Source organism: Triturus cristatus, chromosome 2_1, assembly GCF_964204655.1.
Source record: "Triturus cristatus chromosome 2_1, aTriCri1.1, whole genome shotgun sequence".
Classification (NCBI taxonomy): Eukaryota; Metazoa; Chordata; class Amphibia; order Caudata; family Salamandridae; genus Triturus; species Triturus cristatus.
In genome coordinates, this window is record NC_140581.1 from 297949532 (window position 1) to 298093710 (window position 144179).

Consider the following 144179-nt stretch of genomic DNA (forward strand, 5'->3'; position numbering starts at 1 on the left):
ACCTACTCTAGTGTGGCCTACTAAACTCTCTTGAGTTGTAGAAAGGGTGTGCTATCCCTTAACGCACAACTCTAAGTTCCGTAAAACTTACTGTATTCTAAAGCTTGTATTATATGTACCTAGGGTGCCTTTAGTGGTTTTCAGTTAGTTACTCAATTGAGATTATCTGGTAAAACAATAGCAAGCTGGACTCCCACACGCTGCACACCAATGTGAGAAGTTGGCCTGATATATGCTGTCCCCTAGTTTAAAGTGGGCTCCTTGTATCAGTCCAAACAACCCCTTATTGATTATAGGTTAAAGACAACCTTTATTGAAAGCTATCCTAGTGGTAGCTATGGAGAGCAGTCTTCAGGCTAAGTCTTGAAGGAATGTAAAGCAGCTTGTTTTACCAGTCTATAATCTCTTGAGTCACTAAATGAAAGATATCCACACCAGGTATATATATATAAAATATATGTATTTATTACTAAACACACCCTCCTAGTCTCTTTATGAGACTAGAGGTCAAAACTCACAAGTTACACTTCAATAATCACAGTAAAATAGCACAAATACACGTCAGGCCCTAGGGGCGAGCTAAACCATATACTAAAATAGTGGTATAAGAACCACGACTTAACTAGACACAAGGCCTAGAGCCTGTAGAATCGTTGGGACCCCAAGGAACCACCCAAGGTAGTGACACAGGGAACCCACGGGGGCCGTGTGCAGTGTGTGAACACAGCCACGATCTCCCGTTAGCTTCTATGGGGAAAGTCGCGGTTTGATTTTTAAAGATTAGGGACACTTAGAAATGAGTCAGGACCAAACCCTTTTGGACTTAGGAAATTCTAGGGCTAGCACCCACGGGAGCACTGGAGTACTCGTGTTACCTCACCCAGGGAAGCCGGGTGCATAGGCATCTGTTGGTGTTGGGTCGCGTTGCCGATTTCAATGGGAGCTGGCGAAGAAGTGCTGCTGCCGTGAAGATGCGAAGTGTCCGAAGAGATTCAAGCCTGGATCGAGGATGAGAAGAACCTGAAAGCAGAGGGAACAGAGTCTGGGTCACTTACCAGTGATCAGGAAGGCAATGAGCAGATACCCACTGATGTTGGGTGATTTCAGGTGAAAGAGGTGAAGCTTGACTCTTCAGCCATGAGGACCAGGAGGTGTTGAGGATGACCAGGAGCTGGATTCGATCTGTCCCACAAAGGATGTCGAGTGATGCAGCGTCGGTGTCCGGATTGGACACAACAAGCCTTGGCAACAGCAACCCACGTAGAAACAAGAAAGATGCTTCAGTGCAGACCAGCAAGGTCTGTGGGACTCACCACTTGGCTGGGGGTCCGGGCACGTCTGGAGCAACCAGAAAAGCCCAAGGAAATACAAAGTTACCCCCTCAGGGACCCACCAGTCAATGGACCCGGGATCGAGAAGGGACCTCAAGACAAAACACAAACTGGCACATGCATCAACCAAAAATCACCTCGCTAAAATACCGAATCGCAAAAATCACCCATTAGCGAGTGGCAAAAAACGATTTCCAATGTAACACAAATAGCGAAAAAATAAAGAATCGCAAAATATTTGCCCGGTAAAATAAAGAATCGCAAAAAAATGTCCCGCTAAAATAAAGAATCGCTAAATTAAAAATCGCAAATACCGAATTCACTATTAGCACCTGGCATTAGCCAATCGCAAATAAAGAATCGCTAATGAATGCATCAAAAGTCGCAAATACCGAAAATCCCAAAAATCGCTATTTTGCATGAGCAGATTAAGGGGAATCAGAACCAGGAGGTAAAGTTGCAGGGAAAATAAAAAAAACTTTAAAAATCCCTAATGTGCCACAGATGCTAACTATCAGTAAGCCATACAAATAGGGCCAGGAGACCCTGTTTCCTGTCACAAAATGGCGGCCCTCTACGTGCTTGCAAGGAGGATGAGAATTAATGCAGCAGCACAGCGCAGGAGAAGGATCCAGGAGAGAGTATTCAGAGTGCGCATCACATTGCTTGGCCAAAATGAGGATGAGGTCTACGACAAGTATCGTCTCAATCGTGCTATGATAATGCGCCTAATTGTAGACCTGGAACCACTACTGCAGCACCAGACACGTCGCACAAATGCTATTCCTGCGCACGTCAAGGTCCTATGCAGCCTGCACCTACTGGCATCTGGAAGTTTCCAGGGGGTCATAGCGGTAGCGGGAGGCGTATCACAAAGCGCACTATCACGCTTCTTCCACAAATTCATTGATGCCATGCTGACAATGATACATACCCACATCAGCTTCCCCAAAACCCCACAGCAGTTGGACCACACCAAACAGGCATTCTACCAGGTGGCCCAATTCCCCCATGTCATAGGATGCATTGACTGCACGCATGTCCCCATCTGTCCACCCTCAGCCAATGAGTACATTTTCCGTAACAGGAAGTCCTACCACTCCATCAACGTGCAGGTCGTGTGCGATGCCAAGCACATCATCACGGACATTGTGGCTCAATTTCCAGGGAGCACACACGACTCCTACATATTCAGACACAGTGGCATCCACAGGCGTCTACTCAATGGAGAATTCGGAGAGGGACTCCTGCTAGGTACGTACACATACCTCTTCATTACATCAGCATCACACATGTATCATCATGACTGTCACTAAGCCTTTGCTTCCATCCTGTAGGTGACAGTGCATACTCCCTCCGCGAATATATCCTCACCCCCTACATCAATCCAGCAACACCACAGGAGCAATGCTACAACGCGGCCCACATAAGCACCAGAAATGTGATAGAGAAGACATTTCGGATTCTGAAGAGTCGCTTCCGAATCTTACATAAGACTGGTGGGGCCTTGCAATATAAACCAGACACCTGCTGCAGGATTGTAGCAGTATGTGCCATGCTGCACAACATTGCAACAAGAAGGGGGATACCCATAGAGGTGGACAGGAATGACGACTACTGGGATGACCAACCACCCGCACAACACCGACAGGCACATGTTCCAAACACAGCTGAGGGCCAAAGGAGGCGGACATACATCACGTAACATCATTTCTGACCCAGGTAAGAATGAGCCATGACGATTTCATTAGTGGTGCTACTGTTTAATTCACAGAAGCACTGATGTGTGTGATGTCACACAAAATGTTAAGTAGACTTCCCCCACACATTGTGGACAAAAACATGCCCCTTGTAGTCACGGGAGTCCAATAGTTAAACGAAAGTTGGCCATGGTTAGCCCACCATGGTCAGGGATGCCGTACAGTATGACTAGTGGCGCTTGTCACGAACGTCCAGCCTCCTATCACGTGGCTCCTCCACCTCCACCTCACCACGCCCTGTCCCTGTGGCTGAGGAGCAGCGCGAACTGCGCCTCCTGGTGCTGGTCTCCGTCACGGAGACGCTGCTTACAATTGAAGCAGCCTCACTGCCGTCCTCCCCTCCCAAGTTGCTGCCACTGAATGTTCCTGTCTGCAAGTGTTCCACTGCAGTGGTCACCTGGCCTAAGGCCTTTGCCATGTCCCCACAGTAATGGCCAAGGTCCACCTGTGATGGCCCTGGTGGATACTGTTGAACGGAGCAAGTTCTGTCTGTGCCTCCGGCGCTCACTGTCTTGTCCTGCTCTGATGGCACGTGTGAGTTACTGGAGGTCCTCACTGATTCTGTCATTGCCCTGTGCCACGACTGTGGTCATGTTCCGCACTGCGTCCGTCAGGGTGCACATGTTTTTCGCAAGACGCGACATGTGTAGATTAATGTTCCCCATGTGTCTCCCCTGCAGGCGCAGAACACGCAGCATCTGAGCCTCGATGCCACCATATGGGGAGCTTGCCTGGTCGGCTCCATGTGAAGTACTGCGCAGGGACCTGCGCCGCTTCGTGACTCGGCCACGTGCTGGTGGTGGTGCTGGCGGTGTGACAACTGTCGGACTTGGCCCAGTTGTGGTTGCAGGACTCGGGCATGCATCCATCACCTGCATGGAGGGGACTTGGTGGTTTGGTCGCAGTTGGCGCAGGTGGTGGTGGTATGGTTGCTGGAGGAGGAGGGGATTGACCCTCCTGCGGAGTGTCGCCTTCAGAATCAGCTGGTGTTTCCGAGATGATGAGGCACCCGCTATCATCAGAATCGCCAGGAGATGCATCTGTGTGTGAAACAGTGCATGGTTAGTTGGATTATTACTACATCTGTTTGTAATTTTGCATTCATGTCCTACTATGAATTACATTATTTGAGTCTATGTTTTGCCTGTACTGCTGATCTCATTTAGTTTTGCATCTATGACTATACTTGCACACCTGGCTGACATGACTACGACTCCCATGATGCAATACTGATATGAGGGAATATGTGTTGTGCACTTCTGCCTGCACACTGTGATAGAGCTGGGGGGATGGGAATGGGTATACGATATGCAGAGTATGGGCGCTGGCATGCTTCTTACCTTGTTCAGTGGTGGCTGCGCCGGAGGTGTCCATCTGCGTGACTCCCACGACCGCCTCTGGCTCGATGGTCCCCTCGACTAGCTCCTCAAGGGCAGTGTTTGCAGGCACTGTGGATGGCCCCCCTCCTGTGCCAGCAGCCTCCTTGACCCCTTCTGCGATCCTCTCCTTGGCCCTCTTCCTGAGGTCATACCACCTCTTCTTTAGTTCATCGATGCTGCAGGGCGTCACTCCCACGGCATTCACCCTCTCCCTGATGCGCAGCCAGATTCTTCTTTTCTCCGCCTCTGCCACCTTGAGAGACAGCCTTCCGAACAGCCTATCATGCTTGCTGCTCACCCCCTCAATCAGGTGCTCCAGTTCCCTGTCTGAGAACTTTCTCTTCCTCTTCCTGGCAGTTTCAGCAGTGCCTGGTGCATCCTTGTCCATCCTGGTGATGGTAGGGTGGATGGTTTGTCAGTGAGGATTCTGTAGCCTCAGCCTGTGTCCTGTACCTCCTCCTGTGAGCTCCTCAGGCGAGTGAATGAGGGTGGGGCAGCTCCACTTCCTGGTAGTGAAGTCATTAGGCCGCTCCCGAGGCGACCCGACTTTTCCGATTTCGCTAATAGTGATTTCGCTAATAGCGATTTCGGTAATACCGAAATCGGTAATACCGAACTCGCTATTTGCTAATCGGTGTTTGCTCTACTCGCTATTGTGGATTCAGTAAATAATAGCGATTTTTTAGGAATCGCTTTTTTTTACCGAATCTGTTAATGCATTCCGAAATGCGATTCCTTAATGACAAATCCTTATTTCTCGCTATTAAGGAATCGCTTTTCAGAATGTTGATGCATGTGCACCAAAATGGCAACCCTCGGGTCACTCGGAATGACCAGGCTGACAATCTTCAGTGGATTCAATGCTCAAGGTAGGGGCTACAAGTCAGCCCAAGCACAACTTCGAGAGACCTCAGGAAGTCAATGCACTTGCAGAAATGCACGGTGACCAGGAGTTCCGGTTCCACATTACTCACGAGGGCTGCGGATCTCAGCTTTGCTGGGGACTCGGGTCGGCCTCTGAGATGTCTGGAAATCCTCTTCCTGGGCTGCAAGTGCTTCGGAGTCCGGCGGGAGCTTCGATGATGCAGACCGGCAAATTGCTTCTTTGGTGCCTGCCAAGCAGGGGAGTCACTCCTTGACCCCAAGGGAGATTTCTTCAGTCCTCTGGTCTTGAGCAGAGCGTCGAAGGTCCAGGATTCAGCTTCAGAGTTTCGTCCAGGGTAATCTAAAGTCCTAAGGACTGGGGTCCCATACTTCTACTAAGGTAGGGGGTTGGACATACTCTGGGGACCCACCTATTGGAGGGTTTGGAAAGAGGGGTGGCTACACCCATTTCCTTTGTCCAGTTTCGTGCCAGAGCAGGGGCTGGAAGCCCCTGAACCGGTTTGAGCTGGACGATGCACAGGGACACCAAATGTGCCCCCATTGCAGGACTTCAAAGCTCTCAGACAGTGCTCCCACCCATCCCCAATACACATAATCCTGTCTGGGAGGTGGTTACACCTCCCTGTGACAGGAAACCTATTGTCCAGGCCTCCCCTGCCGGAGTTTCGGTCAGCAGCAGGAGGCCAGACCCGTGTCTGTGGCTGCAGCATCCATTTTGTGATGCCAGGGCTCTATTAAGTTTCTACCGGGTATACCAGTGCTGTCATGTCTCTCCCTCTAGAAGGGTGGGATCATACTCCCACACCAGTTACTGGTGTGGGGGCATGATTCCAAGGTGTTTGACACCACATTTTTCCGTGCAGCCAGTCCAAAGTTAGCATTTACCGTTGGGTTATAATGCACTTAAGAGTATATGGTCAGGCTGCGCTACCAACAGCATCAGAGAAGGGCCTCCGAACACTGCAGAGGGGCTCTGCTCATGTAGTGGCACCCTCTCACATAGCAACCAAGCTGTAGTGTCCTGAGAAATGGGGCACTAGGACCCCGAGGAGGGCAGAGGGCAGGAGAGGTCACCGGACACCAGTTCCGGTCAAGGGGTGAGGGGCAGACCACAGGAAGCAAGGGACGAGGCAGGACGTGCAGTATGCTGGCTGCAGATACACAACGATACAATAAAGAATAGAAGCTGACCTGGCTGTGTGGTGGTTATTGCTGAGACGCGACGCGACAACTGGCGACGAGGCGGGATCGAAATCCACGCGTCGCGGCGACTGTCGGAGCCCACCCGGTCGCGGAACAAAATTCGGAGCCAGGAGCCCACCATGGTCCGAAGCGCCAGCAGAAGAAAACATCGTTGCGGGAGCCCACCCCGGCGCTGCTAACAGAAGTAAGAGCAGCGCGTTAGTGAAACTGAAGGAAAGATCAAGACCCCTCCCGTGCGTGAGCTTTAACGAACTCTCGCGAGAGGAGGCGGCCATCTTAAAGTCAGGCGAATTGAGCCAATTAGCGCCCAAGATAGACGGCGGCCATTTTGAAGGGTCAGGCAAAGTCTCGAACAGCGCGAAATAGCGCGAGAGTGCGGCGGCCATCTTGGAGTCAGGCGAATTGGGCCAATAGGAGCACAGGAAGGCCGGGAGGCCATTTTAGAGTCAGGCAAAAAAGGAAAATAGACGAAAAACGGTCCAAATAAGGAGAAAAAGATAAGAAAAAGGTGCCAAAGAAAGAAAAAAGCACCAGAAGAACAAGAAGGAAGAAGAAAGAAGGAAATAAGTACATAAATAAAACAAAGAAAGGAAGAATATGGGTGACGAAGAAACAAGGAGCACACAAGCTGTGTTCCGCAGGCCACTGCCATTTAACATATCGGAACCACAAGCAGGCATCAGATGGGAGAGATGGCTACGACAATTTGAACGATACATGCGCGCGACGGACGTCGCAGAGAGCAAACAATTAGATCTGCTGGTCAACCTTGCGGGAGACGAAATAGAAGACTTAATGATGACACTACCAAGTGAAAAAACGGCAGATTACAAAGGCGCGAAAGCGTGCCTCACAGAGAAGTTCGACCCCCAACGCAACATCGATTTTGAAAGGTACACGTTCCACACAGCATGCCAGCAACTAGAAGAGAGCATGGATGATTTCGCGACAAGGTTGCGGAAGTTGGTGACATACTGCGAATTCGATAAATTCGACAACGAAGAAGCAATACGAACGCGCCTCATCGTAGGGTGTTTGTCAGTAGAGTTCAGAGCACGCATCCTAAAAGAACCAACAACACTTGAGAAAATACTGACGATGGCCCGCACAGAAGCACGGGCCACGCAACATGCCAAACAAATACAAATTGGAAAAGAAAAGGGAGAAGCGATGGCACATCGGATGACGGAACATTTAAAAAGGAACGACAACAGGGAGCAACAACATCACAGGAAACAAGCGGTCACCTGCTACAGATGCGGCCTTGACTTCCCACACGTTGGCACCTGCCCAGCAATGGGCCAGAAATGCAGAAAATGCAATAGGGACAATCACTTCGCAAGCACCTGCATGAGCAGGCAATTTAGGAACGAGAGGGGACGAACAGCAAGACAAGGGACAACAGGCACCAGACACGCCAGACATATGGAGACAGCAGAGAGAGGCTCGTCGGAAGAGTCGGATGAACAGACGACGGCTGGGAGAGAAGCACGGCTATACCTCATGTCCGACACACCCAAAGAAGGAAGACAGCAGGAACACATCCAGCTGGTGGAGAAACAGCAAATAAAAAAGACGGCCACAGTAGACATCGACGTCGGGCGCCACAGAACAAAATTTGTGCTAGACAGTGGTGCCACATGCAACATAATGTGCATGTCCGAGTACGTGAAAATGAGAACAAGGCCAACGCTATCGCCATCAACAGTAGATGTGTTCACGTGGGGATCAAAGACACCAGTAGAAAACATGGGCAAGTTCACTGAGACGCTAACATATCAGGACGTGACGCTACAGGAAGAAATACATGTGCTGAAAGGGGACATCCCAGCGCCCTGCCTGCTGAGTAACGTGACGGCACAAGTCATGGGGCTGTTGGCGATGACGTACCACATGACAGAAAAAGAAAACATAACAACATTCTCCACACACCTAGGACTATTCAGATACAAACGGCTCAGTTTTGGTATCTCGTCAGCGGCCGAAATATTTCAGGAGACAATAAGACAGGTGATACGACCAGTACACAACAGTTTCAATTACAGTGACGACATCCTAGTGTTTGAGAAATCGGACGGAGAACATGACAGCGCCTTAAGGCAAGTGTGCAAACAACTAAAGCAGGCTAGACTAACACTAAATGGAGAGAAGTGCGAGCTAGGGAGAACAGAACTGATTTTCTTCGGACACATATTCTCGGAAAAAGGGATGAGGCCTGATCCCAGCAAAGTGGAAACGCTAAAGAAGACAAAGCCACCGTCAGATGTGGCAGAAATAAGGTCATCCCTAGGCCTGGCAAGCTACTGTGCCCGATACATACAAGACTTTGCCACAGTGAGCACGCCGCTGAGAGAGCTAACGAAACAGGGCCAGAAATTTGTCTGGTCTCAAGAATGCAATGAGTCGTTCGAAGAGATAAGGAAGGCTGTGATGACGGTGGAGCACCTCGCATACTTCGACCCTCGGCTCTGCACCGAGCTGACGGTTGATGCCAGCCCAGTGGGGTTGGGTGCAATATTAGCACAACACCTGCCGGGAAAGGAGTCACCAAGGAAGATTGTCTCATACGCCAGCAAAAGCTTGACAGACATTGAGAAGGCGTACTCCCAGCCGGAGAAAGAAAGCTTGGCGGTGGTATGGGCATGCGAGCATTACCACATGTTTGTGTACGGAAAGCCATTCACCATCATCACAGACCACCAAGCACTAGTAACAATTTACGGCAACCCAGCAGCAAAGATGCCGCCTCGCATTGAGCGCTGGGGCATCAGACTAATGGACTACGACTTCAAAATTATACACAAACCTGGGAAAGAGCAGAATTCAGCCGACTACATGTCACGGCATCCGCTGCCACATGCAGAAAAAAAGGCCTCAATGGCCGAGGAATACTTAAACTTCGTGCTAAAGCAAAGCACGCCGGCACCAGTAACTCTCACAGAGATAGAGAGAGAAACGGAAAGAGATGACACACTCCGAGCGGCCAGAGAAACGACGAGACAGCAAAGATGGAGACATATAAACAACAACTGCACATGGAAGGGAGGAGTACAAAAGGAGGAGATGCTGGCCCTACAGAAAATAAGTGGGGAGCTCTCGGAGACAAACTGCGGAATAGTAATGAGGGGCACCAGGATAGTCATTCCAAGTTCACTACGACGCCAAGTGGTCAGCATTGCACACGAGTCACACAGGGGCATTGTGGCGACAAAAAAACTGCTGAGAGAAAAGGTCTGGTTCCCGGGGTTAGATCGTCTAGTCGAAGATACGATCGCGGCCTGTCACCTCTGTCAAACGACGGGTCCGCCTGCAAGAAAAGAACAACTGCAAATGTCGGAACTACCAAGAGCAGTATGGACAACAATGGCCGCTGATTTCTTTGGACCTCTAGACGCGGGAACTTACCTACTGGTCATAATGGATGAATACTGCAGATTCCCGATTGTGCGATCAGTCTCCTCAACGTCAGCAGCCGCAACGCTACCTGTTCTAGACGACATATTCGCAGCCTGGGGCTCGCCGGAGACGTTGAAAACGGATAATGGCCCTCCGTTCTCAGGAGAGGAATTACGAAGGTTCATGGCTTACCTCGGAATACAGCACAGAAAGGTAACACCACTATGGCCGCAAGCAAACGGCATGGTCGAAAGATTTATGGGAAACATCAAGAAGGCAGTTCAGAGGGCGAAACTGTCGCAGATTTCCCTAGGCCAAGCACTATGCCAAATGCTGAGGGATTACAGAAACACGCCTCATGGATCGACAGGGAAATGCCCAGCGGAGTTAGTACTAGGGAGGACAAGCAGAACAAGGCTGCCGCAGATAGAAGGACCGGCCGCGCCGGGGCACGAAGGCGTGGCAGCAAAAGATGAGGCAGCCAAGAAGAGAATGAAGGAATATGCTGATGGAAGACGGCATGCCATCAAATCACACCTCCATGAAGGAGATACTGTCATTGTACGACAGAGACAACAACGGAAGTCGGACAGTGCATTCGCCCAAGACCCATTGACGATAACACAAGTGAAAGGAACAATGATAACAGCAGAGTCAGACAGCAGGCGAATAACAAGGAACAGCTCACACTTCAAGGGCTTGAAAGAAGAAAAAGAGGAAGAGCACGTGACAGGCACCGAAGGGATAACAACAACAAGGGAGTGCAATGGAGCAGGTGTCGCAGAAGCAACAAGGCCAAAGGAGGGCCAAGGACAGGTGGAGAGGCCAAGAAGAGACATTGTGAGACCGAAGAGACTAATAGAAGAAATGTGAAATGCCGCTCTAGGCAGCATCTCACGGGTCACATCAGTCGACAGTTCACATCCTGCAACTGACTACAAAAGAGACTGTCCCATTTTATTACTAACGAATGCTACTGTCGTAATGCCTTTGTGACAAAGGGGGGAGATGTAGTGTCCTGAGAAATGGGGCACTAGGACCCCGAGGAGGGCAGAGGGCAGGAGAGGTCACCGGACACCAGTTCCGGTCAAGGGGTGAGGGGCAGACCACAGGAAGCAAGGGACGAGGCAGGACGTGCAGTATGCTGGCTGCAGATACACAACGATACAATAAAGAATAGAAGCTGACCTGGCTGTGTGGTGGTTATTGCTGAGACGCGACGCGACACAAGCACTCTGCCTTCAGGATTGATAAGGCTTGCCATAGGAAAGACCTATAGGTTGATATGTGTGTATATGGTGAGATATATTGAACCTATATCTCTGTAAGGGATGCATGCACCACCTTACCCAGGCTGCAGTAGCAGACCTGTGGTGTCATTTTGGGTGGCTTCAGGATTGATAAGGCTTGCCATAGGAACGACTTATAGGTTGATATGTGTGTATATGGTGAGATATAGTGAACCTATATCTCTGTAAGGGATGCATGCACCACCTTACCCAGGCTGCAGTAGCAGACCTGTGGTGTCATTTTGGGTGGCTTTCCATGGGTGGCATAATACATGCTTCAGCCCCTGGTAGGCCTCTGGGGTACCTATGCTCTGGGTACAGAGTATACCATATACTAGGGGCTTACAAGGGTACCTCAGATCCAATCTGTAATGTACCTAAAGTACTTGGAATCATTCTAGAGAGGAAGCAGCTAGGCTGGGGCCCTGAATAGCAGGGTCCCAGCCAGACTAAAGTCGAGAAACAGTGAAAAACCAGCAAAAGGTGGGGGTAAACATGTGAAACAGATCCTACTCTCCTACACGAGTCATACCTGCAGGGACAGACATTGTTCAGAACGAAGGATGAGAGGAAGTGATGTCCATATCAAAGAAGCAGAACCTCAACATAAAACTGTGAAGGGACCAGACCCGAAATCACATTTGGTGTCTGGAAAAGAACTATAAGTAGGGGAGTTGGAGACCCCGTACTTTGTCATTTGTCAAGCAGCAGGCTGGGTTGCATATGTAGAGGAAGGTCTGTAAGACTTCTTCCTATGACCAGGCTAGTCACCTGGGATATCACCCAGGGAGACCACGATAATCTGCCCTGGAATCTGAAGCCCCAGTACCTGCCTGCTCGCCAGGTCCGGTGTGCCCATGAGGGAGAGGAGCATGTTGGAGGGAGGGAGATCCAGAGAGAAGCCCAGAAGTGTGGGACTCCTGAGCAGGGTGTTTGGAATGGTGCTGAACCAACTGAGCCATTGCCGCTGTGCTGATTAGTGAACTAAGGCAACCTCGTATGCCGGGGGGCCGTCGTGCATCAAGAACTGTGCCGCACTGATCGGGTTGTCACCCGTGTATCATGAACTTTGGTGACCCCATATGCCAGGAAGGGCCACTGGCCACAAAGGAGAGTGCTGCTGCCACATCGACAGGGCCATCGCCCATGTGCAGCATTGTTGAAGTGGTGACTCCTCCATGCCATGAGTGGCCACCCTGTGCTGAGTAACTGTTTCACATTGCAGTGACTCCGTATGCCAGGACAAGCCATGGAGAAAACAACCTGCGGTCAGCATGACTGGATCATGAGGTTTATTGGAGTGATCCCGTATGCCGTGAGGGCCACTCAAAACGCTGAGGCAGGATGTCCGGGTCATTGTCCATGACCCTAACTTGCTGCTAAAACCAAGACGAGGGAGACTTCAATCAATCAATCAATCAGTGACACTTATAAAGCGCGCTACATACCCATAGGGTCTCAAGGCGCTGGGGGGGGGGGGGGTGCCGCTACTGCTCGAACAGCCAGGTCTTCAGCTTCTTCCTGAAGGAGAGGTGGTCTTGGGTCAGGCGCAGGTCGGACGGGAGGCAGTTCCAGGTCTTGGCGGCCAGGTAGGAGAAGGACCTTCCTCCTGTAGTCGCTCTTCGGATGTGGGGGACGGCGGCGAGGGCGTGGTTGGCTGATCGGAGGTGGCGTTTGGGAGCGTAGAAGTTGACTCGGCTGTTGAGGTAGCTCGGGCCTTGGTCGTGTAGGGCTTTGTGTGCGTGGGTGAGGAGGCGGAAGGTGATTCTCTTGTTGATGGGGAGCCAGTGAAGGTCTCTCAGATGTCCGGAGATGTGGCTGGATCGTGGGATGTCGAGGATGAGTCTGGCTGAGGCGTTTTGGATCCGCTGGAGTCTCTTCTGGAGCTTGGCGGTGGTCCCGGCGTAGAGGGCGTTGCCGTAGTCCAGTCGGCTGGTGACGAGGGCCTGGGTGACGGTCTTCCTGGTCTCAGTGGGGATCCACCAGAAGATCTTCCGTAGCATGCGTAGGATGTTGAAGCACGCCGAGGAGACGCTGCTGACTTGCCTGGTCATGGAGAGGGAGGAGTCCAAGATGAAGCCCAGGTTTCGTGCATGGTCTGTCGGTTTGGGTGCGGTGCCCAGGGCGGGAGGCCACCAGGAGTCGTCCCAGGCGGAGGGAGAGGAGCCCAGGATGAGGACCTCCGTCTTGTCCGAGTTCAGTTTCAGGCGGCTGGTCGTCATCCACTCGGCTACCTCTTTCATCCCTTCGTGTAGGTTGGCTCTGGCGGCGGCGGGGTTGTTGGTCAGGGAGAGGATCAGCTGGGTGTCGTCGGCGTAGGAGATGATGCTGAGGTGGTGTTTGCGTACGATGGCCGCGAGGGGGCTCATGTAGACGTTGAAGAGGGTGGGGCTCAGGGATGATCCTTGGGGGACGCCGCAGATGACTTCGGAGGCCTCTGACTTGTACGGTGGTAGGCGGACTCGCTGTGTTCTTCCGTCGAGGAAGGAGATGATCCATTCCAGCGCCTTGTCCTGGATTCCGATGTTGCTGAGGCGCCGTACCAGGGTGCGGTGGCAGACCGTGTCGAATGCCGCGGAGAGGTCTAGGAGGATGAGGGCCGCTGTTTCTCCATTGTCCATCAGGGCTCGGATGTCATCGGTGGCGGCGATGAGGGCGGTCTCGGTGCTGTGTTTGGCTCGGAAGCCGGACTGTGAGGGGTCGAGGGATCCGTTCGTCTCGAGGAAGGCGGCCATCTGCTTGTTGACGGTCTTCTCGATGACCTTGGCTGGAAACGGGAGAAGCGAGATGGGGCGGTAATTCTTGAGGTCGGTGGGGTCCGCTGTTGGTTTCTTGAGTAGAGCGCTGAGTTCGGCGTGTTTCCAGCTCTCGGGGAAGATGGCGGTGTCGAAGGAAGTGTTGATGATGTCTCGCAGGTGGGGTGCGATGACAGCGTCGGCCTTGTTGAAGATGTGGTGAGGGCAGGGGTCGGTTGGTGATCCGGAGTGGATTGAGTTCATCGTGCGGATGGTGTCTTCGGTGCTGATCGGGGTCCAGGCGTGGAGGGTGGTGGTGGGGGGGGGTGGCTGGTCGGTCGTGGTGTGCGTTGGCTGGTTGTTGAAGCTGCTGTGTATGTCTGTGATCTTGTTGTGGAAGTAGGAGGCGAGGGAGTTGCAGAGGTCTTGCGATGGGGTGATGTCGTTGTTTCCTGCGTTGGGGTTGGAAAGCTCTTTCACGATGTTGAAGAGTTCCTTGCTGTTGTGTGCGTTGTTGTCCAACCGGTCCTTGAATGCTGTTCTCTTGGCGGCGCGGATCAGCTGGTGGTGTTTCCGGGTGGCAAGTTTGTAGGAGGTCCTGTTGTCCGGTGTCGGATTCCTTTTCCAGACTTTCTCGAGGGCTCGGCAGTTCTTCTTGGAGCTCTTGAGTTCGTCGGTGAACCATGGGGCCTTCTTGCTGCCGGGTCTGCTAGGCGGGGTCCTCAGCGGGGCGAGTTCGTCCGCGCAGTTGCTGATCCACTTCGTGATGTTATCGGCGGCCTGGCTGGGGTTCGCTGAGCTGGCCGGAGGGTGTTGGCTCAGGGAGGTGGCGAGCTGGTCTGCTGTGATCTTGTTCCAGCTTCTGCGGGCGGTGTGTTGCTGGTGTTGGTGGGTCGTCGTTCTCTTGAAGGTGAAGTGGACGCAGCTGTGGTCCGTCCATTGAAGTTCTGTGGCGTGGCTGAAGTCGATGTCTGTGCTGGATGAGAAGACGGCGTCGAGTGTGTGTCCGGCGAGGTGGGTGGGGGTGGGCACCAGTTGCTTGAGTCCCAGGTTGGCGAGGTTGTCGAGCAGGGTGCTGGTGTTGTGGTCGTTGTTGTTCTCCAGATGGAAGTTGAGGTCTCCGAGGAGGATGTAGTCAGCGGAGGGGAGGGCATGCGGGCTGACGAAGTCGGCGATGTCCTCGCTGAATTGCGTGCGTGGTCCAGGGGGTCGGTAGATCAGGGTGCCTCTGAGGGTGGTGTTCGGGTTGGTGTGGATCTGGAAATGCAGGTGTTCGGCGCTGGTCAGGGTGTTGTCGGTGCTGGTCGTGACACGGATGGTGTTCCTGTGGATGATGGCGATGCCTCCTCCCATCTGGTTGGCGTTTCGGTCCCTCCGGACGATCTTGTAGCCCTCTGGGATAGCGATGGCGATGTCGGGAGCTGAAGAGGCGTTCATCCAGGTCTCCGTGAGGAAGGCAACGTCAGGGGCTGTGGTGTCTAGAAGGTTCCAGAGTTCGATGGCGTGTCTGTGGACGGAGCGGGTGTTGAGCAGGATGCACTTGAGGTGGGTGCTGCTGGTGTTCGACTTGGCGGGTGCTGGTGCGGGGCTGGTCCGGATGCAGGTGAATTTGCAGGCGTGGCAGCTGAAAGGTCCGTGGGTATGTCTTGGAGTGGCTTGATGGCATTCCGGTAGTCGGCCGGTGTTGAGAGCGAAGAGGGTGGCGGCGGAGTACGTCTGGCGGGTCGGTCGGGGTCTTCGGGGGCCAGGGGTCCTGGCGCTGGTCGCGATCCGGTCGCGGACGGGCGCAGACGGGCTTACCTTTGGCGCGCCTTCGGCGCACAATCGGCGCGCCCGCTGCGCGTGACCGCTGCGCGTTCGCACGGTCGCCATTTAAAGGCGAAGTGCGCGGGTGGGCGGAGCAGCTGGGAGGCGGGAGCGGGGAGGGAACAGAAGAGAAAAGGGGCGGGGCTGATGGCGGTGGCGGGAAGCGGGAGCGGGGAGGGAGAGCGGAGGGCGGCGAGGTAGGCGGGCACACAGGAAGGAGACAGGCACAAATGAAAAAACACGAAGAAAAACGGGGCACTGGGTACAGGCAACAATGCAGGTCAAAAACAGAGGCAAAAACAGTAGACAAACGCTCTTACGGCAACCAAAAAAACAAGCACAAATTTCCGACAGAAATCGGCAAAACCAAGGGGAGCGCTCAAGGCGGCAGCGAGGCCGGCGCTGGGGCAGAGGCAGGCACAGGGGCACACGCAGCAGCTGGTGGCCGTGCGGCGCGGGGGTGTCCCACAAGTGGGTCCTTAATTTCCTAGGAGGCCCGAGGACTGAGTAGATGCCTTCATAGCCCTGTCGGAACAAGGAAAGTGCTCCAACCCCTAAGGAAGGAAGAATAAGACTTTCCAGCTGTGGCTGCAGCCAGAGCAACTCCGGTCATCAGGATGCTGGTAAGCGCAGCTCAAGAGAATGAGAGACGCCGCCTTCAAGGAGCCACACAAGTGTACACATGCTGCCCGACTTTGCAGATTCGGGCCTGGACCACACTGTACCGCTGCCAACATTCCTACCGCTGGGGCGGGTAAGCAGAGAACTGGGTGTACTAGGCCCTGGGGGATAAATCACCTCGTTTTAGCAACCCCACTTGACTCTAAGTCACTACACCCTATTGATAGTGTCCAAGAGGGGGAAACCCCACAAACATGACCCAGTAGTTTATATTCCTTAGATTTTGCCACATGTGAGTGGGACATAACAGCACACCAATTACATGGGAACCTATGGCCCGATTCACAGAACGAACTTAAGACAAAATCCTAAACTTACTACCATTTTGGTAGTCAGTGAGTAATTGCCTTCTGTGAATACCAAAATGAGTAAGTGCCTTCTGTGAATACCAAAATGGTAGTAAGTTTAGGATTTTGTCTTAAGTTAGTTCTGTGAATCGGGCCCTTAGTTACCTGGGGGTGTCCTGATGACTACCAGGGTGGCTACCTCAAGGGGGACTGTGTTATTGCATATTGAATGTCATTTAAATTTGCATGTGTAGAATTAGGATTAAAATTCTTCTTTTTTACAAAATAAGTATTTGACTGGAAATTGATTTATTGTGCGCGCTACGTGCACTTTGAGTTATGTGTTCACTAATCTGTATCTACACTTCCCTCAGAGGGAGCCTTGAATGCTCATGCTATGTTACCAGTTGAGAGTCAGGTGCAGAAGGAGGCACTTGACCCAATTGAGCGGGATCCATAGTAGGGTGGGCCTGGGACATAAGAAGTAAACTGGCTAACCATTGCGGTTGGGCCCAGTAACCCCTGCTGCCTGGAGGATCGGAACATATACTACTGGTCTGGGGGTATATTTTTCTTCTGCTACATTGAGTTCCGTGCGGGTGGCCAACCCTTAGAGTCCCCCCTTGGTGAGTTGCTGGTAGGAGTCCACCTGGCAACCACCCGATCCATTGCATCATTGATGTGGAGGTGTGTCCCCGTGCCCTGATGAAATTGCCAAAAATCCTTTAGGCAATGAAACATGTCGGCCGTTCAAGTTAAGATGGTCTAAAACATGCTGTTTCTTTTAATCGAGTGTGGACACTATTAAATTAATCAATGTGTGGGATAGTTGTTCACAACTCTGTACACATTACGGGGCTTAGACGGTTGATAGATGACACCATCATTTACACGTTATTTTTTTCACCTCTTCACCTAAGAGTCTAAGAGTTAGGTCACACGTTTGTTTCTGTCAAAAAAGTGTCAATGATGACAGAACAAGCAAACTGGTGAGTACCAACCAGTAGCTTTATGGATGGTGCTTACGTGAGGCACTTTCTGACTTTTCTCATAATTTTTCTATGGAGGGTGTGAGAATAGTCGTGGATGGTTGATGACTTTTTAACAATGAGGAACACTTATAGGTGGGCATGACTAGATAATTAGGCAAAACCATACCTAGGAGTAAACTATAATACCCGTCTGACAGATTTTTCGAAGATTGTGTGTTCTTTATAACCAGATTTTGCTATTGTGTGAAATACGTGAGTGGAGGGCTACCTGGTTATTTTCCCTCTCTTGCTCTTTATTTGATTGCCCTTTAGAGAACACCTTGATTTTGTTTTCATATCCCCCTTCTTCTGATGGGGACCCTGCCCATCCTTGTTACCTTCTTGTGGACCCTGGTGCTGACCAAGGCGTCCACCTCCTTAGCAAGCTTCCTGGGGTCAGCACGCTTACTATCAATCAAGTGTTGCTGCAGATCTTCAAAGCAAAGACTGAACATGTTCTCCTTTGCAATCAAGTTGTGCAGCCTCTGATAATCTTTTACTTTTACCTTATTACCTTTCACCTAACCATCCAGTGCCTTGCGCAAAGAATCAACACAATGCACCGAGGTCTGTTGTGCCAGCTTCTGCCTGTCCCTGAACCTCTGTCTATACCTTTCTGTGATCAAACCCTATTTCCTGATAAGGGCCTCTTTCTTGGGGGAATACCTCACCCAGTTCTCCTTCTCCAGTGCCAGTAGGTTGCCTCCACAGACTAGTTCCATATCCTCCTCTAGGATTCTGTGTATCAATAAGGCAATGTCATAGGCCTCAAACACTTATCAATATTGTCTCTCTCAACAAATTCAGGCACCATACCTTTAGGAATGTGGACCCTCTTGTCTCCAGAGGACAATGAAGAATTACTACCACCATTACCACTGGACTCCACTTTATTAGCTCTGATGTCCAGTTCTTTAAGACTTTAGCTTATGGGCCATCCTTCGTTTTCTCTTGTCTTCTCCTCTAAGGCTCTCTCACCCTTTTCCTTTTCCAATTTTTATTTGGCCAGGTCCAACTTGAGGTTTCTCTCCTCCTGTCCTCCAGTTCCTCTGGAGACAGGTCTCTAGAAGACGCACTGTTCCCACCCCGGGGTGGATTTCTAATCTTGGGAGCAAGCTACTCCCCTCCTTTACAGACTGCATTCCAAGAGCCTCCTGTTGTTCTTGCTCCAATTCCTCCTCACCATCCACCTTTTCCTCCTCATCATCTGTTGGGGTCTGGTGGACTTCTACCCATGCCCTCAAGTCCTTTGGAGCTCTTCATTTTTAGTGCTCCTCTTAGGAGGCAGCACTCTCTCCTGACAAAGCTCCTTGAGCTTGAGCACGGCGTACCTCTACAGCATGGCCAGCTCAAACTCCAACCTTGCAGGTGAGGTCACAGACACAACAGCCATATAGAGAGAGCATACATTTGGAAAAATCAAAAAGGCCAATCAGGAAGAATTTACTCCAATTTGTCTTAGAATGGCAGTGTACACCAAATTACTTGTTTGGAACTGCAAACACAATTCCTATCCTCACCACTGATCACCAGTGTTAGAAATTGCGTTCCTGGTTGACTGGGGTGTGAGCCGTGGTCAAGCAGTAATCACAATCCTAGTCGGGTTAAGGCACCAGCAATCACCAAATTAACCTGTGCTCACACTCTGGTAGCTTGGCACATAGTAGTTAGGCTTAACTTGTTAACTTGAAGGCACTGTGTAAAGTATTTGTGCAACACTTCAAACAGTAAAAACAGTTAAAACACATTAGGTTAGAAAATTAAATTGTATTTTAATAAATAATACAAGACCAAAATGATAAAAATCTAATGAGGGAAACCGGAGATATTGAATTTGAAAGATTTAAGTTAAAATTGTGTCAAAAAACACAAATCACCAACAAAGATTTTCTGGTTTTGCCATACGGGACAAAGTCACAAGTTCAGGCCGACCACGATTGAGTGCAGGCCGGCTACAGAGCCCAGGTTATCCCCGTTACACAAAGTACCTGAAATTCTGGTTGCGCAGAGTTGCGGGGACGCGATACAAGAAGGGATGACTAGCCGGGGGGATGAATCGGGTCCAACCCATGTAGTAGCAGCCATGCATCAGTTTCGATCCACACAGCAGCGGTGATGACTCGGTGCTGATCCATACACGTTGGTTCTGATTCATGCAGCAGATGCAATGTGTCAGTTCCGATCCATGCAGCTGCAGTGATGGGTCTATTCTGATCCACGCAGCTGCGGTGATGCCTTGATTCGGCAAAAGATAAGTTGGTTCCGCTAGAGCAAACACCTGGGCCCACTTTCAAGGGTACAGGACTGGGGTGGCACCACTTGGTAGGGTGAACTCACAGATGGCAGAGTCCAGGTGCAGATGCATAGTTGTTGGAAGCCTGTTATGTCCTTGAGGCTTCAGATAATGTGGGCAGCTAACTAGCCCTTGGAATCACTCTGGTTTCTGGGTTCAAGAGATACGGGTCTAGTCCTTCTCCTACAGGCAAGTGGGCAGCAGGGCAGAACAACAAAGCAGGAGTCCAGCAGAGTGGCAGTCCAGAAAAGTTGCAGTCCTTTCAGCAACTTATCCGTTCTTCTTCCTGGCAGAGTATCCACAGGTTGAATTGTAGTGAAGTGGTGGTATCTGAGGTGCAGTTCCTCTATCAGGTGGTGACTTTGAAGTGGGGAGACTTCAAAGAGTTGCCTTTGAAGTGCACTGAGGCTCACCCTTCCTGCCCTGTCTCCAGACTCATTACAGGGGGAATGCAGCCCTTTGTGTATTGACAGGACACAGCCTATTGAGGTGTAAGTGAGGCTGTGCCCAGCTCCTCCCTCCCATCCTGTCAGGATAGCCAATCAGGTCACACCTATGCTCCCATTGAGTGTGGGTTTCTTGGTGGAATACACAAAGCTCGGCTGTCACCAACCCCAGACATATGTCAGAGACAGGCTGTAGGCACCAAATGGCTAAGGCAAGAAAATGCCCTCTTTCTAAAAGGCTTCCTGTGCGCTGCATTCTCCACGACTGTCGCTCTTGGACTGGAATACTTAATCCCTCCAGCGGCACCCGTAATGGCTGCCCTCGTCAGACCCTGTCCTTCCCATATCCGGATATTGCATCACACAGCAGACAATTGAGTGCCATCCCCCTTGCGCATCCATGCAATTCAAGGAGTCAATGTCTTCTAATGGCCCCCATCAATTTCCTCTATTAGCCACCCTTAAAGGGTTTTGATTCCAAGACTTGGCTTCCTTCTAAATCAGTCTTAGGCAATCGCCTCAGGCATCTATTTTCTTGTCATGAAGATAATCCCCGCAGTTACGTAAAGGGATTGAAACTTCATCGACTTCTCACACCCTGACATAACTGTATAATTCTTATTAGTATGTGCTAGGGTGCGCTAATGAAATCATTGGTGGCCTGATTGTTGGGCCACATTTCTTTGTTTGCCTGAATTTCTTTGACATAATTACGTTCCCACTTTTATGTTCTCTTTTACCTTTTACATTAAATGATCATGTCAATTAGAACAGTAAAAATAGAGCTCAATGTATTGCTATTTTCATTTGTTTTGTCTCAAAAGCTTTTCCATTAGGGACCATTGTTGTTTAAATAAAAACTCTCTCTGAAAGTAGCATTCTCAGAACTGTAATTTAAAATCTAACTTCACCATATGTTAGGAGTTTAAATTAGGATTCCAGAGACACTAAACATGAACCGGTTATTTTTTCCCAATGTGATAAGGTAATCCCAATTTTAGCCTATGGGAGATGGAGACCTTCAAGTAGTGAAAAACGAATTTAAGAGGTTTTCACTACCAGGACATATAAAACCTAAAGGTACATGTACTGCATTTTAAATAGATTGCACTCTGCTCTCTGGGCTGCCCAGGGCCTTCTTTAGGGGTGATTTATATGTACTAAAAGGGAAGGCTTGATCCAGGCAAGAGCTTAAATTTACCATGTCGACATAGCAGTTTAAAACTGTACCCACAAGCTGTGCAGTAGCAGACCTGAGACATGTTTAAAGGGATATGTAAGTGGGTGACACAATCAGTGCCTCAGGCCCACAAGAAGAATTTAATTTACAGGCCCTGGGTACATGCAGAGCACTTTACTAGGGATTTATAAGTAAATTAAATATGTCAATTATGGATAAGCCGATGTTAGCACACTTTAGGGAAAGAGCACAAGCCTTTAGCACTGGTAAGCAGTGGTGAAGTGCGGAGAATCATAAGGCCAGCAAAAACGAAGTCAGCAAAAACAGGAGGTACGAATGCAAAACATTAGCGAAAACCACACCAAGGATGCCAGGTCTAACAGTGCCACTCACGGTTATCTGGCCGTACGAGACTGGATGAAAGTCACAAGTTCAGGCCGACAGCGATGGACTGTGGACAGGACACAGGGGCCAGTTTAGTCCTGATCAAAAAGTTACCTTCTCAAAATCCAGCACCAACTAGCATTTAATAAACGTATAAACCGTTGCAAAAAAATTTAATTGCATCACAGGAAGTACCTCATAAGCTCTAGTGTACCAGAATGAATGTAATACTTTAATCTGTTTGAATGAAGGACACTGGCAGTAATTAGCTATTAAATGGCTCCAGAATTTCTCAAAGACATCACAGTATCTTATTTACTGAGGTGAATCTGAAGGTTGGAAAATGGTTAAAACTTCATCATAGGGAACAAGCTCACCAAAGTATCATCATGTTTAGCAAAGGAGAGCACCCTAGCATTAAGAAAATACCAAAGCATGTAGATATCATATTGCAAGGTGATGTCTCATTGCACATGCATATGTTTTAAACCTTACCAGTCTAAATTCATAGCATGCTCTTGGCCTTCATCTGCAACTGGCATGCACTTAAAGTTTAATAAACACCAAGGTGTAGCCATCTTAGTTCTTTATACACAGCATCCCAACGTCCATTGCCATAAAAATACAAGTGAGGCCACCATCATGAGGGTAACAAAAACGCTGTGGATTAACCATACGTTCTTCTTAATAATCCAAATGCACAGATTCCAAAGACTTTTCTGTACAATATCTTTCACCACTCCCGAAACACCATTGAAAATGTTTTCTGCAATTTTACAAGCAATATCCCTTAGAGTCCAGACTTGGGCTCTCACTTATATGGTCTAATCTTCCAAGCCAGGCACACGAAATAGACAAGCTTCTATACTGCTCACCTCAGATCTATGAGACAGCCAAGAATATCAAATTAATCGAAAAAGCACAGGACGTTTAAAATAGTATATGCACACAGCCAGTTTCATCAGTATTTACAGCTATCAATGGCACCAGTATGGGCGAAACTATTATAAAATTCACGTTGTTAATTCACGTTGTTAATTCACGTTGTTAATTCACATTGTTGGCTTCTGTAGATGGGATGAACTGATGTAGCCAGATTGAGTGTAGCTTCTACCACTATACTTTGAGCACATTTTAAAATGTAGGGCAGAGGATCAGGTCACATCTATGGATCTGTTATTGGATCCTAAGTAAATTTACCAAATGTCACTCTGTACGGGAATTACACTTTTTGAGTTCTTCTGCTGTTACCTAGAGAGTGCTATGATTGGATATACAATTCACTATGATTGTTTTAAGTAAGCTAAGCGCCTAAATAATTTTGTTGTGTGAACCAAATGAATAAATAGATGTTGCAATAGCCAACTTGATTGGATTTTAGCAGAGAATAGTCTTGGACAATCATGGGAGTATTATTTGGTAAATCTCTCTCTGTTAACTCACATGATTTCCTAGCATAGAAGAACCTGACAAGATTATTCCAAAAAATGAACACTCTTATCTGAACTGAATAGAATTATTGCCAAACTTTGTCACATGAAGAACTAGCTCGAAAGTATTCTTCTTTTTCCACATTTGCATCATGATCCTTACCTCGTGGTGGTAGTGTGGGATTAAAGCCATTCTCATTTCTCTTGGTGATCCTTTTTCTCATTGGCTTATCCTGAGCTGGTCCTGGAGAGGACGTCATTGGAGAGTTCACCTAGGAAACGTTCTACTCCTCTTGTTGTGTGTTCAATGGCTGTAATATCAAGAGGAATGGCATGGCGGTGGCTCTAGAGGGTGCAACCTGCTCTGTATCTATTCTCCCAGCAGGATATTACGCACCTCTGCCTCTCTCCCCTTTCCCAGTTCTGATGCAGCTATGAACATCCACCAATAGATCCGCTTTTTCTGTACTTTGTGCTGTGATCCTTGCATAAGACACCACAAGCGTCAGCCTTCGTTGACCTATCATGTTCATCATGATAGACATCAAGTGGCGGCGTGCTGAAAGCCCCACATCCAGCTCGCTCTGCTTCTTTCTGAGTGAATGACAACAGGTCCCCATGTTGGAACTTCTTCTCTCTGACTCCACCTGTCTTCTTTGTCATTTCTACACCAGCACAAAATCTGGAAACTCAGATTTCCATTTTAATGCTATACTAATGATAGCCAGAGTTACAGTTCATAACTGTTTCTAAATACATTGAACCAGTGCAAATAATTTTTTGAGACATTTGTTGGTGTTTATCTCCTTTTAAGAGCTGTGGGACATAGCTTTCTTCAGCTCTTTTCAAAGTGTTTTCTATTCGTTACAAAGTTGTGATCATAAAGTTAATCCTTTTAACAAAGAAACGGGGCTAGCAACAAAATAGAAGGGTTAGGACGATTGTCATCTTTAAATCATTGTTAGAGTCCATTGTTGACACTAGTAGATGTCTTCTTCATTTTAATTGCTATTCCGTGTTTAAAGATATTGTTTGCAGCAATAAATGGCCCCTTTTATCTAATGACCCAATTAGACCAAAGTAATTTTTGAGAGAGATGTGCGCGTCACAAAACCAGTACACACTCTGCTGTAGCGTGTACTTCACTTACCTGTTCAAGTGACGTTCAGTGTGTAGCCAAGGACTGGTGACAAGTGTGCAATTTAGGTAAGTGTAGTCCTGCTATTGGTTGTTTTTGTCAATAGCGGAAGAACTGTATTGATTGGGTGCTGTGAGGGTTTGAGAGGAAGGTCACAGATACAATGTGTCATTTGGGGGTTATTTCTATTCATAGTTGCAAAAGGGTTGAGTACAGTGAATTCTTTAAAGATGACAAGGATTGGTCCGGCTGGGTTCCCCTTTGATTGCCGCCCACCTAATCAATGTTTATTATTCATTCAGCAAAAGATCGTCCAGAGTCAGCACCAGCCTATCTGGCTAATTACATTTTGTGCATCCAGAAACACAATTACTAAGGGGTGTGCATTTTTCTTACATTCCAGCGTTTCACTTGGCAAATTCAAGTTGTCATCCTACCATAAACCATTGTATTGTGGTTTAAATAATTTATTTGATATAAATGAATAATCTAAGAAAACTGAATTGAGCATGAGGTGGAACCCGTATTGTCTGTCGTTAACAGGCTTGCAGAAATTAAAAGGTCAACATCTTCCAAACAGGCACTTGCAGGCATCCCGTCCAACACTATGTACTGAAGCAAATATTTCACATGTTTTGTAGAGACCAAATGTAATAAAAGTTAAATCCCTAATGTGTCCAAGCGAATTATATTCCCCTCAGTCAATGCTAGGATTCCCTGCTTTAACCATTACCCCCCCTAAAGTAGCAGAAATTTCCCAGCAATATGCCTGTCTACGCCTACCTCTGTTTTTCTAACCCAGAGCCATCTTGTGGAGTTTTTGGGGTTCACGGCACGACATATTTTGTGTGATCATGCTAAAGTTGAACGTGTAACGTAGAATTGTTTGGTATCATGCAGACTTGAAAATAGCAAGAAATGGGTGGGCGGAATTTGTGAAAGTGCCTTAAATATCGCGAAACGGCAAAATCACGGAGATTTTTGTGTGCTTATTAATGCGTTACTGAATTTGACCTTCAACTCGGGCACCTGCTTTATTTATATCTGTAAGACTTACAGATATAAATAAAGCAGGTGCCCGAGTTGAAGGTCAAATACTATAAGTGCTTCCTGTTGGGGTTTAATTTTTGTGACAGGAGCATGGTGCCAGAATGAATCCTGCCCTGCATATTTATCCAAGAAGATGTCACCGTTTTGTGCGATACCTCTACTCAACTGGAGTACTTTCTACTGGCTAATCAGTAAGTGCTACGCTACCTCATTGGGTAAATGTATAGTGCTTTTCCTACACTACAGTTGCATAAAGGGCCAGAAGAGTTGTCTACAGCGACCATGTTTGTCTGTAACATTGCCACAGCGCCGACGGGCGCTGGGGTCCCTCGAGTGAGCTGTCCATCATAGTGGGGGAAAGGGCGGGAAGACGTTGCACACCGCTGGTGTGTGGGCCAGTGCCAAACGGGCGGGGCTTCCATGCAGTTCACATGCCTCTTGTTTATAAAGGGCCAGAGACGGATCAGAGCAGCAGATGAGGAGACAGAACCTCCTGGTGTCAGGAACTACACGGGGATTGCGCTCAAGAAACTCATGGGTGCACAGAGCTCCATCAAGGATTACAGCAAATTGTTGACGGTAGATATGGGGAGAAAGCACACCTGCCTAGCCTCCACTGTGTGCTGATTAATGCGTTACTGAAAGTGACCTTCAACTCGGGCACCTGCTTTATTTATATCTGTAAGACTTACAGATATAAATAAAGCAGGTGCCCGAGTTGAAGGTCAGACAAATACTAAGTGCTTCCTTTGGGGTTTCATTTTTGTGACAGGAGCATCGTGCCAGAATGAATCCTGCCCTGCATATTTATTCAAGAAGATGCCACTGTTTTGTGCAATACCGCTACTCAACTGTAAGGGTGGGCGACAATTTCCGTTCCCTCACGGAAGATTTGACATTTTCGCAATGTCGAATTTTCGCAATTTCCGCGAGCGGAACGGAAATTGTCGCCCACCTCACTCTGTTCTCTATTGGAGCCCCCAAAGAAAGTCTGTCTCGAGGTCCCTAAATGCATTTAGATGACAATGGCTTTATCGTACACTTCTCTAAAACAAAAACACATGTAGTAAACCGATAAGAAAGCAGCTAGTGAACATGGTACAAGTCAAGTAAGTTAAAATGTGTAAATAGATCAAATAAACCGCCAAGTAAAAATATCGGAACCGAAGAATGACTACTAAGTCATATGTTTTAAAAATGCTGTGTGGTCCCTTAAAATGCAACAAACTCCAAAGTATACATCTGTCATTTGTGAGCAATACAAACTGCACTTTGGACAAAAATGTTGGCGTTGTAACGATAAAATATCACAACTGCAGCTGCTCCAGATATATGCTTTGTTAGCCTCTCGTTGTGCTCACACACTACATTCAGCACCACTTGTACCAGCAGAAAACACGTGGGAAATGCTCCTGCCTCTGAACCCGTATTAGGAACAGAAAACATATGCAATTATAGTAAGTGACATGTTTTTGCTACATTAGTTTAATCTGTTTGGATTTTTTTCTGAAAATAGCATGCGATTGATATCACATTTGACAGTAAAAAGAAAGCAAAGCTGTAGGTTGTGGAATTTGAGGGTAATTTGCTGCTAAATTAACAGTTTTCACAGGGTCACGCATACTGACGCAGTATTCCTGCATCTGGGATTACTGGTGCCTTATTTCCGGGAGGTAAGAATACTGCAGGATTCCGACCCAGAAAATTAGGGTGTCCTTACACATGGGAATTTATTAGCAGGATCAGCATTTGTGCATGTGATTACCCTGGTGATTCCCAATTTTGTGGGCATTTCCTACTGACCTGAATCCAGAAAACGTGAAATGGAGAGCTAAGAGAGAGTTACTGAAGGATGTGGGATGCAGAAGAGTAGTACTCGTAGGTCACAGGTCTTCTTCTGCTGCCTCATCTCAGGATTGCTTGGTGAGATGTTTATTTGGACAAATAGAGCAAACCGCTGCCAAAACTGGAACACATAGGGGCATGTTATCAAGGTGCGGCGTTAAAATTATCGCCGCTTTATCGGCAGAAAACTGCTGCTAAAGCGGCGATAATGGGCTTGCCACAGAGAATTCCAATAGAAGCCCAGGTTCACACCAGAACATGGGCTTCTATTGGAATTCTCTGTGGCATATTATCAAGCCCATTATCGCCGCTTAAGCAGCAGTTTTCTGCCGCTAAACCGGCGATAATTTTTAACGCCGTTAATAGAGCGACATGTGATTCTGAAATTTGTAGGGGTGCATCATATCCACCATTAGTCGGCACCCGCATATTAATTGAGGTATGTTAGGAGCGCCATAGAAATGTATTGCTTTAATCGTTTAACATAGAGGTGATTCGAAATATAATAATGCTTTTGTGAAGAGTAACATTGCAAGTTATCGTGAATGTATTTAGTAAATGCATAACGATTAGTTTCGTGCAATGCAATGTATCAGGTTAAATGTGTGCCATGTTAAAGTTACACGTGCAAGTTGCTTACTCACGTATATGAGAATAATGAATTAATGCTTAGAGTGTGATTTAATAGTGTTTAGTATTGTAAAGGCCTGATCGCACATACTTTTGAAAAGAAGGGCCTGTTCATTTTCTTACGTTAGCTAATGTTGTAGGCCGAAAATGATTTCCCATGGTGAAGGCTTTGGGTTACCAGAGGATAGAAAATCTTAGAAAAGTGAAATGTTTTTCCGTTCCCATGTTTCTGTTGCAGGTGCAAGGACATTTAGCTCGTTAGTGAGACTAGGTCTTTGTTTTAGGAGTTAGGATGCTGCGAGAAGCTAACAGGGGAATTGGAATGTGAGGATGATACTTTCAGTGGAGAAGGTGCCTGGGTTCCAAGGTCAAGCTAACCGTCGTTGGATGCCTTACAAGTTTGATGGAAAACTACTGGGAGAAGACCTGGCTGAAGAGGTGTGCCGAAGGGCGTGTTCTATGATTTTGGGGTTTTGTATTAGGGACAGTGCCCCGTGAGTTGAGCAGTTGAGGTTTAGGCGGGAAGCTAGACAGAGCATCTTAGAACGAGCTCTGACTATGTGAATGTACTTCTTAGGAAGTCTTCACTTCTGACACCTTTATTCTCTTGCCTGGGAAGGGGAATTTTAAGTAGGGATGTTACCTTAGAGTTAGAGTAGGGATAGACTAACGCTTTTCCTTTTTAGACTAATGATTCCTAATTTGGAAATTGGCTTAACCATTGCTCTCTTGATGATTTTGGAGTCAGTGATTCTTTTTGTCTTGAGTCGGATGAGAATCCTCCGTAGACTTGCTTTTGTAATAGTGCCCCTTTATCTTCTACACCTTGTATTGAGGTGTCTGTATGTTCAGCTATTTTTGGTTGTAATAAAATCTCACAAATTTTAGATTCGGAGTCAGTGGTCCTTTCCAAATGAAATCTAATTTTGGTGATTATGTTTTGATAATTGTATTTCCTCCCCTCTACACTATTTAGCAGATAAAAAGATCCTGGCGACCTGAGAGGATTCTTGGAGATAGCCAGGTAGGCAAGAATCCGGTCCCATCAGTTGGTAGCAGAGTAGGATGGTTATCTCTGATAGTGAGGGGAGATCTAGATCAGGATAAGAGATTCTAGAGGCCCATAGAAGTCAAGTGATTGTACTCATCGGATGGCGAGCAGCGGACGATGGTGGCTGATGGAGATTGATGGAGAGTAGCAGTGCGGCAGAAAGCAGCAGTTCGTGGAGCAGTGAGTATGAATAGGGTGAGATGTTTGTAGATTGCAATATTGATTTGTTGTGTGATGTCTTGCAGAGTTGGTGTGAGTGTTGAGATCAGGCTGTGAGCGCGCGCAGCCCGGGAAAGTCTTAGGCTCGACGAGTAACTTAAGCGATTGTGGTGTACAAGACACCAAAGGTAGATTTTGTTGACCACCAAAAGGTGATCGTGAGACGTCATCGATTGCCCTGACCGAGATAGGGGGAGCGAGTGTGTGAGTGCATGAGGAACCGACTCTGGTCGTGGGTTGTTGTACGTGGAATTGAGTATTTGTAACCTATCAGAAGGGATTGTCTGGTCGTTCGCGGACAGACAGTTGCCGGCAGAGGTCGACAATTTCGAGAGACTGTGGACGGACAGCCAGAGAAGTAACTTGTTTGGGACAAACGGTTATTTCAGCGTCTGAATGGGACGAATGCAAGGGTGAGACGGATGTATGTTGGTTCATCGCAAACGTTTTGAACGCGAGCTTTTACCACGCGACTTATACATCGCAAAGACTGTCACATCGGCAGTTTTCACGCAGCACGTCATTTCAATGCCGATGCTGTGTATCCTATTGCGAAGTCTATCACCTCGCAAACTGTGAAAGCGCACGCCATTACAACGCTTAATGTAAGCACATCGTTGCCATGTGTGTTCGCCCTCTCTCCCTTCTTGTACCGTTTGCATCTGTTCTACCACAGTTTTGTAGAAAAAGCATGATCCCGCCCCTAACCCCTGGCCCCCACGCCCCCCCTTTACACAACGCTTATTCTTTTCTATGTTAATTTCCAGACAATTTTTTTTTTGTGCCAATAAATCGTCCATTGTAAATTGTAACATTACTGAAATGTTTCCTTGAAATATTCCGGAAAACTTTATGGGGGGTATAAAAGGTGTCGCCCACCGTGTCTCCAGCCATTTGGTCACCAGAATTATGACCTAACACCAAGCATGATTGTGTTCACATTACCCGCAAATGGCCATATATAATATTAAAATAGATTGGGGCGGTTAAAGCTCCTTTCGCACAAACAAGCAAGTGCTTCTCCAAAGTCAAGGCTACACGAAATGAAACATGCTAAACCAAAACTGTGTTTCGTAACTGATACTTTTAAAGTCTGTGAAACGATTCACTCAAATAATAAAGCAACGCTGAATAGAACAACATGCTGAAATTTAATGTAATATTTAATCCTTTCCTGACTTTTGCATCAAAAATAATTTAAATTTACTCGGAGTACTGTTGTTTTTCCTTCTATACGTTTTACTCAATTTTATTTAGGTTCAAATATAATTACGGTGCAGTTCAAATGTGTCTGCCTTAGCCAACACGCAAGTAACAGCCCAAGCTGTTCCATAAGCAAAAGGAAAACTTGTGTAAGATAACTATTTTTTTTCCATTCCTCATCACCGTCGGCCCGCCATTACATTGCGTGACATTGCGCCATCTTGGCGGGAGAGACCCCCCACTCACCCATCTAGTTTTCAATAACTGAAAAGCTATTCTGGTTAAAATAATGTGACACACACAAAAATTAGGTTACTGTACAAGAAGGTTTGGAAGACAATATTGGGCTGCTTCTCCAGCTCCCAAGTATCCACCAATACCACCAACAGTAGCACCTTGTGACATCACCATGACAGCTGTGGACGGGCTGCTTATCCTGCTCCCAAGTGTAGTTTTCCCGTCGACTTTCAATGTTCACGTCACTGTATTTACAACTTTCAATGACCTATCCACCAATACCACCAACCACCAACAATAGCACTTTGTGACGTCACCATGACAGCCGTGAACGGGCTGCTTCTCCTGCTCCCAACTGTCGTTGTACACGTGGGCCTATTGACCTATCCACCAATACCACCACCCACCAACAATAGCACCTTGTGATGTCCACCACCCACCAACAATAGCACCTTGAGACATAACCATGAACGGGCAAGTGGCACGCACAACAGCCATGTGAAATGTAGTAGTACCTTGTGATGTCACCATGTACGGATAATAAAACAATATTGTGCTGCAAGTCGCATAATTAGCACCTTGTGACGTCACCATGAACGGGCAAGTGCACCTTGTGACGTCACCAGGAACGGATAAGAAACAATATTGTGCTGCAAGTCGCATAATTAGCACCTTGTGACGTCACCGTGAACGGGCAAGTGGCACGAACAACAGCCATGTGAAATGTAGTAGTGGCACGAACAACAGCCGTGTGAAATATAGTAGTGCCGTGTGCGTGTGAAAGAAACAATATTGGGCTCGCATAATTATAGTCAATTATAACATTAACGTTTGTTGTGGTTGTTATGCCGTGTGAACAACAGGAAAGAAACAATATTGGGCTCAGTCGTGTGAACAATTGCACCTCACCATGAACGGGCAAGTGGCACGCACAAGCAGTGTGAAATGTAGTAGTGGCACGCACAACAGCAGTGCCGTGTGCATGTGAAAGAAACAATATTGGGCTCGCATAATTATAGTCATTAACGTTTACATCTTACAACATCGCATTACGTCGCATTAACGTGCAACATCGCATTAACAGTCACTAGTCACTGTATTTACAATTATAACATCGCATTAACGTTTACATCGTAAAGTTGCGTTGCTCTGCCTTACGTTGCTATGCCTTACGATGTTAACGTTTACGCGTTGCTGTGCCTTACGATGTAAACATTAATGCGATGTTCTAATTGCGTTGTGATGTGCCCGCGAAGTAAGCACATCATTGCGATGGGTGTTCGCCGGGTGAGACGTGAATTGTGAAGGAGGGGAACTGCTGCGAGCGGAGGAAGAGGGACGTCAGAAGGTGCTGCACTGCGATAGGTCGGTTGGTGTGAGTTGCGCTGTTATTGGTGGGTTTGACATCAGGAAGTAAACGAAAACATTGTGTGTGGTCGAAAATTGCTCATCATGAAACGTTTTAAAGTTTTCCGAGAATTATGTAGAGGTGACAAACATGTGGTTACTCGTGGGGGAGAACAAGCCCCTCCCGAGGATACTCTGGTGCATTAAATGGCAAGAAATGTGGGGTTGCATACCATAATTTGGCTTGAAAAATGGCATAAAATGACTCAAGGCGAGGGAGAACTGGCTTTCCCACGATATGGCTCCTTCAGGTTGGAAGTGTTGTACCAGTTGAAATCTGTGATGGCGGTTTTACGACCTTTGCTGAGACCTACACAATTTGAGGCGTTGCATGCATGGATTAGAGCAGCGCATGACAGGAAAAGAGCTCGAAGTCAGGAAAGGGTGAAAAAGCCGATTAAGGCATTTCAGGGTCAAGGTGGAAAGCAGAAGAGAAAAGGTGGAGAGTGCAAACAATAGAGGGAAACAGGTTGTATCCATTATTGGTAAAGACTGATGGCTCGAAGGTAAAGAGTGTGGATGACGATGACAGTGAGACAGATGACAGTTTACTAGAAAGGCTGTTGTCCGAGAGACCACCTCCATACAATCCAGATCCCAACGAAGGGAGGTCAGCTCAAGCAGAGGGGACTAATCGAGTGCCGACTCAGTCAGAAGTGAGAGTAGAAGGGAAAATTTCGACAGGGACAGAGGGTACTAAAAACCAGCCAGTAGCCAGCACAGAGGTTGGGAGAGGTGTGAGGCTACCGGATGCTCCAAAGGTACCGGTCACCATTGGACCCATTGTTTCTGTTTACGACCCAGATCAGGAAAAGGTTGGGAGTTCAGTGCAGTCAGATGTAGGAGCGAGGAGTGTGGTTGAGGGAAATGGATCAATGAGTGGAATGGAGCAGACTCCAAAGCCTATAGAATGGAGTACGCCATTGCCAGCTACAGCAGACTCCTCTAGGGGACAGGGGGATGCGAGACCAGTGAGGTAGAGGTCTTTGGCCGAGTCTAGATCAGATTTGCGGATGTGGGCACCACCAGCGAGAAATCAGAATCAGAGTGAAAGGACTGCAGAAAGTGAACGAGGCACGATAGTAAATCGTTCTGTTCCTATGAGTATGTCAGAAGAGAGTAGGTCTCAGGAACGGGAATGCGATTATGATGATCGCTATGGAGCATCTTGTCGGGAAATATTGAAGGGGGCCCTGAAAGGGAGAATGTTAGATGTTGTAAGGTTGAAAGCAGAAGTAGATGAGATAATAAGCGGAAACTTGCCTCTTGAGAGAACGTACATGTACGAACATGATGAGCTACTTTTTGTGGCGATGGATGTGACTCGCAAGGCAAGAACTGCACATGAGAAGTTGTCAGATTTGGCCAAGAAGTATGATGTGGACTTGTCTAAAATGAAATCATTGCAGGGAAGTCACAGATTGCAGTATAGCGATCAAGAATTGGAAGAGAAGAGGGTCATGGGATTGAGGACCCATATCAAAGATTTGATCATAGCTATGCGTGCATGGATCATGCTTGATAAGTGGGAAGAAAGGTGGTCCAAGAAGAAGAGTTCTAGAAGAACGATAGGAGGGACGCCACCTCCAGGTGGAGGGATGACCGAGGTAGGGAATTTCTCTTTACGAGAGGTACAGAATGGAGGATATGTACATGTGCCTTGGAGTAGGGGTGATCTGGCTGCATTTATGAATGACTTTCCCCGTTTAAGGGAAAAGCCTGTGGAGTTGTATAAGCAGGTTGATCGGTTTGTTAAGATGTCGAAGGTGTTGTGGGTCGACTTGAATACATTGTTTGACATTGTGGTTCCGAGTGACTTATGGTCGGCATGCAAAATCACTGCTGAGTGGCCAACCTCAGAGCCTGACAGGGATCCAGTCTCAAATGGTCCATCACCCATAGTCATGAAGAAGTTCGAACAGGTGATCACATGGTTGAAGTCGAAAATCTCACCTCAGGACATTGATTGGGTGAAGATAGATCGGACAGTACAAGAGCCAAAGGAGACGGTGCATGAGTTTTATGAGAGACTTTTGCAGGCTTTTAAGCAGTACAGTGGACTAGATGTGTTAGATACAAAAGACTTGGGACAGTTTGTTTCGAAGTTCGTGTTGAGATTGAGGCCAGAGGTTAGTCTCTTGATACAGCAGCATTTGATTTGCTGGCAGAACAAGCCTGTGGATGAGATCTTACGGTATGCCAGGTACTGTAGCGCTGAGATAGAATCAAAGCACAGGAAGTTGAAAGACAAATTAATGCTTGTGCAGATGCAAACAGCTCAGGGACAGCCTAATGGAGGGACGTTAGGAAGAAAACAGGGAAATAACCAAGGAGGAAATCAGAATGTCCAAGGTCAGGAAAGACCAAAGTCAATCGATCCTAAAACAGGGATGGATGTGGCGACATTGAAGAAGACCACTGCGTGTCATCTTTGTCACCAGATTGGACACTGGAAACGCGAGTGTCCTTTGAACCCGATGAACCAAGTGCAGCAGGAAGGAGAAACAGTTCAGGTACCTGTATCTGAAATAGTTCCCACCGTGACTAGACCTAGGATGGTGAAAAGGGGGACCAAAAGCCCGCAAGTGCAAGTCCCTCAACCACCTAGGGTTCAGAACGTACAGCAAGGAGTCCGAACTTACATGCAGATGCCCATGTTCGAGGGAAGTGAGGAGTTCGGTCCGGATCTGTTGGCATGACGGTGCCTGAGAGGGGAGGAAGACTGCACACTTGCAGCAGTCTTAGAGGTAGACCAGAGGGGACCATTTGTGGAAGCAGACATTGATGGTCACCCTACCACCTTTTTGGTTGACACTGGTGCTACCCGGTCTACTGTGAGATCAGCAGTAGTCCCCAACCTACCCCTCTCGGGACAATCGATCCAAGTTGTTGGTGTAGCAAATAAGAAACTGACTAGCCCATTGATAGAGCCAATTCCAGTGAGAATAGGAACCTTCAAAGATCGACACCAGTTTGTGGTGTGCGACTCGAGTCCAGTTTGTCTGCTAGGGAGAGATCTGTTGTGCAAGCTGAATTGCACCATTTACTTCACACCGAAGGGAGTGGAAGTACAGACCAAGGATGATGATGCGACCTTTAAGGTTGCAAATCAGCGTGTGTGTATAGAAATGTATCCAGCACTGACAGTGGAGGAACTTCCACTTGATTTGAGGGACTCTGTGTCAATTGATGTGTGGGACCTCAGTGGAGAGGAGATCGGATTAGTCAAGGGGGTTGAGCCTGTCAAGATTCAGGTCAAGCCGAATGTGGAATTTCCTAGGATGCCCCAGTACAATTTGTCACCTGAGACAATTGCAGGGATCAAACCTGTAATAGAGTCCATGATTAAGCAGAGAATTCTGAAAGAGATTAGGGGTAGCCCATACAATTCGCCTTTCATGGGACTACAGAAACCTAGTGGGAAATTCAGGATCGGGCAAGACCTGCGAAAAATCAATGATATAGTTGTTCCATGTTGTCCGGTGGTACCGAATCCATCTATGATTCTGTTTCAGATCCCATGCGAAGCTGAGTGGTTTACAGTGATTCACCTGTGTCAAGCATTCTTCTCGATCCCACTCCATGAGGAAAGCCAATTTATTTTTGCTTTCCGGCTGGAGAATCGTGTGTTTACATGGTGTCGTATCCCACAGGGGTATACGGAGAGCCCATCGATCTTTAATCAGATCTTGAAGAAGAATCTCGAAGGTCTTGTGTTGCCGCAGAACTCCGTTCTGGTGCAATACATTGATGATTTGCTCGTAGCGTCAGAAACTGAGGAAGCTTGCAGGATCGATACTATTGCCTTACTGAATCATTTGGCAGAGAACGGACACAAGGTGTCTCCGAGCAAATTGCAATACTGTTTGAGTGAAGTGCAGTATTTGGGTCACAGAATTGTGAAAGGCAAGAGAAAGGTGTCACCAGGCCATATTGAGGCTATTATGAATATGTCTGTGCCTACCTCTCAGAGAGAAGTCAGAATGTTCTTGGGGATGGTCGGCTATTGTCACCAATGGATTCCCAATTTCTCTTTTGAAGCGAAGCCCTTACAACGGCTGATGCACAAGGATCTGAGTGATCCGGTACCATGGGACGAAGACTGCTTGAGGTCATTTTTGAGGCTGCGAGAAGCTCTGTGTTGCGCTCCAGCTTTGGGGATGCCTGATGACAACAAGGCATTCACATTGTTCAGCTGTGAGAGAGAAGGTTGTGCATTGTCAGTCTTGACTCAGAGTCATGGAGGTGTCCATAGACCAGTTGCCTACTTTTCAGCTACTCTAGATCCAGTAGCTTCTACGTTGCCCGGATGTCTCAAATTCGTTGCTGCAAAAGGTGTCAGTATTGAAAGATGTGAGAGTATTGTAATGGGACATCCACTTACAGTTTATGTGCCACATTCTGTTGAACTGTTGATGAGGAGGACTAAAACACAGCACCTCACAAACAAGAGATTGACACGTTATGAGCAAGTTATACTTGCTGCAGAAAATGTGACATTGAAGAGGTGTTCTGTTTTAAATCCTGCAACATTAATGCCTATTCCAAATGTAGACAATGAAGATTGTGAGGATCACGAGACCAGACATTGTTGATGAACCGCTCCTTGACCCTAATGAAATTTTCTTTGTGGACGGTTCATGTCTAAGAGACAATGTTGGTCGATTGAGAGCAGCGTTTGCTGTATGTACCATCACAGGGGTGGTGGAAGCTGCTTGTTTAGAAGGAGTACACTCCGCACAGGTAGCTGAAATCATTGCTTTGACCAGTGCCTGCTTGGCTGCTGATCAGATTCGGATAACGATTTACACTGACAGTCAATACGGGTTTGGTGTCGTTCACGACTTCGGACAGTTATGGTCACAGAGAGGGTTCATGACATCTTCTGGTTCGCCCATTAGAAATGGGGAATATGTGAGACAGTTGTTGGAAGCATTGCAACGTCCAAAAGAGATTGCTGTTGTCAAATGTTCAGCCCATTCTAAGGGAAGCAACTTTGTATCTATTGGGAATAGCCACGCTGATGAAGTTGCTCGGTTTTGTGCAGAACAAGGATGCATATTTACTGGAGGGTATACTGGAGAAAGCCAAGAAAGAACCGATCTCAGCATGATGTTAGCCATGGCCGATACATGGGAGGAGCTAAAACGACTGCAGGATGAGGTTTCTGATCAAGTGAAGGATAGCTGGATAAGATTGGGATGTGAGAAGGGAGATGTGGATGTGTTGGTTTCGAGTGATGGATGAGCTGTGCTACCAGAATGCCTGTTGAGTCCAATGCAGTACAAAAGGGGCTGGTGATGGACGGAGCATCAGAACCAATCAAACACTCACACCCAGTCAACAGATCTGGGTTTGATCCATCGCCATTCTTTAGCCCACTCTGCCACCCCAGTTCAGACATGGCCATATGCAAATCAGTCTGACCCTGTGCCTCTTTGTTCGCCATAAGTTGGCAGGGTATGCTCCGACGTGAGTCCCTTGCTCACTTTGCCACTGGATTCAAGCAAGCCTGGCTGAAGACGGCTGAAATGCCAGAAACCGGTCCTAGGAAGCTTGGTTCCGGTCCAGGGAAGGCATGGCTTGGCAGTTCGGGCTGGACTGTTCCCATGAGGCACAGGGTCAGACTGATTTGCATATGGCCATGTCTGAACTGGGGTGGCAGAGTGGGCTAAAGAACGGTGATGGATCAAACCCAGATCTGTTGACTGGGTGTGAGTGTTTGATTGGTTCTGATGCTCCGTCCATCACCACCCCCTTTTGTACCGCTTTGTTGAGTCCAATGGCAAGACTGATTCATGGTGCAGTACATCTTGGCAGAGATGCAATGGTGCGAGTTTTCAGACAGACAGGGTACAATCTGAAGTTTCGTGCAGTTGCTGATGCTGTATGTCAGAGGTGCGTTACATGTCAGCAGATGAATGCAGGAAAGAGAACTGCTGTGACTTTAAGTCACATTGGGAGGTCAGGAGGGCCTTTCAATAGGATGCAGTTAGACTTTATTGAGATGCCGAAGTGTAATGGGTTGAGGTACATCTTAGTTGTGGTATGTGTCTTTTCAAGATGGGTGGAAGCTTACCTAACACGTAGATGTGACACACTCACTGTAGCTAAGCTGTTGCTGAGAGAGCTTATCCCGAGGTTCAGTTTCCCGACCTCTTTGGAGTCAGATAGAGGGACACATTTCCATAGCGAAATCATGAAATTGCTCTGTGCTGCCTTGAATGTGAATCAGAAACTGCATTGCAGTTATCGACCAGAGGCTTCTGGGATTGTGGAACAAGTTAATGGGACTTTGAAAGACCGGATGGCAAAAGTGTGTTCTTCGACATCCCTGAAATGGCCTGACGCACTGCCCCTGGTTCTTATGAGCCTTCGTAGTGTTCCCGATAGGAGGACTGGGTTGTCACCTCATGAGATACTGATGGGGAGGGCAATGCGAGTACCAGCGATACCTGCTACTGCTTTGATTAACATCACTGATGACTTGATTCTCGACTACTGTAAGGGACTGGCTGACGTAGTCCGTTCTGTGTCCCAGCAGGTGCAAGCAGCAACTGTTCCAGCCGCAAGTGACCTGTGCCACGACTTGTGCCCGGGAGATTGGGTGCTTGTGCATAAACACGTGAGGAAGAGTTGCCTGGATGTTCGTTGGCGTGGTCCGTACCAGGTAATACTGGTCACGAACATGGCAGTGAAGTGTGGGGGACTGCCGAACTGGGTGCATGCCTCCCATACCCGCAGAGTTCCAGCACCCTTGGAAGATACAGCCCCTCTTGTGAATGAAAATCCACCTGAGGTGGCAGGGCCATCTGAGAGGGCAAGCCAAGCTGTGAGGGTTGCTGATGCAGTTGGTTGTGCACTAGATCGAGCAGAAAGGGGTTGTGCAAATCGAAGCCCCGAATTTGACTCAGACGGAGACAGTGTAGCTGTGGGGGGAGTAGAGTCAAATTCTGCTGAAGAAGGAAGTAGTGCACAGGGTATTCGAAGGGAGTGCAGAAGTGCCACAGAAGCAGAAAGAGTTTGGCCCGTGAGTCAGAGGCGACTGAACTTGAGATTGGCACCTGAAAGAGATCTTACCCGAGTTTCTGAAACTTCTGAATCTGAGCAGAGCGACGAAGAGCAAGCTCGAGTCAACCTGAGAGGGTCCAGGAGAGCAAGGGTGCCGTGTCAAAGGTACCCCTCACCAGAGTGGACTTACGTTGTGACTGATGCCAGGCATATTGAGCACGGGGAGGCTGAGGTCTTTGACACTGATCAGCAATTCTCCGAACCTGAAAATAGACGTGTTGTTACTGGTTGCAGGGGTGAAAATCGAAGGAATACTGACTCTCAATATTCCGAATCCACTACTTCTGAGTAAGGTTCCTGAATTGATCTTGGAGACGCTGGTTTTTCCGACTTTTGGTATTGCACCACCGCATCAGGAGTTAGTGGTACTTCGTCTTGAAATTCTGCAAGGCGTCTTAGAGATTTTGGGAGCTGATCTCGTTCTGGACTGAAGGTAAAACCTTTGTTGTACATAAAAGTCCAAAGAGGCAGATAACCTAGGCCCGAGTGGAAGAAGAATAAAGTTAGGGACTTTCCGTCGAGACGATGAAGGAGGGCTAAGGAAGTCTTTTGTGGACTGTGTAAATAAGGAACGGAAAATTGCAAGGGGATTTCCAGCTGCGAGGCGTTGTTTGAACTGATTGACAAGAAATATCCAGAGGAGAAAGAGACTCTTACTTGTTGCTGTCGAGCCAAGGACTTTGAGAACATTGCAAAGATGGCAGATGCTGGGAATACTCACCGTAGGGCTAAATTAGTGATAGGTACACTCTTAGGGGTAGTGATAGTCACTATAGTTGCAATAGTTGTAGCCTCATATATCGTTTCACATGAGCAGGAGGGGGAGGTACAGGGGACACCTACGCCTACCACCTCTAGCCAGAAAGAGGTTACTATAGGAGCTCAAAGAGCTTTGTTACTTGAAGAGAGTCGTAGATTTCACATAGATCTGTCTAGAAGTGACTTGAAGCTTAATACTTATGCGAAGCTGTTGTATGAGTATGTGGATGCAATGGATGCGAAAGACTGTTATGTGTGCATGCAGCTACCTTCTTCCGTAGATGAGGGTATTAGATACCATCACCTTCCACTAACATATGGGATTTCTTGTAGCTTGTTGCTTAGTATCTTTTATGAGAGAAGACAATTTGAGTATTTCTTTTCCAATTACGATGCAGTACTTCCTGAAATTCCAGCTTATAAGCATTTGAATAAATACGATTATTACAAGTCAGAGGACAGACTTCGGAAGTATTTCATACCGTCTTTGGAATTGGATACAGCTTATGCTTATCAACATAATTTGACATGTTCATTGTCAGACACAGAGAAGAAGTTCAAAGGTCAGGTAGAAGATAGATATAGAAAACTAACACAGACACGAAATACAGGAGAGAGTCCAGTAGATTGGACCGATGAGGAGAGACTACACAGATCCAAGGGAAGTTCTGGTCCCATAGCTTTGGACCAGGTGCAAAAGGGGAAGTTGTGTGTGAGACATGCTCAGACCTATTATGAAAAGGTTTTGTTAGGACAAAGTACGTGTGATCATATCTTTACCATGGGGGACTCTGCTAAGAACTTTTTGCAAGGTCCAGTTCAAGTGATTCCAACTGTTTACTATGTGTGCGGAAGGAATGCCTATGTGAGGTTGCCTGCAAATTGGTATGGTACATGTTACTTGACTATTATTTTTCCGAAAATGTATCATGCAGAAGATTTGAATCTTTTGGAGACTGGACATCATTCTAAGGTACGGAGAGCTGCGAGTGCAGGAGCAGTAATTGGTGATATCTTTGGAGCGATGATACCAAGTTTGGGTGTGATTTTGAATGATGTGAAGATTAGAAGGTTGACGACTGTGGTTGATGAGTAGTTGATGAATACTACGAGGTCTTTGCTATTGGTGGATGGAGAGATGTTGTCCATAAGGATGATGGTTTTGCAGAATCGTCTTGCTTTCGACGTATTATTGTCAAAAGAGGGTGGAGTCTGTAAATTATTGATAGTTCAGGAATGTTGTACGTATATTCCAGATAATAGCAAGGATCTGGAGAAATATATATATAACATCATCGCGGTTCATCAAGAGATTGGGAATTTGGCTGAAGAGGGCGTGTGGGAAAAGATTGGTAAAGGATTTGGTCGTGTGGGAAATTGGTTTGCGAATTTGGGACAGGGGTTCCTTGGATTCGTGCGAAAGCCCCTTATTATTGTTGTGGTTTGTATGACCTGCTTGTGGGGTCTCATCAGAGCCTATAAGTGGTACAGAGGAAACAGAATTGAAAGAGCTCTCAGAGCAAGTGAAAGGCGAATGGCTAGACTGCAGGACAGTCAATACCAGAATCTCAAGAATACGGAGAGGTTCCAACGGGCAAGGATGGTAACAAGTACTGTTTAGGTCGGTTCTTTCTCCAAGGGAACTAATTGTGTGATGTTGTCATGACATTTGTCATCAAAGGGGGGAACTGATAGAGCGTCATGTGATTCTGAAATTTGTAGGGGTGCATCATATCCACCGTTAGTCGGCACCCGCATATTAATCGATGTATGTTAGGAGCGCCATAGAAATGTATTGCTGTAATCGTTTAACATAGAGGTGATTCGAAATATAATAGTGCTTTTGTGAAGAGTAACGTTGCAAGTTATAGTGAATGTATTTAGTAAATGCATAACAATTAGTTTCGTGCAATGCTATGTATTAGGTTAAACGTGTGCCATGTTAAAGTTACACAGGCAAGTTGCTTACTCACGTATATGAGAATAATGAATTAATGCTTAGAGTGTGATTTAATAGAGTATTTAGTATTGTAAAGGCCTGATCGCATATACTTTTGAAGAGAATGGCCTGTTCATTTTCTTACGTTAGCTAATGTTGTAGGCCGGAAATAATTTCCCTTGGTGAAGGCTTTGGGTTACCAGAGGATAGAAAATCTTAGAGAAGTGAAATATTTTTCCCTTCCCATGTTTCTGTTGGAAGTGCAAGGACATTTAGCTAGTTAGTGAGACTAGGTCTTTGTTTTAGGAGTTAGGATGCTGCGAGAAGCTAACAGGGGAGTGCATTGGAATGTGAGGATGATACTTTCAGCGGAGAAGGTGCCTGGGACCCAAGGTCAAGCTAACCGTCGTTGGATGCCTTACAAGTTTGATGGAAAACTACTGGGAGAAGACCTGGCTGAAGAGGTGTGCCGAAGGGCGTGTTCTATGATTTTGGGGTTTTGTATTAGGGACAGTGCCCCGTGAGTTGAGCAGTTGAGGTTTAGGCGGGAAGCTAGACAGAGCATCTTAGAACGAGCTCTGACTATGTGAATGTACTTCTTAGGAAGTCTTCACTTCTGACACCTTTATTCTCTTGCCTGGGAAGGGGAATGTTAAGTAGGGATGTCACCTTAGAGTTAGAGTAGGGATAGACTAACGCTTTTCCTTTTTAGACTAATGATTTCTAATTTGGATATTGGCTTAACCATTGCTTTCTTGATGATTTTGGAGTCAGTGATTCTTTTTGTCTTGAGTCGGATGAGAATCCTCCGTAGACTTGCTTTTGTATTAGTGCCCATTTATCTTCTACACCTTGTATTGAGGTGTCTGTATGTTCAGCTATTCTTGGTTGTAATAAAATCTTATAAATTTTAGATTCGGAGTCAGTGGTCCTTTCCAAATGAAATCTAATTTTGGTGATTATGTTTTGATAATTGTATTTCCTCCCCTCTACACTATTTAGCAGATAAAAAGATCCTGGCGACCTGAGAGGATTCTTGGAGGTAACCAGGTAGGCAAGAATCCGGTCCCATCACCGTCCTTGATAATATGCCCCGTAATTCGCTGAGCCTTTTTGCCTGCAATGTCAAATTGAACAAACTCAGTTATCATAATATTTCTGTGCAAATTATTTTTTTTCTTAAATGTTTATTTTGACTAAAATATTTGCTCTGCTTTTTTGGGCAAAATGTAAATTGGTAAATTGATCAATAAGAGCAAATTACTGACAATATTCTTTAAACTGCAGTTTACATTCTCAGTTATAATAATCTGGCTATCCATTTCATTGTATTTCGAACAAATTTATCTGTTCTTTTTTATTTAATATTTTGACAGTACCTAAATGTACGGTATATACTCAAACGCCAAAATTCACTGTTAGGAATCTGAGGAAAGTTTCTGGATAAGAGAGGCTAAGGCATAACCCATCCGCCACACTCTAAGCCAGGCCCTCAGTCTTATCTGTTATACCGAAGAAAGATGACTCCGATCTCTCTGCAACACTTTGACTTCTTTCCTGGCAGATGTTAAAAATCTTCTGCAACTTAGAAGACACATCCAGACACTTACATTTCAGCTTCTCTGTAGTGCTCCACTTCCTGCGGATCCTCGCCTTTTTCTCTGCTCTACTTTGATAGCTGCCTTCTGTCTAGACTTCTCTCTGTCTCTTCATGGTATGTTTTGATAAAGAAAGTAGGGGTGTGGGGGCATTTACAACAGGCTATGTGGGTACTTGTGTGGTACTGCACAACTTAAGGCTGCATCTGCATGATTTTATAACGGCAAGTACATTGTGCAATTCTTTGCGTTGCTTTGCACTGCATTGCACCTCTATGCGCCAGGTGCTCTCAGACTATCTGAGTCTTTCTGCTGCCCTGCTTGTTACAGACACCACTTAAGGTTTAAGAAATGTGTACTGTACCTGCAACATTTAGTAACCATTGCCATATGTTAGAAGCATCACAGCTTCCTCATTTTCCCCATCATTGCCTAAGGCATGGATTAATGTCCCAGCCTTCACCTCCCTTCACCTGCTTCTCCCGTCCAAAACGTTTGGACTTTATGACTGCAGAAAATCGCCCCCATTACTGTACCGGGGGAGGAGTTTCTCTGCTGCCACCCACAGGTGCCCTCAGCTCTGGGTGTCAGCAGGCACACAGATAATTAGTTGTTGCTCTGAGTACTTGCAATGTCTGTACCTCACCACCAAAGATCTCGTCATTTACGGTACATCTTCCAAAGACCCGATATTGATATGATGTGGGTGTCAAGAGTCAGTTCAGGGGTGTTCTTGAGGGAGTGAGTAACAGCAGTTCCAGTCTCACAGAGCCCACTTTTCTCTGCCTTTTATTTAAATCATCCCATCTTTACACTTCACAAAATTAGAAAAGTTTAACCTGTTCTGGACTGTGAAACCAAAAGCAGCCCTGACAAAAGCTCAAACCCAACTCCTTTTGTCTCCTCCTCAAACTCTCTCTTTGCATCCATCCATTCCCTCCCTCTCTTCTCGCTCTCTTCTCCCTCTCCGGCCACTCTCTCTCTGCCTTCTCCCTCCCTCTGTTTCTCTCTCTGTCTTGAAGCCTCCCCATGCCTGCTGCACTTAACTTCGTGGAGTAGGAGAAAGTGACAAACTCACCAGAAGCTGCCCTTGACTATCAAAACTGATCTCCAAGGACTCCAACCCACCGGGGACATACCCAGTGGAATAAATAGACAGCCCAGCCCTGAGATTATCAAAGTTGCAAGACACTTTTCACTCACTGGTAGTATTGAGCCTATCAATGGTATCTAATGCCTGTACCCCCAAATAAAACATACTAAAAACTCAAGGGAAAAACGTTGTGAATCAGTGACAAAATCATCTCCTCCGTAGTGGATGGCACTGTGATACTCAGATGAGAGTCAGCACCACGTGGGAATACAAGCCCTACTCCCCATGGGTGTTCTATAAAAAGCTGGCGTATCCTACTGTGATTCTGAACAGCCTATGTAATAACCAATCAGAGTGCTAGACCTGGGATCTGTGACTATTGCCTGAATTGCTCTGCACTAAGAAACTCATTCTGAGAGTAGTGGTTGAACTGTTTGTTTATTATTTTCCGAGTGTGCTCATAAAGCCATTCCATTTGAGCTTCGAAGCGCACATAAAACCAACAATTCCATATAAGTAGTTCTGCTTGTAACCAAATAATCAAAAGTCCTGCAAAGAAACCATCTGCTGAAAGACTTCACAGGAAAATAACTTCCCAGATAAAATCTTCCATCTTCTATTGCAAAGTACCCAAGAATTGCAAGTCCATAAAATGAGTCATCCTGGAGCACTTTCTTACCACACCATTTCAAGTTTTCTCCAATGGCAGTGGAATAGCTGCTGAAATCTTTTTTTTCCCACGCATACTTAGAGAGGGAGTTTCAGAATTTCCAGGCCATTTTCCGGGGAACTGTTAATTATTTAAGGCACATGTATCTCTAAAGTGGTTATCAATTCTGCAGATTAGATAGAGTTAGTTTGTACTCTCTATAACAGATAACTAGCCCTCATTTTAACACATTAACCGGAACTCAAAGACATTCAATAAAATGCACATGTTTTTATCTTGAATATCTAGTACTTGTGATTAAAATTCGGTAGGTGAATTCAACATTCTAAAAATGCATGACATTCAAACACATAGAGCTCATTTAATAGCTAAATAGTGATCTCTTCATTAATTAATAATTTCATTACTACTCTCAATGACTACTAGCAGCCTGAGCCTTAATAGTCTCTGTCCCCTTTTTTCTGTTCACAAGGATTTCTCATTCAGTTGCTTACGTGCCTGGTGCATATAGTTCAGGTAGCAAGGTGACAATTGTAGGACTTTCCTAGATTGGTGGGCGGGGACTGCATCTTTAAATGTTCTCAAATTTAATAGCGGGAACACCAGTCGCAGCAAAGCACCTTATCTCGAGCCATAGCAGCCAATACCTTCTAAGAGTCGTTAGCGTAGGAACCAAGAAACAGAATGGACCTCTTCTGTAAGATGGTCATCATATATATCAGAAGACCATTCTAGTCGTTTGAATATCTGGAGGCTATTTGGTCTAGGATATGGGATGAGGATGGCTTGTTGGATCCTGCAGTCGTGATCGGAAGGATGGATGGGAAGACAAACGAATATCTAGAGTCAGAAGAGCTAAAGAACTTCTCTGTCTCTCTCACTGGCCCTCTTGAATGGGAAGTCAACAACCTGGAGACGGGAGAGATGCCTACCACTACATTTGGGCTGGGGTCCCTCCTCTGACACACCCCCTCACATGAGTTTGAACAAGAAAAGACTGCCTCAGATTGTTGGTGAGTTGTAAAGGAACAGAGGTAAGTCGATATTTCCTCAGAAGCATTCCACTGATGATAATACAGATGCTAACGAGGACACAACATCAGGGCCATGAAATGTGTGTAATGTATATGCAGTTCTCCTGGGTAGTATTCTCCTATTATTTACTGATATTATTTACTGATCTTTGACCTTGCAACTCTGTACTACTTAAGTATCCTTATTTTTGATGGCTTCTGATCCTCACTTTATGTATTTTTCCACTGTTTGCTAAATGTATTGAATGACACCGTTAGCACACCTTTGTACCTGTATAGGAGTTCTTTAGCTAGGGGCAACCTATATATAGATATGTTTTGTTGGCAAACGTTGTAGGCAATGAGTTGGGTGACCTGCTCTCCTTTCCTCCTATAATGTGGTGTGATGTGATGTACTACCGGACATCGGAGAAGCTTGAGACCCTTCGCTGACTCTCATTTGCTTCGTTCATCTTGCTAAATTCCTACACGCATGATGTTATGGAAAACTCTAGATATGCTTCATTACCAGGCATATGAGTGAGAGGCTAAAGAGACTGGAATGTAGCTCCCAAATCACAGGTTAGGCACTGGGATGAGCTGCCACACAGGGCTCCATCTGAATGTGTTTTACTGTGCTCCCTCTCTCCACGTCCCTCCAAGGGAAGTGATATTTTCCTTAGGAATATTGGCCTACTTTTGGGGGCATTAATAGTGGCCCGCTATGCTACCAAACTGTAAGCGCTGCTGAAGCATAGTGTTGCTCTAGTCTCCACTCTGGATTGACTCCCTGCCTCGTGGACTCTGGCGTTTCTCACCTGAGGGTTTGATCCTAACTATAACTAAACTCCACATTGTCTGTTGACAGCCTCACTCTATTTCTTCTAAGTTTCCAATGTCTGTTTCTAATGCACAGAAACAGCTACTCTGTCTTACCTCCTTTAATGGTAATGATTTGACACCTGCAGTGAAGAAGCAGAATATTTTTCAATAGTTATAATGAACAAAACATTGAGGATGTCTCTGTTCTAGAAGATCTACTTGTCCAAATCAGAATCAGACAAGCTCATACGAGATTGGGTGAGTTTGGCCATGAGCGGTAGTCATAACTGTGCAGACTTGGACTCCCTTGTGTCTCCACTGATTAGTTCTAAAAAGTGTGTAGTAGTGTATGCTCGTTCATGCATCATTACGCAATTGCCTGTGTGCCACCAAGCATGCATACCTCCAAAATGATGCGCGCGCCTCTTTTTCTTTAATTACTGAAATGGATCAGTAAAGAATAAAAAGAAGTAGTGAGGAACACTTTTTATGTATGTATTTTTTTTTTTTAAATAAATGAAAACTAGGAGTTATCGGTTGGGGCAACTGAAGAGCAGTTGGAAGCAAGAAGCAAAGGCGAGTGGGCAGAGGAGGGGGAATGAGCAGCACACAAGGGAGAGCAATGCTGGGGATGAAGGAGAAGCACACAAGTGAGCTAAAGCAACATGGAGTGCAGGGGACTGGGATAGAAGCACACGGGTGAGAGAGAGCAACATGTGAAGGGAAGGAAGCACACGGATGCGAGAGACCAACACAGAGCATGGAAGTAGAGCTTGAAAATACACGCACTCTAATGGAGTGCCCAAGTAAAAACAAGTAGTTCCCTAAGTGGTGGAGGGGCGCAAGTAATGAGAAAATGCTTCAGGGGAGGGACAAACACATGACGGCCAGGCAAATCATCGAATAAGAAGCAAGCAAATGAGAGAGGCAATAAAGCAAACCAATGGTAAGCAAAGATGAGCTTTAAGCCCACTGCAAATTCTTGGTATGCTAAAAATAGGTCTTTTTCAACAAGACAGCTACACTCTCTGGCAAACTCTACAGAAAGAAAAGTCACCCAATTTACATAGACAGGTTGGTGGGTGCCAACTGGGGAACTACTACTCTTTCAATGTGTTTCATAATGGGAACAGACAAGAACTCGGTGATGAGTCTAAACGTGGTCATTCTCATGGTTTTATAACCACTCTAAATCATTTTGGGGTATATTATCAAGAAACGGCGTTAAAATTATCGCCGCTTTAGCGGCAGAAAACTGCCGCTAAAGCTGCGATAATGGGCTTGATAGTATGTCCTTGAGAATTCCCATAGAAGCCCATGTTCTGGTGTCAACATGGGCTTCTATTGGAATGCTCGGCGGCATATTATCAAGCCCATTATCGCCATTTTAGCGGCAGTTTTCTGCCACTAAAGCGGCGATAATTTTAACGCTATGCTTGGTAATATGCCCCAGAATTGTAATGCAAACATATTTATATGTACGTAGCTTTAACTGGAACTTCTCACCAAGGGACGTGGGCTATGTGAAATGAGGTCTTAGCTGAGGACAGTGTTCAAAACCCTCTAACACCTAGCACAAACACAAGGCTAACTTTAACACACTCAGCCCTGACCGTTTAGGGTACTGAAGGAATATGTAAAATGTGTGCCTGTGAGTAAAGGTGTTGTGTTCTAAAAACACAGTAACTTGTAGCGACTTAATCTGTTCCTTCTGGTCTTTGAAAATACCCTCTTAAGTAGGGCAACATTGGCTTAGTTCCTATTTCCTATCAGCCACACTAAGGTCTGGCTGATTCACGTTCTAAAAAACTGGTAGGAAAAAAAGCGCGAGACTTCGCTACAGTCCCGTTTTTATGTTCATAAACAATCATAGGTATCCACTCTTTATCAATGATGACCCAGTTCAAGACACCTTTTGCCGACGTTGCTCTAATACAAAACTATGCGAATTTCGAATGCGTTACACGGTGAAAAACACACTTCTCGAGCAGCCTACAGTAGAAGCAAAGCATGCCTTTCAGGTCCACCAGATGAGAAAAAAATTAATAAACCCATTGGTATATAAATGTTAGATATGTTATTTATTTTACGAACCATATTGTATTTACTGACAATCACATGCTTAACCAAGGACGTTGGTTTGAAGTGAAAGAGACAGGAGCAGAATGAATATTTAAGTGACAGCAAATATTCGTGGTTGAGGGTTGGCTTTACTGATAAAATGTATATCTACCCGAACAAACTCCTTTTAGCAACATTATAATAATGAAAGACTGGGTAAATTCTAACTATATCACAACACAAAAAAAGCAAAGATTTATGCAGCTCTTTGATGACAGTTCAGAGGTCACTGTCCTATTTTAGGATTGTAACTTCTGAACTGCAAGTAACACAGGGATCTCTGTGACAAAGGCAGTAACCCACTGAGCTATCCACATAAAATACAGTTTATCAGCATTTAAAAACTACCAACAGACAAATGACTGCTCTCCAGCAGGATTATAAATCACCAGTTATCTGAACATTTTTTATTGTTGTACATCGGTGGCAGATTCACTGCGAGGGCCAAGGCTCATGTTTGGGTGAGCCAGGCTGATCTTTGGGTGGGCCTGGCCCACCCGGCCCACCCTCTAGAACCGGGCCTGGTTCGGGGAGTGTTTCCTGAAGTTCGGCAGCCATGATCTGCGCACAAGAGGCCCCGCCCTCATCAAGTAAGTGTCACGGCTCTGGGGAACAGGGCCCAGCCCCACATGCCCTGACGTTATTCACCCGCAGCCCTGCACGTCTGCGAGGGAATGAATTATGTCCATACTGTGTCATATCCTACCTGGAAAGATCACTGGAGTTTTCGCGCTAAAAGGGTCGGTTAATGAATAACTGAACTCATTTAATGCGCCATTTTCCAACTGCAGACTTGTTATCATGCTTCAATACTCATTAACCCTATTTTATGGATGGGAAGATCAGAACAGAGTCTTCCACATTTTAGAACTGCGTTGGTGTGGGAACATACTGAGTCATTATAAGTCAAGAGATACGTTACAGTGTAAATAGTTACCATCCTCGCGGAACGAAAATTGTTTCCCTCTCGATTTTCAGAGATCAGACAGTCAGAATGAGAGCGAATCCCACCTCCTTGGCTGTTTTCAATGTATTTTAAGCCTCCTCTTCAGACCTGGATTCCAATCGCAGTTCCCTATCTACATACTAAAAAATATGTGAAGTTGTCTAAAGCTATTTAATAATATAACAATGCCTTTTCTGTGTTGCAGTATATTTAAGATTTCTTCAGTATATAAGCGTGGTGAACAGATGGTCCTAGTATTACTAAAATTATTGATAGACAATTTAACAACTCTACGGGGTCAGCCATGGCAGCCGCGGCCCGTGCAGGTAGGAGCGGTGGCTATTAAATAAATAATACATTTTCCCTCATCATCGTCTGTCGAAATCCCCTCCCCACTGGGCCCCAACGCGCTTACCTGCACGGGCCGCAGCTGGGCAAAGCCCAAGCTCGTGAATGGGGATCACTATGCAGAGAGATTTACGTTACAGTTAGATGAAAATGTTAGTTTAGGTTGCACGTCTTAACCTAAAAAACCAGTTATAGTTATTTCAAGTAACTATTACTCACACCCTCACCATGCACATCAATGACATCATTTCATTTGCCATTAAGGATGTTATCAATGCTGTCATAGAACATGTCATGAGTGTTGTAGTATGAGAGGTTATAAGCTGTGCATGGCGAGGGCCAAATTATAGTTTCTTGAAATAAGTATAATTGGTGAATGTCAGTATATTGTTTTAGTTAGAAATGGGATTTCTGGCTAGCTGAGACTTGCGCCAAAGCGAGACAGAAACCACCACTCTAGTCAGGATAAGGGAGTTACACGTCTAAAATAACCCCTGCTCACCCCCTTGGTAGCTTGGCACGAGCAGCCAGGCTTATTTTAGAGGCAGTGTGTAAAGCATTTGCACATACCCGACAGTAATACTGCGTACGGACTACAAAAGGACACCACACCAGTTTAGAAAAATATCCAATAATTTTATAAAATTAAAATAAGACCAAAAACGATAAAAACTACACAATACTATACTTAAAAGTTCACAGTTCAAAAACTACGTTGATTAAAAAAGAGTTCCTGGGGTGGATAGCTCCGTCCGGGCTTCCACGGCGTAATGAGCACACAAATCCGAAAACAGTGCTGGCTGACCGCCGGGTCGCGGCCAACTACGGTGTCGGGAAGACCCGCAAACAGTACCTTTCAGAGATACAGGGCGATGGGGCCCTTGAAGTGACTCGCGTTGCAGGTCGAGCCCCGCTCTGATGGGATCAGGAGCACTGGCGCCAACAGGCATCGGGTGCTGCGGTGCGATGTGCGGCGTGTGGTGCCCCCAGGTCATGTTGGGAGCAGAGGCTCGGTGGCAGCGTCAGATGGCGTCGTCGGAGAGACCAGGCTCGTGGTGCGAGATGGGGGCGGTGCTCGTCACGGTGGTAGCAGGTCACGTTGCAAGCAGCTGCGTTGTCGTTGCTGGAGCGCTGTCGTCAGATGATGAACTAGAGCCGATGACACCGGCATCGGTGGGCCACGGCTGTGGTGTGGGATGATGGTGGTGCGTCGTGTAACTTACGAGTGGTGTCCCCGAACCACGGTGCAAGCAGCGGCGACGGTTTCGGCGGGAGGTGGCGGTGTCATAGGGGCCACGGCGTGATCGTGTAGCAAGGCGGTGCAGAGTGCAGGCCCACAGGTCACGGTGCGAGCAGCGGCTCGGTGATGGCATCAGCAGGCGTCCTCAGTGAGACCAGGGTCATGGTGCGGCGGCGGTGCCCTCTGCGGTGCCAAAGCTGCGGCATGAAGCAAGGCGGTGCGGAGTGCAGTGCCCACAGGTCACGGTGCGAGCAGCGACTCGGTGATGGCGTCAGCAGGCGTCTTCGGTGAGACCAGGGTTGCGGTGCGGCACTGCGGTGGTGCCCTCTGTGGTGCCTTCAGGGCACGTGTTCGGCAGGGTCATAGTAGACTTCGACGAGTGGCGTTCTTCGGGTTGTACCACAAAACACACAGTCCCTAGGGCTGCGGGTCGAAGAACCTGAAGTCTTTGCTGTTCCTGAGACTTTGTGAACAGGGGACAAGCTCTACCTCAAGCCCTTGGAGAGTCTCACCAACTCGGTTGCAGAAAGTCCAGTCCAGGCCTTTCACTGCCCACGACAGAAGCAGCCACTGCAGGTCAGCCCAGCAAAGCACGACGCAAAGCGGTCATTCCTCTTAGCAGTTTCTCCGGCGCTTCTCCTGTGCAGTCTTCTTGATCCAGGTGAGTTCTAAAATTCAGGGGTCTGGGACCCAGCATTTGTACACAAAAATCCATTGATCTGCCAGGCAGAGGTTGTCGGTGTCCGGCCAGACCAGTTAGGCCTTCTCTGGCGTGAATCCCTGGCAGGAGGTGGAGACGGCTTTGTCAAAGGCAGACCAGGCCCTTTGAGATGCAAGGAAATTCCTCCCACGTCCCCCATCGCAGCCCAGGTCTAATCAGCCCTTTCCTGACCTATCAAGACCATCTGGAGCCCCTCCAGCCCCCCAGCCTTCTGTCCTCCAAAACCCAGACAGGCAATCCACATTCTAGCAGAAGTATACGGGGTGATGAGCAAAATAATAACCACTTTCTAAAAGTGGCCTCTATGAACTCAGAATAAAAAGGGCACCCTCGCTAAAGGCTGCGTCTTTAGACGCTGAGTTCAGACATACCAAACTTCATTCACTTATAATACCTTTTTCGGGCTTCGTACGTGGTGCAGGCCCACGAGTAGCGGTTGACTCACAGGCCCCGGCACCCGCAGTGCCCTTTACTGGGGACTGACAAGTAAGTCACACATCCAATCAGAACACAATTTGCCACAGGAGCACCAGCGCTTTACCACCGATCAGCAGTGCGAAAAGCAAGCAGAAAAGTTATACCAGCAAAAACAGAGTCAAAACCAGGAGGGCAGAAAGCAAAAACTCGGGGGAAACAGGCCAAACAATGCCTAGTCTAACAGTTTTGGTTAAAACGTGTTTAACATTTCATTTTCACCTAGCTATAAAGTCAATTTATCCTTTGTTTTTTTCAGTGAATTTGTAGGGTTTTTGTAATGCAAAGTAAGATATTATTATTATACCTAACTACAGCATCACTTAAACCTTTGTTTTTACAGTGAATTTCTAGTTTTTTTTATAGTAAAATAATATTTTATTCTCATATGTAACACCAAGCCCCCAGGGCATGGCCTTTGCCTCTGCACAGCATAGGGTTAGCTGCAGGGCCTACCCGGCGACATTTTTTCCCGCAGATAGCCACCCCCGCCATGTACAGCCTTTAAAATTTGGCACCTGGGGATTCCTTTAGGACCCCTCCTACAAGTTCCAGGGGGTCAGGGTAAACACTACCCTGCTTCAAGGCACGGGGACTGAGTCCCCGTATTTTGAAATGGTGGCTGCAACATTTCTCTTCATGTTGTGACCCACAAATCAGAGCACGAGCTCCAGAGGAACTCAAAGGAGCCTGTTGCTCCTACGGGAGCAAGACAGTTGACAGGAAAAGAGTCCCTCTTGGCTAATCAGATCACTCTATTATTTAAAGTTGTGTGATCGCAGGACTCTGGCAAGATATACAAATATTTGATCCTTTATGTCTTGAAAATAACTGAACGGATTGACAGCAAACCACAAGCAATGGCAAAGCTAATAGGTTTTGCCTCTGGGCAAGCTATTCCCTTTGGCAATCGAATAGGGTTGAAGAAAGGGGAGGAGTGTGCGGATGGAGAATGGGAGGGCAGATGAGGCGGAGAATGTGAGAGTGGTTAGGGTGGAGAATGGGAGAGCTGATTGGGGTGGAGAACAAAAGGGCGGGCGGGACAGAGAAAGGGAGGGCATGTAGGGACATTGAATGGAATGGTTGGTGGGGCACAGAACAAGACAGTAGGTGGGGTGGAAAATGTGAGGGCTGGTGAGGTGACAAACAGGAAGGTGGGTTAGGGTGGAGAACGGGAGGGCTGGTGGGGCGGAGAACGGCAGGGTAGGTCGGGGTGCAGAATATGAGGGCTAGAGGGGGTGGAGAACAGGAGAGCGGGTTGGGGTGGAGAACAGGATGATAAAAATAAGTGCTCTGATGCAGCCAGCACTGGCCATTTCATAGTGCTTTTTTCCTTCAGTCTGTTAGGAGGGGAATTAACAGAGATGAGGGTAAGAAGAAACAGGGAAGGGGGCAGGTGGGAGGTTGAAAAGAAAAAGGAATGTGGAATTTTCACCCTCTCCACCCCACTTTAGGGAGTGCCCCAAATAGTCGGGAATGAGGCAATCAAAATCAGTGCTATCACTCAAGTAAATGAGACACACCAAGTTTAGATGCTCAGCCCCTCAACAAAACAATAAAAGGGGGCAGGGTAGAAACACCCTGACCCCCTAGGTTTGCTCAGGGGGTCCCACAAGGACCCCCAGGGCCAAAGAAAACATTTTTTAAAAATAATTTCGTCGGAAATCACGATGGGGTTGCGAATCCCGGCAAAATTATAAAAAAAATGAAGCACAGGTGGGCCAGGTCATGGGGGAACTGCAAATTAATTAGTGGGGGCCCGCGGGGGCCCCTGCAGCCCCGGGGACCGCCACCTCCCCAAGGCTGTGAAATAAAATGCGTGGGGGATCCCAATCCTCCCACGCTGCCCCGGAGACCGCCACCTCCCCGGTGCTTTCAGCAACAACTGCGGTGCGGCACGAGGCCCCCTGCAGCCTGGGGGACCGCCACATCCCTAGGGCTGTGAAAAAAATGCATGGGGGGTCCCAATCCCCCCACGCTGCCCAGGGTACCACCACCTCCCCGGGGCTATATATATATTGTTTTCAAAACTTGTCTGGGGGCACGAGCCCCCCCACAAACCCCGGGGACCACCACCTTCCTGGGGCCCTAAATATGGAAATGCAGAGGTCTGTTATGGACCCCGGAGCCCTGGGGACCACCACCTACCCGGGGCTTTGCACTGGTAGGGAGGGGGGCAGCGCGGCTCCCCTCCTGGAACCCTTGATGGCCCTGGGGACCGCGACCCCCCAGGGCCAGCTCCTGCAGTGTCCCGGGGTGCCCACCCTGAGGATTCAAGAGGACTTAATCCCCCAACTTAAAATGTGCCACGGGGCGCGTTTGCAAACTTGTCACATCAGGCCCCACCCCCTCCCTTCACCACTGTGCAAACGGGCCCTCTGGCTCCTTATAAGTTAGGGGATTAATTCCCCTTGAATCCTGAGGGTCTCTTGGGTCCAACTAGCCTACCAGGTACCTCCAGTTGGCGCCACAGAGCTGCATTACAGAGAGGTGTAAAAAGGGGTGTGGCCTCGGACCACCTCTCTGCAAAGCAGCTCTGTGAAGCTTCCTGGAGGTACCTGGTGGGCTAGTTGGCCCCATGGACCCTCAGGACTCAAGGGGACTTAATCCCCCAGCTTACAACATGCTAGGGAGCACGTTTGTACAGTGGTGCAGGGAGGAGGCGGGGCTTGATATAAGAAGTTAGCAATCCTGCTGTGTGGGACTTACTGGTGGTAATAAAAGGGATAGTTGGGCCCCAAGGTTGACGTTGGGGGCTAACTACTCCTGGTGTTTCGGAGGCCACGCTCACCTTTCTCCACCACTCTGGAAACACGACTGGTATGTTATAGTTAGAAATTAGCATTTAAAAAACCTTTGAAATTCCTTGAAAAAACCATAGGTTTCAGAAACGTTAGAGTTAGAAATTAGCATTTTAAAAACCATTGAAATTCACTGAAAAGAACATAGGTTTCAGTCACGTTATAGTTAGAAATTAGCATTTAAAAAACCTTAGAAATTCACTGAAAAAAATAGGGGCGTTATAGTTAGTTGGACATTTCACTCGTACAAAACCAGAGAAATTCTGCCGTTATAGTTAAACCATGCTCTATGAAATTGGGCTTGGCTTCTTTTGTGGATTCACGAAGGATTGTTGGAGTTTGTGAGGTTTTCTCGTCCTCGCCGAAGCCCGCTGCCATCAAGAGGCAGAGTTACTCGCGAGCACTCGACTGGATATATATATATATTTTCCTACGATTCACCCTGGTAGTCGAACTCTTGGCGGGTGCTTCCGTGGCGGGGGTGCTACCGCCTTTGTTCCACAACAACTACTTCTTGACGCGGAGCACTCTCGGGGCAATCACTTGATTTTCTCATGCAAATGCATTTCAGCATCGACCTTCATCAGTGCATAAAATCAAAATAAATGAGCACAGCTTTGCGTTATTTGAGTCCTTCTTCTGGCTTTTATTGGTGGGACTGTGAACCAATCACAAAACGGCAGTTTCGGCATCAAAAATTTATCACAGAAAATGTCAAGGCATCAATATCCCACAATGCATTGTAAATGTTCGTTATTACTTATTCCCCTTGATCCAGGTAAGTTTTGATTCTGCCTTGCAATTTTTCTTTGTATTCTGCCGCTGTTCAAGTCACTACCTTTAAATGTCCCTTGTGCTCATCTCACTCGCCCGCTGCAAGGTGTCGTTCACAGTCATCCCGTAGATGTCCCTCGTATGGCAGGGCACCTTGGACTTGTATAGTCCACATCCTTTGTGGTTGCCGGGCTCCTGCTAGCAGCGGTTCAGACTTGCCAATACACATTTCCCTACGATTCACCCTGGTAGTCAAACTCTTGGCGGCTGCTTCCGTGGTGGGGGCTGCTACAGCCTTTGTTCCACAACAACTACTTCTTGACGCGGAGCACTCTCGGGTCAACCACTTGATTTTCTCATGCAAATGCATTTCGGCATCGGCCTCCATCAGTGCATAAAATCAAAATAAATGAGCACAGCTTTGCGTTATTTGAGTCCTTCATCTGGCTTTTATTGGTGGGACTGTGAACCAATCACAAAACGGCAGTTTCGGCATCAAACATTTATCACAGAAAATGTCAAGGCATCAATATCCCACAATGCATTGTAAATGTTCATTATTACTTATTCCCCTTGATCCGGGTAAGTTTTGATTCTGCCTTGCAATTTTTCTTTGTATTCTGCCGCTGTTCAAGTCACTACCTTTATATGTCCGCTGTGCTAATTTCCCTCGCCCGCTGCAAGGTGTCGTTCACAGTCATCCCGTAGATGTCCCTCGTATGGCAGGGCACCTTGGACTTGTATATATATATATGTAGATCAATAGTGAAGCAATTGTAGATAAATAGTTATGATAAAAAGATTTACTTATTTATGCAGTCACTTATATACATGTTAATGACATTATAATGTAACTATCAGTAATATGTACATTTGTTAAGCAGAACTACTGAATGTCTATATATAATAATTTTGTTTAACATAAGTATTCTACGCGTTTATACAAAACAATACACATATATAGGTACGTATCTCTGATAGCAAGAAATGCTTATATACAGAGGGATATGCTGATTTCTATCTGTTTTTGTATGGTGGTTATGTGAGCAAAGCCAATTCTTGAGTAGTTTTCTGAAGATAAGGTGATTATCCGTGGATCTTATGTTGAGGGTTAAAGAGTTTCATGGTTTGGCTGCTTACACACTGAAGCTGTGCCACTCATTGTTTTTTTCTTGTATCTTGGGATTTTGTGGTGAGGTGCCATTCTTGAGCAGAGGTTCCTTTGTTGAATGTGTTTGGTGAAGAGTGGTCCCGTTCCATATATTGTTTTGTGTGTGATACAAAGCAGCTTGAATGTGGATCTTGTGTCAACCAGTAACCAATTCAGGGCTTTCAAGACAGGGGAGGTGTGGCCTTGCAGAGGAGCTGTCCTGTTACCAACAATTGTTCTGTGTAAGTGAGAATGGCCACAATGAGAGGAAAGGGTGCAGGTGTCAATATAATAGTGAACCTAAACAGTCTGCGAATTGGAAAACTGAAGGCCTGCTTAAGGTATATGCTGAGGTTGGAGCCTTGAGCCAGCACCACTGGAGTGGGATGCAGACGTTCACTGTGGATATAGCCCGTTCTTTTTATTTTATTAAGTATGAATTGAATATTGGGGAAAGACCACCCTAAGGCTGACAGGTCTAACAATAATACAGTGCAATCTATAGCAGTGTTATTTTGTCATTTTCACAACTATTTGTATTAATAGGGCAAAGTCTCACTCATTAGTACCTGTTTCATGCCTTAATAAAGCAAGGGGCAATTAAAAGGTGACCAGCAGCAGCACATGCACTGCTTTTTGATCAGTTACTTTGGATCCATTTCTGCTGGAAGCGTTGTTTTTGGGTAACATCTGCAAATCATGCACCGGATGGTGGATTATGTATCAACTGCTACAAATCCATAATTATGTGGAAAACACACGATTGCATAATTCTAGCGTCCCTAGTTACGGTTCAGGATCATTTACAGTGAGGGTGGATGCTAGCCAGTTCTCAGAAACTGTACAACTTAATTATGCAATGAAATATGACAATCACCCTTTGCAGGGTGGATCGCTTTTGTATTGTACGGTGCGCCATGTGTCAGACTTGTTATAAATCCGAGAACCTAAAAACATCTAGGACTATTAAAAACTGACTCTCTTCCTACGCTTTTCCATTCCCATTTCTACGTATCCTTTGATTTTATATGTTCTTGTGATTATTAGCTCAACTTTTACATTATTAGGGAGACTGCTACGTACTAGGAATACGTTTAGAATAAAAATGTGCTGCAAAATGGTGCGATTTTATGCTAATCTAAACAACCGATTATGAAAAAACAGGATGTGTGTGTGGAAAAAGCTCAGAATTCCAAACACACTTGCGGTGACAAGAAGGTTTTTTGTGTAAGACTCTGGCCTATGGACCATCTCTGACCGGGTTCATGTTCCCTGAAAATGCCTTTCTTAAGAGTAACCTTGCTAGTTAGTACTCTGTCTAGACCCAGTGACTTTTGCCAGTTCTTGGCATCACCTCAGTTACACACCCCACGAGCAGGCCATTGCTGGATATTTTTGTTCATCATATTTATATCATATTTACTTGGTACTTTAGTTACAGTATGAATTAAATGATGTTGGACAGGCTGCTGTGTGTACAAGAGTGTCTGACAATTGTATGTGACAATTCTTGTGATATGATGCTCAAATTACACATATTTGAAAATGGGCCACGTTGATATAATAAATAATGCTTCTATGTTAGAAATGGATAGACACTGGAGGCAAAGAAATATTAGTGAGGGTGACCTTGAGCCACCTTGTCTATTGTGGCTTGAGCAGAAAGGCAATCATGAGAAAACATTGTATGGGATATTGTGTGAGAAAAGGGTTAAGGGCCTCCTGTTCCTGCTCTTCCCAAGTCCTAATATTTGGGTTGAAAATTAGGGTTTGGTACGTGAGATGCCCTAATACTGTAGGTCCTGTCCTTTTATCTAGATAAATAATACAATTTTGACTTAGACATGCAGAGACCAAGTGCATTTAGACAGTAATTGTCAAAATATGTATGGGACAATTGAGAAGCAGGTCAAACTTGAGACATAAAATCAAAACATCACATGGTTTTATTTCAAATCCTGAACAAAAGTTAAAGCTTCTTTTCTTGTAATTCAGCCAACACGTGTTTCGCTCCCTGACTAGCGTGCAGGTATGGGGCTTTCTCAAGACTCTTTAGATTGTTGATCCTTTATTGAGCCATGGAACGGGTGGCAGACTTTTAAGTTAGTGGCAAAGAAATGTTTGTTCCAGAAATGAAGTTGATTTAGATTTCTGCTTCTAATTAAGGATATCAGCTCTTATATATCTTTTTTTCTGGTCCTGACCAGAATACAGGAAACTTTACACGCTGCTGAATCGATACATAAAGCTCTTGCTGAACTATAGGTGCCAAAACAATCCGTCCCGATCTCGCCACCCGTCGCCGTGTGAGTCAAGGTCCCAAGCTTGCTTACCGGAGAAGTCCCGATCAGCTCCCAGTGTGTCCTACGACTCCTTAGGTGCCGCCACTTCTCCTCCAGGTACGCTGCTTACTCGTTGCTTGTGACTTGATGACGGGGGGCAGACATAGCCTGTACTAGTTCCAGGTCAAAGGCATTCGCTGTCGTGGTGGCGGCTGCACGCCGGTCCGCCCACGTCAGAGAGAGGGTCCGTAAGCTAGAGACAACCGTACTCCAGCAGGATTAGATACAAAGCAAATACTGGTTTATCACCACCTTGCACTGGCAAAGAAAACAGGTAAGGACCACTCACTGGAACATTTCGAATGCAGTGCTTTATTTAAATATCATCTACACAGCATCTAGTCAGTCCTGGCCAGTGGCCAGCATGACTTGTTTCGACCGAGATAGCTCGGTCCTGTTCACATGACACGCTACTTAGTAAAATGCATTTAAATAGTGAAAGAGTAGGGAGTCACACCTGTAAACAATTGGGCTTATGTTACGTGACACATTGAAATGGACAACAGACTCTAAAATATTTGCTCATAAAAGTACATAGGGATGTAAATAAATAACTAAAAAACCACTCTAAAAACAAATTATAGATACAATGGAATTTTATATAAATATAGTTAAAAGACTAAGGGGCATATGTATCAACATCACCATTTGCGATTCTCAAATAGCGATTTTTAAGGAATCGCTATTTGAGAATTGCAAAACGGGATGTATTTAAAAAATTGCAAACTTTTTGCGATTTCTTAAAATTCCTTAATTGCGATTAGCAAATTGCAAAATCGCAATTAAGGAATACCTGCCCATTCATTCCTATGGGCCAGGAGACCCATAGGAATGTATGGGAAGTAATTCTCAAATTGCGAATCGCAATTTGCTAATCGCAATTTGAGAATAATTGCAAAGGTGCAAGGGTGTCAAGATGACACCCTGATACACCCCTGAAATTAGCATGTGTGGTCATATGGCGCACATACATGCCCTAAGGGCATGTATGTGCGTCACGTGGCACTTTGTAAAATTACAAAACATGCATTTTTAAAAGAAATCGCAAATTAACACCAACTAGTAGTTGGTGGTAATTTGCGATTTCTTAAGGATTAATCGCAATCCTTTGGTGAGTGTTACATTTCATTTAAGAAATCGCAATTTGCGATTTCTTAAATGCTTACGCAAACTTAAGAAATCGCTATATTAGCGATTCCTTAAATTTGCGTTGGGAATTTGCCTAATACATCCCGTTTTGCGAATTTTTAATCGCAAACGCTGTATTTTGCGAATCGCAGCGTTTGCGACTAAAAATTTGCTTGATACATATGCCCCATAGTATTTTAAATTTATTGGTCTCAAAATAAATACATAGGGGCCGATTCCAATCCTGGAAAAAGGCTGTACGAATCCTTGTACGGAGCGTTTTCTCCGTACGACTCGTACCCGGTAAACTTTCCTTACAACCTAGGAAGTACGATTCGTACTGAAAGCCTCTTTCCGTACAAATCGCACAAAAGACCGTACGGGTAAAAAAAAAAACAACGATTCGGATCCGGATCCGGAACTGCCTGTACGCGGCGTCCGGACTTATTTAAGCAGCGGTTTCCGGCCCAGCAAGTACGATTCGTCCCTACAGCACTCTGTACGGCTCTTTTCTTATGGGAGCCAAAAACAGCCGTAAAAGGTCATACGCGACGTTCTCCGCGGTACGAGTCGTAGTCCGACACGTTCCCAGGGGTACGAGTCATACAGGGGTAGAGCCATACATATGAGTCGTACAGGGGTACAAGTCATACAGGGGTACGAGGGTACGAGTCGTACATATGAGTCGTACAGGGGTACGAGTCGTACAGGGGTACAAGCCGTACAGGGGTACGAGTCGTACATACAAGTCGTACAGGGGTACGAGTCGTACAGGCATACACCCCCATGCATTGTGTATGTACGGTGCGTACCCCAACATTACATATGTACGGTGCATACATACATGTTGTTGTAAGGTGCGTACATATGCATGGGGGTGCCTGTACGACTTGTACCCCTGTACGACTAGTATGTACAACTCGTAACCCTGTACACTCGTACCCCTGTACGACTAGCATGTACGACTTGTACCCCTGTACGACTCGTACCCCTGTATGACTCATATGTATGACTCGTACCCCTGTACGACTCGTACCCCGGGAACAACTTTTCCCGAGATACGAGTCGTACAAAGTTCGCTTTGTAGCGGGTAAAGTCATTCCCCGTGCACGGGACGTTTTCTGTATGATTCGTAAATCGGAAACCCGGTCTGGATCGTACTTGTACGGTCGGACTGCATTTTTACGATTCGTACGGAAAATTGTCCGGGTCCGTCTCGTCCAACTTTTCCCAATCCAATTCGTACGGCTCGGGCCGATCCGTATGTATTTTTCCCGTACGAATCGTACTTCACGGGTCGGACGGGACTTGTAAGATTCGTACGGAAAAAATTACGGACACGAGTCGTACGGAAAAAAAAATACAGGATCGGAATCGACCCCATAGTGTAATGTAAAATGTTCATGTTAATTCGATAATGAACCTAGACCAATGCCTTCTAAAAGGAGATGTGCAAATAACAAATGTAAACTTGTACTCATGTGCAAATTGGATCGATTTTGTCTGTCTAAAGTCACTCAAATCACATGAAGTGCTCCATTGGCAGGAATGAAAGTGCAAAACATGCTAGTGCAAAACGATAAAAAAAACTATTAGTAAACAACTAAAAATTCACCCGGAACCCCAGGGAAGCCCTCAGTTGTGCGAAAAGTCATAGAAGCAGCACCACTTGCAGACCCACACAGACACTTATCCACTAAGAAATTCATGCACCCACTCACATACCCACTCAAACACTCACAGACCCACTGAACGTCTCATGCACCCACTGACAGACCCACTCAGAATGGTTTGGTTTTCCAAAATATAACTGTTTAGTCCTTGTTTTTTTTCATTGACATATGATATATGTATATATTACCTACTGGCGGTCGCCAGTAGGTAGTTATAGTTAGGACCACGTTTCCATAGGAAAACCTCAACATTCTATTTTGAATAACTTTGGCGCCGGTCGACGAATCCTCGCGAATTTCTCAAAATAGGTGGGGCGCTACGGTCCGCTCCTACCCTGAAAGTCTCGGGGGGATCCGTCAAGCGGGGGCTGAGATAAAAGGGGGGTCCCAAAACGCGTTTTTCCCATGCATTTTTCCATAGGACCTTTAGAACGACCTACATCCCGAACGGCTGAACAGAATTACTAGAAATTTGGCAGAGAGGTAGTCCGTAGGTCAAGGAAGTGCCTTTTGTAGGTTTGGTGTAAATCAGTTCAGTAGATTTTGAGAAAATAGCCTTTAAATCAATATATATATCTGAGCCCGCTTACGGTACGCTTACCGTACGCTTACGGTAAGCGTACGGTGGCGTGCGCGAGCGCGATTCTGATTGGCTCTTAGATCTTAGTAAACATTCGAATCGGCCGAAACCAGGAAGCGGCGGCCGCCATTTTGTGTATTTCACTCTGAAAAAAAAGAGTGAAAACAAGGAAAGGGGGCAATGAGGAGAGTTACAGACCCCCTAACAATTGTAAGGGGGTCAAAGAAGGACAGAAAAGTACAAAAAAAACATTTATTGATTTTAAAAAAAATCACGGGGTACGCGTACGGTAAGCTCACGGTAAGCGTACGGTAAAAAAAATAAAAAAAAATAAATGAAAATCAGATTTAAGAGTTTAGAAATTAGGGAGCTCTAAAAAGAGCTGTTGTGTTTATGGAGTCATTTTTTTAGTGGTACCTACAAGTAAGTACCGATGCAGAGTCTAAGGTTCAAGAGGAAGACTCTGTTCCCTTCATCATTGAAGTGCACACCATCTCCTCTATAAATGTCTTGCATGTCGTAACGCAAGTTGTTGTGGTAAATGGCACCCATACCATAGTCACGGAGGAAAGCAGAAACAGATTTGTTGACGTGCTTTCTTGCTTTGTCAATCTGTGGACAGAAATGATTGGACCAGTTCCATTTTTGCCTTTGGCATATGTTGGAAAACACAAAGGCAGTTTTAGGGAAAAGTGTAAACAGTTGTGCAAAGGTGTCCTTCATAAGCATTTCCAGACCTACCCCAGTCAAAGTGCCTAGGTCATTGCCACCACAGTGCACTATTATGAGGTCAGGGTGTTGGATTTGCATGAAAGATTTCACCAATGGCATCAATTGGTGCCACTTTAACCCTCTCTGACCAATCCATTTAATGTCTACATTTGGCAAAGCAAGGTCTCTCACCATATCTGTTTTCTCTGCAAACTTTTCACTCCAGAAGACATAGCTGTGCCCTACAATCCACACTGTGAACATCTTCAAAGGAGAACTGGATGCACTCAGGAGGTGTCTTTCAGTAGAATGGCAATATGAAAAGAAAGACAGTTTGGAAATGGAGGCATACATATTTTTAACAAAACAAAAAGAACTGATTGGCTGTTTCATACTATTCTAGAAAAAAAACTAGGCTGTATGTGAAAATTAATAGAAGCATGTTTTGTATTGGTACAAAAAAATGTGTAACCAAAGAACAGTACTATGGATTTGCAGTTAGGATTGAAAAGTCAAGCACTCTTGCTCTGTGGAATTGAAACATTGTGTGTCGAACTTCTGACCTAACTGCACACAGCAGTGTTCCATGAGCTGTTGCTATGGTAGCAGGCAGAAGTCAAGTTGGGGGAAGGGTACTAGGCAGAAGTCAAGTTGGGGGCAGGGTACTTTTGGAAAAGGGTTGGTTTTCAACCAATAGAAATGTGTCATTACATTTGAAAAAAAGGGGGAAGCACTGAGATTTGAAACTTACATGTATATGTGTGGAAAAATAGAGGGAAAGTTTGCCATTATCTGGTTCTGCTGAGAGGAGAGAGGTGTACAGAACAGAGATCCTGGCTCTGATAATCTGCTGTTTGAGTGACACATTTCTTTCACAACTAACTAATTTTAAAGGTGAGTTTACAGTTTGAGAGGGGATGTATGTGGTAACTTAAGAAATGAATAATAGAAATGGGAATTGTTTTTGTTGTAGTTACACATGGTGGATTCATAATGTGTCAGTCTGTAAAAGAGATTTTCACTTGGCCCGAAAAAAAAAGAGCAGTAAGTGTGCTTTCAAATTGGCAAAGAAATTTCGTTTTGGCACTAATGTGAAAACATGACTCTGTGTCCATAGAAGAATTATAGGCAGAAATTTATTGCGTCTTGCTCTGGTGATTTCACAGTTGCAGTAGATGGAAAAGAGGAGCGAATTTTTGGGGGAAGAAGCAGAGGGTTAGCGCACACCCATGTGCTTGCCATGTATAGTCATGCACAGTAATTAGAAGCGAGTGGGGTTTTCAGGTTTAAGTCTGTAATGCAAATACATTCAGCATCACTAAGGCTGGTTGCTCCTGCTGGAGTGTAGGCAGTCACAGAGAATACACACGGTGGTGGTCTGAAAAAAAAACAGCTTGGACATGTGCATTTAAATAAATTTAAAAAAAAGGTTTCAGAATGTGTCAGTCTGTAAAAGTGATTTCAAAGTGTAAAAAGAGATTTTCACTTGGCCCAAAAAAAAAAGAGCAGTAAGTGTGCTTTCAAATTGGCAAAGAAATTTCGTTTTGGCACTAATGTGAAAACATGACTCTGTGTGCATAGAAGAATTATAGGCAGAAATTTATTGCGTCTTGCTCTGGTGATTTCACAGTTGCAGTAGATGGAAAAGAGGAGCGAATTTTTGGGGGAAGAAGCAGAGGGTTAGCACACACCCATGTGCTTGCCATGTATAGTCATGCACAGTAATTAGAAGCGAGTGGGGTTTTCAGCTTTAAGTCTGTAATGCAAATACATTCAGCATCACTAAGGCTGGTTGCCCCTGCTGGAGTGTAGGCAGTCACAGAGAATACACACGGTGGTGGTCTGAAAAAAAAACAGCTTGGACATGTGCATTTAAATAAATTTAAAAAAAAGGTTTCAGAATGTGTCAGTCTGTAAAAGTGATTTCAAAGTGTAAAAAGAGATTTTCACTTGGCCCAAAAAAAAAAGAGCAGTAAGTGTGCTTTCAAATTGGCAAAGAAATTTCGTTTTGGCACTAATGTGAAAACATGACTCTGTGTGCATAGAAGAATTATAGGCAGAAATTTATTGCGTCTTGCTCTGGTGATTTCACAGTTGCAGTAGATGGAAAAGAGGAGCGAATTTTTGGGGGAAGAAGCAGAGGGTTAGCACACACCCATGTGCTTGCCATGTATAGTCATGCACAGTAATTAGAAGCGAGTGGGGTTTTCAGGTTTAAGTCTGTAATGCAAATACATTCAGCATCACTAAGGCTGGTTGCCCCTGCTGGAGTGTAGGCAGTCACAGAGAATACACACGGTGGTGGTGTGAAAAAAAAACAGCTTGGACATGTGCATTTAAATAAATTTAAAAAAAAGGTTTCAGAATGTGTCAGTCTGTAAAAGTGATTTCAAAGTGTAAAAAGAGATTTTCACTTGGCCCAAAAAAAAAAGAGCAGTAAGTGTGCTTTCAAATTGGCAAAGAAATTTCGTTTTGGCACTAATGTGAAAACATGACTCTGTGTGCATAGAAGAATTATAGGCAGAAATTTATTGCGTCTTGCTCTGGTGATTTCACAGTTGCAGTAGATGGAAAAGAGGAGCGAATTTTTGGGGGAAGAAGCAGAGGCTTAGCACACACCCATGTGCTTGCCATGTATAGTCATGCACAGTAATTAGAAGCGAGTGGGGTTTTCAGGTTTAAGTCTGTAATGCAAATACATTCAGCATCACTAAGGCTGGTTGCCCCTGCTGGAGTGTAGGCAGTCACAGAGAATACACACGGTGGTGGTCTGAAAAAAAAACAGCTTGGACATGTGCATTTAAATAAATTTTAAAAAAAGGTTTCAGAATGTGTCAGTCTGTAAAAGTGATTTCAAAGTGTAAAAAGAGATTTTCACTTGGCCCAAAAAAAAAAGAGCAGTAAGTGTGCTTTCAAATTGGCAAAGAAATTTCGTTTTGGCACTAATGTGAAAACATGACTCTGTGTCCATAGAAGAATTATAGGCAGAAATTTATTGCGTCTTGCTCTGGTGATTTCACAGTTGCAGTAGATGGAAAAGAGGAGCGAATTTTTGGGGGAAGAAGCAGAGGCTTAGCACACACCCATGTGCTTGCCATGTATAGTCATGCACAGTAATTAGAAGCGAGTGGGGTTTTCAGGTTTAAGTCTGTAATGCAAATACATTCAGCATCACTAAGGCTGGTTGCTCCTGCTGGAGTGTAGGCAGTCACAGAGAATACACACGGTGGTGGTCTGAAAAAAAAACAGCTTGGACATGTGCATTTAAATAAATTTAAAAAAAAGGTTTCAGAATGTGTCAGTCTGTAAAAGTGATTTCAAAGTGTAAAAAGAGATTTTCACTTGGCCCAAAAAAAAAAGAGCAGTAAGTGTGCTTTCAAATTGGCAAAGAAATTTCGTTTTGGCACTAATGTGAAAACATGACTCTGTGTGCATAGAAGAATTATAGGCAGAAATTTATTGCGTCTTGCTCTGGTGATTTCACAGTTGCAGTAGATGGAAAAGAGGAGCGAATTTTTGGGGGAAGAAGCAGAGGCTTAGCACACACCCATGTGCTTGCCATGTATAGTCATGCACAGTAATTAGAAGCGAGTGGGGTTTTCAGGTTTAAGTCTGTAATGCAAATACATTCAGCATCACTAAGGCTGGTTGCCCCTGCTGGAGTGTAGGCAGTCACAGAGAATACACATGGTGGTGGTCTGAAAAAAAAACAGCTTGGACATGTGCATTTAAATAAATTTAAAAAAAAGGTTTCAGAATGTGTCAGTCTGTAAAAGTGATTTCAAAGTGTAAAAAGAGATTTTCACTTGGCCCAAAAAAAAAAGAGCAGTAAGTGTGCTTTCAAATTGGCAAAGAAATTTCGTTTTGGCACTAATGTGAAAACATGACTCTGTGTGCATAGAAGAATTATAGGCAGAAATTTATTGCGTCTTGCACTGGTGATTTCACAGTTGCAGTAGATGGAAAAGAGGAGCGAATTTTTGGGGGAAGAAGCAGAGGGTTAGCACACACCCATGTGCTTGCCATGTATAGTCATGCACAGTAATTAGAAGCGAGTGGGGTTTTCAGGTTTAAGTCTGTAATGCAAATACATTCAGCATCACTAAGGCTGGTTGCCCCTGCTGGAGTGTAGGCAGTCACAGAGAATACACACGGTGGTGGTCTGAAAAAAAAACAGCTTGGACATGTGCATTTAAATAAATTTAAAAAAAAGGTTTCAGAATGTGTCAGTCTGTAAAAGTGATTTCAAAGTGTAAAAAGAGATTATCACTTGGCCCGAAAAAAAAAGAGCAGTAAGTGTGCTTTCAAATTGGCAAAGAAATTTCGTTTTGGCACTAATGTGAAAACATGACTCTGTGTGCATAGAAGAATTATAGGCAGAAATTTATTGCGTTTTGCTCTGGTGATTTCACAGTTGCAGTAGATGGAAAAGAGGAGCGAATTTTTGGGGGAAGAAGCAGAGGCTTAGCACACACCCATGTGCTTGCCATGTATAGTCATGCACAGTAATTAGAAGCGAGTGGGGTTTTCAGGTTTAAGTCTGTAATGCAAATATATTCAGCATCACTAAGGCTGGTTGCCCCTGCTGGAGTGTAGGCAGTCACAGAGAATACACACGGTGGTGGTCTGAAAAAAAAACAGCTTGGACATGTGCATTTAAATAAATTTAAAAAAAAGGTTTCAGAATGTGTCAGTCTGTAAAAGTGATTTCAAAGTGTAAAAAGAGATTTTCACTTGGCCCGAAAAAAAAAGAGCAGTAAGTGTGCTTTCAAATTGGCAAAGAAATTTCGTTTTGGCACTAATGTGATAACATGACTGTGTGCATAGAAGAATTATAGGCAGAAATTTATTGCGTCTTCCTCTGGTGATTTCACAGTTGCAGTAGATGGAAAAGAGGAGCGAATTTTTGGGGGAAAAAGCAGAGGCTTAGCACACACCCATGTGCTTGCCATGTATAGTCATGCACAGTAATTAGAAGCGAGTGGGGTTTTCAGGTTTAAGTCTGTAATGCAAATATATTCAGCATCACTAAGGCTGGTTGCCCCTGCTGGAGTGTAGGCAGTCACAGAGAATACACACGGTGGTGATCTGAAAAAAAAAAAAAGCTTGGACATGTGCATTTAAATAAATTTTAAAAAAAGAGCAGTTTGTGTGCATTCAAAATGGCAAAGAAATTTCGTTTTGTGACTGTTGTGAAAAGAAATGTAGTAATATATTTAAATACAATAAAGGATTTTTTTTTTTAGTTTTTTTCAGGTATTGCTGAAGAACAGTGAACAAAATTTAAGATGCCTACAAAATCTCGAGTTCAAAAAACGCTAAAAAAAAAACTATATTTGAGGACAACTGGAGGACCAAAGTTAGTAGAAGATGCTGATGTTGGGAAAAAGAAAAAATCTTCTGGTAAGCAAAAAAAACAATTCCTAAACAAAATATTGAAAACAAACAAAAATGTACAAAATGTCTGTTCTCGGAAAAATGTAACAAAACCTACAGAACAGCAAAAAATTGAGGATTTAGTTAATGCAAATATACCTTGTGCAATTGAAAAGTTTAACATAAACAGAAAAACAGCATTTAAAGAGATACGTAGAAAAATGTTTCAGAGAAGAGTTATGTCCAATTTGATAAAGGATATAAAGAAATATAAGCAAAAGGCTAAATATTATAAGAGAAAAAAAGAAATTGAAGCCATTGCAGCAAAAGCATTAGAATTAAAAAGGAAACTATTCATATTAATTTTGAATAGGATGCGTACATTAGATAAAATGGTTAATGTACTGAAATCACAAAGCAAAAGCAAAAGAGTAGTGAACAGAACAAACTTTTGTAAAGTGTTTTTAGGAAAGTGGATGCATAGTTCAAGTAGTGAACCTTTTTTTAATGAAGAAAGCTATTTTCAAAGTAATAGTTTGCTGCATGCAGTTGACACCAGAGGTCGTTCATACGAAGTAAAAAATGGTTGCATAATGGAGAAGGAGATAATGGTTCCAAGAGATGAGGTACAAGTGATGGCAGATGAGGCAATGGGGAGACGTCCTAAAGCCCCAGTGTACACTTGGAATTGTAGTAGTATTTGCACTGTGCGTCAGGAATCTATTGACAGATTTCGAGAGTTTCTAAGAGAATATAGTAAAAAAAGTGTAAAACAAAAGATTAAGGTGCTTCAAAGTCTGGATCCATGCAGAGTGAGAGAGAATACTGGTTTGCAGGGTCATTCTCTTGCTTGTCTATCTAGAAAAGTGTGCAATAGTGTTTTCCATCATTTTAGGATGCTGGCTGTTCATCATACTGAAATGAGAAAGTTTGTGAGACGGTTGTATTTTGCCAAAAGTCCAGCAATAAAGTTAAATGAATTGAATAGGGCTCTGTTCCGAGGAACGGTATCAGATGTAGAGAAGGTTGTTGATGAAATTCAGTTTTGTTACTTTGGTCCTGAAGAAAACAGTGCAGAGAAGGACACAGTAAATGAGGCAGAAGTGGAAGAGAATGTAGAACCCTCTGTAAGTAACACATTTAATGATCACATAACAAAATTTGCAATAGTCTCTAATGAAAGACCAAATGTTACTTGTATTTGTTGCCGCAGAACTCATTATAGAAAACAAACTAGGAATGTTGATCTCTACAGAAAGAGTGAAAATGAAGATAATTATAAGTGGATGGATTTTGCCACATATATATTTCTTGAAAATTGTTTTGAATTGGGTGAAGATCAGCGTATTTGTAAATACTGCTACAACAAGTTAGAGGAAAATAGAATGCCGACCAGAGCTGTACATAATAATTTAGAATTGGATGCTATTCCTGCTGAACTTTCTGAATTAAATACATATGAGTCTATACTCATTCAATGTGTTCATCCGTTCCAGACCATAGTACGTATGGAGCCCAAAACTGGTAAATTACCTCCTTCAGATTTACTGAGAGGTTTAAAAGGTAGAGTGGTGTATTTGCCCTTGGATTTGAAAAAAAATATGGAAACTATTGATGCGGATACTTTGGAAACTGAACCATTAATTATTCTGGTTAATGGTGTACCTACAAAGAATAAGAAGATTTGGCAGGAGCTGGTAGATGTGCGGAAAGTACAAAGAGCAAATTTGTATTTGAAAAAAAATAACAAATGGTATGAATCAATTTATATAGAAGAAGAAGAAGAAGAAGAAGAAGATTTACAAGGAGACACAGAAACACCAACTGGACAAATTGAAAAAGTGGACAAGTCAAAGGAAGAAGAAATTTATGAACATTTTAGCATACATCCTCTCCATTCGAAAGAAGTTATGGGAGACAATATTGATCTCTTTCAGATGAAGAAAGCAAAAGGAAATCCCGTGAGTGTATGGGAGGAGAGCTTGGAAGCTCGATGTTTTCCCCAGCTGTTTCCTAAAGGAAAAGGAGGACGATACGATGAACGTCCAGAACAGATTCCAGCTTCTGAGTATCGGACTACAAGACTATATGCTGAAGATCCCAGATTTCGACAAAGTATCCCTTATTTGTTCCATCTTTTATTTGAAAGCGACTTGTCTGCACTGTCTTATGCAGTAAATCACATTTTAAAAAGTGGAGTACATTTACAAAATGTGTCTGCTAAGGATTTTATGGAGAAAGTGCAGCACCGAGATGATCATTTGGAAACACAACTGATCAATCTGATGGCTTGTCAGCGTGGGACAAATGAATATTGGTACCGACGCCATGGTGAACTAAAATGCATGTTACGCAACTTAGGAACACCAACATGGTTCCTTACCCTAAGCTGCGCCGAGTACGCTTGGGATGATTTACTGGATTTTCTACGAGAGGCCAATTCAAACATTGAAAACATCGAATACAAGACAGCAGGAGAACTGTGCTCATTGGATCCGGTTAATGTTTGCAGATATTTCAATCATAGATTTGAGGCTATGATGTCCTTCATCTGCAATAAAAAAAATCCACCCCTTGGAGAAGTAGTGGATTTCTTTTGGAGAAAAGAGTACCAGGCAAGAGGTGCTCCTCATATTCATATGCTGCTGTGGATCAAGGATGCCCCAAAGTTTGGAACAGATACTGATGAAGCAGTGTTATCTTACATTGAAGAATATGCAACATGTGCTATACCTAAAAGCACAGAAGAGAACAAGTTAAAGGAGCAAGTTTTATGTTTCCAAAGTCATCGGTGTGGAAAATACTGTCGACGGAAATACAAGAGCAAAGAAAAATACTACACTAAATGTCGATTTGGATTTCCTAGACCTGTTCTTACAAATGGAAGAGTCAACAGTTTTATGTCAGCTGTGAGACATACTATCACAAGAAAATCACCTAAGAATACCTACAACCTTAAAAGAAAAGAAGAATCAAAAAATATAAATGACTACAACCCAGTCATTTTATCCATGTGGAACGCTAACATGGATATACAGTATGTTGCTGACAATTCCATTGCTGTTGCTCGATATGTAACGTCTTACATTACGAAATCAGAAAAAACAGAATTGAAGGAAATGTGGGAAGAGATTTCTCACGAGAAGACTGTCAGTAAGAAGCTGTACAGTTTCAGTTTGAAGATGTTATCGCATCGAGAAATTGGATCCTACGAATGTTCAGATAGGTTATCTTCTGCAAGTCTCTACTCGAAGTCAAGAAGAATAATTTGGGCAAGTTTAGGCCTTGCAGCAATGAGAAATCGGGTACTGAAATCTGTTGGAGAAATTGAATATTTGGCTGAGAATGACCCAGAAAGTACAGACATATTGAAAACAAACATGTTGGACACATATTATCCCAAGAGAAGTCATCATCTGGAGAACATGTGTCTCTATGAAGTGCTGCAGAACTACATTTATTCACGGAAAGCTGCAGAAGACATCAACAGTGGAAAATATAAAGTTGTTGGTGAAGAAGGATGTTTGGTGAAGCAAACCAAAGGAAGTTTGATAAATCACCGGAAGCTGAGTTGCGACACTACCGACAAGAAAGAATTTTACTACTTGGCTCTTTTACAGTTGTTTAAACCATGGCGTACAGAGGATGAACTACTGGGAGAATTCCAGAGCTATGAAGATTCTTTTAATGCTTGCAAAGACAGCATACAATGCAGTACATTCTCAACTTATCTGCAAATGTTAAATGAAGAAATTGAACAGGAAACTACAATTGCAGCAGAAATAGCTAGAGACAGTTCTCAGGACAGCCAAAGTTCAGGAACACACAGTCAAGATCCCCTAGGACAACCAATCGTTGAAAATGAAGCATCAATAGCCATGAATGAAGTGGAAACGGCTATGAATCAAGCTCAAGAAGAATTTATAGACTTAGAAAATTTGGAAAGACAACTGAATCAAGAGCAGCAACAAATTTATGAAGAGATCAAAAACAAAATTGATCACGGATTTCTACATATCAAAAAAGAGTGCTCATGCACATCATTTCATCCAATCAGGATGTATGTAAGCGGACAAGCTGGCACTGGAAAAAGTTTCCTAATTAAAGTCATCAGAAGCTACCTAAAGCAAAAAACGGATTCTACTTTGTCTTGTGTGGTTACTGCTCCAACTGGGTTAGCAGCATATAACATAAAAGGAATCACCTTACATCGTTTGCTAATGTTACCAGTGGAGCATGAGAACAAAATACAATTCAACAAGCTAACTGGAGAAGCATCCTTGGAAGTTTCACGAGTATTGAAGAAGATGCAAGTTCTCATTATTGATGAGGTGAGCATGGTATCAAACTTAATGCTTGCCTTTGTGCATTTAAGAATGCAGCAAATTTTGAAGACAGACTATGACGTGTTATTTGGTGGAAAACACGTCATAGTTTTTGGCGATCTTTTGCAACTTACTCCAGTTAAAGGACAACCAGTGTTTAATACTGTGACACATGAAGACACAAAGAAGTCATTGGGAAGCATTGGAAATACAAATATTTGGTCCTTCTTTGAGTACAAGGAACTTACAACTAATATGAGGCAAGCAAACGATGAAGAATATGGAAGTATTCTGAAAGATATCAGGATTGGACTACTCACAGATGTTGGGAAAAAAGCATTACAGAGTCGGCTGCTACATAATTTATTTCCAAAGGAAGAAATAGTTGCAGAGAAAATATACAAGAATATTGCAGAAAACAAAAGTGTCATCTGCTTAATGCCAACTCTACGTGAATGCTCAATATTTAATGAGGAGCTTTTGAAATTGGAAAAGGAAGACATCAGGAAATTGGAAGCAGTGGACAAAATTGAGGATGGAAGAATTACAGTCACAGTAACAGGCAAACTGAAAAATAAATTGGACTCACTAGAGAAGAACATCTCCAAAACAGCAGGATTAGAAAAAAATCTTTATGTTTGCATGAACTGTAGAGTGTTTTTAAGGAGAAATTTGGATGTTGAGAAAGGCTTAGTGAATGGAGCGATGGGAAGAGTTGTGGGTTTTATTAATTATCAGAAAAAAGAAGGAATTGAATGTTTACAGATAAAATTTGATCAGATAGAGGAAGTTAAAGACATTTGTCGTTGTTCAGTTCGTTTCATGCTTGTGAAAGACTTATATGTACGTAGGAAGCAGTTTCCGTTTTCACTAGCATATGCTGTAACTATCCACAAGTCTCAAGGATTGACTGTAGATTGTGCATTTGTGAACATTGGTTCAACTGTGTTCAAAGAAGGTATGGCATATGTAGCTTTGTCACGAGTCAAAACATTATCAGGTTTATTCATGATAGACTTTGATGACTCAAAAGTTAGTGCTGATACAAACTGTGTAAAGGAGTATAATAGATTAAGAAGAAGCTATGCTCCTCATTTAGGTCAGTATCCTGTGTTGGAGAAACGTGTAGTTTCTCGTAAAAGGAGAAATGAGAATATCTGTAATGAAGATGTAGAGAAGAGGAAAAAAAAGAGGAGTGATGTAATTGCAAGCAAAAAGAATAAGGAAAATGAAGAACAGGTTGTAGGATGTCATTTTGAAAATAGCTCTGGTGTCAACTGCTACGCTAATGTAGTGCTGAATGTTGCATTTTATCTGGAAAGTTTGCAAGAGCAGATAATAGTAAATCAGGGAAAAAGATTCTGTTCAGAGCTCAGTCTCCTTTTTGAAAAGCTGAGTAAAGATAAAACTCAAATAGAAAGTGCTACTGAAATTAGAAAACTTTTAGATGTATGTTCAGGACGAACACAGTTTTCTCAAAATGAACAGCAAGATGCACACGAATTTTTGATGTATTTTCTTCAGGTAGTGGAAGAAGAAGGAGTTCCCATTGACATTTTTTTTGGTCTCTCTTATAAATGGGAACATAGTTGTGATAATTGTTATAATATATGTGGCTCTATTGTTGATAATGAAAGGTTTATTTATTTGACATTGCCAGAGAGTAAAACAGTCACTTTTGCAAAATTAGTTAAAGATGCTAATCATAGCATGAAATGTGGTGAGTGTAATTCTGACATGTTTTCAACATTAATTTTAAGGGAATACGGACAGTATGTAATTTTAATGATGCAACGATGTAGAGCTGATGGATCAAAATTGGATACTTTAATAAAGAAGTTTACAGGACAGCAATTATCAATTTCAGGAAAAACTTTTGTAACTGTTGCAATAATTTTCCATGATGGACCTACTGTTACTTCTGGACATTACACAGTTTATCTAAAATGTGAAAAAGGCTGGACACTGTGTAATGATTCCCAATTGATTTTCAAACAACGTTTGCCTTTTGATTTAGCAAATTCCTATCTAATCTTCCTGAAACCTAAATTTTAGAGAGATTTGGCAAGATCTGGACAAAATAATTTTACCATTTTACTGGATTACCATTGCAATTTTGTAGAAAAAAGATTTTTAAAATTATCATTTGGCCTAAAGGAAAGATAACCAATTGTAATGTGGACTTTTTTAAATTTTAATGCAATTTTCAAAAACCAATAATTTAGAGATAATCGGTAACTTCTGCACATTTTAAATTATGGAATGCTATTGGACTGCCATTGGAAATTTTTTCAAAAATGATTTAAAAAATTACTATTTGGCCATGTGGAAAAGTAAGCAATTCTATTGTGGACTAAATAAATTATTCAAAAAATTTTCGTGAACCAAAATGTTACAGAGAATTGGTGAGATCTGGACAGATTAAACTTTAGAATTTTAATGGTTTTCCCTTGGAAATTTATTCCAGGAAAAAAAAAAAAATACTATTTGGCCTAAAGGAAATAAAATCAGATGTATTTTGGAGTTATTTGAGATATAATATTGTGATTATACTTCTGAAACAAACATATCAGACGGTATTTTAAAGAAAAAAGTATTGTTTTTAGATGATATTTTTTTAGAATAATATGCATTTCTGTAATGATAAGTTTAAGTGAGAAGACATTCTGGGCTTTTTTAATACAATCTTTGTGATTGTTAATTTTTTTTGCCCGCTGTAAAATGATGAATGCAATTGCTTTCACAATTAATAGTGAAATGCAATATATTCTGAAAACAGCACAAATAAGGCAAAAATATTTTTTTGTAAAAAATGTAAATATGTGTATTGTATTATAAAATGGATAAAAAATATTAATACTTTTTTCTTTATTTTCAGATCGATATAGAAAATTTTCGGAAACTACAACCATTTTAAAAACTATTTTTTAAAAAAACAAATGAATAAATATTTTTTTGAGTGAGTATGGTAAGTTAAAAATAAAAATTGTAGTCTCTCAAGGACTTTGTAATGAGATAAATGATTTTTAGTGTTTTTTTTTAAAAAATAAAAAAAAGGTACGCTTACCGTACGCGTACGGTAAAAAAAAAAAAAAAAAAGTTTTTAAAAAAAAAGAAAAAAAAAGATGAAAGATAAGGTTGGCTCTTAAAAGAACCGTTGTGTTCATGCAGGGACAGAGGAAAGAAAGATTGGGAATATTAGACGGTACGACAAGTGTGCTGATCTATTTTACTGTTCACCAGGGAAACACTGGTCTCCCTATAAGTAATTAGATCGTGACAAGTGGCGCACCGTACTTCAACCCTCGCAAACCGAGGGTTAATTTCCAGAGGGCCAGCAAAAGGAGATTCTCCCCCCACAGATGAAGGGCTCACCTGACCTGCAGAAGAAGGAGTCTGCCCTGCAGATGATGGTCCAGGCTGAGCTGCTGTGGATGTACTGGCTCGTCTTTCTGAAGAGTTACCTCCAAAAAGATGACCATGTGTCCTTCTGTGTACTTCCTGGAGGTGTCTCTTCATGGTGTGATTCCCAAAGGAATACTTCCTGTTAGGATTACCTCTAGAAAGTACACGCTTACACAGCTTGCAAGTAACTAAGGGTGCATTCACCTTTTGCTGGCCTTCTGGAAAAGTAAAATACTCCCAAACGTAAGAAGGCTTTACTTTCCTCGCTCTCTGCCTCAAGACAGTGCTGCTGGTGCTAGCCTCACTCTCAGAAGAGCTCTGCTGTTCTGCCATCGTATCCCAAAGACAAACCAGCTCCTTCTCCCAAGGGATCACAAGCAGAAATGAGGGGAATGGGTGTGGTGTAGGAGAGTTCTAGAACTGAAAGTAGTTTCAACCAATCAAAAGTTGTGTTTCAAGATCACATGACCTACCGTACGCTTACGGTACGCTTACGGTACGCTTACGGCAAAAAGTACGCGTGCGCGTAAAAAAGACACGCGCTTGCGCGCATGCGCATAACAGTCATTTCCCGGCACTTCCGCGTAACGTGCGCGTGTTGCGTAAGCGCGCACGCGTCCCACGCGCAGTACGCGCGGCTACGCAAAGTACGTAACTATGCGCAAGCAGCGTAGATAGATTACGGACGTTGCGTAAACCGTACGCTTACCGTGAGCTTACGGTACGCGTACTATAAAAAAAAAATAATAAAAAAAAAAAAATCTGGAAATACATTTTACATGTTTATTTTAAAAAATATATATAAAAAAAATATTTAAGGATTTTAAAAATTTAAGCATAGTCTTTATAAAAGATAAGAAAATTAAATTAAAAATATGTTTGAAAAAAATGAAGAATAAAAGAAAAAAATAGCATTTAAAAAACCTTGCAAATTCACTGAAAAAACCATGGGTTTCACACACGTTATAGTTAGGAATTAGCATTTAAAAAACCTTGAAAATTCACTGAAAAAACCATGGGTTTCACACACGTTATAGTTAGGAATTAGCATTTAAAAAACCTTAGAAATTCACTGAAAAAACCATAGGTTTCACACACGTTATAGTTAGGAATTAGCATTTAAAAAACCTTAGAAATTCAGTGAAAAAACCATAGGTTTCACACATGTTATAGTTAGCTGGACATTTTACTCGTAAAAAACCAATGAAATTGCCCCGTTATAGTTAGTTCAGCTAACTATAACTCGCGCGCCCGCAATGCACTGCTGATGACGTCACATATTACATCACTCATGACATGGTCAGTGACATCACTCATGACATCACTGATGACATCTCAAATGACATCACTGATGACATCACTGATGACATCATCCTTGTGATAGAGTGGCAGACCTCCTCTCACCTTAATATAAGCTTTGATACACACATTCAAAAATAGAGACTAAAAATTTCAAAACAATGGACATACCAATACCAGTTACAACAACCTCTTCAGTAATTCTAAGATCCACATACACATCCACTCATTCACCAACAGTCCTATACAGTCACTCATACATGTACTCACTCATCATATGTACTCATACACCTATACATCCTGTTACACAATGCCACTCATCCATAGAGTTACTCACACACATAGTCACTCATGCTAATAAAGAATCAAACATACATTCACCTGCATATACAGTTATACACACACCACCACACTTACTTCTACGGAAACTTACACATACTTAGTCTTTTAAACAATCACTTATAGAAACACATACTTATTCATACAGGAACTCTTTCAATCTCTCCCTCTCACATATACTCACATATATACACCAATAGTCACATATACTAGTTTAAAACATATGTAGTTACTCCTGAAGACACTATTGAGACAGTCATTCACTCACTAACACACCCATACACACACTCATCCACCCATACAGTCCTGCACACATGCTTTCTTCAACACATACAAACAGTGAGTCACTCATTCATGCACCTATGCACTACGTAATACCCCCCACCGAACCATACAGACACTCAGACTGATACTCAAAAAAACAACTAATAACCTATATAGACACCCATGTAGCTACTCACCAACCCATGCAGCCACTTATACACAAAGTGAGAGATACACTTAATCAGTCAGTTACACAATCAATTTTTCAAAAACAAATCATCCATTTAGACACTTATATACCCATTTATTCTTCCATCGACCTTGAGATATACATATATAAAACATATTTAATTTTCAGAAAAACACACATTCACTGGATGATGTCATCAGTGAGGTCATCAGTGATGTCATTTGAGATGTCATCAGTGATGTCATGAGTGATGTCACTGACCATGTCATGAGTGATGTAATATGTGACGTCATCAGCAGTGCATTGCGGGCGCGCGAGTTATAGTTAGCTGAACTAACTATAACGGGGCAATTTCATTGGTTTTTTACGAGTAAAATGTCCAGCTAACTATAACATGTGTGAAACCTATGGTTTTTTCACTGAATTTCTAAGGTTTTTTAAATGCTAATTCCTAACTATAACGTGTGTGAAACCTATGGTTTTTTCAGTGAATATATATATATATATATATATAAATTCACTTAAAAAACCATAGGTTTCACACATGTTATAGTTAGCTGGACATTTCACTCGTAAAAAAACAATGAAATTCCCCCGTTATAGTTAGTGCAGGCAACTATAACTCACGCGACCGCAATCCTCTGCTGATGACGTCAGATATTACATCACTGTATTTAGACACTTATTTACCCATGTCTTCTTCCATTAATCTTTAGCTATACATATATTACAAATATTTATTTTTCCTAAAGACACATACGTCATCAGTGATGTAATATCTGACGTCATCAGCAGAGGGTTGCGGTCGCGTGAGTTATAGTTGCCTGCACTAACTGTAACGGGGGAATTTCATTGGTTTTTTACGAGTGAAATGTCCAGCTAACTATAACATGTGTGAAACCGCTGGTTTTTTCAGTGAATTTGCAAGGTTTTTTAAATGCTAATTCCTAACTATAACATGTGTGAAACCTATGGTTTTTTCAGTGAATTTGTACGTTTTTTTAAATGCTAAGTTATGTATTTATTAATTAAATTTTTTTTCAGGTTTTTCACCGTGCGCGCCCCGTGAAATTTTTTATTTTTTTTAAATCGCGAGGTGCGCGCCCCCTGCGCGCATGGTGCGCTTCGCGCACAGAGCGCCCACGGTTCGCAGTGCGTGCCGTGCGCGCCGGGTGCGCGCACCTCGCGATTTAAAAAAATATATATATTGTTTTTTTCTCCCTTGGGGGTCCTTCTGTGACCCCCTGACCAAGGCTAGGGGTTCAGGAACTGTCCACTCTGCCCCCTTTCCACGTTCTCCACCTTTTTTTTTCAACCCCTCGGACTGCGAGAGACAAAATGGCGGCCGACACTTCCTGGTTTCGACCGATTCGAATGTTTACCGACATCTAACAACCAATCAGAATTGCGCTCGCGAACGGCAGGGTGCGCGCACAGTGCGCGCACGGTGCGCACGTATAGATATTGATATGCTTTTAAATGCTATTTTCTCAGGAAATACTGAACAGATTTACACCAGACCTGCAAAAGGCCTTATGGCTACCTCTATGCCAAATTTCAAGTAATTCTGTTCAGCCGTTCGGGCTGTAGCTGCGTCTAAAGGTCCTATGGAAAAATGCATGGGGAAAACGCGTTTTGGGACCCCCCTTTTTTCTCGTCCACCACTTGACGAATCACCCCGAGACTTTCAGGGTAGGAGCTGAACGGAGTGCCCCATTAGTTTTGAAAATTTCGCGAGGATTCGTCAACCGGCGCCAAAGTTATTCAAAATAGAATTTTGAGATTTCCTATGGAAACACGGTCCTAACTATAACTATCTACTGGTGACCGCCAGTAGATAATATATAGATATATATATTTTTTTTCCACTAAAAAAACATAGGTTTCAGGCACGTTATTGTTAGAAATTAGGATTTGCGATGTCATTAGTGATGCCATCAGTGATGTCACTGACCATGTCATGAATGATGTAATATGAGACGTCATCAGCAGTGCTTTGCGGGGGCGAGATTTATAGTTAGCATTTGGCGATGCAGCGCGCGCAACGAAAATGTTTTTTTTTTTTCCGTTACTTACCTGAAATTGTGTGTCTGTATGCCGTAATTTACAACCCCCCACCCAGCCCCTCCCCCGCCCAACGTCACCACCCGGTGGCACGCCCTATACGGGCTGTGGCTGGTAGTCACAATGATACCTTACTACCAAAAGAGGGCAATAGCTCAAACAGTACAACACAGAAATAAGGAAGATCACTTAAGAAGGGCAAGTAAGCAGCAGCTCATGAAATTAAGAAATGAAAGAGTAAGTCTTCTAAAATGTATAAGTCGACATTAAAAAAAACCTTGGAAAAGCATTTGCTTGTCAAAAATCAATCCCAATCGAGAGGTAAGCCAAAACTCAAGGTAAGACCGAAGCTCATACTGCAGTCATTAACATAAATTGAGAGAAAATCATTTAAAACTGCTTCAAATTAGATAAGTTGAGGCAAAGTCACCATTAAATGCAGATGATAACTACTGATGTCATGAAAAGCAGAAGAAAGCTAGTGACAATATCAACAATCATTGGCATAGCCAATAGGTCTCGCCTTTGGGACCTTATAAGTATTTAATTATGCAGCACAGTATCATTGGTGCAACATCAACTGTTGCATGGCTAAACACTTATAAAGTCCTAAAGGCTAGACCTATTGGCTATGCCAATGCTTGTTCTCTTTTTCACTGCCATGTGAAAGTATGATGCTGCACTTTATTTTGCACATTTCCATTTGAACGATCACAAAATGGTTCTCCATAAAATGAACTCGGGAGATATACATTTATCTGTCACTAAGTACAAAGAGCGCGCGGCTAAAGGTAAACTTTCTGGAAAAAAATCCTGCATGGGGCAGTGGCTGGTGCTGGGGTGATGCGATCGCCCTATAGCGAATACTGAAATGCCTATAGGCAGGTGTATATTGCTTCCCAAAACGTATTGTGTTGAAACGGTTGTTTTATGTTGCTTGGCCTGACGAGGCCTCAAAGCGCTCCTATTTTCATCATTCATTGGAAATATATTATTTGCACATTGTGGGTGGTGTTTGCGGTGCATAAGGTTCAAAGACCTGGTCCAAAAACGGTGCAACATGTGGCAGGTTGCTTGTTATTGAAGTGCTGCAGAGACTGTGAGAGAACAGGAGGAGTCACTTTTAACTATTTACCCACTATACTCATCACAGCCAGCACCTTGTGTTTACAGTGAGAAGATGAGTCATGCGTTTACTGCCTTAGGGAATTGGAGGTGGTTGTCAATTCTCCTTAATTGTGCTGGGATTTAATTTCAGATTTTGGTGGCAGAGAGGCATGTCGACTGTTTTTGGTGTTTTTGAATGGCAGGTAAATAATGGGGCACGTCTTTAGTGCAGAGCTCTTAACTGCTGGTCGGATTGGAGTTTTTGTTGAAGGAAGAGCTGTGTAGTTTCATGGATTGCTCAGTGAGTTATGCACATTGTTTTAAAGGTGATCCTTATGGCCACAGGCGGCCAGTCTAGAGTCAAGATGTTTTATCTAGCTGTGGCTAGGTCGTTTGAGCAGTTGTCTGACTGGCACATCTTTAAATTCTTTGTAGCTTCCACAGTACTAAAACGGGTGTTCCAAGAAAGAGTCTATTGACTAAGGGTAATTTTGAGACCATGAGCACCATTAAATTCAGGTTTTCAGGAGAGTCCTAGTTATGTGGCCAAAGCAACTGCGATAATGACAACAGCAAAATATCTTGTCTCTCACTAACCACAGTAGCGACGAAGCTGAAGGAAAAAGAAAGTCAATATAAGGAAAAGAACACCCTTAAGCTAATGAGTGAGGTGAGACACTTGAATAGTGATATAGACCCTGTTGGGACAGGAAAATCCCATGCTTGGAGACGGACCAGCACCACTGTCCTGAGTGCCTCCGTTGCATGGATATCTGGAACCATGGTAATGATTTTTGATCATGGGCGAACACAGATCATGCATGTGCACCATGACCTAAGCCCATGGCATATTAATGAGGTCTTGTTAGACTGGGGACGCACCAAGCGTTACTCTCATGACAGTGGAAGGCCACTGCCCTTAAGAGGAATGAAGTGACATGAACACAGTTGTGGCAGCATAGTAGTTTTGTGTTCAGTAGTGTGTTCTCGGATTTGCTGATTGCCGTGGATGGGACTGGACTGCACAATGTTGAAAGACATGTTCCTCAGAGAAAAAGTCCGACCATTCATACAATGATGGAAGAGGAACAGCACAGGTACTTCCAGCTTCGACAGTCAGTACTGGCCACCCAGAATGAAGCAGCAGGTATCATAGATACCACACTATGAATCCCTTTAGGGCTTGTTGTCATCCACATACTCTACCCTCACAACCACATCCACGGACTATAAATGGCCATACATGCACCAATGGGAGAGAGTGGGGGAAAACCTACCACAAGAGGAATGGGAGATGGCTCATAGTTTCACAGGCTGAGAAACTTGGTATAAAATCCTGTTCAATAGGAACCCTGCTCCAGAAAACTCAAACAAATGTTCTCAAACAAGGATGGGGTGTGCTGGAGGGGATGTGGTATGGATGGGACGTCCATACATGTGTGGAGATCACGTCCTAAGATTATCTTGGAAGGAAGTGTTGAGCCATCTAAAGAAAGTGACTGGGTTCCCAATTCCTGCAAAGCTCCTGATTACAGTCCTCGGTCCTCAAATTGCGAGAATGTTCCATTACGGATGTGTATACAGGTATCGCACAGATGCTTCTTGCAGCTAAACCAGAGTTGGCTGCATACTGGAAGAACCCAAACGCACCAGCCATTTCGAAATGATCAAGCAAACTCTTGTCTCTTATGGCTATGGAGATGATCACACATGACCTACGAGGCATGAGGAAAAGATTTAAAAATAAGTGTAAGCCCCCGAAGGATAATTTCCAGTCAGACTTTCTGGCTATGTCTTACCCATGCATCTAAAGAGCACAGAGACAGAACTGGAGTTCAGAAACAGCCTAGGGGATGGGGAAGGTTGAGAGGAGAGGTAGGGTCTACCAGCATCACTTACAATATTCCAGTATTGAGCAGCATTATTACAGACGGTACAACAGGAGTGTGATATCACTATAATTTAGAGGGAGATGGTCGGGATAACCATGTTTGGTTATTGAAAATGCAATAAAACATTATGTTTATATCCTGTAATTTCCATTTGGCATAGGAAAGCTTTGCTAAACCTACAGAGCAAAATTCTGAATCTATTTTCCCGGTTTGCTGGGCCTGATTAGAGAGAAAATGTTCTCCAATGTGAAAATATTTTTATTTTAATTCAAAATATTTTATTGAATTTTCATGTTAAACAATAAACAAAGACAATACAGAAAAAATATATTATTGAGCGAAAATACCTAGTCATTATATAAAATTACAAGAACATCCAATGAATTACAGTAGGTAATGATAATTGCAAATTTACAAGAAAAATAAAAAGGAGAGAAGGGGAAGGAAACAGCTATAAAAATAATTGCGTTAACTATAAATAAAGCTACTATAACATAGATAGTTAGTGTAATTGAATATCAATAAAATAAAAACTAGCAATAAATATTTAACTAAGAAAATAAATATACATCAACAGGTTTCCAAAAAGAGTGATAAGAATTGAAATTATGATTAAATCCAGTCAAGGACAACTGAGCTCCTCTTCTTGTAAAAATAACCCACGACCACCAAGCATGAACTGATAATAGCGAAACATCTTTCCAACAGAATGTAATAGATTTTAAAGCAGCTGAAATTAGGAAATTAAAAAGATTACCTTCTAAGTCATTTACATTTTGTGTAAGAACAGCTGATTTGCATATTAACATTTTGAATGAAATATCATCATGAATATTTAATATATTTTTTATAATGTCCCAAACTTCAGTCCAAAATGTAAAAACTAAAGGACGATCAAAAAGCGTATGTTGTAACGTACCATGATGTAATTTACAATTCCAACAAGTTGCAGACTGAAGAAGTTTAGCTTGAAATAAACGTGATGGAGTCCATAAACAATTAAATAAAATATACAAATTAGTTTGATAAAGCCAAACAGGTAACCAACCAGAAATACTACTAAGCCAAATATCTTTCCATGCATCCATAGACAAGGAAACTGAAAGTTCATTATTCCAAAATACAGAAATCATTTTTACATTGGTTCCTAGAGCATTAGATAATTTTTTATTTAAAATAGAAACACCATGAGATGATGTGGAGACAGTTTGAATATAGATTGATAAATCAGCTTTAACATTAGAAGGAATAACATTAGGAAAGGAATCTAAAATCGAGTTACACAAATATTCATATTTGGTAAGGTCAGACTGAGGTAAACGAAATATTGTTTGTAAAGCCTCAAATGATATGAAAGCATTGTTGGTATATACATCTTTAAGATAAAAAATACCAGCATTAATCCATGAATACCAGAAATTGATATTTCTATTCAATTTAATGACATTGCTATGCCATAATGACAAGTCTTCTGTAATAAACATGGAAGATAAAAAAAATAATCTAAATCATTAAAAATCATTTTAGTGGATTTAAGAATAACTGATTCATGGCAAAATTATGATTTATTAGACATGGTTAACAAAGTGGGTAGTGGAAATGGATTTACTATTGACTTCTCAATAAAAAGCCAAATAGGTGGATTATTTAATAAGGAATGGTTAAACTATATGGAACTTTGTTCAAAATAAAAGCTTTATGATAAAGAAAAATGTCAGGTAATCCAAAACCAGCATTACATTTGGGCATTTTTAATTTTTGATAACTAATACAAGGCAACTTGTTATTCCAAAGAAATTTGGAGAGAAATTTATCAACATTTTTATAAAACTTTAATGAAAATTGAGTAGGAATCATAGCAAGGGTGTAGAAGATTTTAGGAGCAATGGTCATTTTAATAGAATTCATTCTTCCCCACCATGAAAGATGTAGTGAAGACCATTTGGATGCCTTATCTTTAATATAATTTAAGATACAGTTACAGTTTAAAGTTATTGTTGATTTTATGGATGAAGAGAATAAAATACCAAGATATTTCAATTTATCCTTTTGCTAAATAATTTTTTTCATAGGTATCATATCAGGAATACAATAAATGTTTAAGGGGAAAAATTCAGTTTTGTTAGTATTTAATTTATATCCAGAAACTGTGGAATACTTTGCAATAATCTCTCATAGGAGAGGGAATGAGGATAAAGGATCATTAATAAATAAAAGTACATCATCAGCATAAGCTAAGGTTTTAATAATAACGTCATTAATATTGACTCCTTTAATATTATCACATTTTCTTAGAGAAGTAAGGAAAGGCTCAATACCAATAAGAAACAAAAGTGGGAAAAGGGAGCAACCGTGTCTTGTACCTCTAAAAAGGGAAAATTGATCCGAAACTTGGCCATTGTTAAATAAATGAGCAGTAGGAGCAAAATATAGAGGAGAACTCATACGGATAAATGTGTCACCAAAATTAAATGATAGTAAGGTATGAAATAGAAATTGCCAATGAATTGTATCAAATGCTTTCTAAGCGTCTAATGCGAGAACTCCTGAAGGTATAGTTAAAGTATAACCTTGTTCAATAACATGTAATAAAGATCTTGAATTGTTTGCAGAATATCTATTCTTCATAACACCAGATTGATCTGGGTGTATAATAGAATCTAACACAGGGGAAAATCTAGAAGCAAGTATTTTAGCATATCATTTACAATCTTGATTAATTAAAGATATAGGACAATAATTTGACACAAGAGTGGTATCCTTATCTGGTTTGGGAAGTACAATAATTAAAGCCTCAGTAAAAGAACCGGAGGTAATTCCTGAAGAGCGAAAAAAGGTAAAAAGTTGAAATAAAAAAGGCAAAAAGTTGTAACTGAAATTCTTTGTAAAACTCAGCCAGAATACCATCGGGACCAGGAGACTTATTTTTTTAAAGAGATTTTATGGCTGATCAAATTTCATCTGCAGTAATGGGTGAATCAATCCTATTTTTATCTGATTGTGAATTCTTGGGCAATCCACATGTAGTTAAAAAAGAATCAATTAAGGAGACATCTTGGGCTTGTTATATAGATTAGAGTAGAAATCCAAAAATTCATTAACAATATCATTGTGAGAGAAAGCAATTTTACCATTAGGGCCATGAATTGAATTTTTTTGAGTTTTATCTTTTTTTATACGTAAATAATTAGCTAAAAGTTTTCCAGATCTGTTGACATTAAAACGGACTTTGGCTTTAGAATTAGAAATCTGAATGCCAGCTCTCTTGCTAAGGATTGTGTTAAACTCATATCAAATTGTTTGTAGTTTAACTCTATACTGAGAATCATTGGACGTAAGAAAAAGTCTCTCAAATTTCGCAATTTGTTTTTCTAAATTTTTAATATTTGCATTAAAGGATTTATTTTCATAGGCCATAATAGAAATAGTTACACCTCTAATATAAGCTTTAAACACATTCCATCTATTAACCATAGAAGCAGATGCTTCAGGGTTGAATAGGAAATAATCTTGAATGGCATTTTAGAGCTTAGGTTTATTATGTTCATTAAGAGCAATGCCAGTATTCATTCGCCATCTAGATTGCTTTGTAACAGTTGAGTTTAAATTCAAAACAAAAGAAATCAAAGCATGATCTGAAATGTCAATGTTACCAATCTTAGGAGTAATCACGGAGTTAATTAGTGGCTTGGAAACTAATAAATAATCAATCCTAGAATGAGAATTATGTGGGTTTGAAAACCTTTTTTCCGTAGGGAAGTGGAGTCGCCAAACATCAACTAACTTAGTGGTTTGAATAAATGATTTAAAAGCATAAAAAACCTTAGGAGGGTAACATTTAGTAAGAGATAATCTATCCAATAAAGGATCAATTACACCATTAAAATCACCTCCCACAATTAAAGGAACTTTACCCAACTTTAGAACCTCAGTGGTAAGATTAGACCAAAAAACAGGGTCATCTGCAGTAGGACCATAAACATTTAGTAAAAATATGACTGAATCATGAACTTTAATTTTAACTATTACAAATCTCCCGTCAGCATGTAAAGTTTTACTCAAAATTTGGCAATGTAATTTTTTGCAAAAAGAATCTCCACCCCATTTATTTTACCATTTGCAGCAGAGGAGACAATTGTATCAACCCACTGCTTCTTCACATAATCTAAGATTTTGTCATCTAAATGAGTCTCCTCTATAAAACAAATATCTGCTTTACAACTACTTAAATAATCTAAAAATTTTGTACGTTTAACTGGATGACGTAAACCTTTAACATTTAATGACACTACTTTAATGTTATGAACATTAGCCATAATGGAAGAGAAAGAGAAAAAAAAGGTCAAGAAGAGGAAAGCAATAAATAAGAAAAGAGTGAGAAAAAATAGTAGCTCCAGAACAATCAGAAAGGAGGGAGGAAATAAAACATCGAAAAAATGACAAACATAATACATTAATATCAAGAATGAAACGCACACACACTCTACAAGCACGACCGGAACCGTTGGAGCCCAATGCAAGAACAAATCATCAATTTGTCAGAAAATACATGACTGGCAGTAATCAAGTAGCAGAGTCATGAGTATCCATTAAGTGCTGAGACTGATGCTCCAAAATCTGTCTTAATTCTTCAGGACGGTGAAAGGATTTCGAGAAATTATCTTTCCAAATAAGCATTGTGGAAGGATCGAAAAGACCATATTTGAAACCAAGACTTCTTAGTTGAGGACGAAGAGCAGTGAATTCCTTGCGAATTGAGACAGTCTCCTTGGCAAAATCTTGATGTATAAATATTTTATTCCCATTGACCATCAAGGAAGGGATTTCTCGTGCTGCTTTCCCAAAAAAAAATGGTGATGACGAAGAATTTTAAAGATCATTTGTTGAGGTTATGTGTGCTGAGGGTTGCGATGGGAAGGAATCCGGTGTACCTTATCAATTTCAAATTTTGGGGGAAATTTGATTTTTAAGAGGCCAGGAATCAGATTTTCCAAATATAATCTGCAGTTATCACCCTCAACATTTTCTGGTAAATTGAAAATGTGTAGATTATATTGTCTGTTGCGATTTTCCAAATCTAAGAGTTGAGTAGACATAGGTGATATTTTCACCCGCACTGGGTTAAAAGCGTAAATTCTAACCTTATTATCTTGTATTTTAATTGAATTATCAAAGATGTTCATTGATAAGCTGGCCATTTCTTTGTGTACGCTCTTAATCTCTGACGCAATTGTATCTGTATAAGCACGAAGTGCTTGAATTTCATCCAGAATTAAAGATAAGGACGGTCACATTGACTCTACCACCTTATATTTAATTGGCGGAGGTGAAACCTGCTGTCTTCTTTTGTTATGAAGAGAATTTTTACTATCCATTTTCTTGTATAAAGAATTAAATTTGTAAAGAAATATAAGGTTAATGAGAGAATAGAGTGTTATTTGGAAAAATATCCTTAAAATGTCTGGTGCAGCAGCTAAAATGGTCTGTGGGAGTGGCAAGGGCCAAGCTAGGCCCTTTCTTTAATGTTCACTCTGCCCCCTTGACAGACAAGCCTGGCAGTACCTGAAGACAGAGCTGGGTGCAGGAGCCTGAAGACAAGAAACACTGCTTCCACTCTCCAGAAACATGGGAAATAGCTCCTCAGCACGGGTACAGGTTTCAAATACACAGCGACCTCATTATAGGCAAAAATCTGACAAAATGTAGTCGTTTTTATGTAAAAACAGGCGAAAACGAGCTGAAGCTCACCGGGAGGCGGCCATTTTCTATTGCGCGCTCGGCACTCTCCCGTTTTCTTTTTTTTAAGGGAGAACTTTTGCAAAGCTTGTGAGTAGTGAAAATGGGATACTTTGCAGGTGAAAAAATACCTTTGCATAAGTCGACATCCCTAAACATGGGGATTTCAGGTCCTAGACCAATTAAAAAACCTAGGAGGCTGTTCTGGACACTTGAAACCGAGAGCTATCCTTGCAGGGAACAGAGAAGGTCAGGTTGGCTCAGAGGTTGAAGGGCATTTGGGCAATAAAGATGATGGCTTTCCCTATGGGGAGAAGGAAGTAAGAATGTGGTAAGTCTATTATAGGTAGTGGCTCTGCCACACCAAGGCATTCTGGGGTGAGGCCTTGAGCTCTGTAAGTCAGTCAAAAAGAATGGCCACATTAGGCCATATGAGTGTGAATTGCCTGGACTGCAGTACTGGGTGGACTACGCCGCATTAGCATGACCAGCAGGGGTGGGCAGTAAACTCCACTCTGCCGGCGGAGTGCGCAGAGTTTTACCCAATCGGAATGCAGAGTTCCTGTAAACTCTGCAGCGTGGCGTAGTTTCTCTTGCGTGGCTCGCCAATGTTAACTTAGAGAGCGAGAAAATAGAGCACTATGACAAGTCCCGGCTCAGTTTCTCAACGTAGGCAGTCGCTGCAGGTTGCTACTGTTTGCATTTTGAAAGCTGCCACTCGTGTTGAGGAAGCTGCTACTCGAGTAGAAAATCTGTTTGAGCGGCAGGAAGAAGCAGTGTCCTCTGGGGTGCCGCTTTTTGCCGTTCACGCTGATTTTACTGCGCGGGACACAGCGCTAATAAAAATCAGCGCCGGGGTACTGAAATTCTGCCACTCATGCAACTCAGCGAGTATCGCCCACCCCCAATGACCAGGTGTCCCCGACTTACTGAGACATTTCCGGTTATTAACCATCTGTCCCTACAATTTTTAAGTACATTCAGCACTCCACAGTTTTTAGAGGGGTTCAACTGGACACAGGGAGGCAAGATTTAATGTGTTCTAGTGTAGAATTAGTTAGCAGCCCTTAGCAGAAAGCAATTTGGTTAACACTGAAGTTACTTACGGTTTGTAAAAGTCGTAATTATCTCATTGTTTATGTTTTCTATCTTGGTGAGCACTGTCTGCCACTTTAGTATTTCTGTGCCTCTCTGTGTATGGAAAAGTGCAGTCCTACTATTAAGTTTGTGGAATGTTACGGTTTTTGTTTTTCAAAGTCTGAACAGTCTAAGTCAGAAAAGCGCTGCTAAAGTAATTATGTAGAAATATTAACTATCAGTCTGTGGAGCAAGAAGATTTCAGTTTCAAGGCTATTATGAAGACCACGTTTTAGGTACTGTGGGTATTTTGACGACGTGCATTGAGGTATTTTGCTGTCTGGACCCTTGGGTTTCTTCCAATTCTAGTATGATGAACGCTTTTCTTCAGTTTTACTAGCTAAGACTTCCTTTTCCTCGGTAAATATGGGGAGTGGCGTCCCAAATGTGGCTTAGCTTTGAAATGAAAGGAAAAGTGTTCCAGTTTGTACGACTGCAAGTCACACTGCACATTCTATCCTCACTCCCAGAGCCCCCTCCTGCTGCCCACCCTAACCTCTCCCTCTCCCTCCCCATCCCCAGCCCTTGCTCCTGGTCTCAGATTGCAGATTCCTATCTTCACCTCCAGCCCCCTCCCCCCCCAGTACCCGTCTGCAGTAGCAGCTCCGGACAATGGGTGTTATTGCAGTCAGAGCTTTAACGGGAGCCAGCTCGCTTGGCTGGCCCGGGCGGGAGCTATTCGAGGCCCAGTCATTGGAAGCAGGCAGGCCCTCGCCGTCTGTGCGGCCTCCTTCCTCCCCATCAAAACTCGTGCTTTTTCCCTCGCTGAAGACACGCGCCCTGTGCAGCCCAGGCGAGACCTGCACACCCAGCCCTCAGTGAGACACAGGCAGGTAGCCCTGAAGACACTGGTCGGTCCGGTGCCATCCAGGCGTTGGAGACCCTGATGCAGGACAGGCATAGGAGACATAGCAGGCCAGGAGTAGGAGAACCTGCAGACCAAGCACCTCGCAGAGGTACAGAGAGATGCAGGGCCCAGAACAGGCCATGTGGGGTACCCTGGAGGCCCAGCGCCCGATGGAAGCAGATTGTGGAAGAACATAGACCCCCCCGAAGGCGCTCTTTGGAGGCCAGATGAGAGGTACCCCGGAGACCCTGTACCGTCTACCGACCGGGCATGGGTCTGTTGCACAAACTGTAGCGTTAAGGGGCGGGGCTGCTGCAGACCTAGGGCCAGTCAAGCCTGTCGTGGGGCACTCTGTAGATAGAACGCCATATGAATGCCAGTGTGTGCGCCATCACTGCAGACTATGCAAGTGGCACATGGGCACCCCTCCGACCATCTACCCTGTGTGATGCCCAGGCCTGGAGTAACCTGAAGTTGCAGGCATGGGATACCATGGGGATCCTTTGCCTAGTGAAAGCCAGACCTGGGGCATCTTGCAGATGCCTAGCATGCCAGGAATGGGGCACCCTGCAGACCCAGCGCTGCCCAGCCGTGGGTCTTGCAGCCATGTACCGATCAGGAGTGGAGTGGGACATTCTGCTGTGAAAGACCCTCCGGTGCAGGCCAGGGACAGGGCATTCTCCACATAAAGCAGAGCACGCTGCTGTCCCATTTCCTGATTCAAGCCAGGCAGCGCCTGGTGCATGGCAGGCATCGATCACCCCCATGACCAGTGTCGGGTGTGGGAGACCATGCATGACGCCCTACAGATCAGGCTTAGGCCCGTGTGTATCTGGCACCTTTGCTGACCACAGCACAGCATCCTGAGACACAGCATCTTGAGAAGGCCAATCGATGTGAAAACATGCGCGTACGCCTCGCGCAAGTAGGGGGTGGGGGGAGTGCGGCCGAGAGCAGGCAGCGTTTCCCTTACGGGAGCGAGCGCGATAATTGCTAACACATGGCACTGCTCGCTCCCGCAAGGGAATCACCAAATGTGCACGCGTTGCCATTCAAAGCAATGCAACGCGTGCACGTTTATGCCTGCAAAACCGAACCAATTCTAAAGGTCTTTTTCCTAGCAACGCATGTGCGCTGCATAGGCGAGACCTAAAAAGGTAATATAATTGAGGGGAAAAAATGAGTTCAGTCAGAAACCTAAAGACTTGTAACCAGATTACAAATCAGAACAGTTGGCAAGACCGTTCATCATCACTATAAAAGCACTTATCAGGCTAACAGTAATATATCTAGAGAGGTCATACATTAATACTTCGCCCAACTGAGAGTTAGGTCCAGGCGAAATTTAAATGGCACCATTACACCACGTCACAAAATTATGTGTCGTTCACTGTAAAGCTGTTGCTCATGCAAATTGTGCTGTTTGGGATTCTTTTTTTTACCATAAAATGCCTCCTTATATCAAAAATTGACACGACGGTGCATTTCATGCTAAAATGTAGTGCTGAATGACAGATTCGTATTTTGTGAATTACATATAATTTTCCAAAAATTGTGCGCAATTACACGAAAGCAAATGATGTGAATTTTGCACATCTTTATGAAATGTTCAGAGTTTCTGGCAAAGATGCTGTTAGTATATATAGTTCAGCCATTCGCAGAGACGAATCAGATAATGTATTAAACAAGTTAGCTAATTGTAAGTCCTCTGGAGAGGATAGCTTTCCACAAGAATGGTGTAAGACTTTTTCAGTAGAACTAAAAGCCTCCTGAACCAGACTATTTAGTAATATCTTAAATGGGGGTAGAATTCTCCTTTCTTATTATGGGCCATATTATCAAATAATGGCGATAACATTATTGTGGAAATATGGATTTTTCTGGTCAGTTATGTCCCCTATCTTGGACCCCAACGGTTCTATGTGCATGTTACAAGTACATGTATGTTCCCTCCAGTTCCAGTTATGAAGACGCAAATACATGTGCGTCCACCGTTAACATGTCCTCTTTCAGATCTGCTATGAATGGGCTGGATATTCCATTCCTAAGTACGAAAGGCCACCGCCTTTATATGGTTCACTTATGCCATTTTACAGTCCAGGCAAGTAGGCCCTGATTCTGTCATCAAGCTTTTCTGCCTTCTTCCTCTGAAAGCTCCAGTCTGAGCCTGCATCTGTGACCATGAACTTTGTCTCATCCTCTGCACGGCTCACGGTGCCTGACATCAGCTTGCTGCCTGCCAAGAACTGTATTTCACCTTCGAAATTATCTGCTCCGTTCCCTGCCCAATGCATTCCTGTCTAGTAGTTTAAATAAACATTCTGCCAGCTACCGAGCAAAGGCCCGGCTTCTCTGTCTTTATACAAGTAATTCATAGCCCTATTACCATGGAAGACTTCTGCCCTCGCATCTAGTGTAGACACTTAGACGCTTGTACACGCACTAACAGTCAGTATAGTCAGTATAGAATAAGATTCTACTCTAAGAGACCTCTCTTTTGGATAACATAGTTCTTTAAACATAGGATGTTAGATATGATTTGGGATTAGGTTGACTTGACCCTCCAGACATCTGTCGCCACATGTAGAGCTAAATGTCAAGTCCCCTTCACCCCCTAGTCGCACGTCAATCACACGTCATGCTGCTGTGCGCGCATTTCTGCCAAGTATTTCTGCTGACATTGCGAAATTCTTTCATGGAACCACCCTATTATGACATCACATCTGATGACGTTCTTTAGTCACACCCAGTTACACCTACTTTTGCTACGTATGTATGTTTTATCCACACTATCAATTGTTACGCCTCTCGCATTTGCTTCACTGTAATGCCTATTGTATAAAAGTAATTACTTATCAATAAAGTATGTACTCCACTTCCTGAACCTCCGTGGTGATGGAACTTGGAGGCCACGATTCGAATCGTCCATTGGAATAAAGCCCATTCCGAACCTCTAATACCACGGATTCTGCCTCTTATTTATTGAGCTATTTTTATTATGTTTTGTATCAAATTAAGTCCCGGTAATTAAATTATTTACCACATGAATGGCGCCCGAATAGGGACACTTTCTCATCTCACGCGCCGGCGGTGCGTTGCAGGCCCGGTCTCCTGCCACAGCTGGACGGACAACAACGCGTACCAGCAGGATTTCCTGTATCTCCCTCCGGTCAAGCGGGGGCGACTGAGGCTGCGATCAACACCCAGACGAGGCGGTGAGAAGTGCGAAGTATCCCGACCAGAGCCTAGCTGAGAGAGCAAGATCCGAGGTATACAGAGGCCCACCAGGTTTCCGATGTCCCGAAGTGTCCGAAGTTTTCGAGTCGAGTCCAGTCCGGTCCAGTTCAGTTCAGTTCCGTTCCGAGGCCTTCCGTTCCGAGCTACCCGGTGAGTACCATTACTGGGGAGGCGTTCTGGCGTGCACATAAGTTGTGCCGATCCAGACGGGTTTGGGTACACAAATCCGGTCTGCACTGTTTTAGCAGTGTATCTGTACTGTTTAGCAGTATATCTAGTATATCAAGTATATAAATTCAGAAAATTCCGTTAATGTCGAGAATTATGTTTTGTGATTAAGTTTTCTTAGATCGTCATCTTCATTGTTGCTCATTTAAAATGTTAAATGTTAAATGTATTAATACGTCCTGCATATTGTGGTGTGAATGACTGTTCATTATCGTGGTTTATTGTATTAAGTTTGTTCAAGACCAAGTATCAGACCAGTTCTCAATATGCCGCTCTTTTCGAAACTAAGACAGATCACAACTAGAAAAGGGGTACTCGAAGAAGCTGTTCCCATTCCTCCTAGGGACACTCCAGGGTACTTCATGTATCATAAACACGGCTTAGACGCTATATTATTTCTTGATTTATGGGTAGACTACACTAAGGAATTACCAGAAAGTCAGAGGTGGCCCGCAGCTGGGACCTGGGATACAGATTGCATCGTGAAAGTAGAGGAAGAATTATGGAAAAAGAAAGCTAGACAGTCACAGAAAGACGCCATTGAATTATGGCGTAAAGAATCGTATAGACGGACAGAAAAAGCACGTAGACAGGAAGAGAAGAGTAAAGAGAATTCAAATAAAGTCCGAGAAAATCTATTAATTGAAGAAGGTACACGAGTGAAATCAGAACAAGTAGACAGACAAAGAAATGCCCTTATGAAGGGTATGTATCCCCTTCTGGCCGAGGGATTACCTAAGGCTACTCCGGGGATACCAAAAGACTTGCCACCCCCATTATTTCCAATAAAAGTACATCCTAAGGGGCATCCTAGAACCGCAGAAGATGTTTTTCTTTCCTCATATTTAGATGACGCAGCTCCCGAGTATGCTAACCCCGCCCCACATAGACCGTCGGTCGGGGAGGTTCAACGCCAAGATCCTGTATCTGTATCTCTACAACAACAAAACCTGACACAAAATCCGGCAAGCACGTCCGTTTCCACATCTGTTCCTACAGCTACTTCTATAGCTGTGTCCACACCTATAGTTGCTGTATCGCGTTCTACGAATCCTTTCACGCCCGATACTCCAGACGGGGCTACTGGAGGTGCTACCAACATTTTTTCTACGCCACCCAGAGTAAATAAACTTACCTTTCTAGAGTCAGCACATCCACGTACCCCCAAACTCATAAATTTCCGCACGCTTAGGGAACTTCTTATAGATTGTAGATATGACCCTGTGCCCGGCAAAGAGGACGAAATGATCATGGCATCATTACGTATCAGACGAGCCGCGGTGTATTTAGGGAAGTTACCAGGAATGACTGTGCATCTAGATAATATATATCATTTTGTCCAAACAGGGCGAGATTCTGAAAGTATTAACAGAGCTATGGAATACCAGAAAGTGGAGGTACAGGGGGAACTGTTACGTTTCCTCATAAATTGTGTGATCAGAAATCAAGACCGACCGGGGGTAGACCCGGAAACAATGGAAACTCTTACCAGATGGAGCCAGAATATATCAGAAGGGAGACATGATAGGCAAAAATGTATAATAGCCATGTGCAGAAAGATCCGAAAAGAAATAGAACGCCTACACGAAGAGAGATTAGCGGTAGACCAGTTTGAACAAAACGAGGAGGAGGAAGGATCAGGACCGTCCACAGGACAGTCAGAAACCATAGCCTATGTAGGTAGAGGAAGATCTTGTAATAGTACTAGATGTTTTACTGACCCGATACGTCCGATATGTCCAGATAATAACAGGAATTTCCAAACACCTATAATAAATATGAGGTCCCCCGAGCATTCGTTCCAAGCCGCTGACAAATTACTGCGAGAACGAAGGGGTTATCATTTACTCGATTCTATGGATGAACAAGAATTAGCCAGGTCAGCCGTTCATTGGGTTGACAGTCCCGGAAAATATGGTGATGATACAGTAGCACACACATTTCTGAACCTCACCCCAGATGAACAGCGTTTAGCTGGGATTTATATGATTCAACAACTTCTTATACTATATAAAAGCCAACATTCAGATCCTGGTCCCTTACCTGATATATTGACTGAATTACTCACGAATAGATGGAGAGGTTCAGGCACTAAGTTAATTAAGGAAATACTAGAATCCAGAAAGCAGTACATTCTTTTTGTATGTCCAGAACATGTTTCACTGCCCATCAAGGAAAGACCGATGTATTACATGGACAGACAGAATCCCTTACGAGAAGTACACCCAATAAAGGGCGAGGACAATCAGTTTAAACGTGTATTTGTATATACGCCCATATCAAAAATAGAATTGTTAGAAATGAAGAAAGTGGTACCCAGTCATGACAAAGACCCAGCGGGTTTCCACCGAGAAATTAAAGACATGTTACTCATGGGAGAGTATACCTATCCCGACATTATGACAATATTAAAGGTATTAATGCCTGCTGGCATTTATGAAAAACTCAAGGAAAAAGAGTGGGAGGTAGGAGACCAAAAGATAGATTGGACAGCATTAGAGAATGAAGAAAAGGCCCGAGGTCCAGGTTCGGGGCTTGGGGACAAAACTAAAGCACTACCAGGTTTACTAGTACAGGTACTGCCACGTTTATTAACTACGAAAAAGGAAGACTGGGGTGCAATCTCAGCCTGTAAACAAAAGCAAGATGAAGACACTAGTGATTTCTATGCCCGATTCGAAAAATGTTTTGGTATAAATAGTGGTATAAAAGCAAGTAGCGAGTCATACCCACATCTGTTTGTGACAAAATTAGTTGAAAATTCCTTGCCCCAAGTGAAGAATAGAGTATTAAAATTCGAGAGTACCTGGCAAGGTAATACCCCATCACAAATGTTACAAATGTTACAGTATCATTACAATAGAATTAGAGAAGAACAAGAACATGAACAAAGACGCATGAAAGACACAAAAATGAAAATGCTAGTCTCCCAGACAGTTCCAGCTGAAGGTCATAAAAAGGGTACGACACAGTCCGGTGATTCAGCAGGACCTGTAAAAGGGACATGCAACTATTGTAAACAACCAGGTCATTACATACACGATTGCCCAGTCTTGAAGCGTAATATCGCCACAGGTAAAACACAAGAAAGACCACGGCCACCTAGACAGGATCAGAATGAACAAGGAGCACCGCAGCATGCACAGTCCATGCCAGCTCCACAACAGTCTATACAGTTTGTGCCAGCTGCACCAGCGCTGCCGGCTGCTGCCACACAAACCACGACACGACAGCTGTACCAGACCGCACAGTATGACTATCCTGATTATCAACGATACGCATGAACCAGCCTAGAGAGGGAAGTTGACTTACCCCTTATCGAGGTCCCTGTAGACCAAGAAGGACCTTATGTACATAGTGAATTATTAGGCCAAGATAGAAAATTTTTACTTGATACAGGGGCAAGTCGAACAACTATAAAACGTAGTGAAGTTCCAGGGGCACCCCTCTCAGGCTCACAGAATATTTCCCTTGGTTTTTCAGGAAAACCTATTGTTAATGAAGTATCACAGCCTCTTCCACTTACGATAGGACCCCTGACCAGAACTACAGATTTATTGCTTACTAAATCATGTCCAGAAAACTTGTTAGGTATAAAAACACTGAAAGCTCTAGGAGCTATAATATGTTGTTCTCCGGAAGGAGTAAGATTGTTTTTACGTGATTTCAAAGGTCACTATGTGTCTCGAGACATGGATTCCCGACTGCAGACTTTACCCACACATTTATGGGCACAAGGCCCTACAGATGTTGGTTGCATGAACATTACACCATATCGAGTCACACTAAAGGCAGGAGTGGTACTACCACGAATGCGACAATACAAGTTACCCCCAGATGCTGTAATGGCTTTACTGCAAATCATTGACGAGCTTATTGGCCAAGGAGTGGTTGTGGAGACCGACTCCAATGTATGTAATTCACCGATAATTCCGATTCTTAAACGAACTGATCCAAAGGCTCCCCCAGTATATCGATTGGTTATTGATCTGCGCAAATTAAATAAATGTATTGTACCACAATACCCCGTAGTTCCAGACATCTCTTCATTACTGACAGCTATTGATTCCGAAGCAACATTCTTTACTGTAATTGATCTCAAGAATGCCTTTTTCAGCGTCCCAATAGATCCAGAAAGTCAATACTTGTTCGGATTCAGTTTAAATGGACGTAGCTTTAAATTCACACGCGCACCTCAAGGATTTACAGAAAGCCCCAGCATCTATAGCCAAGCACTGAAACGAGAACTTGACAGTATCCACATGCCAGTCAACACTGCTCTGCTTCAATATGTCGATGATCTGCTGATCACCGCCCGAAGCGAACCTGAATGTGAAAAAGCATCACTGACGGTTTTACAAGTTCTAGCCGCAAAGGGACACAAGGTGTCCCCTTCTAAGCTGCAATTCTGTGTCCAGCGAGTTATTTACCTTGGTCACTCGCTGTCCAAGGAGGGAAGGCAGCTTACACCAGATCGCATCCAGCTAATTGCAAATATGCCAATACCCAAGACACAAAAGGAGGTGCGGGCTTTCATAGGCCTCACTTCGTATTGTAGGCAGTGGATCCCTCAGTATGCATTTCTAGCAAAACCACTCATTCAATTAACAACACAGGAGGCAGCCACATCGACTGTCCTCCCTTGGACTCAGGAACACACACTAGCTTTTGAAAGCTTAAAGAAAGCTCTATGCCAAGCACCTGTTTTAGCAACACCATGTTACAGAAAACATTTTACACTCTTTGTTACAGAACGAGAAGGTACTGCCTTGTCAGTACTCACACAGGAACAAGCAGGATCACACAAACCGTGTGCTTATTTTTCTAGTACATTAGATCCCGTAGCTCAGGCTCTGCCTGCGTGCCTGAAATCAGTGGCAGCGACAGCTTTAGCAATCAGACAAAGCGATGCCATAGTGTTAGGACATCTATTGACAGTCCAAGTACCACATGCAGTAGAGGTTCTTGTGAATCGAACGCAAACACAACATTTGACTATAGCGCGACTTACAGGTTACGAATTAACATTGTTTCAGCCACATATAGAAATCAGACGTTGTAGCACATTGAATCCTGCCACACTTTTACCTGTAAACGGAACAGACCCACTAGCTCATGACTGTATTGAAGTTATTACAATAACGACGAAACCCAGACAAGACTTGACAGATGTCCCATTGTCAGATCCAGACCTGACGTTGTATGTAGATGGTTCATGTATGAGAACAGGTACAGGAGAGTTAGTGGCCGCTTATGCAGTCACAACAGACACTGAAATTATTGAAACAAAGTGTATAAATACCTTGTCCGCTCAAGCAGCAGAGCTCATCGCTCTGACACAAGCCTGTATTCAAGCCACAAATAAAAGAGTCAACATATACACTGATTCACGTTATGCATTCGGAGTTGTACATGACTTCGGCGTGCTGTGGCGAGAGAGAGGTTATTTAACTTCTCACGGTGCCCACATTCAGCACGGACCCCTTATTCATGCCTTATTAGATGCAATACATTTACCCACTGCAATATCGATTATGAAATGCAAAGCTCATACGAAAGTTACTGATATCATTTCTCAAGGCAATGATCTAGCTGACAGAACAGCTAAACAGACTGCTCAAACTCAAACATCCGACATGACAAAGACAATAGTCCAGACACCAACACATTGCATGATGGTTAAGGATCCCGCTCTTGATGTAATTGACATACAGACACATGCTACTCCAGACGAAATAAGGAAATGGACTGAATTAGGAGGGATCCAAACGGATCAAGGATGGATGACGAAGGAAAAATCTGTGTGGTTCCTTCCTGATTCAATGGTCCAAGTCATTATTAACACTGTCCATAGTCCAGCACATCTAGGAGAAAAAGCTATGCTAGACAGCATTCAACACATTTGGTTCAACAAACATTTACGAGCAGCAGCCAAACAAAAAGTTCGTACCTGTATGATCTGTTGTCAGTTCAACCCAGGAAAAAGCATTCCCGTAGAGCAGGGTGGATTTCAGCCTCCTGATCACCCTTTTGAAATTCTCCAGATGGATTATATCCAGATGGAACGATGTCGAGGATTCAAATATGTTCTCGTAGTTGTCTGTGCTCTTTCCCGTTGGACAGAGGCATACCCGGTTTCAGATTACACTGCCCCGACTACTGCCAAACAGTTAGTTCGAGAATTCTTCCCACGATACGGTTTACCACGTGCTGTCTACTCAGATAACGGCCAGCCGTTCTCATCCGAACTAATGAAACACGTTTCACTTTTGTTAGGCTATCAGTGGAAATTCCACTGTGTCCGACACCCCGAGGCAGCAGGTCTCGTGGAAAGACATAATCAGACCCTGAAAATTAGATTGTCCAAAATATGCAGGGAGAAAGGTGTCGACTGGGTAGTAGCATTACCAGTTGCACTCTTTTACATGAGAATGGTAGCACACTCTCGAACAGGGCTATCCCCGTATGAGGTGATCTTTGGCAGACCACCAAATATGTGGGGGACGCCTATACCACGTAAAATAACTGATATTGACTGTAATATGCTGACAGATTATTTGGCTTCCTTGATGTCTGCACTACAATCTTGTCGTTCACAGGTAGCTGCAGCTTTTCCTGACAACACTGAGGTGAAACCCCATGACGTAGTTCCGGGGGACCTGGTCTTGGTGAGGAACTTTGATCAAAAGACTCAGCTGGATCCTAGGTGGAGGTCGCCGCAACTGGTCTTGCTCACCACAAGGACAGCCGTGAAGATCGAAGGCAGGAAAGGCTGGGTACATTCAAGTCATATCAAGAAATTTTATGGACTACCATCGGATGTAAAAACCACACCTCGCGTGTCTTCACCCATTGACTCAAAACTTCCTTTGGTTGAATCAAGTAGTCACGAACAATATAAACTAAAACTCAGATCTAACCAGTCGGGCAATTTGATTGTTTAAGTCCTCTCCAAGGTGAAGCGGTTGAATTTGTCTCTGACATGTATCCCTTAGACCTGAATAGAGAAAGAACCCGAAAAATGTTGAAACGACATGCATACTGTAAATCACTGCGTAGTCATTGCACAGTGACGTTATTGATTTTGTTTTTCCTAAGTCTTTTAATAATTACTGCAAGTATATTGTTGCACATATGTTATCCTATTTTTAGACATGTTTATAATGTTACTGCTGAACATTCTTTTAGTGAATTACCTCCGCATGAATTGTCATACAGACTTGCGCTGCGCAATAACACTTTTATTAGTATGTTACATCATTCTTATCAGGTTAGCAATGCTACAAATTGTTGGATATGTGGCCGACTCCCTCCCTATCAGAACTATAAAGGAATTCTACCTCTTTTTCCATACCCGTTCACACACAACGGCTCCTGTGGAGCATGGTTTAGTTTACTTAATTCCCAAGATTCGAACTCCGCAGTTTATCAAGACAACGGGGTATGGGGAAATCTGAACTTAGTTTTACTTAAAGTCTGCCACCCCAACAAGGAGGGACTTCCCAAAAGAACAGGAACCGATCTAGAAAATGAAGTATATGGATTAGGTAATTTTACGCTTAATCTCCTGATCTTGAATGTCGAATCCGAAGCTACTCCAAGTTTGCCCGCCATGTCAGTATTTCCAGTAAAAGGTGAATTATGTGTAAGAAAGAATGGTTCCATACATATGGGCCATAGTAGATGCACCATTGTAATAGAATTCAGTGATCAAGGCAAGTCGACATTTAGAGCTTCCCGCCATTCCTATTTTATATGTGGTCAGATGGCATATGTACGTTTGCCTCTAGATTGGGATGGTACCTGCTACATTGGATTCCTTTTGCCACCTGTTTTTCTAGCTCCTCCTGATTATCACAGAAATACTCATTTAGTACACAATAGAGAAAGGAGAGATCTCCCAATAGTCGATTACACTGAAACAGCATGGGAAAAATACACAGATTTCAATAAAGGTCTCTTTCCCTATATAGGTACCGTTACTAATAGTAAGCTGATACGTAGATTAACTAGAACCCTTGAAGCAGTAGTGAACGAAACTATTTCCGCCTTAGGCAATTTAACAGAAGAGCAGTCTGCTATGCGGATTGTTGTACTTCAAAATCGTCTTCTCCTTGACGTCATCCTGGCCGATAGGGGCGGAGCTTGTAGGGTCATCGGATCAAGTTGTTGCGTATTCATACCAGAAAATTCGCCATCTGTATATAAAGCTATAACGCGCCTTCATAAGATTGTGAGCCAGATACACCAGAATCCAGGCACTTGGACTTGGTCCGGGTGGTTTTGGAGCGTGTTATCAGCCTGGGGATGGAGAGTTCTATCCTTCCTAGGTATTGGCCTTCTCATACTATTCAGTTGCTGCTTATGCCTGCAATGTGGACCAGCGATTTGTGGTCTGTGTGCCACATCGTGTATTCCACATCAAGATTTTCGTTCAAGATCCCGGAAGAAGAAAGAAGAACAAATGATGCTATATGAACAGATCAATGGATTGATGAAGATTGATATCTCTTGACGGGCAAGTAGGGGACAAGGAGGGAATGTGGAAATATGGATTTTTCTGGTCAGTTATGTCCCCTATCTTGGACCCCAACGGTTCTATGTGCATGTTACAAGTACATGTATGTTCCCTCCAGTTCCAGTTATGAAGACGCAAATACATGTGCGTCCACCGTTAACATGTCCTCTTTCAGATCTGCTATGAATGGGCCGGATATTCCATTCCTAAGTACGAAAGGCCACCGCCTTTATATGGTTCACTTATGCCATTTTACAGTCCAGGCAAGTAGGCCCTGATTCTGTCATCAAGCTTTTCTGCCTTCTTCCTCTGAAAGCTCCAGTCTGAGCCTGCATCTGTGACCATGAACTTTGTCTCATCCTCTGCACGGCTCACGGTGCCTGACATCAGCTTGCTGCCTGCCAAGAACTGTATTTCACCTTCGAAATTATCTGCTCCGTTCCCTGCCCAATGCATTCCTGTCTAGTAGTTTAAATAAACATTCTGCCAGCTACCGAGCAAAGGCCCGGCTTCTCTGTCTTTATACAAGTAATTCATAGCCCTATTACCATGGAAGACTTCTGCCCTCGCATCTAGTGTAGACACTTAGACGCTTGTACACGCACTAACAGTCAGTATAGTCAGTATAGAATAAGATTCTACTCTAAGAGACCTCTCTTTTGGATAACATAGTTCTTTAAACATAGGATGTTAGATATGATTTGGGATTAGGTTGACTTGACCCTCCAGACATCTGTCGCCACATGTAGAGCTAAATGTCAAGTCCCCTTCACCCCCTAGTCGCACGTCAATCACACGTCATGCTGCTGTGCGCGCATTTCTGCCAAGTATTTCTGCTGACATTGCGAAATTCTTTCATGGAACCACCCTATTATGACATCACATCTGATGACGTTCTTTAGTCACACCCAGTTACACCTACTTTTGCTACGTATGTATGTTTTATCCACACTATCAATTGTTACGCCTCTCGCATTTGCTTCACTGTAATGCCTATTGTATAAAAGTAATTACTTATCAATAAAGTATGTACTCCACTTCCTGAACCTCCGTGGTGATGGAACTTGGAGGCCACGATTCGAATCGTCCATTGGAATAAAGCCCATTCCGAACCTCTAATACCACGGATTCTGCCTCTTATTTATTGAGCTATTTTTATTATGTTTTGTATCAAATTAAGTCCCGGTAATTAAATTATTTACCACATTATCACCGCTTTAGCGGCAGAAAACTGCAGCTAAAGCGGCGATAATGGGCTTGATAATATGCCCTTGAGAATTCCCATAGAAGCCCAGGTTCTGGTGTGAAGGACATCAAACCTGGGCTTCTATGGGAAATCACAAGGGCATATTATCAAGCCCATTATCGCCGCTTTATCTGCAGTTTCCTGCCGCTAAAGCGGTGGTAATATTATCGCCGTTCCTTGATAATATGGCCCGATAAGTTTATATTAGTGAGTTTCCTAAAACCCACAAGATCCAAGCTCAGACCACCCTTTTACTCTGATCTTTTACGGTTAAAAAATACTCCCCAGGCCCTTAGCCAATTGTCTTATTGGTGAACGAAACATAGGTTGGAAGAGGAAGACACCTCATGTGAGGAGGAATTCATCACCAAATTAACCATATACATGAGCTACAAGTATGTACCTAATCCCATTCTGTAGGCAATACCTACACATCTGTCTATCTTTTTTATTTTAAAATTTAGTTATAAATTGTTCCCTCCACGAGGGGCATATAAGAGACATGTTTGCCAAACACAGACGCAGAAATATATAGATATGCATAAGTGTCTGCCTGTGTTTACGATTGTTCTTTCTATTATTTATTTTTTAGGGAATAACAAAAATAGCCCTGTCTCTTAGGGTGGGTTCTCCAAACGTGGTAAGGTCTGTCATAAGTAGCACGTCCACACATTCTTTACACTTTTACATAAAAGGTCACTTGTATTTGTTAAATGAAAGAGGTATGACACTGGCATTTATTACTAAAATAAAAATGTTCCAGACACTCCTATCTAAATGTCTTGTGTTTTTTTTGTATTCTAAATAGCCTACAGTAACCACTGAACAATTGAACTGCCAATTAGTGAATGATTAATGAATGATTCAGGCCGCTTGGCTATTTATGCTACAGTAAAGCCCTTTGGTTGGTTCTGAGCTGCGGTCCTGAGCACACAGGGCTCAGCACATCCATTGACCCACGGGGCCTGCCCCAACATGCACGCCGAAGGCACAGTCTCACGCAAACGGCACACTCGGTCCCTGGCTAGTCCTTGGCGACGTTTCAGAAACAGTTAAGTCACACGGTCCATGATTTCCTGAACTGTACACAACGCTTTGTTGTTTTTGGTTGCACTCGGCGGTCTCACATTTAGATTGATGGAGGAGGTTGTCTTTCTCTGAAGCAGACCAACTGTTAAGCTGATTGAAGTGAGTGGAGGTGAATGCATCGCTACTACAGTCGGTGTAATTTAGAATGAACTCCTTCCAGGGCCCTGCAGAGAAGGGAATACCGATAGAAATCAGGTGACCTGGTTCCATAGGGCCACGGGGAACACGTCAGTGCTCTTTCCATGAGGTGTACAGGACATCCAACATGAAACAGAAAAGGTTATACTGGTATTGAGGCCTGTATTCATGGATGTCATTTAAGGGTCAGAGCTGCGACCCCTGGCTTGCCCCTTGCGACCCATGGCACTGCATTTGCAACCCCTGGCCTCAGAGGTAGCAAAATCAGTGCCAGGAACACAGGGGCAGCACGTCCTCCTGGAAACAGGTTGGAACTCCAATCTTCGTGCTTGTTTGACATTTTTTCATTACACTAATAGTGAATAAGAATATATATTATTCACTATTGGCGTCATAAAGAATGGAGTACAATTAGCTGGAAATTGATCCTCGCGGGCAGCAGACGCAATGCTTTTAAATGTATGTTGTGTGCATGCATGCAGGTGGGAGTGTGTTTATGTGAGAGAGATCGTGTGTATGTCTGATTGTGTGTGTATGTGGAAGCATGTGTGTGTGAGTGGATGTAAAGATGAAAAGGGGGGTGATGTCCCTTCCTCTGCCTCTGGCTTTCTGGTGTAACTCTAGACGTACATGCCTGTAGTACTCAGAATTGGACATCTTCTTTTGGTTCATTTTTACAGGCACTTAGAAGAGTAAATCAAAACCGCCAAGATATGAACATAGTCCAGAGTGTCAACACTGCTGAAACATGAAACTGAACCGTGAGCATAAACAGAGAAACTCACCAAATCCCCGTGAGACAGCTAACTTCGAGTCGTCTAATCTGGGTCACACCAACCCTCCCCCTTCACCCCCGAGCTCCCCCTTGTCCAATCCACCTTCGGTTTAGGGGTCTTTTAGGTGAATGAATGGTCCACACATGTGCTCAAACTTTAGGAGTTGATCTTGTAATTTATGTATAGTTTTCCCATATAGTTTTGAAGTCCCTTCCAAGTGTGAGGGCACCCTCGAGGAGCACCAGTGGCATAAAATACAGATCTTCGCTACAGTCAGAGCTGTGGACATCCACCTTTTCCATGATTGGGTTGCATCGTCCACAAGTAACTAGTCGCATTGAATCGATAAAGGGGAATAGACTGTGCGCCTAATGTCCGCCCACTAAGTGTCAAGATGCGGGCAGTGCCAAAGTACAGGATACAGATTTCCATCCTGTTGCACACATCTCCAAAACCTGTCATGAGCGGCGAGTCTAGCTCGCTTTCGTTTGTATGGGGTCCAATACCAACTATGTAATATTTTAGTGTAAGTACATTTCAGCCTGGCTTCCCTTAGAGAGCGGTCGTGTGAGTCCATGACCTCTTTTCAGTCCTCTGACTTGTACACCCAGCCACCCTGCCAGTAGGCATTAGTGTCATTCCATGTAGTGGTGGAACATGAGTAGTCAATCAGTATCTGGTACAGATTGGTAACTGACCCTTTAGCCATACACCAAACCTGTATGTATTTGTGGATTGGGGATGCTTGCAGCAGGGTCTGTTCGAGTCCCATTGTTTCCCTCAAACAGTGTCAAAACTGTCTACATCTGTGATTCGGGGAAGTAAAATTCTGCGCAAAGTACCTGAAAGGATTTGAACCGACCCTCTTTATATAAGTAATTTATTATGATTATGCCTACCTAAATCCAAGTCTGCCATTTGATTAGATGTCGCCCTAGTAGTCTGCTGCCGGAGTGAAGAGCTGCCAGGACCCCCAGCAATCCATCTTCATTTTTCCAGATCATCCGCATTCTCCTCAGTAGAGGTGGGCAGGTCTCAATCTCCAGAAATCCAGATCTATAGAGGGCACTCAAGCCCATTTTGCTATGGAAAGCAACTTCTCTATGGATACCCACTTTGGCTAGTCTTTACCCTTCTATCAAACAGTAAGGTAGCTGCAATAGGTGTCCCACCAAGCAATACATATACATGTTTGGCAGTCTTAGGCCTCCGCTCTTGTGTCTGCATGAAGCTTTGCGGGTTTCAAACACAGCTTCGCCCAGCCCAGATGAAAGATTTTATGCACTCGTTGAGTGAGCGCAGCATGGTTTTGGTAAAGGGAAGTGTTAGTATACCGAGTACATAATTGAAACGGGTAATCGTTACCAATTTTGCAACTTGCACCCTGCCCCAAAGGGAAAGGAGGGACTATAATTTGCTAAAATCAATGACTGTCTTAAACATCAATGGCTGTAAATTGTTCATGACAATATTTGCTAGTCACCAGCACCCCCAGGTATTTGGGCCTGGCTGTCTTCCACATGAAACCAAAGGCTCTATTAGGCAGTTTGGGAAAGTAGTTTGTGATGGTAAAAGCCTCTCCCTTACCCCAGATGATTCTGTACACAGAGAAAACTGAGAAAGAATCAGTAAGGGACATCAGCATAGGGACATAAGTATCCAGGTCTGAATGCCTGAGGAGGATATCTTCCGCATATAACAGGATCTTTGTTTTCTTCGCCGGGGTCACTATATCCCGACTCTATTGCACTGCCTAAGAGTCACTGTCAAAGGTTTCAGGGGTAGGAGAACGAGGAGGGCGGACAGCAGGCAGCCCTGTCCGGTCCCCCGATATATCACAAAGGTTGAGGACATAAATCCCCCTCAGTCTATTTGAACGGAGGGAATCAAGCATATCCAGCAAATTGTAGCCATGAAACCTGGTCCTAGTCCTGCACTCTCCAGAGTATGGATCAGCCATCCCCATTCCATGTGATCAAACATCTTTTTGATATCAAGTGAGGGCAGTATCTTCTTATCCTTATCATCATGCACTTGCCATAATATATGTGGTAGTGTGTGCATATGGTTTTTGGAGGACAGGCCTGGGACAAATCCCACCTGTGAATGATGTATCAGGCTAGGCAAGACCTTCTTAAGGTGGATCGCGAGCACTTTGAACAGAATTTTCATATCTATGTTGAGGAGCACAATTGGGCAATAGCTAGAACAATCAGCAGGGTCCTTGTTTGCTTTCAGTATGAGGCAGACAATAGCTTTGTTGTATTCTGCAAGGGATCCACCATATTCCTCAGCCTCCTTGAAGACTCGGCATAGGAGTGGAGCCACTTATTGTGTGTTCTGCTTGTAAAACTGCATGGAAAAAACATTGTCTTCAGGAGTTTAGTTCCATGGAATCTCCAAGATAGCTGTCTCAAATCTCTTCCTCTGTTATGTGCCCATCAAGCTGTTGTCTGCCTACTTGCAATAAGGTCAGAAGATGGACATTGGCCATAAATGCATTCTCATCACATAGATCAGTTGGTGCCTCAGTTACGTATAGGGTGATCATATAGTGAGCATAGGCTTCCACTATCCACGTTAGGTGTGTGATCATTGTAACCTCTGTATGCTGTATCACGGGTATGGTAAGTTGGGCTTAGCGCTGGCAGAGCTGTGCTGCAACAAGCCTGCCTGCCTTCTCGCCCTGTTCGCAATGCGTCATTCTCAGCCACAAGAAGGCATATTCCACCTTAAATATAAAGAGCGTGTTCAAGCCCATCTTCGCCTTTTTCAGCAGGCGGAGAAGAGGAAGTTTTGGTGTTGCGTACTTTTAGAAATTGTGTTTCTGGTTGGCAGAGGTATGCACCCTGACTGAGCAGGAACCACAATCCTAGTCAGGGTAAGTCAGGTACACACCATACATTAACCTGTGCTCTCCCTCTGGTAGCTTGGCACAGAGAGGGCAGGCTTAATTTCATTGTGTAAAGTGTTTGGCTAACACTTCAAACAGTAACACAGTGAAAACACCACAAAAAGACTCCATACTAGTTTAGAACAATAGATTATGATGCTATAAATAAAAAAGACCAAAACCACACAAATCCAATAAGTAGAAGTCAGGATATGAATTTTGAAAGATTTAAAGTGAAAAATAGTGCTTAGAAGCAATAGGCGCCTATGGAAGTATCTGGTCGTGCTGGACCAGGGCAAAGTCAAGAGTTCAGGCTGACCGCGATGGAGCGCAGGCCAGATACAGGAGCCACGCAAGGCCCTTTGAACAAAAGTACCATGATCCTTGTCACAATAGAGAGATGTGGGGTGCAGTTCATGTGCCGATTCCAAAGACGAAGCGCCTGTTCCAAGATGTCTTTGTTCTGAAGCCAATGCACCAGGTTTCCCCATGCAGTTGAGGGGATGCGTTGATTGTCTCTCTGCAGTGGCATCCGTTCTGCTCACGCAGCAGAGGATGCATCGCTTCCACTGGAGCAAGCACCTGGATCCATTTCCAATGGACAAGGCACAGGAGCAAAGGGTAGGACTTTGATATCCATGAGACTTAAAACAGGATGCAAGCCAGCATGCCCTTGGAGATCACTCTGGGTTCAAGTAACTTAGTCCAGTTCTTCCTTAGCAGACAGCATGGCAGCAAAGCAGAAAAGCAACTCTTCCAGAGCAGCAATCCAGCAGAGTGGTAGACCTTGTAGCAGCACAGAAGTCTTTCCTCCCAGCAGAGCTCTTCACAGGTCCAGTAGTGTCTGACTTGGTGGGGTCAGAGACCCAGTACGTATACCCAGTTGTACCTTTGAAGTGGTGGTGACTTCAAAGAGGTACTCTGAAATGCACAGAGGGCCTCCCTCCCAGCTCTTCCTCCAGACTCACTACAGGAGGGTCTATAGCCCTTTGTGTGGGGACAGGACAAAACCTATTCAGGTGTAAGTGTGAGCGCCTTCCTCCCATCCTGCCCAGGATGGCCCAACCGGATGTGGATGGCCACTCAGTCACACCTAAGCTCCCTTTGTATGTGGCTGTCTAGAGGAAATGCACAAAGTCCAGCTGTCACCTACCTCAGACGTATATTGGAGACAGGCTGTAGACACACTGGGTTAACAGCAGAAAAATGCCATCTTTCTAAAAGTGGCATTCCTAAAAGGGTAGTGATAAATTTATCTTTACCATTTCAATGATACGAAACATGACAGAGCTACTCCTTCCCCATCAGAAATTACAGCTTATAACTATAATAAGTAATTCCCAATGTGATGGGTGGGCCTAACAGTAGTGAAAAAAAGAATTTGGGAGTTTTTCACTGCTAGATTATGTAAAACTTAAAAGTACATGTCCTACCTTTTGATTACAGAGCACTCTGCCCTATGGGCTTCCTATGGCGTACCTTCGGGGTGACTTATATGTAATAAAAGAGGAATTTTAGGCTTGGGGGGGTTTTAAGTGGCAAGTTGACATGGCAGTAATATTGCACACACAGGCTCTGCAGTGACAGACCTGAGGCATGTTTAAAATGCTCCTTGTGCGGGTGGCACAATCAGTGCTGCAGGCCCACTAGTAGCATTTAATTTACAGGGCCTGGGCACATGTAATACACTCTACTAGGGACGTAAAGGTAAATTAGATATGCCAATTGTGGATAAGTCAATCAAAGCATATTTTAGGAGAGAAGCACATGCACATTAGCACTGGTTAACAGTTGTGAAGTGCTCAGATCTCCATGGCCAGCAAAAAGAATTCAGTAAAAGTGGAGGCAAGCAGGAAAAAAGTTTGAGGGAAGAATACCCTAAGGCTTTCAGGTCTAACACATATATTGGGCCATCACGGTTCGCTCTGTGTGCTCTGGTCCTGTTTGCAGATCATAAAGTCGCACATCAAATCGCCAGCACAACAGCTTTTCCTGCTGCCCAAAGTGTTTGTGCGAAGGACACTATCCCCCCATTCACAGCTAGGTACTTGCGGTGTTGGCCTGCAAGCCTCTGTTTTGCCAGAGGCTTTTTATAAAGGCACTTTGAGGCACCATCGCTTCTCCACTGGGTGACATGTCCAAGACCTAAGTCCAGTACCTTCGAAACGTGATCTGCAATTCCCACTTTCAGGATTTTACAATCTCGCAGTACAAGAACAATGTCAGGAGATTTTGTGGCCATATATGCCAGAAGCTTTTTGTGTTTAACAAAATGAGTTAGCCTGTTCACATTAAACAACAGCAGTCGCAGTGTCTTGGGCCTTGTATGAGCCATCTATCGAATATCAGGAGGACCACCACAACTAGCAGGGAGTCGGTGGCAGGACAACAAAGATGGCAAGAAGAGGGGATGACTGTGTATGTGAGAGAAATAGTGATCTCCAAGCTGCACAAGACCATCTCAAATAGGGACGGGAATGACAAAAAAAACGGAGGAGTGGGACAGGAAAAGAGACCGAGTAGCACAGCAAAGGCTTCCTGGTCAAGTCCCTCTTACGCTGTTTATCGTGTATCATCGGGGAGTGGCTATGGGAGTGGGCCGCTATAGCAGATGGGAAAAAACAAATGCACTAACTTACTCCTGAGGCCACTGTAACTCCACCCCGTATTAAATCCAGTCTAACCACTGTCAGGATGACCACAGTGAATATGTATCTGGACTGCAAAAGAAATGGTGCAACAACCTCTTGCAACAAGATACAAAAAAGAGAGAAATAGAAAAATACAAACAAATAAATAAAACTGACGCTAGACATGAGTACTTTAGCAACAGTCTGTGATCCTGGAGCTATTTGTGTCAGAAACTCTCCTTTTACCCAATTGTGAACAAGCAGTTTCCTTTCCAACTGAGATCCCACCCCAGTGCCTTTTTGCCCAGAACACATATCACAATAAGTATTCCCGATAACGTGAGAAGTCCCTCGCCACTTGAAAGGAAAGAATAGAGACAGTGTTGAATAGGCACTGTCAAAGCAGAGGCGTGGACATCCTCAATGAAGAGTCCAAAAAGAGTTCAAAAGTCCCAGCCAACCTTACCCTTATCTCTCCCACTGTGTAAGCAGTCTGGTCTTTACAGCAACAATGGTGAAAGGTAGGCTACAGTGTCCAGTACACCTGTGGCTCCCATCTGGAGTAAACCGCCAAATGGGGCTTTCGGAACTTTACTGGGGAGCTTGATTTGTCTTTGCCTCTGCCTCGAGCATTGAAAGACAATGTGCTACCCTTCTTCTCCTATCATTGTAGAACTAATTCCAGTCGACTATGTTCCACTCCAAATGGCACCTATTCACTTGTGTTTGCCTCAGCATCCGGGCCCCTAGTCGATGCAGTGGCCATCGCTGTAGAGCCTGACATGTCCATCTCACAGTATCCAGCTGGTCCAGAAATTGTTTGAATTCATCCATCTCTTTGAATTCCACGTAGACAACATTGTAGCTGGTTCCAGGAGGACATAGCTATGATCTAACTTCTGAAGGTGCGGTCGCAGTGCCAGGTATTTTTTCCTCCTAAGTGTGTTGTGGGAGAAGTCGTTAGTGATGTACACCTTTACATCCTTATGCATGAATGGGCCATTATTGTGTTTTGCTGCTGTCAAGCTTGTTGGTGGCTAAGCAGACAGATAATGATCGGCTACAGCAAAGGACCAGGTATGGCGGTCCAAGAGCCTCTGAAACTCCATAGGAGGAGAAAACATTAGGCCAGTAAGTTCTGGAATATAGGACACCAGAAAGCTTTCTAAGTTTTCCACCTCCAGACCGTCTGGTATCCCCAGGAAGTGTACATTGTTGCAGCAGCTGTGATCTCCCGCATCCACAAGCTTCTGCCATAGATGCCACCAATTTTGCCCCATACCTGTCTCCTTTTCCAGTGTCAACAGATGGTCATGTAGGGCAGCAAGTATTTGGTCCATTGCCTCTCGCTCAGTTTGAAACGTGGTCAGATCTGTCCTTATAATTTTTTGTTCAGTGGACGTTGACCTTTTATCTTCTGTGACTGAGTCCATTCTAGTTGTTATAACCACTAGTTCTCTCATTATGGTTTACAATGTGATTTCAGCCATGTAGCCATGGTGTGGGGTCTGTTTCCCACCCATCGCTTCTGAGGACAGTAAATGGCAGGTAGCTTTGCCCTTGGACATCCATGAACAGTGCATCATCTTGTCCAATTATTTGGAGACTGGCAAAGGCGTAATTTCACCCAGGAGGGTGAGGGCAGCAGCAGATGTAGGCCGCTGCAGCAGGGCTCAATGAGCAGCTGACATGGCTGCACCCAGAGGGGTATGGGAGAAACGATCCAGTCAGCTGCGTACAGGGCAGACCAAAGCCCAAGTCAAGCCAAAGGGGTTCAAAGGAGGCTGACCGATGGTCAGGGGTCCAAGTTCCAGGCGCAGTCCCCTCAGGCATCGCTGTCAAAGGGTGGCTGTTACAGGTCTGCAGTCAGCCCCCCAAAATATCATTCCACACAGTAAGGGGGGACCCGTTCTATGGTCAGTATCCGGGAGATCTAGTGCGGGACTGCTCCAGCGCTGAACGCTACAAATCCCCTCGCTACAGACCGGACCACAAATCATTCACTCATTCACTGGTGGGGCCCATAACACCAATCATTCATTCTACTTTCAGTATCAATGGTCCTCGAGAGAAGGGAGTTTCTTTCTTTATTCTATGCGCTGGAAATGGGAGGAAGAGTGCATCAATCACCTGATGAATATTGACAAGTTTGCCTATACCTCCCTACCTCACCAGGATCTCAATACATGATAACCTAACAGTTCCTCCCATACTATTGGCCATGTATCAGCCAGTTGCTGGGAATAGCAACCCTTAATTCTTCTAAACAATATACATTAAAATACTTCAAATAATAACCCGACACAGTTCTTTAAATGCAACAATATATCTAATTAAAGCATAAGGAAATCATATATCATTCAATATTTTTGGTTCGCATATTTACCTTATCTGGCTAAATGTCGTCCTCTATGTCAAATTCAGATCTTTCGTCTCTATGCCCATAAATCAAAGAATCAGTTCGTAAATTAATTGGGCATCTGATCAGTCCATCAGAGTCTCTGGTAGCAGATGTCCAGCAGTGTCACCGTCCTCTCCGTCAGCATAACGTCGGGCAATCTAGTAAAGTGATGGCGTGCAAGGAATAAGCGGTTATGTCCTACCCTCTCTAGTCTACTTTTATAATAAATTTTTATCAGCAAATGTTTCAAATACATGTTTCAGAACAAATTTAATTGGTTAACCAGGATCATTCTTCCTGATTCTCATACATTAAATGTTGCATTAGATGCAGCTTCTCAATTTGTGAGTAAATTTGCAACAGTTTCTAGTCCATTCAGGGCGTGGTGATTTCCATGCAGGGTCGTGTCCTTTGTGTCATCAAGTATAATAGTTCATAGTTTAAGTAAATCCTTTGTTCGGTGCTTGGCGCTTCTCCCAGGATGACCTTCACGGGTACAGTCTGCCTGGGGTCAGGACGAGGTTATTGTTGCTCATCTTTTAGCACAGGCGCACTTCACTCAGTGACTTTTGTGTCATGTCGGGGCATCAGAATAGGGTTGGCAGCCATTTTGTGGCCACTCCAGAAAGGTCAACTTAAGCAAAGAAACATAAAACGTAATCAATACATAGAAATGACTATTAAAATGTTATTCCCTCACTAAACCCACTATGTGTATGTATTTATCTAGCCAAAAGCAACACGCATTTAAAGCATGATTCACAAATCACATCACAAAAGCAACATTAAACATGCAAATTCTAAATATCTGATATTAGTATGCGTACAAAATTTGTTTACCTATCAATCAAGCCATGCAAATGCGATTCCCACGTGTATTTTCTAATTAGTAATGTTGATTATTAAACACAGCAAACAATTAATACTATTAATGTTAATCAGTTATTCATGTTAATTCAACATGATGAAATGGAGGAGGTATACGTTTCTTAAGGAAAACCTTAGTCCAGCAATCTCCCCTTTGGTGATTTTATCACCACAAAACACCCAACTTTAGTACCCTTTTACGAAGATTTGAAATGACTTCTTATTCTTAGCTCAAAATTCAGTTTCTTCATATTCATCTCTTTTTACCTTCTTATACATTTTGTCTTTCCACTCATCTAAGGCTATTTCTTCAAAATCTTTTTCTGGATCTTTTCCTTTTCTCTTAAGTTTATCTCTTTTTATTTTATTATTTGTTTTCTTTTTCCTGCAACACATACACCCTAATCTTATCACTAATACTGCAACTATCACACATGTTAATGGAAACAGAATTTTACCTATAACAGTACTACCTATTTTAGCTAAGAAATTTTTAATAGCAGCTATTTTCTTTCCCATTCTTGTCCATACATCTTCAACCTCCAGTGGTACAAGTTCATCGTGCAATTCAGTAATATTTTTAATGTAAACTTTTAGATCTTTACTTTCATCTGGAATGTAAGTGCAACAACGTTGAACTTTCAGCATTCCACAGACTCCACCCTCTTTTGCCAAAAGAATGTCAAGGGCAAGTCGATTTTGCATTACCATAGCACGCATGGCAACCATTTCAGTATTTACCAATAAGAATCCATGAGCAGTGCTTGTTGACAAGCGATCCACTACTGGAGACAATCTTCTAATTTTATTTGCATTCAGAGTTATTCCCACTGCCGGTATCAATGCACAAAAGAAGTCACCCACAATTTCTGCCCAAGATTCTCTCTTTCTTCGCGCTAAATGACTATTTAAACTATTTACACCTTCTTCTCTGTCCATGTGAAAGATTTTTGGAAATACCAAGCCTACATAACATGTGCCATACCAATGGTCTGGCAAACGATAATATGCCCTATTCCCACAGATAAAATATATTCCAGGAAATACTGGATCTCTTCCCCCTTTGAATCCCCATCCACCCATGATTCGGTATGTATCATGGCACTCACTGTTACCTACAAACAAGTTATTGTATGCAGTTTGATTCCTTCTTATACAAAGTTTTCTTTTCTGAGGCCTATCTAAAGCTATCGTTGGTGTTGATTCTCCTTTTGTCAGGTGTTTCTCCATTTCTATGTCCCAAGCTGTTTTCTCAACCTTTCCTTCTGTTGCCTTTTTGTGCATCTTATGCCTTCTTTCCTCAACCATGTTCAAAAATGTATTTTCTTCTTTCTGCAAACTGCATGTCAAATTATATTTAAACACAGCTTCTAATGTTAGTTCACTAGTCTCTAGGAAAAATTCACCTAAAACCTTTGCAGGTCTTACCTTATTCCACTTATTATTAGCAGGCACTAATGCAAAAATGTTATCTACATCTGAAAAATAATACTCTAATTTCACTATTTCATAAAAGAAGCTAGCTATTACACTACAGGTTATTCCGTATGTAGCTGGAAGGTGATGATAAGTCACTCCCTCTGCCACAGAAACAGGTAACTGCATGCATACGTATCAGTCCCTTACATCCATAGTCTTTACATATTCATACAATAATTTTGAAAATACATTATTAGAGAAATCATTAAAAGACCTATCTTTATGCAAATGAATGTTTGCTTCTACAGTCGGTACTACCTTTGAGATTTTACCTGTGTTAGTTTTGTTTTGACCATTTCCTTCTATTGCATCTATTGCGACTTTAAATGATATTACAAGAGCTAGGATGCTCCATAAAAGCTTTAATAATCCTGTACAACAGCAACATGTTTTACACCATCTTTTCATGAATGTACATCTACTTTTACTACCATCTGTGTTAGCCATTTTCTAAAATAGACCGTGTCTTTTGACTTAGCCTCTTCTACTTTGTGACCAGTTTCTACCCCAAAGCTTCTAAGCTTCTACTTGGTTCTACTAGTTTTCTACTTCTTCGTTCTCCACATCAACAGCTTCTTTGATTATTCAGTTTGGCATCTCATCATCCTTTGCCTCCTTCACCCAATTAGGATACAGAATTTCCTGAATCTCCGCTTCTTCTTCTCCAATGTCGGACATGAGAACTCTCAGGATTTCTGTTTCTTCTTCTTCTTTAACCACTTTTAGTAAAGCCTCCTCTGGATTTCCTTGACTATCTGCCTCTTGGGATTCTTCAGGCAGGGCCACATACGTCCATTCCGGCGACTTATACTTCTGGTTAGGTTTTCTTGTTCTTCCATATTCTTTTGTTACAACTGTTTCTTTCTCCTTTGATTTTTCCTGACTTGTGACTTCATTCACCTGTTCAGCTCTGGGTGATTTCACTCGAGACAGTCGGTATCTTAGTCTTTTTATTTTGTTCGGCCAAACTTCTGGTTTTACAGTTTTTCTTACTTTACTTTCTTTAACATTCTTTTCATTCTTTTCTTCTCTCCAAGCTCTCTTTCTCAGAACTCGACCTTCAGGTATTTCGTTCCCACTCTCTTCTGATTCTGTCCCAACTTGCTTTTCCTTTTCACCAGTTTCTTTATCCACCACTTGTTCTGGTCTCCCTACTTCTTTCCCTCCTCGAATCTCCGGCATGCAATCTTCCTGCTGACTGCTTGTCCCTTCACCTAGCTGGATGTTGCAATTCCCTACACCTCCTCGGGGGTCTTCCGCAATCTGTCCCTCTCTCTCTGTAACTGTCCCTTCTTCATTCAAATCTACTAGTTCAGGTGAAATTTCTCTCAAGATTTCATCTGGGATCTGTTCTCTTTGACTTTCTTTTACTGCTTCTTCTTTGTCTTTTCCTTCTTTCTTTTTAGCTTCTTTATTGGGACCTTTCTTTCTCTGCTCGTCTTCTGAATCTGAGCTTTCCGAAATCTGCAGTCTTCTTCTCAGTGAGACATTTCTGGGGACCAGAATCTGCTTTGGTTCGTTTTCCCCCCTTTCAGGAACTTTACGTGTCTTTGGTTCTTCGTGATCTGATTCAGTACTTGACTCTGATTCGTCATAGTACTCTTTCTCCATGCAATCCACCGGATTCGGTATTCTCAAGGTATGGCTGGCATGGATCCAGTTTTTCAGTCCAGCACACTTCACAGCTGTTGTTGTGGTCAGAGTGACTTGTCTTGGCTTTCCCCACCTGGGAACCAAACAGTTTCTTCTTCTGTGGACCTTTATCCTCACCCAATCTCCTGGGCTTAAATCATGGGCTTGCTTCTTTTCAAGGGTGGTGGCATCCGCTCCAACCTGATGAAACACAGAATGAACTGCGTCAGCCAGGCCTTTACAGTACTCCAACACTATGTCATCAGAAATTGTCATCAGCTTGTTGACTGGTATGTATGCATGCCTCATCGCACGTCCCATGATTATTTCATGAGGACTTAGCCCTGTAGTTCTATCTGGGGTTGCACGTATGGTCATCAAAACTAGAGGCAAGACATCAGGCCATTTCATTCCTGTGGCTAAACACATTTTCCCAATTCTGTTCTTGATTGTACCATTCATTTGCTCAACCACACCAGAAGCCTCTGGCCGGCAGGCACAGTGCAGTTTCTGTTGTACATTCAATGCTTCACTGACCAATTTTACAATCTCATTATAGAAATTCCCTCCTCTGTCTGATTCAAGGGTCACTGGGAACCCGAACCTGGGGATGAATTCCCTCAAAAGCAGCTTTGCTACTGTCAATCCATCATTTCTCCTTGTCGGGTATGCTTCTACCCACCTGGAGAATAGGCAGACTATGACCAGAACGTACCTCAATCTGTTACATGTTGGCATCTCAATGAAATCTATTTGCATTCTGGTAAAAGGCCCTCCTTCTCGACCTATAGTTCCCAAACTCACCACTGTCTTTCTCCCAGGATTGTACTGCTGACAAATTAAACATCTCTGACATAGGCTCTCTGATATGATTCTGAATTTTGGGTTGTACCAGGTCTGCTTAAATGACCTAATCATAGCATCTCTCCCTATATGTCCCTGGCCATGATACATCCGTGCCATTGTAGACAACATGCTATCAGGCATGACTGGTCTTCCATCGCGATAGACCCACACATGATCTTTTTCCCTTGGTACACATCCTGCTTTTACCCACTGCCTTGTTTCCTCATCTCCTGCTTCTTCCTGCAATTGCCTCACTTCTTCCCATGTCCCTTCAACGTTAGTAAACATTAAGGAATAGGAAGTCATTTCCTTCTCCTTTGCCCGATTGACTGAATAATGATTTCTGGCACAGTACTGCGCCATGTCATTGGCATAACGGTTGCCGACAGTAACATAATCCTCCCCTTGGTTATGAGCAGCACATTTCACCACAGCCAATTGTTTAGGCAGCTGTATCGCCTCAATCAACTTTCCAACCACTTCAGCATTCTTTATAGGAGTTCCCCTTGAGGTCAGGAAACCTCTTTGCAGCCACAACTGGCCAAAATCGTGGACAACTCCGAAGCCATACTGGCTGTCAGTTATCACAGTCACTCTCACACCTTTCCCAATTTTGCATGCTCGAGTCAGAGCCACTAATTCTGCTACTTGGGCATATTTCGCTCCTTTCAAATAGGATGCTTCCATCACTGTGGAAACCGTACATACTGCGTATGGTGCACTCAACACTACTTCTTCTGTTCTCAAACATGACCCGTCGACAAACATTACATACTCATTTTCGGCCAAAGGTACATCTTTTATGCCTGATCGTGGTTTCGTACAATACTGAAGTACATCCAAACAATCATGATCTGCTTCATCTCTCACATCCACATTCTCACCATCAGGTAACAACGTTGCTGGATTCACATTCACACATCTTGCAAGGTTCACATTTGTTGCACCTAATATGACTTTATCATACTTAGTCAACCGACATAGGGGCATATGCATCAACATTGGCATTTGCGATTCCTTATTAGCGAAAAATAAGGAATCGCTAATAAGGAATAGCAAAAGGCTATGCATGTAGGAATCGCTATTCAAATAGCGATTCCTTAACTTTCCTTAATTGCTACTAGCAAATAGCGAGTAGCAATTAAGGAATGCCATCCCAATCATTCCTATGGGCCTCCAGGCCCATAGGAATGAATTGGAGACTGCATGAGCAAATAGCGAGTACCAGTAGGTTCTCGCAAATTGCTCATGCAATTTCAAGGGTGCAAGGGTGTCAAAATGACACCCTATTGCACCCCTGAAATTGATATGTGCACATATGTTGCACACACACATGCTCTAAGGGCATGTGTGTGCGCAACATGAAACTTTGAAAAATGCACAAAAGTGCATTTTTCAAACTTTTAGCAAATTACCATGCAGTTCATCTTCATGGTAATTTGCTCCCCCTATTAGCGAATTCACAAATTTTTTTACTTTCATGCATTGCATTTAAGGAATCCCAAATAGAGATTCCTTAAATTAAGGAATCTCAATTTGGGATTCCTTAAATGCTATCGCTATTTAAGGAATCGCTATTTAAGGATTCCTTAAATAGCGATTTTTGCTTTTGGGTTGATGCATTGGGATTTGGTATTTTTAACTCAATACCGGGAGCTATTAGCGAATCGGTATTTTACCGACTGGATTTTGGCTTGATGCATGAGGCTGTATGTGTCATATACTGAGTACGACTCCTTGTTAAAAGAATCGCCACATCAGGAGGTACAAACACCTTCAAAGGATATCCCATCAAGATTCCTTCACTCTGCTTCAAACTTCGACATGTTGCAGGCACTGCTTTCAGACATCCAGGTAAGCCTACAGCTACAGGGTCAAGCATTGATGAGTAATATGCAACCTGTCTCCTCAATCTTCCATGCTTCTGGATTAACACAGAAAGTGCGCATCCATTTCTTTCACTGCAATATAACTCAAATTCGTTTTCATAATCAGGCATACCCAATGCTGGGGCTTCACACAACCCATCTTTCAATCGTTTGAATGCTGTCAATTCTTCCTTGTTCAATTCAAGGGGATCTTTTACATCACTCCTTGTTAGCCGAACCAGAGGTTTTGCGATCAGTGAAAAGTTACTGATCCACTGGCGGCAGTACCCTACCATTCCCAGAAACATTCTCACTTCTCTTTGAGTCAAGGGGGCTCTCATTCCTTTTATGATTCTGATTCTGTCTATTGTTATTTTCCTCAATCCTTTTTCAATGTTATGTCCCAAATACTGTACTTCCTTCTTACAATACTGCAGTTTGGCTGGGGACACTTTTAATCCTCCATCTGCCAGGTGATTTAGTAAGGGTATAGTGTCTACTTCACGAGTTGTCGACGCCACAAGGAGGTCGTCGATGTACTGCACTAGTACTGAACTCTCGGGCATTTGAAGACTCTCCAATGACTTTTTCAACAATTGATTAAATATTGAGGGGCATTCTGTACACCCCTGTGGAATTCGGCACCATGCCAAAATACGGTCTCCAAACCGAAATGCAAAAATTTGCTGACTGTCGTGATGCAATTGAATGGAAAAGAACGCATGGCACAAATCAATTACTGTATACCATTCTGCATCATGGGGAATCTGATACAAAATCACTGATGGATTTGGCACAATGGGACAGCATGGTACAAATGATCTTGTTTACCTTTCTCAGGTCTTGCACTATTCTGAATTTCCCATTTGGCTTTTTCAGGCCCATTATGGGTGAATTACATGGACTGCTCAATATTTCCCTCAGAATTCCTTGCTTGATCATTTTCTCAATTATTGGAGTTACTCCTTCAATTATTTCAGTGTCAATATGTACTGAGGAAAGTTTGGATAACTAACTCCATCTTTGACAGTAATTTTCACTGGGTCTACGTTTCTCATTAGTCCTACATCTTCTCCGGTAAAATCCCAAACCTCTGCTTTTACAGACAGTTTCAATTCTCTGGGCAATTCATCTGGATTAAATACTGCATATGTTCCAATAGTTTCACATTCTCTGTTAGCTATGGTCATTTTGTACAATACATCCTCATCTGGTGTTTCAAAGGCTATTCCATCTGGAGTACAAAATATAGTGCAGTTCATCTTGCACAGCAAGTCCCTACCTAGCAAATTCACAGGACTGGTGTCACACACCACAAATCGGTGCATGTCAGAAAATTTCCCTATACTAACCTTTACAGGTTCTGTAAGGTGTGTTTTCAACTGTTCGTTAGATACACCAACTACTTGGATTGTTTCATCCGAAAGAGGAAGGTTCTTAACATCTGCTGATCTAACAGTAGATCTAGTAGCGCCAGTGTCCACTAGGAAAATAATGTTATCATCATTAATCTTCCCATCTACAAATGGTCCTGTCTGGTCTACTTCTAGAGTTGCGCAAGGAACGCACTCTTCTTCCTCCCTTCGGCACCGTCAATAATCCATTTCCGAATCACTCTCATCATGTTGCAGCCAATACTGCGAAACAGTGCGAGCGCGTGATGGTTTATTTACCTGTTCTTCATTGTAGAATCCCGATTCTTTACTATACTTCTGTGAGTTTCTGTTCTGTGGTATAGGTGGTTTTGGCAACTGGTTCTGGGAAGTAACCACCTGCTGCTGTTGCTGCAGTTGACCACCCACCTCTTTCCGCACCTGTGGATTCAACAATCGATTTTCAATATTAGTATTTGGAGGGTTCTTACACTCGGATTTCCAATGCCCTAACTCACCGCAATTGTGACATGGGAATTTCTTTTTGGCTTCTTCTATATTACCTTTCCCTTTCCCTGTACCAAAACGGGGTCTCACTCCTGGATTGTTCGCTTGTTCTACCAATTGAGCTTCTTGTCGTTCGGCTACCTTTACCTGTGCCCACATTGCCTTTTCTTTTAACTTTCGTTGTTTTGCCTCAATCTCATCACTGAAATATTTTGCATGTCTCAAAACTTCATCTATTTTCTTATTTTGCCAATCAACTGTATGCTGCTTTATCATATCACCAATTTCTGGGCGTAAACCATATACAAACCTGTATACGACATGGCTCAAGTCTTTATCACTCAGGTTCTCGTCTCCACTGAACTGTTTAAATGCCTGAATTAGTCTCTCATAATATGCATGTACTGACTCCTTGCTTTCCTGTTGGGTCCTGTAAATTTTTACCCAATCGGTTTCTTTAGGGGGTACCTTATTTTTCAGGAATGCCATAACTTGCTCATATTTCTTCATTACCTCTGGATCGGGAGCTCCTGTCTTAGGGTCCCTAGGATGCTCTTGAGTGGGCCAATTTATCATTAGCTTACACTCTGTCCACAAATCTGCTGGTACTATTATATCAAATAGACTATTCAAATATATCCATAATACCTTTGCCAATTTTACAAATCTGTCTACCTGCCGGTACCACTCGACGGGCTTTTCGCGTAGTCGAGGGAAATCATTTGTGAAAGACAAAATGTCCTGCCTTGTCCATGGAACATGAACATACCCTCCCCCTGGAATCTCTCTCATGGGGTATTCTGTCATCACTTTTTCTTTCTCTGAAACAGGAAATGCTGAAAATGTCTTTTCTGTGATATTATCACGTCTTCAGCACCACTTGCTTCTCCATCTGTCAACATCTCCCCATTTTCTCAACAAACCAATTATGTCCTTAATTTGACCTATCCTACCTACGGTATTCATATTCTCTATATCTTTCTCAGTGAAATCGACTCGATAGGATTTTTGCAGTGCTTTTACTTTGTCAAAATCTATTCCCATCTCATTTGCAATTTCCTCTAATCTTTCATGCAGGTTTTTTACCCTCCAGGTTGCACTCTTGCAAAGAAACAACAATTCCTCATCTTGGTAATTTTTCAATTTTTCAGTAGGGATGGTTCCTACTATTAATTCTTCCAATACCATTCATAAATTTGCCACTATTTGCATCTATTGACTGGGATTCTTGATCCTTTTTCTGTAACTCTCTGATCCATTAATTCAATTCATCTACAGAAGGTCCCACTGAATTATTTACATTATTTTGTTCTGGGGCCTTTTTTGGTTCTAATAATGTTTCCATTGTCATTCTGCTCTTTTCAGCGTAAATCTGATTCACAAATGGATTAGTTGAAACATTCAGTTCAAACATATTCATTGTTGGTCCCCACGGATTGTCAATTTGACTCCGTTCAGTATTCTCAATTGTATTTTGGCCTCTGTATGGCACTGTCAAACAATGTTCAGTATCTTTTTGTTTCTCAAATATGGGCATTACCGGACCTATCGTTACTGGAACTGTCACAGCTTCTAGATTCTTGGTCAATTCTCCTATTTTCTCCGTTATTTCTAGGGTAGTTTTGGCTAGTTCTACTGAATTCTCATCATTTGCCCTACTTCCTGTCTGTTTTTCTATTTCTCTTGCAGAATTACTTTTCCCTAACTCTGGTGACATGGTCTCTGTTTTAATTATTCGTAATGTTTCTCTCATTGGGGCACTTGGTGTTAATGCCTCTGGTTCCGGTCGATACGGTGGTGGGTTCTTGTAAAACACTTCATCAACAACATCATCTTCTGATTCATTCACTTCATACCCACTTGAATCCGTATTCCGCCTTTTCTCAGTACATTTTCTCCCTTCATTCTCTCCTATCATTCTCACGGGATACATACCATCAGTCATACTTGCATTCCGCCACCTTTTCATCCTGTCGTCATGTGTCTCATGTCCGTATGATCTACCGAACATATATCTGTAACCCCTACCACTTCTCTGTTTCTCTCGTTCATGCATTTCGTCTTCCCATTCCGTCAATGCCTCAAACTGCGTCGGTCTGGGTCTTGGTTCTAAGTTCATCATTTTGTCTCGGAGGTTTCTCAAAACAGCCAAATTAAAGGAACCATGTTCTGGAAACGCCAGGACTCCATCGTCCTTGGTGTATTTTACCCAATTGTCTAACCAAATACAAGTATGGTACCCATATTTCGCAATCATTGTAGATGTGGGGGTTTTCGGTGGAGGAAGTAACTGTCCTTCTCTAGTCTCAACTACTTTATCTTCCCTGAACCATCTTTTAATTTTCCCAAACCACGTTTCCTTCTTTTCCGGTGGTTGGTAAAACATTTTCTCGTTCTCCTTATACCGTTTAATCCTTTTACAATAGTACCGCTATCCTGTCCACTCACAGCGCGACTCTTACTAATGCACCAATCAGGAGTGTCTATGTCACTATTGCAAAACCTCCAATCTCAGCGCGATTCACACTAACGCACCAATCAGGGAGCGTTTACGTCACTCTGTATTCCTCCACTCCTAGCGCGGCTTTACACTAACGCACCAATCCGGAGCGTTTTACGCCTCCAATCTACTGTCCAATCCCAGCGCGGTCGTTCTGACATCAGCAGCCGCTGCGGCAGCTCGATCTGCTCTGCACCCGTCTACCCCTCCTTTACAAGACCGCTCCGTGAACTCTTACTGTAACTTTTACGATTCGATTAGTAACAACACTAAAACATCTCCATTGTCTGCTTCGCTAACCAAAGAACAGCAAAATACCTTTCTCACAAGAATTCCGTTTGTCCCGAGAGCAGCGCTTATCTCTGCCCTACTACGGAATCGTTACTCCCGTTGATAAAGTAGCACATCCCTCTACTTCACCCTTCTAGCAAGCATTAGCTAATTGTTTCTCTAGTATTTTAGAAATAACCTAGAGTTTCACAATCAACCCGAATGCCTTTTCCTTCACACTCGCTCATACATAAAAATGTAGTACATACGCACAGAATCCTGTCTTTCCTGAGAACAGCGAACAGTCTGTCCTACTACAGAATTATGACACTCGTTAACAAAACAGCGCTTCCCTCTGCTTTGTCCTTCTAACAAGCTCAGAGAACACCTGCTACCTTTTCAGTGATAAGCGTTATCGGTATGCCAATTGGTGTCCTGGTACTTAAAGACCAAAAATTGACAGGTAACCTTTGCTATCATACACTCTTCTCTCACACAGAAAATGTCTCTGCTGGCAACACACGACGATGTCACCGAATCGAACCCAGACAATGCGCCGTGCAACTTTACTTGTCACACGTTTACCCTGTGTACCTACAGGGCTACAACAATCCCGTCTTTCCCGAGAGCAGCATCTGCCTCTGCTCTACTACGGAACTGTTAAACTTCTGACTTCCTACATCCCAGAAGCCGTGCAAACAACATATAACTCGACGCGGCTCAACATAGAGTATTAATACATAAATCAATACCAATCAATAATCAATAAGCTATTTACAAGCAATCGTCGCTAAACCCAAAACAATAGCTAACCACCATTCTGCTGCCAAGAAAATTGCTCCAGCGCTGAACGCTACAAATCCCCTCGCTACAGACCGGACCACAAATCATTCACTCATTCACTGGTGGGGCCCATAACACCAATCATTCATTCTACTTTCAGTATCAATGGTCCTCGAGAGAAGGGAGTTTCTTTCTTTATTCTATGCGCTGGAAATGGGAGGAAGAGTGCATCAATCATCTGATGAATATTGACAAGTTTGCCTATACCTCCCTACCTCACCAGGATCTCAATACATGATAACCTAACAGTTCCTCCCATACTATTGGCCATGGATCAGCCAGTTGCTGGGAATAGCAACCCTAATTTTTCTAAACAATATACATTAAAATACTTCAAATAATAACCCGACACAGTTCTTTAAATGCAACAATATATTTATCTAATTAAAGCATAAGGAAATCATATATCATTCAATATTTTTGGTTCGCATATTTACCTTATCTGGCTAAATGTCGTCCTCTATGTCAAATTCAGATCTTTCGTCTCTATGCCCATAAATCAAAGAATCAGTTCGTAAATTAATTGGGCATCTGATCAGTCCATCAGAGTCTCTGGTAGCAGCTGTCCAGCAGTGTCACCGTCCTCTCCGTCAGCATAACGTCGGGCAATCTAGTAAAGTGATGGCGTGCAAGGAATAAGCGGTAATGTCCTACCCTCTCTAGTCTACTTTTATAATAAATTTTTATCAGAAAATGTTTCAAATACATGTTTCAGAACAAATTTAATTGGTTAACCAGGATCATTCTTCCTGATTCTCATACATTAAATGTTGCATTAGATGCAGCTTCTCAATTTGTGAGTAAATTTGCAACAGTTTCTAGTCCATTCAGGGCATGTTGATTCCCATGCAGGGTTGTGTCCTTTGTGTCATCAAGTATAATAGTTCATAGTTTAAGTAAATCCTTTGTTCGGTGCTTGGCGCTCCTCCCAGGATGACCTTCACGGGTACAGTCTGCCTGGGGTCAGGACGAGGTTATTGTTGCTCATCTTTTAGCGCAGGCGCACTTCACTCAGTGACTTCTGTGTCATGTCGGGGCATCAGAATAGGGATGGCAGCCATTTTGTGGCCACTCCAGAAAGGTCAACTTAAGCAATGAAACATAAAACGTAATTAATACATAGAAATGACTATTAAAATGTTATTCCCTCACTAAACCCACTATGTGTATGTATTTATCTAGCCAAAAGCAACACGCATTGCAGTTTATACTCACGATTTAAAGCATGATTCACAAATCACATCACAAAAGCAACATTAAACATGCAAATTCTAAATATCTGATATTAGTATGCGTACAAAATTAGTTTACGTATCAATCAAGCCATGCAAATGCGATTCCCACGTGTATTTTCTAATTAGTAATGTTGATTAATTAAACACAGCAAACAATTAATACTATTAATGTTAATCAGTTATTCATGTTAATTCAAAATGATGAAATGGAGGAGGTATACATTTCTTAAGGAAAACCTCGCTCCAGCAGGACCTCCGAGTTGCAAATGGAGGAGGTTAGACAGGCAGGAACTTACCCTGCACAGGCGTCATATTTGAGTCCTGGTCTGCGGAGATTATGGGCTAGCCCCAAAACCCCTGAGGCAGATCATTAGAGGAGCCTCCCGAGAATTTCGGAGGGCTCAGAGAAGGCCTTAGGTTGCAGAGTGCTGCAGCTTAGGTCTCCGTCAGCAGGGACATGTTTTACTGCTACCAGGTGATTGACTGGGTCCATCGCTGGCAGGAGATGAGCAGGGCACTCTGGCGCTCACCCCAGTGTTGTGGCAAAATAAAGAGATGTTGCAAGGCGAGACCCCTGGTGTGCCTCCATCCTGGGTCTTAAAGCTGTATCTCGAGGCCGCAGCCAAGGTCCTTCTCTCCTGCAGGCATGTTCGCCGGGAATAAATGACTGCTGCGGCTCTGTGAGCCACTGGAGTGGATGCCAGACGTGTTCCGTGGCCTCTCCTATGAGGCCAGCAGTTTCTGCTGTTAGGGCTGCCCAGGAGGCTCAATACATGACACAGGGTGCCAGGGATATCAGGAGCCTTAGCAGATGATGGCCATCTTCATCGCAGCAAGGATCTGCCCCTAACTGGACTTCTAAGACGTGGTAGTACTGGACACCCAGTGAAGGTAACAAACAGGTCACTCTTAGGGACTGACAAGACACAGACATAACACCAGCTCCAATAAAATGCTGAGCTTTGCATCTCAACCTGCACAAAATGACTAGCAATTAGTCCACCAAAACTATTTTGGACCCAATCACTGTCATGAAATGTCTATGAACTAGCCTAATTAGTAAATCAGGGTTTGCAGACTGTTATTGGATTGAAAGGGCTGTGGGTAAAAATGAATGTTCACCTCACAGTAGCTCCAAGATCTCAAGAAATCAAAAGTCGGAAATTTTAAGTTTGAAAACGTTTGACAAAGGAAAACGTTTGAGAAAAAATCAGGAAGTTTCTCATATTACTAACTATTACAGTAAATGCACTCAATGGCATTTGTGAATTTGTGCCTACCCTGGAGGCAACACAATAGTAAAAGACAGAACGGCTTTTTGAAGATTACGGCCCGCCTTTCAATATATTTGAATAAGGGTCAGAGAGTGACTTCACCTGCCTGCAGGGGCATCCCTGTGGTGGCCCCCAGAAGTCCCTTTTTAGGTCGAGCATAGGCAGCGCGCATGCCGTGCTCTGCGAGGCATGGTGTCTTCCATCTGTGATGCTTGGCCATGCCCATCACTTGTAATTGGTTCTTTGTAGTGACCCTCGTAAAATTTTGCTTTAGAATGGTCCCTTTGTTGTCTTTTGTCCCGACTTTTGGTTGTTTGTTGCCATCCTGGCGACTGAGCCAGTTACATGGATCAGTTCACTTTTAACCCATTATACACTTTTGTCATACTACTTTTTGTTTAGCCTCAGCTCGCTCGCTGTCCCTACACCATCTCCCACCCATTGTTGCCTTTGATGCTTGTTTTTGTTTAGCCTCAGCTCACTCACCGTCCTAACTCCACCTCCCGCCCATTGTTGTCTTTCATGCTTGTTTTTTTTTTCCTCAGCTCGTGCGCCATCCTACACCACCTCCTGCCCATTGATGACTTTAATTCTGTGACTTCCTCCGCAGTAGCGAGGGCCGGGGGCACATAATGCCACAAACTGACCCCCAAGCACACAAGCCGTAGTGTGATCTGCCTTGTACCCTGCTGGCTCGGGGCTGCAACACGCGTGCTTTTTACCCAACTCATTTCAGGGAATTTAATTGTAGTCCAATACCACAATGGCTGCTCCGTCCCATCCCGTTTAGCTTTCCCGATGCTGTTTTCATCACTGTGCCCTCGCTTCACCCATCCTACCCAATGTCCATCCCTCCTAACCTTCCCTCCCCAGTCATTGCTTGTTCTGCCATGTTCATAATGATTGTTTCTTTTAAGTATTCTGCGCGACAGTTGATTTATTTTTGGGCCAAAATTGAAGTTTGTGCGAAATTGCACAGAAATATAAATCTAATTGTGTTTACGGTGGCTCTTCCCAGTCATTGCTGTATAATCTGGTAATAACACACCAATTTTAAATGCCGCAAGGCATTCTGGGTGTGGGAGGGTTAAAGCGTCCGGTTGTCATCGTCTGCAGCCCCACCCTGACTCAACCCTGCTTCCATTGATGACCAGGGCCCTAAGTGGATGAGTTGGCCTACCGCACAGCTGTCCGACTTTACTAGTTAAAGTGCTGGTGCTTATGGCTTCCAAGGTGACCCTTTCCCGCTAGTCGCCCATGGGACAGCCCTCAGCTTGGCTCAGCCCATGTCTGAATCCTGGGTAGCACCACAGGACAGGCTGCTGTGTCTTCAGTATCACATTGCTGCAGGTACTTCATATGTGTCTGCACATGTATTTGTGTTGTCCGGAGATGCTTTCTGGATGATTGCCAGCACTCTGGTTATGGTAAAGAGGGAGCCTGTTCGTTGTCTCCAGAACTGTCTGACTCCTTTCTACCATTGAAGCCTCTGGAGCACACTAGCAGTGCTGGGTGCCGCGAGCTACAAGCTCACAAAGTTCATGCATATTAGGTGGTACGTTAGTGTTCTTGGCTACAGGTCTATTGGTCTTTGCGAGTAGAGATGTCTGTGTGGTTTTTTTTCCATTTTTTTTTTAGCATATTTGCATGGTTTTTTTCAGTGCCCATCCTCCTGTGTATGTATGTGCTGCATAGCTATACACTTAAAATATACCAAAGGCGAGACCTATTGGCTATGCCAATGCTTGTTCCTGTTCCAAGGCGTGCATTCAGACGGCACACTGATTGAGCACTCCCTCTATGTGGCACCCAGTCAGTGTGCTTCTTTTCAAATTCTTTGCATCTGCACCCATGTCTTTCTCATGGCATACTTTATCTTGCAGGCATGTGGCTGCCATGTTTAACTGGATGCATTTTTTTGGCATAGGCTTCCAATAAATTACTTCAGCTTGCCAAGACTTGAACAACTGGCTTTGCCAATGCTTCATTCAGTTTCAATTTCTATGCTTTACTTGTTCGGAGTCACTTGCTATCCCTTAGCATACATTCAAAGGTTTCTTTTCTTGTGTTATGACAGGTATTGAGTAGCAAGAAGGATAATTCCAAGAGGCGAGTAGAAGATCCCACGGTGTAGTTTGATGTGAAAGTTCATTTTGAGAGGGTCCAAGATATGTGCACAAGTCCCCCTGTTGAACTAGTGAACGTTTTAAAAGCAAAACAAGTGAGGCAGTAGGCAGTGGTTGTCTATGAGTCGTCCCTTTTTGATCTGTTGTGAAAGAGCATTAAATCGCAAAACAGAACAGAAAGTACTTCATCAGTTTTTTTTCTTTTCACATTGTTTAAATTCAGCCAATATGCACAATGTTTTGCTCGTTATAACCTTTCCTACCACCCTACATGGATAACCATTGAGACGGGGAATTAATTTGCCCTACATGCCTTAATGATTCTTTCTGTGCTATGAAAATCAACTTTAGACATAGGCCTTAACCTGTGTTGTTCTACTTCATGAATCCATTCTGCCATTTTTATATATGGTTGAAATCTACTAAAGCCTTTGCATTATTGAAGATTAAGATGCTTTTTAATGGAGTTACCATTTTTGTTATTCCATGTTCCACAGTGCACAATTTTATTTGTTCTGAAGTTGCCACATTGACACTAGATTTCACAAGTAGTAGAGTCAGCTCTGCTATCAATATTTGTATCTTTTTTCCCTCAACGTCTTCTCGCAAACTTCCTAAGAGAAAATCCTGGCATCTGGCAATTAGTGACATATCAACAAGGAGCTACAGGGGAAAAGTACAAGATTGGGTCATCCCCCACTCAAATCAGTTTTCCAGCAAAAAGACCCAATCTACTTAGTACAGAAATACTTTCTACACTGTGTAAAGAAGGAATTGAGAAGTATCAAATTAACTTCTTCTAACCCACTCCCCACCATATAGACTTGTGAGGTGGGTTCCTAATTCACCAGAGTCTGTCCTGATATAAAATCGGCAAGAACGCTGAACCAATGTAGCAGTCACTCTCTTCAAAAAATCAATATGTGAAAAACCAGTATAATCACAGGGATACACAACCCACACCGTGAATATCAGTGAAAAATGTGTGCAAAACAAGGTAGAACCTCACGTGCGCAACACCACAGCGGGCTGACACTGGTTAGATCATCACCAGTACTGCCACGTTTCTCATCATAGGTTACTACCTTGGGCAAACAAAACTGGGCAAATATACCAGAAAGAAATAATAATCAAAAAGGTGAAAATATGTGAACATCACACACCATAGTCCCGAATTAAAATTGATAAAGAGCCATGGCCACCATCATCTTATTCTTAGCTCATGGGTCAATTCAAAGATAAAAAGTGCTGTATTTTAACAGACAGAAAGCCATTAAGCCAACATGTTTCATTGCCTTACTCTTATGGCAATTTCTTCAGGGCAACAGGACTTCATTCACCTTATCAGCACACTTGCAATGAACTATTTGTGACTGCACAAAACAAAAGAAAAGGGTTCTTGCCATTATGCACCGAGCGCCAAAACAGAATACCTCACGGCCACTATATTCAACCATTCACACATGTATAAAAACAACAACCACATAGGTTATCATTACCCGTTGTCAGCCAAGGTTTTTCATACCAGCTCAACACCGTGTCAAACAGGCACTGTGAATTTTTCAGTGATCCTGTATTTCACAAGCCCTCTTGTACTTTGGGCATTCTGTGGAGAAATTAATTCAAATCAGAAACCAACCAAATAACAAACGTATCAAAGAACGTATCAGAAAGCCAATGACACGGGGAGCGTTTCACATTTTGACATCCCCTTTGTTACTCAAGCATGGTAGCTAGGTGTATTCAAGCCAATCTCGACTTCGTGTCCCTTATCTGTTTCGAGATAAACTCGTACAAGTTACACTACCTAACGATGTCCCAGTAACTCTTATCGGACACTCTATTCCAAGGAAATGTTCTACGAAAACCATGTGGCCCCAGCTCACACTAAAGTGCATACTAGCCATAAAAGCAAAGTTGCCCATTCCTACATCACTCCCCACCATTACATCTCACCGTAAAACATTCGCGTCCCCTGGTTCGTCTCAGCCGCATCGGGATTCCCGTGCGTCCACCCAATATACACGCCGGTTCCTACGTGACGCACTTTTGTTTCTAAAAAATCACGTGATGTATGGAGCAAGGAGAGGCGCCATCTTGGAGTGAGCAGTTATTCAGTGCCCTTCCAGAAAAGCCACGGGCGCAGACCCGACCATCAGGAGATCCTACCCTCAAAATGTACCCATTGTTGGTGTAAAAATCTTTTTTTCAATATACCAGGTGATTTAAACCCGTCCACCTCATATAAATGGTATCATTGATTACCCCAGAAAAACCATTCATGCAAGCACGTTTGTTTCTACAAAATCACGTGATGTATGGAACAACGAGAGGTGCCATGTTGGAGTGAGCAGTGATTCAATGCCTTTCCAGATCACAACGGGCGCAAACCCTACCATCAGAAGATCCTACCCTCAAAATGTACCCATTTGTTGGTGTAAAAAATGGTTCTTTCAGTATACCAGGGGATTTACACCCGTCCACCTCATATAAATGGTATCATTGATTGCCCCAGACAAACCATTCATAGATTGGGGAAAGGTCCATAAGTAGACTCAACAAGATCTCAACTCATGAAGGGAATAAAAACCAGACCCCCCAATTCTAGAAATGGAACATACTTTCCACTATGAACCTTGGAATACACTTTATTGAGATGTCTTTCTCTCTCACCTGCCAATTATCTGTGCCATCGTGATAAATGGGCAGCATTTTTTCTAGATCGTAACTGGGCTCATTTCAAAGCACATAGAAAGGTCATGCTGACACAAAGAAGCAGTAACCAGCCTCACAGGGAAATTCTATTCCATTCAATACAGTCATTTAATCTGATATTATCAACTCTTTCAGAAAAGATCCAGCGCGCTTCCTTATTAGCTAGTAATGTATCCATGTTTGAAACCTCACCCTTAATTCTCTCCAATACTGTCCAAGTCAAAGATCTAGCATCATGTTTCTCAGTAACAAAATGCTGCACGAATCTTGTAGTCAGTTTCCCTATCCTAATAGTGCTTAGATGTTCCTGAATTCGTATCTTAACTTTCCTCGAAGTCAAACCAATGTAATGCAGCCCGCATCTACACGTGATACGATAAATAACGTTGGCTGTGTTACAATTGGTGAACTGAGTCAAATGCCATATTCTACCATCCGTCAATGTTACTCTGTCAGATTTGGAAGTCAATCCACATACAGAGCATGACCCACACGGGTAATGGCCTGCAGGTAATGTAGATGTGGGTTGTTCCACTCTTGCACGAGAGTGCACTAGTTTATCCTTCAAGTTGCCTGCTCTTTTAAATGCAAACCTGGGGGGCGGCATCTTGAAATCTGCTGTAGACAGCAGATCCCAGTTTTTACGCATCAGTTGTCTGAGTTTGCTTGCTAACGGATCATATGTCATAACAACTGGTAGACCGTCACTTTTTGATTTTTGATTCTTATCCAATAAAGCACTGCGTGGTGTATTCAAGGCTCTTTTTCTCGCATTTTTTACCACCTTTTTAGGATATTGTCTTTGAATTAATTTTTCACACAGACCCTCAGATTGTTGCATGAAATCAGCTGTGGAGGAACAATTTTTCCTGTAGCGGAGGAATTGACCCACTGGCAAATTATCGCTGAGGGCCCGTGGATGGAAGGAATTGAACAGTAACAGGGAATTCCTATCAGTGGTTTTTTTGATGCACCATCATTCTCAATTGGCCCTGTTCAGCACGGATATCAAGATCCAAATAGGTGACAGACTGGCGGCTGTATGTCCAAGTAAATCTCAGGCTCGCATCTCATGTGTTCAAGTGGTTCAGAAAGAGCAACAACTCATCCTCAGTGCCTGCCCAGATGCAGAGGACATCGTCAATATACCGCTTCCAGAGGAGAATATTCCTCTGGAAGGGATTAGCATGATGGTAAATGTGATGTTCTTCAAACTGGCCTACATATATGCAGGCCAGACTGGGCGCAAAGGTTGCGCCCATTGAAGTACCGGAGACTTGTAGGAACAAATCATTTTTATAACAAAAATAGTTCCTAGTTAGTGCGATCTCGATGCATTGTAATACAAACGACTGCGGTGTGTCGTAGAACCACTCTTGTTCCGCCAGAGCACGAGCTGCTGCCACCATCGTCGCATCCTGGGGGATACAAGTGTATAATGACTCGATGTCAATAGTCACTAAAAATTCAGATTGTATGTCAAAGCTCACAGTTTCTAGTACATTCAGAATATCTCTAGTATCCTGCACAAAGTAGGTTTGTTTGATGACTGACTCTCTCAGAAAAAAATCCGCAAATTGCGAGAGAGGCTCGAGGACTGATTGTACTCCCGAGACTATATCACGTGATTTTTTACAAACAAACGTGCGTCACGTAGGAACCGGCGTGTATATTGGGTGGACGCACGGGAATCCCGATGCGGCTGAGACGAAGCTCGGGACGCGAGTGTTTTACGGTGAGACGTAATGGTGGGGAGTGATGTAGGAATGGGCACCTTTGCGTTTATGGCTAGTATGCACTTTAAGGAAACAATAGCTCATGTGGATTAATACTTATCAATATAGTATGTATTCTAAAATAATGATCAAAAAAGAAAAAGGGGATTACGAGAGATGTCAGAAGAAAAGGCAAAGCCATACACGTTAGGTCTTTTTTGTGAAGAATGTTCTTCGTTTATATTACTAGAATATTTACACAGGAAGTGGACATAAATACACAATACAAATTGACATTAAACATGCAAATTACAAATTACAAATTAGTGTCCCAATGAAAAAAACCTAAACAGACAAATAACATAAAATGCGACATACAAACAAGGTTTCCATTTCTCTTTACAAAGGCAATCACAAACAATTAATAATTCAAATTAGCAACACTTAAATATTATAAGTGTTGATTTAGTGATTTGCCTATCGCGTCAACGGCGTTTCGACCCTATTCCAATTTAAAGGGTCTCGTCAGGACTGTCTAATATAGGGACACCTAAAAAAGGGGATAAGGAAAATGTGTGTCAAAAAAGGAGAGATCAAATGTCTCAAAGAAAGGAATTGGTGAAGGAATATAGGTAATAAGCCTATCTACCTTATCGTCCAGCACAGGTCTAGCGTGTAAGTGTACAGTGACACCGTGCTCAAGGTGAAAAGATAAAGTACTCACAGGTACCCAGCCGGGTGCTGCGTGAGGACGAGAAAAACCATTATTGTCACCACCATAGTCCATTCACTTATTTATCAAGTAAATACGCAAGTTTCTACTTACCCCTGTGAGAGAGGACTCACACGGAGGCAGTTGCCCACTGTTATTCTGTACGCTTTTGATTTAGCGCGATGTAAGGGTCTATCAATATACAACACCTACGGAAGCTCCAGACTGCTGTGTAGCTGTCGCTTCGTGTTCACGAGTCCAGTCAACTATTCCAAAAATATATAAAAACGGAGGACGATGATGTAGTAAACTCATGCGGGGGAAATAGCCTCTTAAGTCTATAAATGACCTATACCGAAAAATAAAAACGCTGCTCCTACCTCTTTTCCTGCTTCCGGGTTTACGAATATCCCGAGAAGTGCTGCAGCAGGCAACCAAAGTCCTGTCTGCTTGGTACGATCACAGCGGTTGGTCGGGATAAGGGAATACTTAAACCCGATTCGCTAGTGAATGGCCAATCTAGAGTGTCCAACAATAATGTACCGGTGGGGCGAGCGTGACGTTGCCTAGTAACCAGCAACTACCGTCGATCTTGGTAACGTGATTTCGAAGGTTGTGAATAAAGTTACTTGTGTTCAAGGACATTGAATTGAGTGAGAGCTGCGCTACGTCCTACAACGCTATGTCATTAGTTGTGTTTATGTTATTGAAAAAACGGGACTTGAAATACTGTCGGTTTAAATATCATGATGTCAAAGGTGGTAAATAGACTTGTTAGTGTTCATACTCATTAAACTTGATAGGAGCAGTACTGCGTTCTACGACGGTGAGCGATCAGTTGTGTTTCTGTCAATGGGGTTGCGGGACTTGAAACAAATGTTATGACGATTACATGATTTCATTAACAATAAACACAGAAATTACAGTGGTTGCTAATATCAGGTTTTTTCGTTCGTTCATCAGTTATGGCATATATTGGCAATTACTTCGATTTTTTGAACAGTGCACAGTAAACACCTATAATATTCATAAAGGTCCAGCGCCAAGACAATGGTGAGAGTATATTACTTACTAGTTTGAAAAAATAATAGTGCAAATGCATGACATATACTACAAGAAGGCTTAAATTAGTTTTCTTATCAAAGCCAATATGTGCCTCCAACAGTGGTTAACTCTTCAATAAAAAACATTATATTACTGTACATTCGTTTTTTTCATAGTCCATATGACAATAGATCTCTAACCCTATAGATTATACATCACCTATTGTTACACATGTACAATTTGGGCTCATCATGGGAAAGCACGACGGAACATCTTAGAAATTTTAGTTAAAGCTGTATTGGAAAGGGTGTGTTGGGAGACATACTAAGTACGCAAGCAACACTGATTAGGTGAACCTAGAGCACAAATTTGTCCTCAATGACGTAAACATATACCACTTAAAAATCAACTGTTGGAAAAGATATATCGATGACATTTTTTTGATTTGGTCTGACACTGTTCCTGAGTTTAATAATTTTGTTTCTTATTTAAATTCAGTTCAACCACACCTGAAGTTCACATCCACCATACATGATTCTTGCATCGCCTTTTTAGATCTTAACATCTCACATGATGATGGGAAACTCTATACTTCATTGCACAGGAAACCAACTGAGCGCAATATGTTACTCGCTTATAATAGTCATCATTCTTGTGCCCTGAGAGATGGATTGCCTCATGGACAATTCTTGCGAATACGTCGCAATTGTACCAAAAAAGATGACTATATGAGGGAGGCGTACATTCTGCGAGACAAACTGTTGTCTAGGGGATACCCGAAAAAATTAGTGAAGAACTGAAAAGAGCTTGGTTTTGCCCCAGAGAGACACTACTCATTCCTAAAGTGAAAACCAAGGTTGACAAATTAATCTGTGTCACCACGTTTGGTATACACACGAATGCCATTCGAAAATTGGTCACGAAAAATTGGCACATTATTCAAAACATAGACTCCAGCATTGACACACCACTGTTTGCCTTTAAAAGAGGCAAAAATATTAAAGATCACCTTGTAAGATCATCAATGGAGAGTCCATGCCAAAATATGAGATCATTGGAATCGACCTGGGGCCTACCAGATGTTAAAGTTCACTACAAGTGTGGCAACTGTGTCGCCTGTGAATTTACAGCAAATACTAAAAAATTCACTCATGGAAAGGTCGATCAACAACTAGATTTTTTTGCCAACTGCAATACAAAAAATGTGGTATATTGTATACTGTGTCCCTGTGGGCTACCATATATTGGACAAACCCAACAAATTGTTAAAGCACGCATAGGACAACATCGCAGTAGGATTAGGAATTCTGTTCTCAATGCCCCACTGGTTAATCACTTTGAAGAGGAAGGCCATACGGCAAATGACATTCGCTGGCAAGTAATAGATAAAGTGATTGCTCCGAAAAGGGGTGGAGACTTATCGCAGATATTGCAACGACTAGAGTGTCGTTGGATTGAACGTACTAACTCCATACTGCAGGGGCTGAATTCAGCTGAGGAATGGCGTGGGTTTATTACTACCCTCACCTAATCAGTGTTGCTTGCGTACTTAGTATGTCTCCCAACACACCCTTTCCAATACAGCTTTAACTAAAATTTCTAAGATGTTCCGTCGTGCTTTCCCATGATGAGCCCAAATTGTACATGTGTAACAATAGGTGATGTATAATCTATAGGGTTAGAGATCTATTGTCATATGGACTATGAAAAAAACGAATGTACAGTAATATAATGTTTTTTATTGAAGAGTTAACCACTGTTGGAGGCACATATTGGCTTTGATAAGAAAACTAATTTAAGCCTTCTTGTAGTATACGTCATGCATTTGCACTATTATTTTTTCAAACTAGTAAGTAATATACTCTCACCATTGTCTTGGCGCTGGACCTTTATGAATATTATAGGTGTTTACTGTGCACTGTTCAAAAAATCGAAGTAATTGCCACTGTTATATGCCATAACTGATGAACGAACGAAAAAACCTGATATTAGCAACCACTGTAATTTCTGTGTTTATTGTTAATGAAATCATGTAATCGTCATAACATTTGTTTCAAGTCCCGCAACCCCATTGACAGAAACACAACTGATCGCTCACCGTCGTAGAACGCAGTACTGCTCCTATCAAGTTTAATGAGTATGAACACTAACAAGTCTATTTACCACCTTTGACATCATGATATTTAAACCGACAGTATTTCAAGTCCCGTTTTTTCAATAACATAAACACAACTAATGACATAGCGTTGTAGGACGTAGCGCAGCTCTCACTCAATTCAATGTCCTTGAACACAAGTAACTTTATTCACAACCTTCGAAATCACGTTACCAAGATCGATGGTAGTTGCTGGTTACTAGGCAACGTCACGCTCGCCCCACCGGTACATTATTGTTGGACACTCTAGATTGGCCATTCACTAGCGAATCGGGTTTAAGTATTCCCTTATCCCGACCAACCGCTGTGATCGTACCAAGCAGACAGGACTTTGGTTGCCTGCTGCAGCACTTCTCGGGATATTCGTAAACCCGGAAGCAGGAAAAGAGGTAGGAGCAGCGTTTTTATTTTTCGGTATAGGTCATTTATAGACTTAAGAGGCTATTTCCCCCGCATGAGTTTACTACATCATCGTCCTCCGTTTTTATATATTTTTGGAATAGTTGACTGGACTCGTGAACACGAAGCGACAGCTACACAGCAGTCTGGAGCTTCCGTAGGTGTTGTATATTGATAGACCCTTACATCGCGCTAAATCAAAAGCGTACAGAATAACAGTGGGCAACTGCCTCCGTGTGAGTCCTCTCTCACAGGGGTAAGTAGAAACTTGCGTATTTACTTGATAAATAAGTGAATGGACTATGGTGGTGATAATAATGGTTTTTCTCGTCCTCACGCAGCACCCGGCTGGGTACCTGTGAGTACTTTATCTTTTCACCTTGAGCACGGTGTCACTGTACACTTACACGCTAGACCTGTCCTGGACGATAAGGTAGATAGGCTTATTACCTATATTCCTTCACCAATTCCTTTCTTTGAGACATTTGATCTCTCCTTTTTTGACACATATTTTCCTTATCCCCTTTTTTAGGTGTCCCTATATTAGACAGTCCTGACGAGACCCTTTAAATTGGAATAGGGTCGAAACGCCGTTGACGCGATAGGCAAATCACTAAATCAACACTTATAATATTTAAGTGTTGCTAATTTGAATTATTAATTGTTTGTGATTGCCTTTGTAAAGAGAAATGGAAACCTTGTTTGTATGTCGCATTTTATGTTATTTGTCTGTTTAGGTTTTTTTCATTGGGACACTAATTTGTAATTTGCATGTTTAATGTCAATTTGTATTGTGTATTTATGTCCACTTCCGGTGTAAATATTCTAGTAATATAAACGGAGAACATTCTTCACAAAAAAGACCTAACGTGTATGGCTTTGCCTTTTCTTCTGACATCTCTCGTAATCCCCTTTTTCTTTTTTGATCATTATTTTAGAATACATACTATATTGATAAGTATTAATCCACATGAGCTATTGTTTCCTTACAGCACATAATACCCAGGCTCCTTGTGGGTAGGGTCTCCTTGTTTCCCAATCAAGTAGTATGCACTTTAGTGTGAGCTGGGGCCACATGGTTTTCGTAGAACATTTCCTTGGAATAGAGTGTCCGATAAGAGTTATTGGGACATCGTTAGGTAGTGTAACTTGTACGAGTTTATCTCGAAACAGATAAGGGACACGAAGTCGAGATTGGCTTGAATATACCTAGCTACCATGCTTGAGTAACAAAGGGGATGTCAAAATGTGAAACGCTCCCCGTGTCATTGACTTTCTGATACGTTCTTTGATACGTTTGTTATTTGGTTGGTTTCTGATTTGAATTAATTTCTCCACAGAATGCCCAAAGTACAAGAGGGCTTGTGAAATACAGGATCACTGAAAAATTCACAATGCCTGTTTGACACGTTGTCGAGCTGGTATGAAAAACCTTGGCTGACAACGGGTAATGATAACCTATGTGGTCGTTGTTTTTATACATGTGTGAATGGTTGAATATAGTGGCCGTGAGGTATTCTGTTTTGGCGCTCAGTGCATAATGGCAAGAACCCTTTTCTTTTGTTTTTTGCAGTCACAAATAGTTCATTGCAAGTGTGCTGATAAGGTGAATGAAGTCCTGTTGCCCTGAAGAAATTGCCATAAGAGTAAGGCAATGAAACATGTCGGCTTAATGGCTTTCTGTCTGTTAAAATACAGCACTTTTTATCTTTGAATTGACCGATGAGCTAAGAATAAAATGATGGTGGCCATGGCTCTTTATCAATTTTAATTCGGGACTATGGTGTGTGATGTTCACATATTTTCACCTTTTTGATTATTATTTTTTTCTGGTATATTTGCCCAGTTTTTTTTTGCCCAGGGTAGTAACCTATGATGAGAAACGTGGCAGTACTGATGATGATCTAACCAGTGTCAGCCCGCTGTGGTGTTGTGCATGTGAGGTTCTACCTTGTTTTACACACATTTTTCACTGATATTCATGGTGTGGGTTGTGTATCCCTGTGATTATACTGGTTTTTCACATATTGATTTTTTGAACAGAGTGACTGCTACATTGGTTCAGGGTTCTTGCAGATTTTATATCAGTACAGACTCTGGTGAATTAGGAACCCACCTCACAAGTGTATATGGTGGGGAGTGGGTTAGAAGAAGTTAATTTGATACTTCTCAATTCCTTCTTTACTCAGTGTAGAAAGTATTTCTGTACTAAGTAGATTGGGTCTTTTTGCTGGAAAACCTGGCAATTAGTGCCTGCCTTCAGGTTTTGATTACTGGATTGAGAAAAAGTGTATAAATGTAGCGCCAAAATGCATGGGTTTAGCATTAGATGCTTCAACCGATCGTGAGATAAACTCTGGTTCATTGATTAGGCAACTTTCTTGTTTATTTTAAATGCTTGCTAGCTATTTTTGTATTAAATGCTTGTTAGACTTCTATGTATCCCAAGTGTATGCATTTTCTTTTATTTACACCATGCACAGTCAATCTTTGGCAAATCAATCTATGTTCTTAACGAGTATAGTCAGAGGTGTCACAGAAATGTTTGTGCATCCTGAGCAGCTATATGAAGGAGGCATTTCAAGCATAAGTCCAAGGCACTGGGAAACTAAACAATACATTTGTATCTATCAGTTTCATAAGTACATTCCTATCAATGCAGAAAAGAAGAATATTTGGATTTTCCAGGTCATTTTAAGAGTTTCACTCAGCTACTCCGATTAACTTGATCTTGTTTTTAATATTCTCAGTTTGAATTACATTATGAGCTATTGATTAGCAAGAGGTTATTTTTCCAACATGCTTTTCCAAATTTACATAGAGCTTCATTCATTTTCATCTATTAATTCGGAAGTTGCATTGTCAGCAGGTTGTAATTGAAAGAGAATTAAGATCTTTCTCAGAGCTGGTCAGATTTATGAAAGGTCATTTCTGGGTGGTGTTAATCTGTTCAATATCTCGTAAATGTCTTTCGTAGGATTTGGGTTACAAATTAGATGAGTTTTCAATCCAGTTGGGTCATATGAATAAACAAAATGGCAACCGTCTATTCAGTGCCTGTTCTTCTTCTGAAATCAACATGTGAACAAAGAGTGTGAGAATTAATTTGGGTCTTCAAATTTGCCTCTCTCCCAGCATCAACGCTTTGTTCGAGTTGAGGGACCCCAATAACTGCGACCACTCTCCACCCTCCCCCGAGAAAAAGCCAAAGG